Raw genomic sequence first — 119,344 nt, 5'->3', positions numbered from 1 at the left:
AGCCAGACTGATAGAAATCCCAACTCATTGTTCTTTATAGTGGAGGAAAGAGAAATAATTGATATTCCATAGGTGCTAATGTCCCCCCATCACAGATGCAGGCTTTTGAACTGAGCGTGATAACAAGCCAGATGCCCGTCAATTTGTCTGACCACAGAACAGTTTTCCACTTTGAATCAGTCAATTTTAAATGAGCTTTGGCTCAGAAAGGACAGCAACCTTTCTGGATCACGTTCACATGATTACATCAACTTCTTTGCATGATGGAGCTTTAACCTGCATTCATAGATGGCACGGTGAGCCGTGTTTGCAGATGATGATTTCTGGAAGTTTTCCTGTGCCCATGCAGTGACTTTCATGACAGCATCATGTCTGTTTTAATGCAGATGATGTTCAGCCCTATCCCTTGCACACAGACATTTCTCCAGATTCTGAACATTTTGATGATATTAATGTAGATGATGAGATATTCAAAGTCTTCACAATTTTACATTGAGGAGCATTGTTCTGAACTTATCCCACAATTTGTAGATACAGTTTTTTTTGCAAATTGGTGAACCTCTTTCTATCTCTACTTCTGAGAAACTCTGCCTCTCTAAGATGTTCTTTTTATAGCCAGTCATGTTACTGATCTGGTACCAATTAAACTAATTCATTGAAAAATGTTCCTCCAGCTGGTTCTTTTTAGCACCATTTATTTTTTAAGCCTTTTCTTGCCACCATCCCAACTTTTTTTGAGACATGTTGCTACCATCAAATTGAAAATGAGCTAATATTTTTCTTAAAATGGTAAAATGTCTCAAGATAAATATCTTATATGTTTTATATTGACATAAAAAGAAGAGAAGTGGTCCTAATATTGATCTCTGTGGGACCCCACATTTTATTTTTTACTTTGAGATTTTGTAGCATTTAAGCATACATGTTGCTGTACATGTTGACACCATGATGCCACAGCTTGCCTTGAAGGATTTTAAAGTCAGTTGTATCAAATGCTTTTAATAAGTTGAGGCAAATTCCTGTGCCACATCCTTTATCAATAGCATCACTGATTTTTTTTTTTTTCCCCACAAAGATCGAGGGCTTTTCATTCATGCTTTTCATTCTCAGAATGATTTCAAGGACTTCCTTTTTATCAGTTGATGTTAAGAAAAAATAATTTCAATAATTACCTTGTAATTGTTTATATATAGTACCCTCAGGAAGACTGATAGTATTAGCAAGTACTCAGTGACCTCATTAAATACTTCCTGGCATTGCTTTTGATTGCACTGTGTAGTTTTAATAAACTCAGTATAATGTTTTCACTTACTCACTCCTATAGTGTGTGTCAGCTTATTTCTATGTTTTATATATGATTCTTTGTTTCCATCACTTGGAGTTTGAATGTATTGTTTATACAGGCAAAAGTTTCCCTCTGTGTCTCCAGACTCTTTCACATTTGTCACATGTGCTCAGTATGAACCTGCTCTCTTCGCTCATCACTGGCAGTGGTTTGTGGCTACCACATACAAAACCATTTCCTCACCAGTTCACCTGTATTCACTTTCATTTGCACCAAAGAAAGTGAAATGGATCCACAATCGTTTCTGCTTCCTAACTGGACAGATTGACACGCCTGAAGTGATCAAGGGTTCCTTTATTTTTTATTTATTTACTGATCTGTGTTATCCCCATAACACAAAAAAGGGCTTTTAGAAAAATTAACTAAACAGTACTGTGCAAAAGTCTTGAGTCATCACTCATTTCTTAATATTTTGTTAGGAAAATTAGAAATAGGTGTAGAGATTTATTCAAATGTGCAAACATACATGGAAGTACAGCATATAAGGCACAAACTGAGTTTGAAGAATTCTAATGAACTTGAAAATCAATATTTGGTGTGACCGCCTTTATTCTTCAGCACAGCCTGAACTCTCTGAGGCAGCTTTCTTGTCATTTCTTTAAGTAGTCTTCAGGAATAGTTCTCCAGGCTTCTTGAAGGACATTCAAAGCTCTTCTTTGGATGTTTCTGCCTTTTGTTCTGTTCTCTGTCAGGATGATCCCACACTGCTTCAATATTTTATTAGTTTGGTTTATTATTAGTGTTGAGGTCCAACCTCTGGGGAGGCCAATCCATGACTGATAGTGTTCCACTGTGTGTTTTTGTATCCAGGTATGATTTTACTGCACTGGCAGTGTGTTTGGGAGCATTGTCATGCTGAAAATGAAGCAATTACCAATCACTGTTTCAGATGATATTGGATGATGGATCAAAATCTGACGGTATTTTTCTGCGTTCATAATTCCATCAATTTTGACAAGATCTCCAACACCACTGACTGAAATGCAGCCCAAACCATGATGGACCCTCCACCATGTTTTCAGATGGCTGTAGACACTCACTTTTGGACCTCTCTCTCTCTCTCAACATTATCTGTCTGATGACATTTATGGTTCAAATCATGATTTGAACCATAAATGTCCTGTTTGCCTTCCTGAAGAATGGCTTCGTGACAGCCACCCTTCCACTGAGACCATTTCTGATGAGACTTCAGTGAACAGTAGATGGACCAACTGAAGAGCCAGATGCATCTCTCAGATCCTGTGTCAGGTCTTTGCTGGACTTGTTCCTGTTTCTTAAGGTCATGACTTTCATATACTGTTCACCTGCTGTAGATATTTAGGCCTGCAACTTCTTTTGTCCTCCACTTGTCCAGTTTCTTTAAATTTTTGAAGAATGCACTGTACATCATGTTCTTTGCTAAGTTGTCTGTTATGTGCAGACACAACACTGTTTCATCCCTTGAGTTAGGTACTTTTTTTGTTACGTTTGAATAATTTAGAGCAAAATATAAAAAAAATGCGGGGTTGCTCAAAACTTTTGTACAGCACTGTATGTAATTTGTGTTGCTGTTATTTGGCTTATTTAGCCTATGTAGATGCGTTAAACTTTTACTTTATACTACGTTGGTACTATAATGTGGAAACAAAGCGTAAGTAAAATATTGCAAAACTGTACTTTTCTACATTTTACTAAACAAGTCGCTCTCCACTCCCACTGTAGTGAAAGCTGTTGTATTTGATAAAAGTGGAGCACCACCGTCCCCTGCAGATTGAAATCGGCGTAAATCTGCCGAAAAGAGCACGGAACCGGTTTCCGGACACTCCCGAACATTTCCGAAGACAACCTCCACTCTTCTTCCCTTCGTCGCGCACTCTCCCTCCTCCCCCCCGTTCACGCCTAATGTTGCTGTACCTCAAACCCTCCCCCCGTATCAGAGGAGTAGAAACAACAAGCCGCCATTTTGTTTGTGCGGACAGACCGTCAGAAACAGGAGGAGATAACCGAGAGAAGGAGCGACTCCGGCGACCCACGGCAGCCGCTCCGGGAACCGCCGGGGGACGAAAGAGTGGCCAAATCCGCGTCCGCGTTATCCAGAGAGAGAAAGCAGCAGGGAAAAGATAAGACGTCAGTGGAGGGAAAAGCGACTCGGTGACATATATATGTGTGTGTATATGTATGCATGAGAAGGAAATACTCCGAAAAATCCAAGGAAGGGGGTGTTTGCGGAGCGGAGACGGGGAGGAGAGGCGGAAGAGGGCTCTGTCTCGTAACGAGGGGGGAGAAAAATCTTCAAATAAAGGGAAAATATCAACATGAAAAATCATTATGTGTCCGTCGCGGAGGAAGGAGAGAGCCCGCATAGACAATTATATAAATAAATTGCTGCCGGGCAGAAGAGAGAGGTGGAAAGGAAGACGGGTTTAAAGAGAAGGGGGGAAAATTGCCAGGATCAACGCGAAGGGGGGCATTCACCATCACAAAGAGTCAATGAGAGGATTTTGTCAGCCCAAAATATTTCAAGGGGGTGGGAGGGTGTCAGCATTATTGTGCCGATCTGAAGCTTTCCGCTTCCGAAATAGCCGTAATTTCTCAGCGAGTCGCCGTCAGATTTTGATCCATTTTTCGCCTGTCGGCGTAGCTCCTGCTTTTTGCTTTACAGCTTTCTGTTTTTGCCTCCTTGCGTGGCCAAGACGTCCATAAAAAAAAAAAAACAAAAAAAAAAAAACGGGGAGAGGTGATATTTTTGAGACTTTAGCGATCACGCTTTTCCATCATCTGTGATTTCAAGTGTTTTTAAAACCAGGGGAGGAACCTCTCCAGGACTATAAGATAAGTAACCCAACAGACCGTCCTCTGCAAGGGAAAAAAAACTGATTGGATCAATCTGACTGCTCGCTGATTGGCAGTTTTCGCTGCGATCATCCTCGAGAACTGTACGGTCGAAGAGATAAAGTGTGCATGCGGAAAGATTGCACAAGAACTGTGATTTTTTTTTTCTTTTTTCCTTTTTTTTGTTGGAAGATCTGATATTTGCAGCCGTGCTCGACTGCAACACATCTCGCGCAAGGGGGTTGCAACAACCATTACGTGCAATACCAGTGTGTTCTTTCTGACCCAGTGCCTTGCATGGTCAAACACTTAAGTGCACAAATAAGTCGGCATGTACATGCACAACGGAAGTCTTGCATGGGAATACACCCGCAATAGATTTTATTTTTATCAGAGATACTGCAAGTCCGGTGTGTTGCCCTTTTTGTGCAACTGACTGATTTTTCCAGTCACTTTAAAGCCAGTAAGCTGTTTTTTTTTTTTCCTCTGTTGCACCGGAGAGTAAAAGCTTTTGAGGGAAAATCAGTGGCACTGACGGCAGTGAGAGGCTCTAACTGTTGCATGAGAAAGCCGCCTCCTGGAGTTAACACAGGGGGGAAAAAAACAAACTCCTGGCTTCTGTTTGCTGGATCACAGTTGCCGTTTTTGTGCCCTGACAAATTGCTCTGCCCCCCCTTACTCCTCTGCCTTGGAGCAATTCGGATTTGAAACGGAGGATTTCTCCGCCGACTATGGCGGGCAGGACTCAGTGCAGTACGGAGGACGGATCTTGGGACGGTTTTTCTGTCGCAGAAGAGGCTACATGAGGTTGTCAGAGGGCCGCACGCTTGCCTTTTTTGCCGACTCCACCTTCCCACCTCCTCCTCCTCAAATCTGTGAAGAAACAAAATCTCCGACTGGGGAGGGGGACTGATATCTGCAGAGAGGAATAAACCGAGCGGGGAGGACTGAAGGAGCTCCAACACTGCTGTCCTCTCTCCCCTGCCGTCCCCCCCGAGCGGTGGGGGAACGATCAGAAAGGTTTCTTAAAAGGACTCAGAGACGCAGATAAAGGGGGATTACATTTGCCCTCAGTGGATCTACAGCATTTATTTTAATTCGTCAAAAAATATGGCCGATAATGTCCTGGAGTCCGGCCCGCCTTCAGCCAAGAGGCCCAAGTTGTCCTCTCCTGCTCTCTCGGTGTCTGCCAGTGATGGAAACGGTAAATATTTTGCATGTATTACTCCGCTGAATAAAATATAAACCAGCTTCACTGTGGGTGTATAAAATTGCCGGTCCGTTGTGCAAGTCCCTGCAGAGTTGGCACTAGTTGCTCTGACTGAAATCTTCCACAGTTGCTGCTTTTAAACAGCAACGTGTTGGTATCTCGGTTTAAAAAGCTGCTAATCTAAGAGTTTTGGGCCCCTAGTGAGGAAACATGCTGTAGATGCGGTGGCAAGAGCAACTTTCCAGCAGTTATGTTTTGATGCGTTAGCCTCAAGAGGCTAACTAGCAGCAACTCTGGGATCCACCTCCAAACAATGGAAGAGGCGAGTCACCCCGGTTTGCTTCAAGTTGTATAGCTACTTTTGAATTTGTTAATTGGAAGAATTAAAGTGCCTACACATTAAGCACCAGGTTTCTTGGATATCCCGGGAAAAAAACAGAGAAAGTTACAGTTTCCGTGGTAGCTTTGAGAGAAATGAGGTTAATCGAGCAGCTAGCCAGTAGCTAGGCAGAAAACTCCACCAGACACCGGCTCAGCTGAGCTCCGCATCTGGCTAGCAAAGACAAAAACCTCCGTGAGCACAGTTTTTCTGTGTATCCGTCGATAACCAGCGGCTCTACGGAGAAAAATGCCCTCTGCGCTATGATTAGTCTTGTTAGCCGTGAGCTTACTCGCTTTTTTTACTTGAACTATTATCGTATACAAGCTAGCTATTGTTTGACTTTAATAAGTTGGGGCAGAGCGTCCTCGTCCCGCAAAAGTTACAGCTTTTTAAAAATTTGATTACTGCTGCCGAGTTTAACTTAAAGAGTAAACCAGCCACAGTCTTTGAAATGTCTTCTTTAGTTCCCTTTGTTCAGAGCCTTTTGGCTTTTCAGACGTACTAAGGGAGTCCATTCTGGTTCTCCGTCCCCATTGTTTGGCTACAGGGCGACGCTGCGCCGCACTTAGGGCAGCTCACTGTTCAGAAATGATTCAAAGAGGCAGACCTGCTCAATGCGCTTCACCTCGATCGTGAATTTAAAACTACTATTGCGAAGAATTTCAGGTGAACATACTGAACGAGAGGCTGTGAAATCTTGGCATCACTTTCTCCTGCTGCACGAAGTTGTGACTGCAGAGAGCCTGAATGATAAGCTCAGTTTTAAAGTACTTGTACCAATACCTGAGAACTATATTCCGCTGTATCAGAGTAAAAGTATGTGAATTTCACCCTTGGGTCCTCTTTAATTACTCACATGACCTAAGGTAGAGAGAGCAGGAGCGGATTCAAAGGTCAGAAAGGGATGCAGCTTGTCTCATACGTCATACACGTATGAACATTTCATTTCTGTATAGCAGCACAGATTTGTGCCAGCATGTCACAAACATCATAAAAATGTAGGTTGTCACTATTATATTGGATTTTATATTTAATTAAAGGTCTAATAAAAAAAAATTATCATTTTAATGTGCCTCCCATGGCAATAGATTTGACTTCTTACACTTCCCTGCAGTTTGTGCTCTTAAACTGTAGAACTGCAGCTCAAATGTACACACCTACCAAGGTGCTGCAGTGTTTACCTCTGTGGCTTCTCACCCTGTCCCCACTCCATGTATGGCACCCAACCAAACCACAAACTGAGGCCTTGGGGAGAGGTACAGGCTGTGAGAGGCAGCTACTGCTGGTGTTGTTGCCTAGCTATTGGCTCTATAATAGTTGATCATTTAAAAAAAAAAAAAAAAAAAAATGCCTATTAACTGAATGAAGTCTCTAGTTTTCTGGCTGGTAAAAGTTCTGTTTTTCTTCCTGTGTGCCTAGATTTCGGTTCACTCTTTGAACTGGAGCATGACCTACCAGATGAGCTCATAAGTTCTTCAGACTTGGGACTGACCAATGGAGGGGATGCCAACCAACTCCACAGCAGCCTTGGAGGGGTCGGAGGAGGAATTGGTGTGGGAGGAGCTCAGGATGCAGCTGCGAAACACCAGCAGCTGTCTGAGCTTTTGCGTGCAGGAGCAGCACCACAGCAGGGTGGCCCCACTTCCAATAATACACCATCCGGGGCATCCATGGGGATGCTGGGGGGTGTCAGTGTTGCCCCTGGTGGACATCAAGGCATGCCTGCCCAGAGCCAAACACAGCAACCTGGATTAATGCAGCAGGTTGGAATGGTTGGAACACTCAATCGGGCAATGGTGGGAGCCCAGAAAGGCAATGCTGGACAGCAGCCTCAGCAGGGGCTGATAGGGGGGCAGGTGGTGAATGGCTCACCTAGAATGGGCTATCCTGGCAATGCTGGAATGGGAAACAATAGTAATCTTTTGGCAGACGGTCTCCAACATCAGCAGCAAGGCGGTCAGCAAATGGGGGCTGGCGGTCAGGCAGGAATGAGACCGCAGCAGCCTGGAGCACTGAACAAGGTAGGCACATTCAAAGCAGCTATCATTTGTTGTAAATTACAATTTTTAAGAGACTAAGCTGGTCAAAGTGGTAGTTTAAACATAGTGTGGCTTTTGCACACTGCGAAATACTTTAAATATGAGAAAATCCTCAGCAGTAAAGGGGTCTTATATGTATATGAAAATGTTTTTAGTCCTGTTTTTTGTAAAGTAACAGCTTTACAATAAGTTATAAGTATTGGAGGTGTGCCTGTTAGTCTGCTTACATTTATGTAAAATGTTAAAGTTTGAAATGACTGCTAAAGATTGGTGGGATCTGTCCAATTAGAGCGGTTAAAGCTGTAGGCTGATGATGTGTAGTTGTTGCTCATGTAAAACTGCTGTTCTACAGCACAGGTGCAGACTGAAGTGTGGTTACATGTTGGATGCACAGCTGCATCACAGTTTGTTCTGTGGTATCGATGGTTAACCCACTTGCTAGCCGCATGACGATTGGGATTTTCTTCTAGAGGTGTAAAGACGTTATCAGAAAAGACTGTTAAAATGATTTAAATGAGCTTTTATCTCTTTGTTTGTTTACATCTCTGTGACTGTTTGTCATGATCTCCTGTTGTTGAAACATCAGTAACACATCTGCAGTTTGGTTTCTTTTATTACTTTGATTCTGTCGTATGTCCTCAAAGGAAATCAAACTGTTTTTGTTCACATTTAAACCCAGTAAATTGCTTTATTTTCTTTTCGAGTTCGTTAATGGGGATCAGCAGTTTATTTAGATGCGTACACACAGCAGCAGGTTACCACCCACCTCGCAGTGCTTCTACTAAAGGATCACTCTTATTGTAGTTTAAGCTGTGATTTGCTGCCGAGATGGCCGTCTAGTTTGGGTGGATGCTGAATACAATCACTGATACTAAAATTGTTTTCTGAGTTGAAAACGTGGCAGTTAGATCATATCCAAGCTACAAATTTATTATGGATAACAAGTACAGTAAATGAACAGTTATCATGTTATTTAAAATGTTTTGATTGGCTGGTTAAAGCACATGTTGCGCAAAGTAAACTTTGAAACAGTTTCTTATTACACTTTTTTCCTCACATTATCTCGCTCTCCTCCTTTTTCTTCTTTTTGAACCACCCCCCCACCCTTTTTTCCACAATTTTTCAGATGAATATGATGGCCAATGCGGGCCCCTATGGTGGTCCGTACGGCCAGACTGCTGGCCAGGGGCTGCCTGGAGCAGGGCTGGGCCCACAGCTTCAGAATAAAGCAGGCCTCCCCAGCAATATGGCTGCACAGTTCAGCATGGACAAGAAGGCACCAGCGGGTCAAGGCATGCCTGGGATGGTAGGATTTGTTAGTTTATCTTTCTTATAGCTGGTTAAACTCTGCAGCCCACATAGAAGCCTGTTGTCTCCTACTGTAGATTAAACACACATCTAAATATCGAATGAGATTCCAACTGGAAGAAAAAAATCTGAGGATATTTTCCGTTATCCTGACTGTGTTAAAGATATCCCATGAAAGCTCCCAAACCAACAGTTTATGTTGGTTTGGGAGAAAAAACTGTTGCCTCCAACAGTTTATGTATTTTTCCAATATCGACAGTTGGCAGATGTGTGGGGCTGGGGTAAAGTAGACGAGAGAGCTTAAACTTATTACCCTATTCTTTACACAACTGCTTTGTGTAGGTATGAACACACAGCTTTCAAAGGTGATTTGATTACATGACTTATAAATTAGTGCACATTTTCAGAGCCACAGATGGGAATTTCATTTCATGTTATTTTGAACCTTTAATTGCAAGATGTCATTTATGATGTGCAGTTTAAAGATAGGTAGTGTCCAGATGAACACTTTCTGTTCCCCCTAACAGCCTTTCCACTATAACGTCCCCGTCATTTTTTTCCACTTCACATCATTGTTCTTGAGTTATCAGCTTGCATCAATATGCGGTTCTCTTTATTTTTTTTTATCGTCTTTTCCCTTAAATCTTGGAACTGTCGCCGGCCCTGGCTTGTAACAGTAATGTAATGTAACAGTCCCGTGACTTGCACGTTGCTCACTAACTGGCGTAGAGTCATAGCATGATTTACGTTCCTGTTCTGCTCCAGTGTCTGCTGACTACTGGACCTTGGTTGCCAATAAAAGAAAAGGCAGGCACTCTTCATATCCACCTTCATCTGAAATGCCATCGAGAAATGGGTTTATTGTCCTGGAAGAACTTCACCATTCTGCTCCATCAACTGAGCTCTCCAATCATCCTCTGGAAGAGTCTTGGCTAAACCTGGTACCCAGGCAGGATTGCGATCCAGCAGCGCAATCTCACCCGTGCCCCAGTGATTCACCCGGCATGAGATCTGGGATAGTAGCCTGGCAGCCTCACTCTTTTTCCCCAGCTCAACATTCAATTGTGTCGCCTAGTTGCCTACTTAACCACTGAGCCAGGCTGGTGCCCAATGTCCACTTCTTTAACGCAGTCACACACACTTCTTTCCTGGTGTCACAACATCTGACATACCGGTCAAACTTAATGCTCTCCTGCCGACACTTCCAGCCTCAATTAACAGAATAATTAGCTGTGTTGGCATCAGTGACATCAGTCAGAGCTGATAAAAACTGATTTTTAACAGCCTCCTTGGATCTTCTGAAGTCAATTGGAATGACAGCGTTTATATCTGGCCCCACTCCTACTCTCAGCTGCAAGACACTCGATTTAGTAGAGAAACCAGTCTCCACACTTGGCTTCAGTCAGTTTGTAGGGGTCATGGAGTTGGCTTCATTTACAACTTCCAACTTGTTTTGAAGTCGTCATTATCTCTTTGGAAAAGATGGGCTGCATCCAAATAAAGAGGGCATTAAGCGACTCTCACAAGTCTGACACCAACGGCAAGAAATTAGTGACTCTTTGCTAATTAACTGCTTGTTATGTTGTCTTAAAGAGACACAGTGTAGTGGAGGGATTTTTAGTAAAGTAGGTCAAATCACCCTTATAATAATCCCACCTACCTCAGAGAGATGAATCATGAAGATCAACCAAAAGCCCCAGGAGTGTAGTGTCAGATTGCAGTGACTCACTGCAGGTTGTTAACTTAGTCCGTGTGTTTGGATTTACAAGCAGCCCCCAGTTTTTGAGTTCATTCCCATTTCCAATTAAATGAGCAGGTAGATGTTCTGTCACCTTTTCTCAACTGTTGTGTGATATATTGGGGTATAAAGTATTGCTCAGTCAGACTCTGATCATCATTAGCCTATAGAGGTGATCAGCATTCAGCTGAGCACTGTCACCTGCATTGTTACGTTTTGCCATTTGGCTGTAGTTAAAAACAGGATTTATTTGTGCCTTTCAGCAGGCTCTTTCATGCTTAAGAATCTTGTCCTGTTTTTAATTAGTAAATAGCTGAAAGCATCATTCTGAAGTAGTAGACACATTTCTCATTTCTTCCCAGATTAGTTTACTGTTTGTTAAAGCATGTACCTCAGTACTCCTGAGTTCATTAAACTGCTAAAATATACGGCAGTAAGATTTTGGCATCCACACTTGCCGCAAGAAGTATTGGAAAATGGCTCACTGAGTGTTCGCTGTTCAGCTGTTATCAGAATGGGCACTGGAAGTGATCCCTTTGCTGTGGATAATTCTTTTTAACTTCACCTGTGCCTGTTCTGCGCTCTCCATCCTAAGACACCTCAGCAGCAGCAGCCTGGAGGCGGCGTATCGGTCAGCGGAGCAGCAGCAGTGGGAGGGACGCAGGTTGGACTCAATGCTGTGGGGGCCGGACCCGGCGCTACACCTCCTACTGCAGACCCTGAGAAGCGGAAGCTGATTCAACAGCAGCTGGTCCTCTTGCTCCACGCGCACAAGTGCCAGCGGAGGGAGCAGGCCAACGGCGAAGTACGGCAGTGCAACCTGCCTCACTGTCGCACCATGAAGAACGTGCTGAACCACATGACTCACTGCCAGCTTGGCAAGTCCTGCCAGGGTGAGTCTGTTGAATTACACCGATAGCTGGTTTATACGGTGTGTGGTTTATATTATAAACACGATGCAGTCATGTATCTGGAGCACTTCTTTTTTTTTTTTTTTTTTTCTTTAAATCCCTCTTGGTTTGCCTCCCAGTTTTTCCTCGGTATCAGGATGAGTTATTCTGTCTTCAGCTGGCTGTTTTACTGTAATTCCTCCTTGTCTCGCTGAGTCTCCATCTGGACATAGTTTTGTTATACTGAATGACTCACACAATAACTTACTATCTTTTTACTCTATTTTCTTTTTTTTTCTCTTATCCTTGTCATGTTAATCATCTCTCTCCTTCACTCCGTCACCATTTCCCTCCGCTTGCTCTCCATCTTTTATTTCCTTTTCTAAAACATTTGTTCATTCCTCTGTCTCCTCCAGTGGCACACTGTGCCTCATCCAGACAGATCATTTCTCATTGGAAGAATTGCACACGACACGACTGTCCCGTCTGCCTGCCACTGAAAAATGCTGGAGACAAGAGGAACCAGCAACGTGAGTCTTTCTCACTCTTTGGCTGTGTGTGCACCTTGTAGATTTGTACAGATTCACTGCTTTCATCAATTATTATTTCTAATTTAAACATTAAAGTGCATCACAGTGGGCTAGAATTCATGGTACTCATCTCTTGTTAACTCTGTTTCTTCCTCCCATCACCACAGCTCTTGTCAACAGTACAGGGGTGGGTTTAGTGAACTCTTTAGGTTCAGGTGTGCCAGGAGGACAGTCCAGCACACCGAACCTGAACCCACCCAACCAGATCGACCCCAGCTCCATAGAGAGGGCCTATGCTGCGCTGGGCCTCACTTACCAGGGCAACCAGATGCCACAGCAGCCACCACAGGCCAGCGTGCCAAACCAGGGGCTGCAGGGGCAGCCTGGAATGAGGACTGTAAACACCATGGGTTAGTGTGTAATACTAGTATGTGTATCACTGGGTATATGAAAATCCAACAGGAACATTTCTGAACATGCATGATCTTCATCTCTGGGGAACGCCTTAAGCGGCCATGTAATGTCAAACCAAGATATTTCAGAAACTTTAAATGAGCTGTATAAAGTTGTTCAGAGCTTCTCGTCAGTTAGTGGAGCTGCCTCAGGTGTCATCAAAGGGCCTAAACTTGTAACTTTACCTGTAACTTTAGTTTTTGCTGAGTGCTCTTTGGTTCATCCTTAATCTTTTACAGCTCTCCACTGAAGTTACAGCTTAGTGAGATTGAATGCAACAGTGTATGCAAACATAGTTTGTTTTTCTTCCCCAGAGACAAGTAAGAGTGTAGTCACATCAGGCTTGGTTTCCTTGTACCGTACACCTCTGCTGGCCTGTATTCACACTGTGCTTAACGATCCATACCCAAGTACGCTTCAGTTTGTCTCAGCATCGCAGCTCCTCTTTCCTGCACTTGCTCTTTTTTTCCTCGCACACAGACATGCATGTGAAGAGTGTGCTTGCAGAGCACGAGGTCCATGATTTTATGGATTAAGTAGGGCTGTTTTTAGAAATGTGAGAAACGGTCTTCTCACATGCCTTATAGATTTGTTAATTATTTAACAACTATTTTCACGGTGCCAGCTGTCATTGTAAAAGCGCTAGATTTTTGTGCTTTGGCGTGGTTTGCGATCACACCAGATGTTTACCATGCCCAAGTCCAACTGAACCGTGTACTGGGATCAGTATGCACTGATCACACTAGTCAAATCAACTGGACTTTGGCAGCCAGATGTGATTAGGTATGATACAGATGGCACAGTGTGAGTACACCCTAAAAGCTAAAGGAGTCACTTTACATATTCTAGTTCTTTGGGATGAAATATAAAGGCAAATGGCAACACTGAACAGTTACTGCTGTCAGTGGTTGCTGTTATAGAATTCAGAAGATATCATTTTTCCATTTCCAGGGGGAAACTCTATGGGGGTGAATGGTGGAGTTGGGGTGCAGCCCCCCAACCAACATTCCAGTCTACTGCCAGATGCCATGTTGCACAACTGCATGAGCGCACAGAGGTCAGACTACCTTTCACTGGTCACAGCTATTTACTTTTTCTTCAGTCAGGCTGCAAATCTTAACTTCTCGTCTCCCGTTTCCCTCAGTCTGATGAATGATGGTGTGGGGAACCTTGGCTCCTTGCCCACAGCTACTTCACCTTCTGCTGCAGGCATGAGGAAGTCTTGGCATGAAGACATCACACAAGACCTCCGCAACCACCTTGTCCACAAGCTGTGAGTCTGTCGTGTCCTGCAAACGTTCCAACAAAACAGAGCCGATGAAATTAATAAGCAAGTTATTTCCAACAGTGGGTGTAATGGTAATTGTAGCTGTACATTTTTCCTGCATGTGTGTGTGTGAGAGCAGGGTGCAGGCCATTTTCCCCACTCCTGACCCAGCTGCTCTAAAGGACCGGCGGATGGATAATCTGGTGGCTTATGCACGAAAAGTAGAGGGAGACATGTACGAGTCAGCCAACAGTAGGGTAAGAAACCAGCGTGACTGTCATACAGAATGAAGACCTTTTTTATATCACTGTTACGCACTGTTGAAATTCATGCTGTAAAATCCTTTTGTTGTGACCCTTCTAGGCAGAGTATTACCACCTGCTGGCAGAGAAGATCTACAAAATCCAAAAGGAGCTGGAAGAGAAGAGGAGGACACGGCTCCAGAAGCAGGGCATGATGTCGGGCCAGCCTGGCATTGCCTCCACAGGCCTCCCACAGGGGCCTCCTGGTATGGGACAGCCTCCCATGCCCCCTGGGCAACCCCCCAGTGAGTAAACATAATGTTATTACCTCAATCACACGCTTGTTTACACATACTGCTGGCATACAAATAATCAAATTGACTTCTCAACTTTTAGAGCCACTCGGCTCTAAAATGTTGCCTGGCACTGAGCAAAACTATCTAATCAAAAATTAAATGTAGGTCAGGGGCAAAGGTGTCATTTTGAAGTAGAAAATAAGCTCACTTTGATTCCTGTAACTCCTTATTGTTCTGTCAGATGGTCCTCACGCCGATCCGTCCATGGTCAGACCAGCCGGGCCCAATCAGATGGTCAACAGGATGCAGAACCCAGCAGGTACATCTTTAACAAGTATAAGTGACATTAAGTCAGAGGATTGTTGATATGTGTATATGTGTATGTAAATACTGTATTTTTAGAGAGGAAATCTAGATGAGTTTTAAAAAAATGTATGTAAGGAGTGGCTGTTCCCAGTTGTGGAAATGTTTGGTGGAGGAGGCATATTAAAGGGATGGTTCACCCAAATTATGAGCAGATATTTATTTCTTTCTCTCTGCTGCCATCCCAATACAACAGAGGTGAGCCGAATTTTGTTTGTGGTTTTCATTTTAAAAAATTTTGCCAGCAGTTGATGTTAAATATTAAAAATCTGCAGACTTTTTTTAAAATTCAAACTTTTTACCAAGGAAAATTGTCATTTTATAAACTGCTGATTTAACTACAATAATATGGTTATCACCTTAATCTTTGTGAACTAGAGGTCAGACATCTTCAGAAAAAGTTTTAGCCATCTTTAGACAACAGTTAACCTTTCTACTTAACTTGAATGCAAGAATTTTAAAATGCTTCACACCAGATTTTTCCTCTGTGTTTGTTATGGTGGGAGACCTATACACTGCCAGCCACAACCAGGAAATACTTATTTAATATATCTGCATCATCTAAGCAGTGCAAGCTGCAGCAATGCCCAGTGAAAAGTGTTTTGACATGTCTCATTTTTGTCCTGATTCATTTTTAGGAATGAACCAGTTTGGTCAGATGGGGATGCAGTCAATGGGTCAGAGGTCGACACCTCCTCTTCCTCTTAATCCTCAAATGAACCAGGTTGGTACCACGGCTGCATTATCTGCCATTACTTTGGGTTTATATGAACATCATGGTTAGAAGTCACAGATAATTTGCCACAGTTAATACTTGTGCATCTAAAAGATAAACATTAATTTGTTGACTCACGTGCTGTGAAAAAAGCTCTAATTGCTGTAGAACAAGTTACATGATATGATTTCTTTTGTTTTCAGATGGGTATGGGAACAACTAGGGTGGGTCAGCCTAACACCACACAGTTACAGAACCAGTACCTCCCTCCAGGCCAGTTTCCCGGGTCCAGTCCAGGACTTGGTTCTGGTCCTGTTGGCATGAATCAGCCAGGAACGCAGAATGCTGTATCAGCGGTAAGGATTAAGTTGGGGAGTGATAGTACTTTGTAACAGGTTTGAGTGCCATTTGGAACAATTGTAAGTTTCAAAGAGGAGGATTAAACATAATCTCGTGTCCTACCCTATGTATCAGAACCAGATGTCCACACCACCATCCCTCCCAGCCAGCAGCCCTGCACCCCAGTCCGCCCCTTCTCTTCCAAGCTCTGGGGCTTCCGGAGGTTCCATGGGGTCTGTGAATGCCGGTGGCACTGGGCCGTTACCCAGCCTGCCTCCATCCTCCACCCAGCCCAACTCTTTCCCTCACTGTCCACCAATCAGAAACTCACCATCACCAGCACGCAGCTTAACACCTCAACCTCATCAGACGCCCCCAACGTTACCTGGTTGTCAGACCCCGCAGCCGCAGACGCCCAGCACACCCCAGCTCCCCGCTCCACAGCACCCCCAGCAGCAGCAACAACAAGCCTCGCAGCAGATACAGCCATCAGGGCAGGTGGTGAACTCTGAGAAAGCTAATCAGCTTCCACAGCAGACACTTGGGGACGTGGCCTCCTCGGGCCCTCAAACAAATCAGATTTCTTCAGTGCTGAACCAGAATGCTCACGTGCCATTACAGCAACCACGGACCCCGGTGAGGCTCTTTTTATTTTGCTTGCTCTTACTCCACAACCTTTTTTTTGTTTTGTTTTGCTTGTTTTCCCATAAGACTAAGCCTTTAGCCTAACTAAAGTTGTATGAGTCTTTGGTGTTGAATTGTGTGGTGCCCTTGGTTCCCTGTCCAATTCTTTTTTTTTTTTTTTGCATTCACAGAAATATGAGGGAAAAAAAACACGAGGGAAAAAAAATCATCATGTTTAGTTTAGCAGATGACTGTGCAAACCCAGCGTAACATGTTGTGTGATTTCTAACTTGACTTTTCTAAACTTCACTCCATCTCTATCCTCTGTGTCTCAGCTATCTGCGAAGCCTTCTCTGACAGCAGATGGTCAGGTTTGCTCTCCAGCATCAGTCACCAGCAGCACTGAACCCACCTCTCAGCTTGCCCCAACCGACAGCTCTGCTCCCAGCCAGGAAGATGTCAAAATGGAGGTGAAGAAACAGGAGGAGGAAGACGAAGGAGCTGACACAAAAGGAGAGGGCAAGGGGAAGATGGGCAAGGGCCAGGCTGATGTGAAGATGGAGGAGAAACCAGAGGTAAGGTTCTTCAAAATTTTCTGAGTTTTAGGCCTTATCTTCAGGTTTCGTCCTCATACTGATAAGGAAATCGGTCAACTGACACATGAACCTTACTCTCAGGTAAAGAAAGAGAAGCCATCGGGAGACGGGTGCAAAGGTGAGCCCATGGACACCTCTTCATCCTCTGTGTCATCGTCACTAGTCACAAGTGAAGACAAGAAGCCAGAGATTAAGAAAGAGGAAGAGGAAGGGTCAGGGTCAGCAGTCACCAACAGCTCCCCAGCCAACACTCAGAGCAAGAAGAAAAGTAAGTGTCCACTTTAATGATTTAACAGCTACACAAAACAACTGCTGTGTAACCAAAAAGTGTACTCATGTGAAGCACTATTATATAGAAAGAAGTAGAAATCAGATGAGCTACTGAAAGAGGGGAAAAAAATCATCTTCTGTAATCTTTATCTTCATTGCTGACTGTGCTGACCTGTGAGTGCCATACCTTTTTAAACGTCTTGTTCATCGTGCCACAGAATGGTTTGCAGTCAATGATGACAGAAGCAAATGGTAATAAGGCAATTTTTGAATGAATATAATGAACATGATGTCCAGCTTACAATCGAACAAATCTTACAAGTTTGATAAGGCAGTGAGGTTTACTTTCTCACTTCAGTAACTTTATATTGAACATAATGGCCTGCAGAGCAGAGAAAAAGGACCTTTTTAACTAAACAGAAAACCATAGGGTCTCCAGGAGTGCCTGGGACAGATTAGTGATCACTGGGCAACCTACCAAGTTACCCAGATTGCCCTGACTATTTTGTGGATGGTCATATTAACCATGGTTAATGTTTGAAATTATGAGCTCAGCCCAGGCTTAAGACTGCTTGGCTTGTTTCAGCCAGAGTATGAACTGAGGGACTCCACAAAGGCCCAGTATAAGAAAATATGGATTACTGTGAACCATGAATGACGAAGAGCTGCTCTAGTCAAACCCAAGAATAAAAACATGGAGCTGGAGATCCTCTTTGCAGTCAGGGTTTTTACTGACCACTCCCTAATCCACTCCATGACTCATTTCATTTCTCATTACTCCCATTTTTCTCACTCCTCCTTTTCCAGTCTTTAAACCCGAGGAGCTGCGCCAGGCTCTGATGCCCACCCTGGAATCGCTGTACCGGCAGGACCCTGAGTCCCTTCCTTTCCGTCAGCCGGTGGACCCCCAGTTACTGGGAATACCCGTACGTATTCGAACTAGTAACAAAACTAACCTGGTAAGGGACTGCACTGGCTGCCATTTTGCTTCAACTCCTCTGAAACTATAGCTTATTTTTCTGTTTTCTTTTCTTCCATCTTAAGTATTTTTTTCTTTCTCATACTTGTCATGTTTTCCAACTTTACTTTGTACACCTGCCTCCACTTTAACTTTTTTCTTTGTTTAAGTTTTTCCCCCCATTGCATGTCATGAGTTTACATGTTTGTATTTGTGCTCTGCTTTCTGGAGCCTCTTCCCATTTGTTAATGAAAGCAGTGGCGCTCATGAATGCAAATTGAAACAACATAAAAATGTGTAAACAGCTGATATAACTTTACCTGATTATTAACAACCTTCTACTATAAGCAAAAATGGTTGAAAGAGTATTACGCAATACAAACATCTATCAAAGTGTCTCATCAGTGGCCGTTTTTCTTTCACAGCTCACAAAAAAATAAAGACAGAGGACTAAAGATATCACTAATTTGCAGTTCACGGGCCAGTTGCTTTCATTTTTTTTCTTATTTGTTGACATTTGACTCCATGTTTTACAGTTTTAATTGCTATTTTTTTTATATATATTACCATCATCATCATCATGGTAGTGTCCCATTGCTAGCTTTCTAGTTCAGTTCCTCACCAGTAATTGTGTAACAGTGTTCAGGTGGGCACTGTGTGTAGAGGTGGGACGATACCTTTTTAACCTCAGTGGGTCCAAATTAGAGACAAGACTACTCCTTAAGCTTCAGGATGATTTTACATTGAAACAGAGTGACTGCTTCAGTCCTCCCACTGCAAATATTAAATTTAATAAACACCTTTTTAAAAAAAAAAAAGAAAAAAAAAAGGCAATGATTAGCAAGCCCCAGGCTATTGGCTCACTTATCCTTCTGGAGCACCTGCACTCAAAGGATGCAACTTTCCATTAGTGAATAATTATTCACCCACTTGTTGGAAATGTAACTCACAACAGGTGGGATTAATAAAAACCATATTGTTGTAATATAAATTCAGCCATGCAGTAGAAATTGGTTATTGCTTGTTTGTTTTGAGAGAGACGGAGAGGGGGAAAATTTTTTTTTATATATATATATATATATATATATATATATATATATATATATATATATATATATATATATAATATACTTTTATTTTTTTTTTCCTCGTGTGAGTGGTTTCACTCAGAGACAAGGGTCTGTTTCACTTTGAAACTTACACCTCCTTCCTTGTTGTTCCTTTCCTCTCACACTCCTCTCTGCTTCTTTTTCAAACTGAGCTTCAGTTTGAGGAGAAGCAGAGGGCCTAAGACAGGAAAAGAAAAACAACTCCGAGAGTCATCCGTCCTCTCACACATTTGCTTCACCTCAGCCCTGTTGACTTTAACTCGGCCAACATATTTGCCGCTCGTGCTGCTGGCGCAGCTGATGCCGACCGCTAGGCTGCTAGAAACAGTTTATCGCTGTCTGCCTGTTGCTTTTGCCGCTGCTCTGTTCTTCTTGGTTTTGCACCCTGATCACAACTCAGAGACTCATTTCCCCAGCTGTGTGGCAAAATGAGCAGATGTACTTCTCAAGACAAATTGATAAATAATAATTTCATAATCACATTGCTGGGTGTCATTTGCATTATGTTTACATGTCATCTTTAGCTAATGTTTAAATGGGTATATGAGCTCACAGCAGACAGGGACTTGACTTTAAAAGTAGGGTGCAAAGCAGAGAGCTGGAGGGCAGAAGTTGTCATGTCTCTCTGTTTGCACACGAACCTTCTTCTCTACAGCGCTCAACAACATTGTCCCCCTGCACCCTCTTCTCTCCTTACTCTGGTCCTGCCTGGTTGACTGCGACGCCTTCACCTGACGACGATGATGACGATGGCCTTGATCATACTCTTCTTCCCCATCTCTCTCAAATTCTTCCCTTGGGTGACCAAACACTCCCACCATCTCGCTGCTCTGTCTTCTCTCCCTACTCTAAACCTTTCTCAACTACCTAAACTTAACCCTGACCTGCCATTCTTACCTGGACGGCGTACCTTCCAACCAGGACTATTTTGACATCGTGAAGAACCCCATGGACCTGTCGACCATCAAGCGAAAGCTGGACACGGGGCAGTATCAAGAGCCGTGGCAGTACATAGAGGACATCTGGTTGATGTTCAACAACGCCTGGCTGTACAACCGCAAGACGTCCCGCGTCTACAAGTACTGCTCCAAGCTGGCTGAGGTGTTTGAGTCGGAGATCGACCCCGTCATGCAGGGCCTGGGGTACTGCTGTGGGAGGAAGGTGAGGCAGAACCATGTGTTTTTATATTTCATGCGATCAGTGCAGGCGTAGAAAAATATTTTTGCAAATCTAAGCTGCCGGGTAGAACCAGACTAGATGCTGCTTGATGTTAGCCACCTATGGAAAAACTAGCCACCTGTCACCATATGTCACTAACTGTATATAAAAGATGGATACAACTGCTGTGACATCACCAATTGGTTAGTGAAGTTGGTTATAAAGCTTAGACCTGAGTGTTTTTGCAGTTGCTACATAGGTTTTCTAAAACCAGACATGACGGGGGGGCTGATAGTGAAATTGAGGGGAAACTGCACAATCAGATGGTAGCAGCAAGTCAGTCACATGGTAGGCCCACCCTAGAACCTTTATTGTTATCACATCGGTTGAGTCACACCCCAACTGTGACATCACCATTTACACTGGAGCTTGACGTGCACCAGACTTGTTGCAGTATTGTCCCGAATACACTGGCCACTCAGACAAAATCTTTGCATCAGCGCTGGTGTACTAGTTGAAACAGTGAAATGAAATCAGAGGGTTTTCTTTTTTTTTGAGAAAAAAGTTTTCTTGAGAAAGTCTCATCTTTTCAAGCTGTTGCAGCATCTCCCTCTGCATAATCTGAGAATCTGAGCTGCTGTACTGATACATCACTGACAGGGTGGTAAAGACGGACACGATCGTATTCTCGTGTCTTTGACCTCACGGGTTACAAAAGTCAAGAGGTGCACTACAACCCGAAACAACACCAAAGCATGGTGCGGCTGTGACTAGAGCAGGTCATCTACCAATTGGAAGTCCGCATGTCAAGGTATCCTTGGGCAAGATACTGAACCCTGAGTTGCCTCACTCATTACAGTGTGTGTGTGTGTGTGTGTGTGTGTGTGTGTGTGTGTGTGTGTGTTAGAAAGTGCTTAGGCATAGATACAAGCACTGTATGAATAAGTACTAGTCCATTTTAACATCTTATCATTTAGCACTTACGTCACTTCTTGGGTGAGCTACCATTCATGAGGGCAGCTGTGAGCATAAACCAGGTGTTAAGCATACATTGCTTTATCGTCTGACTCAAAATGGGAACGTAATTTTCAAAGTGAATGTGTATTAATGAAGAAGAATTCAAACTAATGATCAAGCCCATAAACTCATTAAACATGTCTACTGAAGTCATAAATCAGGTGAGCAGTAGTGTTGTTTTGCCAAAGACTTCTATACAACCAGATCTAATTTTGAAATCAGACAAGGTTCCCCCTGCTGGCCATTAGAGAGAAGACTTAGAAATTGTGTCCATCTTTTTTATACAGTCTGTGACTTTATGTAAACTTGGCCGTTAAATATACAGTAGATTTAGTGTGGGTGGGACCACATACAGGTGTGTTTTTAAACATTTATTCACATGAGGTTTATTTTCTTTGTCTTCTTGTTGCAGTTTGAGTTTTCCCCCCAAACACTATGCTGCTATGGAAAACAGTTATGCACCATCCAACGTGACGCTGCTTATTTTAGCTACCAGAACAGGTAAGGCAGAACGTTAGTACACATGTAGCTAATAGTGTTCAGAAAGCATTATTGTTTATGTAGTGTGAAAATGCAGCCAGTGAGATCACCTCGTATGTGTCCTGTTGTATTCTTCACACTGATATTTCCTACAGCATAGCATCAATCAGTCAGTTCAATCACAGATTAGTTTTAATTTGGCTTCAAATGGTTACCCTGGCACCATCTCCATAGTTCACCATTTTAATTTCCATTTTTGTGTCATTCATAAAGTGGGCTCCCGTCTTTCTGCACAGTTACTCTTTATTTGTTGCACCATTGTTCCCCCACTGAGTTAATTTCACACTTTCTGAAATGTACCTGCATGAGCAGAGTGGGAGGAGGTGGTGGTGGTGGTGTCCATTCTCATCACCAGAAGAAAGGTTCCCACTTTATAAATGACCAGAAAGGATGATGGGTCTCTGTTGCTTTACCATTTAATAGTTTTTTTTGTTTTTTTTTCCTCATCCACCTTTTCATGTATGGAGACTCCTCACTCCCTTCCTCCTCCACAGCTCCTAGTGGTCTCTCATGTTGCTGTAATGTTGTTGTTGTTTACCACTGAACGTCTGATGCTAATCTTTGCTTTGCCTTGGCTCTCTGTCCTCTGTTGGTTGTTGTTCACATCTTCTTCCTTCCATGCTCCCCGCCCCCTCTCCCTCTCTTCCCTCCATCGTCTCCGTCTGACTTGTACGATTACTTTATTTTCACGTTTTTTTTCTTTTTTTTTTTTTAAAAACGCTTGTGATGTCTGCATTGGCCTGCTTTGGTGTGACCAATCATCCACTCCGAAATTTACGCGCAAAATCAAAACACCCGCCCACACAAAAACCCTGCATCACGATTGGCTGCCGGCGACGACCTACCTTGCCCTCTGCCTCCTCCTGTGTGTCCACCCCCTGGCCTGTCCTGCCCTGATTGGCGGCTGCTTCTTCGTGCCCTCTCTGTGATTGGCTGTGCTGATGACGAACGGTGTAGTTCACCAAAATATGGGCTTCTTGCTGACAGGTATCACTTCTGTGAGAAGTGTTTCAACGAAATCCAAGGCGAGAGTGTCTCCCTGGGGGATGACCCCTCCCAGCCGCAGACGTGAGTACCATCACATTGTTATATCTTAAAGGTCCTTGTGTAATGCTTGAAACTATTCAAAACCAGCTGTTAAACACTCCTTTTCTTTATGCTATCAAGTACAAGTGTAAATTTGGTGAAAAACAAAAATGCCTAATGCTTACTTTGATTCAGTAAAAAAAGACGCTCAAATTTGTGTGTGCCAAATGATTGACTCCTGTCCTCCTGAATGATTTCTACAGGGGAGCACCTTTGGAAATAAAACTGTTAATACTTCACCTTCATTTTGTAAGACTAAATATTAGGTTGTTACCTTTAAAATGTGCCAGGTGCAAAAGCTTTTCTATTGAGAAGATTATTATTAATAATTTTTTTTAATATTCCTCGAGCTTTTTAAGTAATGTTACTGCAAACGCATCGTTTTTGACACCACAGTATGGTGGTTAACGTATTTGCCTAACACACAAAAGATCCTGGTTCAAGTTCGGGAGGAGTCGCAAATCCCTAGGAGGGTTGTGTCAGGAAGGACATCCGGTGTAAAATCTGTGCCAAATCAAATGTGGATCCATCTGCTGTGACGATCCCTCGCGAATGAGGGATCAGCTGAAAGAAATGCTTTACTGCAAAAGATTTGTTTGCATGGATGTAAAGTTAAAGACATAAATATAGATTTTTTTTTTTTTCCCAACAGTCAATATAAAATTTTAAGTCTCTGTATTTTTCTTCAGTGTGGATTTGCTGCTTGTCTGCATTTTATTTCACTGTATATAAATTGTCCTGTCTGTTAGACAAAACAAGAACCTTAGACACACAAACGCTTTAATAACTCCATCTTCTTTGTCACACACGATGGTAAACCGAGTAAACTTAGTCTGGGCGAAACAGTTGTCAAGTGTCATCTTGCAGTTTGGGAAACGGGCTCGAGAGTTTAGTGACAAAATGAATAATGGAATAATCAGTCACAAAGTTCTAGCCCCGATTTTTATTGACCCAGTTGTTAAATGAGCGAGAAAATAGTCCCGATAATTAATAGTGAGTCCTGTAGAATCAAACAGTGTTGAGCTGCATGGGATTACTTTGTGGTTACTGGCATCTCAGCAGCTCTGAGGCTTTTAAGAGCTTCCTTTTATTGCTTTGTCTTCCATGACATATAATCAGCATAACAACATGTAGAGGTGAAATATTGAGGTAGCTGGCACATTTGTTTCTGAATGGAGGAAACACAGCCTGCAGTCTGCAGAGGGTTGAGTTGATTCCAGTTGGTTCTTTCTGATATTTCCCACAGGTCCATCAACAAAGACCAGTTCCAGCGGAAGAAGAACGACACACTTGACCCTGAGCTGTACGTGCCCTTCTTAACTAATTTGAGAGCCATTGTTGTGTTGAGGTTCTTGAGGAATCAAACAGGTTTATTTCTTCACACATGATATTTTTTCCTTACTAACTTTTGATACTATGTCTGTCTTTTGTCTTCTCGCGCTCTCTTTCTCCGCTCAGACTTGTGGAATGTATCGACTGCGGCCGTAAAATGCACCAGATCTGCGTCCTGCATAATGAAACCATATGGCCGTCAGGGTGAGCCAGCTATCATAGACACACTCAAACTCTGCACGTTGTATTACGTGACTGAGGCTGGACCATAAATCTCTACTCTCTGAAAAACTTGAGATTCAGCTGAACAGAAGAAAAACCAGTTTGTGCTGGAAAACTACAAATGTTAGGTTTAACATTCACATTTCCAGCTGCTGCTGTTTCAGCTCGCACAGGATAAACATGTTAACTGAAAATAGGTTTTAAACCTCGCACATCAGGGCAAGAATGCCTGACAGTACTGCTGCAGTCCCGCAGCTCCAGCATGAAGCAAGACTCTCATTCCACAAAGTTTGATCTCCCTACATGTGTGGTCTGTTTTTAATTGAAAGACGTGACTGATTCCCCACTCATTAGAGTTGTTTAAAGAAAGGAAGACTGGCATGAAAGGCCGAGTCATGTCTTGATTAGAGCCACTTTGTCATTGTCATTGTTGATTATTGTGACAGAGCTGATGGTAACCTGCAGATCTAAAGATTTACTTTTCATTTCCAGATTTGTTTGTGACAACTGTCTCAAAAAGGCCAACAAGACACGGAAAGAAAACAAGTACGCAGCCAAACGTAAGTGGAGTAATGCTGGGATCATCTGATGCTTGTTCCTTACAGCTCTGCTTCTCTTCTTCACTTCTTTTCATACGTTGTGTTCTCGTCACTCTTCATCCCAGGTTTGGAGCTTCCCATGTTTTAAAAATAAAAATATTTATGTATGCAAACATGACTGGAGGTGACTTTAGATCCTGACACTTTGCCTTACGTATCCACACCTGCTTCTCAGAGATATATTTGGGTCTACATTTTAAAAAATAATTTTTACATCTTTAAATTGTATGTAAGAGTGGACTGATTATGCTTTTCCTTATTTTCTGTTGTGTATGTACTGTTACAATGGTAGATGCTCATATTAAACAAGTAAAAATGTTAGTATCTTTAAGAGTAATCCCCAAGATCCAAAAGCACTAACCACTCAGTTTCAGACCGGTGATAATGAGAGCAGATACCCCTAATATGGTCTAAACACAGAAGCCTCACCCATGTATTATATAAACCTGTTTGCGAGGGGCAGCCAATCAGAAGAAAATTGGCTTAAAGGTAGAGGAGCTGCAGTGAAGGACTGCACGATTATGGCTAAATTAATTATGGTAATTATTTTAATCGGTATTATCATGATTATTTGCCACAATTAGTCATTGATTTTTAGTGACAGAAACGTTTTTATTGCACTGTCACATAAACACAACGCTGCTTTCTCATCCATGTTGTGCTACGTTCCTGCTAATGTACAAATCTTTGGTCCTCCTGAGTCCTTAAAGCAAAATATAAAGTCTTTCACTCCAGTCGTTGTAGCTGCATGATGGATGTGAAATAAAAGCAAGTACCCGACAGCTGTCGTGCGTCATCAACGGCAGTACGTCATCGGAAAGGAAGGATGGAAAATGTCCTTCGTTTGCGTGCGCTTCTAAATGCTGCAGGCCTCAATAAAACATTCAGTTTTGTTTTTCTTTATTCCTATATTGTCTTAAAATACTGTGATGTAATTTTGAGGCTGTGTCACCTACCCGCTGCTTCCTAATTTCGAGTGTGACTATCAACACAAGGTTCCAGCAGCAACATTATAGTGCAGTAGTAGTGACAGCATACGTTTAGAAGAAGAAGAAAAAAAGCACCCTTGGTACTTTGCCCTGAACGTTTTAGGTAAAGTACAAAAATTACTGCTCAACACTTCAGTTATGTTTAAGTTGCTGAACCTCGTAGCTCTTCAGGAGCTGCACGATGCTGTAACATCATAAAACTGAAAAATATTTTCTACCTGTCACATGTTGTATCTTGGGTCAAGCTTCTTAACCAGCTGCTTAAAACCCTCCTTCACCACCGCGTAGCCGCATCAGAAATTTCCGTCCACCATTTGCTCTTCCTGTCATATGGAGTGCAGCTAGAGAGCGTTTGGGTTGGGTTACATTTGGGTCGCACATCTCCAGCTGCTAGTATCTCCTCCTCCACTGCCTGGTTGTACTTGACGGTGTGTTTTTTGCCTAGAGTGCTGAAGCGTGTTTACTGTTTCCACCTTTAGCAGTTAAACAGTTTTCTTGGAGGGATTGAAGTCGCTCCCATTTTAGGTACAAAAATCAGTAAGATTGACCCCCCCCCAAAAAAAAAAAGCTTAGAAAAAGAGAGGCTGAGACCAGCAACATGATGGTTACTAACTAAAAACACTGGGTAAACTTTCTGATGTTTTGTCACCAGCAAGCTCAAACAAACAAGTGAGCAAAGCTGCCATACAAGGCCAGCAATAGTAACACAGCCGACCATCAGTCTGTGTGTGAATTATAGTCAGAAAGTAGAGGGTATCCTGCTGTGTAGTGATGTTTATACTGAACAGAGCCTAAGGACACTTTGACACGTGGCTTTTTTTTTTTTTTTTTTTTAATGAGGATTTGGATTTCACTCAGAAAACTATGCCTGGTTAGCATTAGTCATCCATCTAGAAAGAAGGAATTTCTCAATGTTTTTATAAGTAGATTTAACTTGGAAATGCAGTACTGTGCAAAAACTTGAGGCACCTCTCATTTCTTTATATTTTGCTTCCAAGGAGACAGGCTTTCTTGTAATTTTTTAATGTGTTTAAGCCACTTAACATTGACCTGTGTATCATTCAAGCATAAAAAAGGGACTTAACTCAAGGGATGAACCAGACAACTTGGCAAAGAACCCATTTTAAACTGTATCTTTAGGCACTTTGTTACCAGCAGCCTGTCACAAAAATGCATCATTTGTTCCCATTTCTTTAGTTGAACTCATGAAAAATGCCAAAGATAACACAGTGTGACAGGCATAAAATTATATTTTTGCTCCAACAGGGTGACTCCCAAAGAACTAGTAGCTAAGGAGTTGCCATTTCTCTGCGTGATGTGCAGTATGTCTTAAACAGAATGAGGGAAACTGTAACGTTCAGGACAAAAGAAGAAGTGGCAGACCTAAGTTTGTTTACAGCAGATGAACAGTAGGAAGCCTGAGGAACTACTGCTGAAGCCAACTTGTGGAAATGATGAGAAAGTTTGTCTAAAAGAGTTCAGGCAGTGCTGAATAATAAAGGTGGTCACACCAAATATTGATTTTTTTGAACTGATTAGAATTGTACAAACTCTGTTTGTGCTTTGAATACATTATATTGCAGCTTTGTTAGAAATATAATGTACTGATCTACCAAACGTGACTTAATTGTATAGTTAAGTTTTAGAGTTTTTGTTATTCAGTTTACATCCTAATAACATTGATTATACTGTAGTGAGAATGATATAACAGTGTGCTGTGTGGAGGTCTTTTTGCTGGCTATAGGACAAGGAGGGTATTTATTATTAACAGAGGTATTTATTTATTGGATAAAGTCAGGACAAAGGTGCTGCCTGTTTTTCATGACTAAGGATGCTATAGTGCTTATTTATCGGAGACCACAGTATGTGAGGTTAATGCTACCTCTCAGCTCTGTTATGTGGTCACACCTTGCTGTGTTTCTGTTTCCGCAGGACTTCCTCAGACCAAGTTAGGGAACTTCTTGGAAACTCGCGTGAATGACTACCTCAAGCGGCAAAACCATCCCGAGTCTGGAGAGGTCACCATTCGAGTGGTCCACGTCTCAGACAAGGTGGTTGAGGTCAAGCCGGGAATGAAGTCCAGGTAAACAGTTGAATTTCACTGCCTCTGCAGGGTTTTGGTGTTGTGCAAAATATATATATTGATTAGAGGTGGGAATCCCATAGGAACTCCCAATCCTCGCATTAATGGTTCTATCACAAGGCAGTGAAACTGGATACACTGCAAGATAGTTGTGTAAGATGCATTTCAATATCTGTTTAAGAAAATGGCAAAATTCTGTCTTTTTTACTGCCCTGTTGTGTCTGTGGTGGTGTTATCATTAAATTTTAATAAGTTAGCTCTCTGCCTTTTTTTCCCCTCTTGTGTTTTATTGTTTTTTTCTCTTCATTGATTTTAGTAATCTTACGAGGAGTAATTAGAAGTAATTTTGGTTGGTCAAAGTTTAGAGGTGCTGCAAATATTAATAAAAATATCAATATTTGAACAAATGAGTAAACTATGATCCCTCTTCTACAGAGTGTTAGACCAATATACTTTATCAGCAGGGCAGACATGTCACTTGATATTAGCTTTTACAATAAATGACAATTAAAATAAGAGTTGGGAGAAACACCCTTCAACATGTGACGAGAGTTGATGTTGCATAGTTTGTCCACCAGAAGGCACTCTGCAACTTTATTTTTGGCAACTATTTTTTAAACTTCAAGTGCCATATTATCATAAATAACTATATATAACAAATGTTTGGTAAATTGATTTTAGGTTTGTGTGTCTGAATGTGGGGGAAAATATCAGTTAATATAGATTTTTAAATTACTGAATATTGATGTCAGCCTTTAAAAATCCTGTCGGTCAGGCTCTGTATGCAAACAGCGTATGAATCCCTGAGGGAATCGGTGAGGGTTCAGAGAAGAATACCTCACCAAGTTTCACAGCGGAGTATGGAAATTATTATGAAGTAATAATAAGATTATTAAAGGGAAGACGAGGAGTGACACTAAATCACTCAGCAGTGAGTGAGGAGACTAATGATTAAAACACTTCTCTAGTGACTGCATCAGTAAGGAGTAAAGCTGCAATCTGAATTTCTTTCAGTGATTATTTGCCTATCATCTGAAATCTAACATCCATTTAACATTTGACACTCTGACTTTGTGAATTTCGTCCATACCAGATAATTTGTACTCACTCGGTTAAAGCACTGCACGGCTGTAGTGTGTTTTCACATGTCCTGTTGTTGTGAACCCTTCAGGTTTGTGGACAGTGGAGAGATGGCAGAGTCTTTCCCGTACAGGATGAAAGCCCTGTTTGCATTCGAGGACATTGACGGAGCAGATGTGTGCTTTTTTGGCATGCACGTTCAAGAGTACGGCTCAGATTGCCCTCCTCCCAATCAGAGGCGAGTGTACATTTCCTACCTGGACAGCGTGCACTTCTTCAGACCTCGACACCTCAGGACTGCCGTCTATCACGAGATCCTGCTGGGCTACCTGGAGTATGTCAAAAGGCTGGGGTAAGACAGGAGCTTAGACTTTCTCGAACATGATACCTGCACACATAGTAGATTATTTATTAAGCTTTATGTTTTATGTGCTGACACAGAATATTTTTGGTTGCATTAAGATGGGTTATATATAAAAGCCTCAATGAGTATACTTGCTTGTCTGCCTATCAGGTTTACAACGGGACACATCTGGGCCTGTCCTCCCAGCGAAGGGGATGACTACATCTTCCACTGTCATCCACCAGACCAGAAGATCCCCAAGCCGAAACGCTTGCAGGAGTGGTACAAGAAGATGCTGGATAAGGCTGTGGCCGAGCGCATTGTCCATGATTACAAGGTGAGATATTTTAGCCCTAATGCATATGCTCTCCTTCTGTTTGTACTGTCTACTTCAGGGGTAGGGAACTCCAGGCCTCGAGAGCCAGTGTCCTGCAGGTTTTAGATGTGTCCCTGATCCAGCACACCTGAATCACATATAGAAGTCATTAGCAGGACTCTGGAGAACTTGACTGCAGACTGAGGAGGTAATTCAGTCATTTGAGTCAGGTGTGCTGGATCAGGGACACATCTAAAACCTGCAGGACACTGGACCTCGAGGCCTGGAGTTCCCTACCACTGGTCTACTTCAAGAAAACACAAGCTGTTTTGGTAGATGCTCAAGTTTTAAGTTGCAACTTGCAGTTTCCATCTGCCCCTAACTGCTCCAAAGTGGACTCTGTTAAAATTGTTTTTCTTGCATGCTTCATTTGAACCTCTAAAACCTCTGACATTAACGGGATTACCTTGTTTCTTCCTCTTCGTCCCTTTAGGACATTTTCAAGCAGGCAACAGAAGACCGGCTGACCAGTGCCAAGGAGCTGCCGTACTTCGAGGGTGACTTCTGGCCCAATGTCCTGGAGGAGAGCATCAAGGAGCTGGAACAGGAGGAGGAGGAGAGGAAGAGGGAGGAGAACAGTACCTCCAATGAGAGCACAGATGTGAGTAAAATAAGATCCCCACAAGGGGATCATCGTTTTAAGGCTCATTTTTGTCACAGTATATCGATCTTGTTTTGTTCCTTGATTGGCATTTAAAACATTCACAGGCCATAAAAGGAGACAGCAAGAATGCCAAGAAGAAGAACAACAAAAAGACGAGCAAGAACAGAGCAGCTTGAGCCTAGCCAATAAGAAGAAACCAGGGATCCCAACGTTTCCAATGACCTTCCCAGAACTTTATGCCACAATGAGAAACATAAAGAGGTATGCAAGTCTAATTTAGTCATAGCTGCAGCTGCTTACGCTCCTATTGGATTATGCAGCATAATTATACTATTATCACTTGTCAAACTGATGGCCCTCTGCACTGATGTTGCTGTGGCAAGTAGTTTCACTCTGCTCACATTACCTGCAAGTAAATGCAGAATTTACAGAGCTGCTTTTTTTAAATATCGTGCTTTATAAATGTTTTATCAAAAAAATGCAATCGGCATGTTTAGTAAGACTGAAAAAGGCACATGCATTTACAAGAAAATCATTTCATGGCCTGCATATTAAAGATGGACATAGCCGCTGTTATGTTACTGCTGGTTTTGAAGCTTCAACCATAGCCTCATGGCAGTTGCCAGCTGTGTTTTTTGGCACCAGAAGTGACCATACTTGGACTGTGACACCTAGCAGACAGCTAGCAGCCTACTTATTGTTCTGAGCAGCCATTCCCCTAATAATGCAGAAACTTAAAATCTCCATATTGACTGACTTTTAGAGCCACTTTTATCATTTAACCCTTTAACTCCAGACGATTGCTGCTGAAGCACGGGGTTCCTGCCCTTACAAGCCTCGAACAGCTGGTTAAGACGTAGCGTATCACTGCCGAGTCGGCTGATCAAAGTTCCTTGATCAGCTGGCTTTTTACCATAACTCTGCAACCGTTTGTCCTATCGGAAAAATTCAGACGGTTCCTGAAAGCCCAGAAATTGGCATTTCACAGCCATATAGAGGTATTACAGTATTTGTTGCCAGAAGTCCGCTAACGGCGGCACTTTCAAAGTATGTTGTGCCATGGGCTGACACCTTTGGGGTTAATATAACTTTACCTGTGACTGCTGAGTTTGCCAACAAAGCACTCACTGATTTACAGGACAAAAATTCTTCCAATCTTTGCTTACACTCACCACATTTCCCTCAGTTTATGTTCCTGAATGAAAATATTAAGTCAAACTCATTTTAAAAGGTTTTATCAAAGTTTGTCTGTGTGGGCAGTCAAATCACACCTGTTTCCCAGACTGTTTGAGGAATACCAGAACTCATATTTTCCACTCTTGGCACTTGGCAGGTCTTCTTCGTCATCTCGCCTCATTGCTGGTCCCACCGCCAACTCGCTGCCTCCCATCACTGAACCCGATCCCCTGATGGCCTGTGATCTGATGGATGGGCCGCGATGCCTTTCTAACTCTGGGCCAGAGACAAGCACTTGGAGTTCAGCTCTCTCAGGAGGTCCAAGTGGAGCTCCATGTGTATGTTGGTGGAGCTCCACAACCAGAGCCAGGACCGCTTTGTTTATACCTGCAATGAGTGCAAACACCATGTGGAGACCCGCTTCCACTGCACCGTCTGTGAGGTGAGGAATGGGATTTGAATAAACTGTACTTTTTTTTCTTTTTAAAGACATGTTGTAGGCGGAGGGATGACGAACACACCTTTTTATAAAACATTTCAGAGTAGCATATGTTAGTTATTCTACTATTTCCATTCATATTTATTTTTCCTGCTTTCTTTCCCAGGACTATGACTTGTGCATCACCTGCTACAACACTAAAGGTCATGAGCACAAGATGGAAAAACTGGGACTTGGGCTGGATGATGATAGCAGCAACCAGGCAGCCACAGCTACTCAGAGCCCCGGTGACTCTCGTCGTCTCAGCATCCAGCGCTGCATCCAATCGCTGGTCCACGCTTGCCAGTGTCGCAATGCCAACTGCTCTCTGCCATCCTGCCAGAAGATGAAGCGTGTTGTTCAGCACACAAAGGGCTGCAAGCGCAAGACAAATGGCGGCTGTCCCATCTGCAAGCAGCTCATTGCTCTGTGTTGCTACCATGCCAAACACTGCCAGGAGAACAAATGTCCCGTCCCATTCTGTCTGAACATCAAGCAGAAACTCCGGCAGCAGCAGCTACAGCACAGACTGCAGCAGGCCCAGATGCTGAGGAGGAGGATGGCCAGCATGCAGCGGGTGGGCCAACCAGCTGGAGGGCCACCAGGGGGACCTGTGGTTGGACTTCCATCACCAGGAAACAATGTTACCACGGCACCTAGTACCCCAACATCTGGTGGAACACAACCCCCTACTCCCCAGACCCCGACTCAGGCCATGCTTCCAGTCCCACAGCAGGGAATGGGTCCTGGTCCTGGAGTACAGCAGCAACAGCAGCAGCCGGGAGGGATTCCTCCCCAACATCCTCTCCATCACCAGTTCCAGCAAATTCCAGGAGGAGGAGGAGGTGGTGGTGGGGCAGGAGGAATAATGAGCTCTTCACAACATCAGCAGCAGCAGATGCTTCCTCAGGTCCAGCAACAGCAGCAGCAAAGTGGAGCAGTGACCAATCCTCAGCAGCACCAACAGCACCACAACAGTTTGCCTCCATATGCCAGCAGACCTCCAGGCTCCTCACCGGTCCACCAATCCCAAGGCAAACCAGTTCTTGGCTCTGCAACGCCTCCCCAGCAGCAGCAGCCTGGTGGCGCCATCATGGGTGGAAATGTTGGGAGCCAGCAACCTCCCAGCCAGCCACAGAACCAGCCTGCCCTTCCACAACAGCAACCTTCTGGACCTCCACCTGCAGCTGTAGAAATAGCCATGAAGATTCAACAGGTTGCTGATGCTCAAAGGAAGATGGCACTACAGAGACAAGCAGCCCAGGCAGCTGCCAGCTTGATTCCTCCTCACGCTCAACATCAACAAGGTCAAGGTCAACAGATGAGCATGGGACACCCAGGGGCTGTAGGGATGGTAGGACCACAGGGCATGCCACCACAGACCCAAGTGTCAGTGACAGCTGCTCGGGCCCACATGGATCAACAGCAAGGTGCACATCCAGGGTTGATGGTTGGCGCTGGTGGGCCCATGCAGCAGCCTTCTCAGCAAAGTAACGTCCCACAGGGCCAGGTACACCTTCAGCAGCAGAGGATGGGAGCTCCACTTCAGAACCCGCAACAGCAGCAACAGCAGTGGACTGGCCAGGGAATGCCACCCCACCAGAGGCAAGCTATGATGAACCAAATGGGCCATGCTAGCATGATGGCTGCCCAACATCAACAACAGCAGCACCAACAAGCTCAGGGCCATGCTACCTTGATGAATATGGCACAGCAGCAGCAAGGTGCTAGCGGCGGGGTCACAGGGGGAGCCGTACCTGGAGTCACTGGTGTACCAGGGGTTAGTGCTGCTGGTGGAAACTTCCCCCAAGCCGCCCTCCACGAGCTATTACGGACACTCCGCTCACCCAGCTCTCCACCTCAGCAGCAGCAAGTCCTCAATATTTTGCGGTCTAACCCACAGCTAATGGCTGCTTTTATTAAACAGAGGGCCTCAAAATACAAGGGGGGGCAGGGGGGCCCTGGTGGACCAGGAGGTGTACCAGGAGGACCTGGTCCCACAGGGGGTCCTGTTGGAAATGTCATTGGAGGTGGGGGACCACAGGTGAACTTGAATGCTGCTGGTGCTGGTCAGCCGGGGATGCACATGGGGGGTCAGGGAGGAACGAATGTGAACATCACCACTATGGCTCAGCTGCAGCAAGTACAGCAGCAGCAGCAGCAGTTACAGCAGCAACAGAGGCCAATGCTCAGTGGTTTACAGCAGCAGCAGGTCGCAGCTCTACAGCAGCAGCAACAACAACAGCAGCAGCAGCAAGGGGTGGGGAGAGGAATGCAGGGCCAGGGGCCACAGATGGGAAATCTCAGCAGTCCTCATCTTAGAGAGTTGTTCATGAGACGACATCTGCAGCAGCAGCAGCAGCAGCAGCAGCAACAACAACAACAGCAGCAGCAGCAAATGGGCGTAAATCATGGTCAGTTTCAGCAGCCACAACCACCACAGGGGCAGGCATTCATGGGACAGCCAGGGATGCAGCCTCCTACTGTGGGTCAGGGTCCTCCTGGAGGTCCATCTCTTGGTCCTCAGCAGTCCGGTGGCCCACCAGGCCAGCAGGGGCAAGGTTACCCAGGGTCAGTGGCCCAGCAGCAGGCCACAGCTGTACTCCAGCAGAGGCTTCAGCAACAGCATCACCTCCAGATGCAGCAGCAGAATACCATGGCTGGCCTGCCAGGGACTGATGCAGGGCCAGGTGGAGAGGCTGTAGGAGGCCCTCAACAGCCACCTCAAGTCCCTCAACCTGCCCAGAGTGGACCCCCACCTTCTCAGACCCTACAAGCTCTCCACCAGAGGTTGCTCCAGCAGCGACATCTGGGTCCTGGGGGGTCACCAGCCCAGCACAGTAACCCCATGAGCCCTCAGCAGTCACAGCAGATGGCCCAGTCTCCACACCCACACCTGCAGGGCCAGGCTCTGCCCACGTCCTTGGCTAATCAGGTGCGATCCCCACAGCCGTCTCCCAGACCCCAGTCCCAGCCGCCACACTCCAGCCCGTCCCCGCGCATGCAGCCTCAGCCCTCCCCACATCACATCTCCCCCCAGTTGCAGACAGGTTCACCACACTCAAGCCATCTGAACCAGCACCACCCAGGAATGGTGGTCCCTCCACAACAACAGCAGCAGCAACAGTCAGCGACTCAGCAGCAGCAACAGAACACTATGGAGCAGTTTGGGTCAGACCAGAGTGCCATGCTGTCTCAGCTGAGTGGCATGGCTGGTCTACACGGGCCAGGGGGCAACAGCCAGGACCCGCTTAGCCAGAACATGAATCACAACCCTTTAAACATCATGTAGAACTTCTCAAAGTGTCAAGCTGAGCTGAAATGCTCTGTGATCTTTCGCACAAACTGCACTCACCCAGGACAGTATTACTGTTATTACTTAGCCTTTCTTCTTTTTTTTTTTTTTTTTATATACTATTATTAAATGTTATTTAAAATGTTTTCAATAAAGATGCATTGAACTGAACTTCCTATGGGAGATGAACAATAAATCAAGCAGTTGTTAAATGAATTAGAATAAATGAATTGTAAGTTATTGCTGTTAATATATATATATATTTTTTGCCAATTGTGGAAAAGAGGGAGATGGTTTCTGCCACTTCTTGCAGAGTACACGAAAGGTGATATTTTTGGGGGGTAAATACAAGTACTTGCCTTTTTTGAGAAATGTTTTTAAGATTTTAAAAGTGGTCGAGAATTAAAGAGGAAATGATTTAATGCAAAGAACTTTTTTTGTTTTTTTTTTATATATCTGTTTTTTTGTTTTGCATTCTTCGGACTGTCTTTCTGTTTCGCAGAGTGATGTGGATAATTGTTGATGTAGATCCAAACATGATGCATATCTTCCTTTTTTCTTTTTTTTTAATGTTTGGGTTTGCTTTATTTATTGTTTTATTTTGGGATGGGTTGGGTTATGTACCTTGAGACTGCTACGATTCGTATAGAAATATATTTTTGTTATTGACTGTTAAGATTTAGATGTCTGTAGTCGGTTCTGTCCAGCTGGGAATAATGTCAGTGTTTTCTTGCAGAGGTTGAGGGGTCTGCTCTGAGTTTGACGTGTTGAATGGACATATTTCGACATCCCGGCCAAGCTTCTTGTGTTTTGGACATCAGTCATGCTGGAAGAGACGCTCTCCCCCTCACGAACATGCAAAGCCCTCTCCCTCGAATGTGTGTGCACTCCTTCCTTTTTAAAGACCCTTAAAATGGAGCAGTGGAGGCTTGGGGAGGGGGGGGGGGTGCATACCTGTGTGCCTGTAACATTTTGAGTACATGGGCTGGGATGTGGAGGGGAAAAAAAAATGGGGTGGGGTTGGGGTCCTTTTAGTGTTTTTAGGATTCTGCTGTTTGAAGTAAACAGAGGATAACGATCCAAATGAACTGTGTTGCACAGAACTGAGGCGAAAGAAGGCGATGTGAGCAGCTGGTTTCCGGCTCTTTCTGCCTCGTCCCCTTTGCTGCTTCCCTTGGACTTTAAATCCCTCTCCTCTGGGGGAGATGTTGAGCTCCCTCCCCACAAACTCAATCCTCTATCTTTCTGCTAAGAACTTTGGGAGTTTAATTTAATATTTTTTACTGTACAAAGGAAACAAACTGTGGACTCAAATACTGTTTTTATAATAAAATGAAAATTACAAGTAGCAGTGTGTCCTGTGTGTGGCTGTTTGTCAGAAATAACAGGTGAGACATGCTCACATCCAAAACAAGCATTCCTATGTGAGCTCACAGGGACAGGGTTTTTATAGCTTATAAGAATCACTTAGCTGTCCCAGACTTCCCAAGACTCAGTCTTGCGAGATTAAATATGTGATCAATGATAAAGCTGATCAGTTTCAGCTTCTGCTCGCCTCAATCCTCAAAAGTCAACTTCCACTGATCTGGGAGCTGCTTTAGTGTTGATCTGTGCATTTTCCAGCGTGATGGTGGAGCTCTGTCACGGGGCAGGAGTGAAAACTAAGTGGCCTGGAGATCATCAAATTAACAATTTGAATCCATGGCCAGGAAACTTCCCCAGATCTTAATCCAGCTGAGGATCAGTGGTAAATCCTTTAAAAGCGGGTGGACAAGCAGAAGCTCGCAAACTGTGATCGCCATCAATCAGGATTTGGCCCTGAAGCTGATATCCAGCAGCACAAGTTATGAAGAAGGGCTGACGCTATAAAAACTGATTCTTTACTGGCAAATGAATCAAATTTAGACAAAGTTATGAAATGCTCATGATTGTGCCCATCAGTGTTGCAGCATCTCATGAAGAGTTAGAAAGATTTACAGATGATTACAAGCTAATTATTACCTAATGGTTCACTAATAGATTATCTCCCAGCTGCTTCTTTGGTAAATAACCATTATCTGCTAGACTGCCCTGGATTATTAGTTATGAAGAAACTACTGATGAAATAAGCTGGGCAAAGTACAACTCTGCAGCACTCATTCTTCAGTGAGACCAATTTAGAAATCATAACTTAGTGTTTTATGAAAGATTTTTATTTGTTGTTTAACAAAGCCATGTTATTTATCCTGGTAGGAAGCTAAATAAACGGATCTGCTGTCATGTGCACAGCGTGATGAGATCCCAACAAACTAAATGTGGGGCAAACACTGTGTTAGTGTTGGGATAATGTGGGACATGCTAACAATGCTGAGTAGTCTGAAATTTTGTGTGAAGTGAATTGTGCATGTCACAGATTTGTCATTTAACATGTACAGGCCAAATACATTTCCAACTCTCTTACTGAGTAAAGACAACAAGGATAACGGGAAGTTTGTTCTCGTGGTTGTTAGATATGCTCCTGGATCTTTTATTTCACTGTCAGTTCAGCTGCTCTTCTATCTAGTAAGTTTTTGAGTTTCAGTTTGGATACATTCATAGACTGGCATAAACTTTTTGAACCATACATGACAAATTCAGTTATTTCTATCCAGTTATGAAACACAGATGCACATATATTGAAAAAACTCAGTTTTTCTGAATACACTACTGATTCATTTTCTGTTCTGTAGTTTCCATCATACTCAACAAATTCTGCAAAGCTTTGTGACTTTTTTAAGAATTGTAACTCTGTCTGAGTATCGCATCAGACAGGATAACCTTCTTCTGGCTGTAATAAAAAGCCTTCCCTTCATATATGCTGGGTAACAGCCAGACTTTAGGAAAGTGCATGTTTTGCAGGGGGACAAGGAATAAAAATGCTGTGCAGTCCCACTAAAAGAGGGACATCTGCTCACCCTGTGCACATCCATTTCTACTCCATGGTGTCCAAAGCCTTGCTGATTGTGTGAATTTACCGGTTACTTTTCCCTTTTTCAGCTCAACATTGATATTTCAGCAGCTCCACTACTATTTCACCTCTGACATACTTGAATTTGATGGCGTCACTTACAGTAATGTTTTTCCTGAGAGGAATATGCCCTCTAGTGGTGACACACACACAGAGATATATATATATATATATATATATATATATATATATATATATATATATATATATATATATATATATATATATATATATATATATATATATATATATATATATATATATATATATATATATATATATATATTTGACAATTTAAAAAAAAAATATATATATATTTTTTTTTTAACTGCCAAATTTCAAGGCAGCATTACTGGATTGCACTGGAAAGCAGTCCAGTGCTGTTTGTCTTTAAGGAGACACTGATAACACTGACAGATGTGTGTGAGTGAAGACAGAAGAAGGGTAATCTGGGAGCACATGAGTGGGTTACCATCACCTCTTTGCTCATTAGAAATTGAAATATGTGGAATAAAGCAGGACTTTAAAGAAGCTCTTGCTGGTTTTATTATGGCACTGAACAATGCGCCCAAACAGAAATCAGTTCCCTCAATTTCTGCTTGTTTGTGGGTCTCTCTGTATTCACTTTAACAGAAAAGCTGCTCTACTGGGTTGAGATTGGGTGACTGACTTGGCCATTAAAGAAGCTCCCATTTCTTTGGCTTGAGAAACTCTTGGGTTGCTTTTGCAGTATGTTTTGGGTCATTATTATTTACACTGTGAAGAGCTGCTCAGTTTTGTCTGAATGTGAGCAGAGAGTACAGCCCTGTAGACTTCACAATCCATCCTGCTGCTACTATCAGCAGTCACATCATCAATAAACAGTAGTGAGCCAGTTCCACTAGTATGTGTATATATGTTCATACCATAACATTTCCACCACCATATCTGACAACTATGCTTCTCTGTCCTTCATATTTTTCTATTCCCATCAGTCTGATACAAGCTCATCTTATTTTCATCTGTCCAAAGAACGTTTGTCAGAGCTGTGCAGGCTCTCTAAGATCTTTCTGGCAAAGTCTAATCTGACCTTCCTGTTTGAGTGTAACTGGTGGTTTGCATCTTGTTCTAAACTCTGTAGTTTCATTCATGAAGGTCTCTTGATTGTAGACTTTCACAGTGACACACCTACCTCCACCAGAGTGTTCTTGACTTGGTTAGACGCACTCTTCTGGTCTTTCAGGCCTTTTGTGCTTCTGTGACTTGCATTCGTTCTTTTAAAGAAGCCTTGATAGTTTGCTGTGATCGCTCTCTGCGGCAGGTTGATTTTGTATTTGTTTTACCTAATGGTGTCCTCCTTCACTTACATGTCTTTGCACCTCATATCAAGTTTCAGTGAACAGCTACCAAATGCAAGTTTAACATCCGCAGATCTTTTCTCTGCTTCATTTATCATGAAATAACGAGGGACAGACCTCACCTCACCGTCACACTGCACTTCAGTCACACCTTGACTGCTTGCTTCAGCCTAGAACACTAACATGTTCAGGGTTAAACCCACTGTGGTGGTGAGCAGAGGCAAAACTACAACGTGTCATTGCCCAAAAAAACTTATGAACCTAACCGCATGTCTGTGTTTGGATACATTTGTGTATCATAAGTGGCTTTTTGATGAGTTTTGCCTCTTTTGCAGAACGGAAACTGTTGTGAAATTAAACCTTGATTTCTTTGTGAACACCCTCTTTGAAGGTCAACACACTCCAGGAGGCATTTATTGTAGTACACATTTATTGGAAATACAGTCAAAGTAAAAATGCATTTTAAGAGAGAAGACATGTTTGTCAGAGAGAGACTTTTTGGGACACACCGAGTGACATAAGTTAGTTTAGCTTATACGTGTGACATGCAATAAATAAAAGCTTACTACAGTCTGGCCTAATGTACATCTGCTTCCATTTGTACATAACCTACATAGCATCACAGCGACTGTGTAAAATGATGCCTCCTCTTTTGATACACACAAAGGCTAGTGAAAAGAGTGGACTATCAAATGGTAATACAAAAATAGAACCAGGTAGCATTTCATACTTGAAAAGTTAAGGGACAGACAGACAGACAGCAAACACGACTGAGTACTTGTTTTTGCGCATCCATCCTCCTTGAAATGCAGAACTTCAGCTAAGCGGCAGGCATTAATTCTTTGTTTTGTTTTTGTTCTTTTTCCTTTCTTTTGTGACAGAAATAACCCTCTTCAACAAAGCACAGGACAGGGCTTTGAGCATGTGTGGCAAAGACTGACAGGGCATGCGGTTAGCTCTGTGCAAATACTAAAAAAAAAAAAAAAAAAAAAAAAAACCCAAAAAACAGCAACATCTTTACAAAAGATTTGTAAGAAAGAGGAGCGACTGAAAACAGGCCCCGAGAACCGATCTGAGTGTGAGACTGATGTCTTGCTGGAAAGCTCTGAGAAAAGTAACTGCATCGAAAGAATTATCTGAACTGCACTGTTTTATGCTGCTGTCTCACCATGGGTCTCACTCTCAGTGAACCCAGCGGCCCCGGGAAAGAAACCAGCCGCTGACTTCCATGTAGTCTGCTGGATTGCAATGGATAATTTGAGCACTTTTATTTTTTCTTTTAGGGGCCTCAGGCTTCCTCTCGCATCTAATAAATGAGCCACAATGATAAAATTACCACTCATTTTTAATGCAAAGGCAATAAAATCTTTACTGAACTCAGTGGTAAATGAGTGTAGCTTTGTAAACATGTAGCGTTTCTTACTTACACAATCATTTTACATGTACAAAATGAGTGGCAAGTCTAATTATGGTTATTTTGAGCTCTCTCTCCACTTCTCTTCATCCTCGTTCAGTAGCCCTTAAAGAAGCCTTCGGCTACCTTCGCTTCTTTAAATGTCACCGTCACAGAGTTTAAAGTTACTTTTGTCACGATCACTGTCTCCGGGTGGTCTGCTGCTGCTGTGGGGGCAGTCTTTGGGGCAACGCTCTGGTTGTCACCTCTTGCTTCCTCCTTCCTCACCTCAGCCGGGCAGCAGACAGCGGCAGCGTCACCTGCCGTCTCCCTGCTCCCCTGGATGCTCACTATCACTGAGGTCGCGTTGCTTCTCTCTGGACCTGACTCCACGCCCTCCTCGAATCTGTCCGAATCTGGCCCGTCACCCACAGAAACCGCATCGCCCGGTCTGGCCTCAGATGCCGAGGCGCTGTCCTTTGATTGGTCGTACACAAGTGGTTGTTTCTGTGTGAAACTGAACTTGGCCTCACTTGATATGCCAATCCACGTTTGTGAGCTTACCACAGTAAGGTCAGAATCCACCTTCTCCTCCACCTCCAACTCCAGGTCCTGTCGCTCGAGCAAGGCAGGGGAGCTGCACTCTGACAGACCTGAAAAAAGAGAAGGCACATTTTGAGAATTTTTGAGGCTCAAAGGCCATGCTAGGGCTGCTTCATTTTCTTAAGAGCTTGACCAACCAACCATATAAACTGCCTTCGCATCTCTCCTCAATAGTACTCTCAGACTTGTCTTCTTCACTGGTGCCACCCCAATCCTCCTCCATGGGCTCCACCTTCTTCTTCTGCAGACGCATGTGTTTGTTTCCCTTGGGCACCCTCTGCCTGCCGTTCCTTCTAGCCTGGCGCCGGTACATGCCGCCGCGCTCAACCTGGTCCACGTCCGTGCTCATGGACCTGGTGAGGGAGAGGCGAATGCGAGGCGGGGGCTTCTCCACCATCTTGTGGGAGCTGCGGAGGTCCATGGCAAAAACGTTCTGGGACAGAGATGGTGACAGGTCAGCAGCTGCATGACTGCTGCATTCATTTTGAAACATCAACTACAATTCTGTCATTTGAATTACAGTGAAACACAGGATGCATTCACTTTTAGACAGACAACAGATTTATGGGAAATGCAGTCCTGCATTATTCTGTTTGAGAACACCAAACCAACACTCTCCCTCTGTGGCAAAGAGTGTTTACTTGTGCAGACTTTCAAGCTGCAAACTTTAACTGCTCACCATATTTGCCAGCTTTGTTTTAATACTCAAAAGAGAACACAGGGCTGCTGGGAAAATGATTAGTTCTGCAGGAACTGGTTGATTAACTAAACACTAATCAATGAGCCATGATCTTCCACTGTGTGACACCTTCTTTACTACGATCACCAAAAAAAAAAAAAACCACACACAATCCCTCTGCTGCGAATGCTCATTAACACAGAAAATGTGTCATAATCTGCCACAAATAAAAGTGCCCCACTGACAATAATCCTCTCATGGCACAGCAGAGCTGTTCTCTAAACTTCCTTCAAGAAGGTGTAAATGGAGGTTAAAGGTGCAACACGTACGTTTTGCTTTTTTTGTTTCAACCCCAGCTGGTCCTGTAATACAAATTTTTACCACAAGAGGCAGCAGTGACTCAGTGTGGTGTCCAGCCTGTGCTCACGCTGAAGTAGGAGCAGCAGTGCACAGGCTGTGATTCTGTCCTCGTGCTAATCATGCTGAAGGACAGGCAGCAAAAAAAAAATCCAATGATGGCTGAAGCTCTTGGTGGGAGTTTGTTTTAAGGACCGTCTCCAGTCCTCATCGTGACGATAGCAAGAACTGGACCGGTGGATTATTTCTACAGCAAAGCAGCGCCTAGTGATGCTCTGATGTCCATGTGCGGCACAAATGAAATGAAATCAGCCAGGATGTGGACAGCGACAGCAGCGACTCCATCTCTAGAAAAGGTACTGCACCTTTACTCGTTTTGCGAGCCTTTTTACAAATTGCATCTTTAACAGCTGTAGCCAAGCAACCGCCATTCAGGGCCACAACCCAAACACATCCCTTTTAAAGACCATCAAGGCTGTTACACCTTTTGTCTCTTACTGATTGTTTATATGTGCACTCTGTAAAGAAAGTGTTCGGCTGACAGTTTGATGTTTTAAATTGTTAAAATGTCTGGATGATTACGCACCATAAAGACAAAACAACAACAACAAAAACCTTACAGTGATGCCTTTCCCCCTCATATTCCCAGCTGTTTATGGGAATTCTGTTTCTCAATTAAAGGGGCACTCTGGCAATTTTATACATGAAACTTGAGTACTACTCAGCCTGTGAAAACAGCTTGAAAAATAATCCTACTGATGTCACGGTGATGTCACTGGGGTTATCAGGCTCAAGCTCAAGTTGCATTCGGTGCTAAAAGACAGCAGGATTACAGGTCAGGCAGCTCTGGCAGCAGGAGGTTGTCTACAGGGTGGTGGTTCAATCCCCGGCTCCTCTAGTCTGCATGTCGAAGTATCCTTGGGCAAGATACTGAACCCTGAGGTACCCCCCCTCCCTTCTCCCAGGGCAGAAAAGTGCTCTGAGGATTCTTAAGTCCCATAAATATTTTAAAGTTTAATGTTAAATTGATGGAATGCCCCTTTAATTTCTCTCACAAAACTTGTGAATACTGCACTAATTACAGGATCTTTTTTTGTATGTGTGTGTGTGTGCGCAAATACCAAAAGTCATCACCTGGACAAATGTGCAACTGCCCTTAAACAAACAAGCCTGGCCAGCAGTCAGGATTAATGAAGGAAGATACAACAAAGGTTTGTGAGACAAGAGGAAAGGTAAGTGTCGCTACCCGCAGGACGGGCCTCCTCGGTCTGAGACCTTTCCTGCGATAGGCCAGAGCTCTTATCTTCTCCTGACTGGGAGAGAAGCAGACACAGAGGGAGAGGTCAGAAACAAGGCAACACAAACAAACTGTGACCAAGAGAACGAAAGGAAAACCAAAATTGCTTTGCAGGCAATGAAAGAGTTTCTGTTAGTACTCACTTCTCTTCGTAGGCCAGGACCAGGAGAGGGTCCAAAATATTGTCCTCTGGTTCCCAGGTACTGTACCTGCCAACACACACACACAGTCAAACTGTCTATCTAGAGATGGTGCTCTGGTGTGAAGAAGCATATTCTATAAACACTCATTAATATACACTGAAGGAGGCTGAAGTCACCAGATGATGACTCAAGGCTTACTCACTTCGGGGGCCATCCCTGCCATTTCAGTAGATACTCCACAGTACCCTGAGGAGAGACAGAGGAGGAAGGGGGTGGGGGCACACTTAAAGAAGATGCAGCAGAGAGAGACACACACAAAATCTGCTCCAGCCTATACAGTAACAAGCTGCTGTCGCTTTAAAGTGTGGAGTGATGGAAGAAATAAGGGAGGGAGGGTCACGGGGATTTTTTTTTTTTGTGTGTGTGTGTGTCCTCCCCCCTCTCTCTCTCTCTGTTTTTTTTTTTTTTTAAGGGTGTTTTTGTGAGGGGGTGACGTCAATGACAGCGGGGCTGCGTGGCTGCAGCTCCTCGCTCGTTCGGCGATGACGTGACCGCACATGGCTACACGAGCCGGTTTACACAATTCCCGGGCACATTCTAGAACGTCGCTCTCGTATAGGTGGGGCCACGAGAACATGTAAACAACGTGGAGTTGCGCAACATTTAATTTTCTGCTAGAAACAATTATCGCAGTCATATGCGCGGCTATAAATAACAACCCCGACGCACGGGGCGCGCACGAGGAGGAAAACTGTTTGTTTATAGGGGTGCGTGAGTTCGGTCTGTGTTAAACTCATGCAAGAGCTGATTCCACGTTACTGTGCGCACATGCTGCTCAAACATCGCCCCCGGGAGGTCCTCTTCTCCCTGCCGCTCTTGCCTCCACTGTAAAAATCAATGGGTCACCATCACGCAGCAATCAGCGACATTACGCAGCGCTTACGGCCGCTGCGCCGCTCACCAGCTAACCGAAAATAAACTGCGCAGCTCCCCGCATACTGGCCGTTAGACCGGTTTTCAGGTCACACACCCCCATCTTCTTTTTCTCCTCATTTCACTACAACTGCGTAGGCTCCTTCAAAACATGAACATGCTGCAGCAGCCGAGCCGCTGCACAGGAAGGTTACAGGATGCGACTCGCGCAGTGAAACAATGTTAAACTTTGGCGCAGTTGCATGAAAACAGATTAGTCTTATCTCTTAGCGTAAACTGGAGGGAAAGTGCGTAGCCTAGTTTTGTTGTGCATTAAGGCAGGAGCCGAGCGCTCCTTCACGAGAGAAAACAACACAAGAGAATAAGTTGTTTTGAGTTATTTCAAGTGTGTTTGTCACCAGCGCCGCTTCTTACCTTTCTCACCCTCTTATTTGTTATCGACTCGACTGCAAACACTTGATCTCCAATGGATGACAGCTCCATCATTGAGCGCTGGGTCGCACCTCCTGAACAGGACGCGAACTGGATCTCTGCTTTTTTTATTATAATTTTTTTCTTTTGTCGGAGTGCAAAAATAAAGGAAATAGTTAAAGACGAGTGTGCGCGTCTGTGTGTGGGGAAAAACCCTCACAGTGTCACTGCGGCCGCTCGCTCCCCGCGTCAGCGCTTGTTTTTCTGCTTCTGCTGCTTCCCCTCACGCCAAACTCCTGCCGCCTGCCTCTCTCACTTTTTAAAATCTGCGACACATCAACAGCAGGCTTTAAGTCATGCGCGCTCCCATTTTGTTGCGTAGGGCCGAGCCCCCAATGTGCGTGCCCGCACCCGCGAGGCCGCGCACGCAAATTAGAGTAGAGTGCAAAAGAGGGGCAGAGGCAGAGGCGCGGGGGTCAGGAGGACAAGGGTATTAAGAATTAAAGTTAGGGGAGTAAGCCCTGCTGCTTTGTGTGGAAGCCTACTTCCGCCACTCAATGTTTTTATTTTTATTCATTTATTTTGCCGTCCATAAGTCAAAATTTCGGGTTAGTTTCTTGAAATTTCGTTTTCTAGAATGTTTGACTTATTGAGAGGTTTAGGATACCCAACTCCAAATTTCGAGATAATAACCTGAAATTTTGACTTAATACTTTGAAATTTCGACTTACCTCTCTCTGGGGAAAAAAAATCCGTTGTGGAACTAAGCTTCCATATTATTATGTATATATTATATTTATATTGTTATATTTAAGTTGTAGTTTTTCTTTTAGTAAACATTAAAACACTTTAATAGTGGACTCAGATTTTTTAAAAGTGTAGTTTTTTTTTTTTTGTAGAACATTACTTGAATTCATTGTAAAACTAAATATTTTATGTATTTCTACAATTTGAAGAAAGACACAAACACTTTGACATTCATTAATTTGGGACCTATGGAAGTTGGTTTCTACCACGGAGGTAAGAGTCTAAATTTCGAGTTTGGTTTCTTGAAAATCAGACTTACCCAGAGGTTTGGGATACCTGACTTGAAATTTTGAGATATTTTGAAATTGTACAATGAAAACTTGAACATGTTTCTACTCTGTGAAGAAATATCCACTGATTTGCAAACCATGGAATCTGGTTTCTATCACTGAAGGAAAGTTTAAGTTTTGGGTTCGTATCTCGAAATGTCAACTTTATAACTTGAAATTTTGATTCACTCAAACAATTTGAAAATTGATGATAATAGGTAGAAATTTTGAGATAAAACAGGAAAACCTAACTTAGCTCTGCCTGGCAGTTAGGGTTTGGGGCAGGTAGTCGTCCTCTCACCAAAGGTAACAAAGGGTTTTCATTAAACAAATAACACAGGTAATGTGTTAATATTCATCTTTAAAATTGCTGGTACCATCTTTATACATATCTAGCGTGCAGATGTTACAGTGCAATCAATTGTCTCTACAAGCTCTACACCAAAAAATGCTAATAACCCTATTTCCCACAATGCCAAACTAGTCCTTTAAAACAACAAATATCATAGCATCATAATATGACTTTCAGGGCTTTAAATGTGTTATTTTTGCACTTTCACAAGTCCTTAGTTGCAACACTGGACTCCAGCGTGAGCATGAAACAGTATGAGCTCATGTATTTTTATGTAACTGTAGTAAAGCTCAGGAAAGATCAGAATCTGCAATGGAAATGAAAGCTTCGCCTTCCCTCTCTGGTGGAAACGTCCACCCCTTCAACTGTGTTTGATCCAAATATGGAACGTAAGAGATAAACACTGACAGAAAGTCTTAATTTTACATCTTGAATGCTAAGCAACCTCTCTGCAGAGAGAAAAGCTGGAAATAAGGCAGAGTTTAACTAAAATGAAGGTCTCAGTGAATAAATAACTGCTCATATGCTCAAACAAAAGAATTAAATCAATAAAAAAAAATGTTCAGCTGTAATACTGTGATCACAAGCACTGATCACACACACTTTTCTAACTCTATACCTGAGCATCTGTTCACCCAGCCCCCCAGGTGGGAACAGCTCACAAAGGTGGAGCGAGTATTGTGGAAAAAGGGCCCAGAGCCAAATTCCTACTATCTTTCATTGAGGCTGGTGTGGATCAGTTTACAGAAAAACTCTTTGTAACTCCTCACATACACATGTGCAGTTCGTCCACACGGCCTGCGGTCCACACTCTCTCTGCACCTGGATCACTTGCATCACTTACGTGCATCGGGTGCCCTGGCAACAGTTTCTACGGCAACGACTGAAAAGCTGGGTGATGATGATGATGATGATGACGCAGCAGGAGGAGTTGACAAAAAGAATGAGCTGAACTTGTTGACCTTTGACCTCCCAGTTTTGAGATTATATAAACAGCCTATGTGCATGTTAATCCAATGGCTGTCTTTATATATGTTTGAATGTAGCCTCTGAGATATGAAGTAACAAACTGCTGTAAAAATACAGGAAATCTGGCTCAGCAATGCACAGTTTTTGTAAATTCAGCTGTAAATACGGATACCTCAAAAGCACAAAATACTATTTTTCAGTGAAGAGAAGCTAGAGTTATGTGAAATCATGCTGCTGAAGCAAGTCTCTACTGCTCAGTTAGGGCGGGGCCAAAATCTTTTGGGCAGGGCTGATATTTAGGCCAATATTAGCTGTTTGCTGATGTATAGGTATCGGCATTTAGAATGGCTGAAAAATGAAAATGAAAATAAAGAGACAAGAGAAACACCCTTCAACCATGTTATGAACGTGGATGTTTCATAGGTTGTCCACCAGAGGGCAATCTGCAGCTTCCCTGTTGGCAACACCTTTTTGGATCGTCACAAACGCACAATAAAACATTATCTATAGTCATATTACCTTTAAAGGACTCATAAACAACTACGCATAATCAGATTTACTTAATATGTTTTATGTTATGTGTGTCTGCAAGAAAAAAAAAAGTCTGACATATCGCATTTTTAAATCACCAATTATCGGTCTTATTGGGTATCGGTCATAAAATCCTATATCAGTCGAGGTCTACTCATTTAGCAGTCATCAACAGAAACCTTTTTAAAAAGTAGCTGTAAAACATTGTAATGACCAGATGAAGGTGTGCGATTACAGAAGTTTGGAAGCCCAAAGTCTCAGAATATGAAATACAGCAGTTTACTGTAATGTTCAGTGTTCTTATAAATCATTAATAAAGTAGACACAATCAAAATCAACTTGTTCAGAACTAAAAGGTTATTTGATTATATGGTTATATGAAGAGGCAGAAACATTAACAAAAGGTTTTGTTATAACATTTTCACTTAATTAATAATTAGTTTCTAATTCATTGTTACCTAAAAACAAAACGAGAGATCATTTACTTGAATCTCAGCTTTCATTTAAAACCTCATCCTTCAGTTCGGGAACTACTGCAGCAGCATCATAAGAACCAAAGACATCCACTCCCACTTCATGTTAGCCTCTTATGTAAAGATGAGAAAGAAAGCTGTTTAAAACACTAAAACACTTCAGATTATGCTCCTGCCTTTAAGCTTTACTCACTCTCCCAGTGAGTTCCAGACATCCAATAATGCACCTAAATACTGTTTTAATTAGAGCTTTCCTTCCTGCTGTCACATAAGCTTCCCATTTCTAGATGAACACGCAAGTTTAATTTTTAATTTAGTTTTAAAGTCCATACCTAGGTGACGTCACTAGGATTATTCTATCGTTCTTTTTGGAGCTGAAGAAGAACTTAATTAGTAAAAGTGGCCGAGTGCTCCTTGAACCCACTCACGCTCCTTTACGCTGGTTTTGTGCAGTGTGTGTATTTAAATGTCCAGCGGTGAGATTGCACAGTGCGCGGTGGTGTTTTAGTTCCAGTAAAGTCTATAAAGCTCTGCTGATGTGACCGCGCGTTATTTATGGTCCTCCTATAGGCGAGAGCGCACCTATCAGTCTGAAATACGGGACAAATGCGCCGCTTTTCCCGTGAGTAGGAGGTTATTCCTGCAATTCAGAGAGGAGATCCGGCGATCACATGACTTGTTATCTGCCCGGATACTACTGTAGCGCAGTTGGGAGTCGGGATGGAGCGGCAAACACAACACGGCAGGACGGATCACAGCGCTCACTCCCACCCACATGTTATGACTCACGTATGACTCACCAAACGTGCCAGTAAAATCAGGGCTACTTCACTGGAATATCAACAGCTAATAACATTAGTGTAATTTACAGCCTTAAACCGGGAATCCACGGGTTTATTTTCCCGTGTCCTACACCCGAGGGGCTGACATTTAAGTGGAACGAAGGAGAGCGGCGTTGATGGGAATACGAAACCATGCACATTTTTCTGGGGAACTAAAAACTTCAGGAGAACAGACCTCTTCACATCCAGCAGTTGGTATCAATTAGGCCTGTCGGTGTACGCTTCTGCACTCAGGCCTACAGTGGTGGAAAGCAAGTCCTCTGCTTAAAAACAAGCGCAGTCTTGCGGTGATACACCGATTCATCCCATGAAAAATCAGCGAGTGACTCACACCGGACTCCCTCAGAATCAGCGGAGTATTTTTATACAGTAACTTTGAGATTTTTAATGAACTCGTGCAAACTTTTACCTTCAGGTTATTACACTACATTATACTACTACACCATATACTCTGAGCTACAGGCCTGAATGTATGGCTATATTGTTAAATTACTTTTAGAATAAAGCTACACACTCCTTCTGTTACAATTATTTTAACACATAAGGAATCCTTTAATTTTGACCAGACAACTATCCCACATTCCCACATTCCGAGTGGGAACTCCTTTCAGATTTGGCTGACTTATTTTAGAAAAATCCTATTCCTACTTTTATTTAAGTGTCCAACTGTTAGGAAGTTTTTCTCATTTGCTCAGGCTGCACTTAGTCTTAGTTTTGTTTCATTTTCAGAGCTTAGCCGCCTGAAAGTTTAAGACTCAAAACCAAAAGCAAATGAACAAAGAGAAACACACAAAAGACTCAAAATGAAAGCAAAAGCTGGACCTAAAGGAAAATCCCAGTCCAACTGAAACCAAAAATTACCTGTCATGATTGTAGAGATGTAACTACCATAAAAAGTTAAAATGAGTTTATTAGCTTTTATCAGCGTTAACATCAGCCACCAATCCAACCACTTTTCTTTCTGCACTCATTCTGTTTGCAGTGTAAAGGCACATTGTGCTGTTTCTTCCACCTTCATAAATCAACACACAAAAATGATCAGGAACAGAAATCAATACATCACAATGAATTGGCCACGAACTGTGCGCACATACGCTGTCTTAAGACGGTGTTTATTTGTCAAATGCAGCGCTGCTTGTGAGTCAGAATTCTCCAGCTGATCTCAGTCAAGCTGTCGGGATTGTAAAAACAGAGAAACACAGCAGAGTAGAGGATCAGTTGATCCAAGGCCAGGTGAGCAAATTTTCAATTACTTGCTGAGCGCTTTCAGGTTGCTGTGGTTACAAAAGCAAGTAATAAAACTAGTTCAACACCTCAGTGTGCGTCTCTGAGAGTTTGTTTTATGTGTGCTGTTATGCTCCAGCGTAAATGGTCCGAGTACGATTCTGATTAGTTTTTGGTTTTTACACTTCAGTATTAACAGGTCCTTATCTTTACTCCCAAGATCCAGAGAAGAGCCATTCATCTAGAACAGATCCGAGGACAGCTAAGGGCTCAGTGCTGAAAAAAGAGCTGCAGTTCATGTTGGACACAAACTGACTCTGGCATCGGTTTGGCCAACACGTGGCACACTGCAAGTGGAAACTAAAATTTTTTTGTTTTGAGCCGTACATGACTTTGATGTTATGCTCAAAACTGTACTTATCCTGTTGGACCCATTGCTTCACAGCGGTCCCCACCCTTTGTGAAGAGGCACTTATGCTCCAAGTTGATGAATATTTAAAACAGAAGTCACAGACTTCATTAACTCTGCCCAGTAACGGGGTGGGGCTTCAGTCGCAGACAGCGGTCATCGCTGAGGACAGGTGATTCGGGTGTGTCCCGGCATGTGGCAGATGCTGCAGGTGCGGGGTTTCTTAGCAGCGGGGGGTCTGTTAGCACTCGAATCTCCCATCATCTTCCTTCCCTTCCTCCCTCGGTCTCCACCACCAATAAATCCAACACCAAAACCACCTGACAGGGAAACAGAGGGAAAAGATTAACGTGAGGAAGTTTTAGGGTACTGCATAAAAAGCACCAAGGAATTTTTTTCTGCGCGCTGGGACTGCAGATACCATGTCATCCTCCTATGTGGATGCCTCAAGGTCCCTGCGTTTGAGAGTCGTGACAGCTTTTCTTTTTTATCATTAAACAAGCTGTAGGTGAGAGTGATCTCTCTCGTTCTTTGGTGTTTGATCTGAGTGTACATCCTGCCTGATTTTACTTTCTTTTCCCTTTTCTAACAAACATGGTGTGTTTCATGGAGCTCAGTCCAGGCCAGAATTTACAGCCAAATTAATGCGGTCAAGGCCCACTAAAAATCAATAACATGCACTGCAAATGCCTGTCTATAATGTATTTATAAGGTCAAGCATGCTTGCTTTTACTGAGATGACTCATCTTTACAGAGAATACAGTGGAACTTCTTGTATTATTACTTTGTTTTGAAACTTAAATTTGTCCAAGACAAAAAGAACCAACCATTGCACATTAAAGATGGGTGCAGTCACTGGGACGTCACCCAGGCCATCAGAGAAGTGTTAATCAAGGTGTTAATCAAGGTCATAGATCATGTGAGCAGTTTGTGTTTTTCCATCTACTTCTGCACACTCACTTCCTCAGCAGGGGCTGAGGAAGTCAGCCCCTGCTGGCCAACAGGAATACTGCAGGTTTAATGATTGCACTTTGGCACTGGCTTCAATTCTAAGACCTTGAAGCTACACACATACTTAATATACCACTAAGATAAGGTAGATTAGTCTAGATAGGTATGATAAATCCATCAGGAGTTTGAGCCGCTGCTCTCAGCTCACCATTTCTACTAAAAGTCTTAATGCCAAGTGTTGCTGGTATGTGCAATGCCAACTTTATTGCTATGAATTATCACTTCCTGCATCAGTTTTAAGAGGTACTGTTGACAATGTTTTCCTTGTGTGTTCACTGTCTCACTGTATGTGAACTCTTGCTGCAGAACAGATGAAGAACTTTGACCCTGTTTATTTTGATAGTAAGTGTGTTTTGAAAGGTAACGATACCTAATTCAACCAAACTGCCTCAGTTATTAAAGTTAAAGCTTAATAGGTTCAGGTGGGCATCTACAGAGGTAGCAGTAGTTAAAAAAATTGGTAATTATCTACAATTATTAGAGCCCGACTGATACAGAAGTTTGATACTGATATTGATATTTCAGTTATTTAAAAATTTGATATTTCAATATACTGGCCAATATTTTTTTTTTCCTTTCAGACACAAGAAACAGATTTTCCTAACAATTGTTATGAACAGTTATTTATGACTCTTTACTAAGAGTGTTAGCCATTGACATAACGCAGTTTAAAAAACAGGGAAGCTGCAGAGTGCCCTCTGGTGGACACTCCGCAACACTTGCAAAGGGGCGTTTCTCCCATTTCTTCGTTACTTTTTAAATTCATTTATCAGCCGTTATAAATGTTGATAACAACAGACTGGCAAATCGCTAATATCAGCTATGAATCGGTCAGGCTCTAAAATTTATGGATACATTTGTCTTAAAATATGGTCTTATCAAAGATATTATGCATTTGATAATGACATATATTCTGATATGAACCATGTGACTTAAAGGTCTTAATTGGTGTTTATGGTGCTGCAAAGATCTGCTTCCCAAACACGACTCAAACCAGTTTTCTATTTTTAAGTTGTGTTTATCTTTTAGTCCAGTCTTAAAGTTTTCCAACTGTTTCCCTTGTGTCGTTTTTAGATGTTATCCATGAGACAAACGTGCTGATAATGGTTCACAGAGAAGGCAGATCACAATCTGAAAATGAGCTCCCAGTCATGTTTTTCCTGTGACTCACTCATTCCTACGCATCATGTGTGCTGCAGGTGAAGCTTGTACAAAAGGTACAATCTGCAGCACATTCACGTCAAAGCCCCGGCTCAGTAGCAATGACCTCAATAGAGCTGGTCACGCCAGACATTCTAACAATAAAACCGAGCTGAGGAAGTTCTAGGAGGAAGTTTGCGACACAATTTCCCTGAATTTGGTGCAGGTATCTGTTATTAGTTCCAAAGGTTCATCTGCTTTTTCTACCAGCAGTGTGTTTGTCTTTACTTGTTAATGGGAATAGAGATCAGAATACATTTTATGTCCAATTATTAAAGAAATACAGCTAATTACAAAAAGGTCACATTTTTTCTTTCCACTACCTGAGCCAACGAAGTTATGTGATTAGTTTGGACTGTTTTTTTTTTTTCCCTCTCTGCCTGATGACTTTTGGAGTCACTGGATTAAGAATTCTTTACCATTTTGATTGTGTAATGTACATCATATCTTCACAATACATATTAAATTTAAATATGAAAACTTGGGAGACAATGTCAAGAAAATATCACAATCTAATCCAGATATCTTCTAGATCCAATGACTCAATTTGTGCATGGTGTGGAGGGAATTTTCAGCCCTGTCAGAGATATGTGGTCTTAAATTGTTGTTGTTGTAGTTGTGATGGGAAAGGTTAGGATTAGAAACTCATCGAAGGGTTTGTGTGCGAAAGCCTTACCTGGTGGAGGGACATTCTCATCAGCCCAGTGGAAGAAGCCGCACTGCTGCTCTCTTGGTTTCCCGCAGGTGTGGAACATGCGACCCTTGTTTGGACCTTCCTTCTGCACCGTGCGTGTCACAGCCGCCTCGTTACAGTCGCACATCACCTGTCCCACATTTCCTGCTGCACTCGATTCCTGCCCTCTGCCTCCCACAGGTGTGTTTCTGAATCCCAGAGATAGCCTCGGAGGCTGGGATGTCATCGGTGCTGGAAGCGGTGGCCCTTGATTCTGTGGCGCCCCCTGCTGACTCGGCTGATCTGCCCATAGAAAGAAGTTGCAGCTCCCGGCGTTGCACTTGTAGAACTGACGGCCTTGATTAGGGCCCTCTTTGCGCACAGTCAGGAGAAGTGCATCCTGACCACAGTTGCACACAATAGCATCATTGTTGGTGTCTACATTCATACCGCTGCCACATGGTGGAGGTATCGGCTGTGGGGTCCAGGAGGGGACAGGTGGGAGAGAAGGGCGAGGATTGGAGATTCGGCTTCTGGATGGATCTGGTCTGGGTGGCCTTGGAGGTGGTGGATGAGGGTCATCTCCTCTTCCACCTCCTCCTCCTCCACCTCCTGTGCCACCACCACCTCCTCCCCCCGGTCTGAGGTATTTCAGGTCCAGTACTTCTCGGATGGTCTCATCACAGCCACCGATGCAGCCAACAAATTCCAGAGGCATCATGGGAGGAAGGCTACCCCTGCGAAACTTGAACTTCAACCTGAAGAAGGCAGAACACACAGGAGGCAACCTCAGTGTACACATCAAACAAATGAACTGTGCTGTGACGCAATACATCAGTTATTTCACACCCTAACAAAGTAAGCCACTCTAAATGAGTCAAGTAAGCCGGGAGTATGCTCAGTCCTCATAGTTTCCTTCACCTGTTTAGAGTGGGACACTTCAGTACAACACAATCAGAATCAAATACCTGAGGTAATTTCAACTATTGTACTATTTTGTCCAGCAGGCTGAATGTTTAAACACTCAAGAGTCAAGTGGGGATGTGCTGGTTGTGGTTCGGAGTATTATGATTTACCAGTTCACTGTTAAAACATCCTACGGCTACTGCGTATCTTTGGAACTGCTGGGTGGCTCATTGAGGCCTTTCTGTGTGGAGTTTCCAGGTTCTCCCTGTTCCTGTGTGGGTTCCAAAGTCATGCTGTTACATTAATCGGTGACTCTAAATGCCCACAGATGCAAATGTGAATGTTTGTCTGCCTCTCTGTGTGAGACAGACTGGCGACCTGTCCACTATACCCCAGCTCTCGGCCTATGACAGCTGGGATAGGCTCCAGCCTACCCCAACAGATGGATGTGGACTTGAACATGTGCTGCAGCAAGAGGAGAGAGTATTGTAAACAGAGCCTGAGACACTCTGTTGAAAAATGATAAAATTATAAATCAGCCCAAGCTTTGCTTTCTGCATTTTGTTCTGAAAAAAGTTTCATACTGAGTGAATTTGAACAATATTTATGCTGATACCAATATGTACCTGATATGTTGTTGGGCTCCAAGTTTTAGACATGTTTGCAGAATGGCCCCATGAATGGATCCATTTGGCCCAGAACAACATTTCAAACTATTCAACTGATGATCTGCACATAGTTTTATGGCATTCATAATCCCCCAGAGAATGAATCTTACACCTCTAACACTTCATCTTGCATCACAATGGAGTTCATGTCTGTTGTTTTGTGCTCAGCAATGACTAAAAGTGACATTAAAAATGAAATACTAATATGATGTAATTAGCAAATCACTGTTGCGCTTCTGCATGAACATTTGGTAAGAACTGATAAAATAATGTGCTTTACTAGCAGAGTGAAAAATTGAATTGTAACCCATAAAAACAACTGGAAAGCTATCAGTGAACCAGAGGTCACTAGGAAGTTTAAATCCAGGCAGGAACTTGTGCTGCACCCCCATATTTCCTGCCACCCTCTTGACTGTCGACTTTAGGGGGCTGTTATGTCCTTCAGCCTGGCGTGCAAAGAGTAAATTAAACTATCAGTAAGACAGGAATACATGTCATGACTTATGACTGAAATGTAAAGGATATATTCTCATAGAACACAGGACCGTGTGAAGGACTGAGGAGAAACAGTCCATCGTAAAGTAGCATTTTCAAAACGCATGCATTACAAAAGTTGGTGTAACACAGGAAGTCGCCATGGCAACCGGTGAGGCGGCAGCAGCAAGCAACAGTTTATTCCTGCACACATCTGTAGTTGTTAGTATCTGAAGTTATCCAACAGGCTGCGCAGTGCTGGGTGAAATCTGATTTGAAAAGAGAGAGAGAAAAAAAAAAAAAAAAAAAAAAAAAAAAAAAAAAAGCACTGACATTGTTCTGGAGAGAGTGCTGGAGCTCAACTTTGAGCTCTCCACCAGATTGGTTGCCATGGTAACAGATGCTGGTGTGGAGCACTTTGGCTCACTGCGAGCGAGCATGCCCTATATTTGGACTGAGCTGAGGCACGTGCTCAAGGGGTTAACGCCCACTTGCGTAAACAAGAATTTGGACAAATTTCTTGCACTGATGTAACCACTGAGAGCTTCAGGGCTGTCACTGTTTGTTGGTGTTTATATGGCTGAGAGGGTAAAATAAAGCACTGAGGGTACTTAGCACTGAAGTGACCACTGGGGGTGGGGGTGTGGGGGACTGTTTTTCACAGTTAATGTGAGCAATTAAAACTCTGTTGTGCTGAGAGGAAGACTGTGGACAAATGAATCTTTTACAGAAGCATTCCTAACTTAGACACCACTAATCCAGTGAAGTTCAAACTACTGCAGTTTTTCCTCAGTCACGAGCAAAACAATAAGTGAAATCCTCCTAGTTACCTCTACCCGTTACTGTGCTGAAAACCCCTAATACCGGTGCCAAGTACAGAAAACACAACACTCAAACCAGTGCAGAAAACTATATGATTAGAGGAAGTTTTAATTTCAGTAAGGTCTCTTGACAATTGAAAGTACAGCTCAACACTGAATTACCATCCAGGTCTGCTGGAGACCTCAAAGCTAGATTATATGGAGCAATTTAAATGAATTAACAAGAAAAGGAAAGCCACGAAGCAGTCAGCTGATTAATAACCAAGTACATCACTGTAAATTGAGCACAGTGTGAGCACTCTAATAGAGAAACAAAGCATTTGCAAATGTTTCTTCACATTTATGCAAACGACTAAATACAAGTGTCTACAGTTTGAACAATTACTGGTTCTATGTCTTTGTGATTAAAAATAGATCACGTCTCTATCAGCTTAGTAGTTTTTACTCCCTAATATATGTTAAAATTAAAATTAATCAACACATGCAGAGTAATTCACAAATTCACAAACTGAGCTGAGATACATCTGTAGTAGAGTCTGCTTATAGACTGGCACTCATATAGTGCTTTTCTATACTAACTGAGCACTCAAAACACTTTTTACTAGAAGCCTCATTCACCTATTCACACAGCATTTATTCTGTGCACTTAAACACTCTGGAGTTCATTATCTTGTCCAAGTCGGGGATTGAACCAACCACCTTTCGATTATCAGAGTACCTGCTCTACAGTACCTCCTGAGCCACAGCCTGCTTAGCGTCTGCTTAACTGATTTGTTGTCTCTTCAAACTCGAACTTCATTAAGGAGTGGAGAGTTTCTCACATCTGGCCTCTGGTGTCCAATTAGTTTCTAAGTGTAAGTCATGCTGCTGGAATTGTAAAAGATCTTTATATCGCTTGAGAGTGGCACAGTACAATTTGTGAACATGGAGTAGCTGCTCAAATCAACATTTTAGAGTGGGCTGGGAGGATAGAGAGGATGTATGGTACTGTAGCAAAGAGAAAACAACAGAACATAGGCGCAAAAGAGTGCAAACACGTTGCAGCACACAGGCTAGTTCTGCCACGGTTTTGCTGCAAGAAAGAACAGGAAGTTTACTGAATACTTAAAGAGTTTTTTTTTTTTTTTTTTTTAACTGTAATACACTACTGGAAATATGAGGCCCATGTTTGGTTTCTACAATACATGCTTAATTGATAGTCTACCTGTTTTAGTTATGTACAGTGCTATGTACATACTGAGTTGTTGTGCTGTACTGTATTGTGTGACCATTGCACAGAGAAGTAGCTGCTCTTGATATCAGCATATGAAGGAACTTTGATACATAACAGCGGTCAGTTATCCTGAGACAAATACCACTGTTGTAAATAAGTAATCAGTGTCAGTGAAAGCACGCGTGACAAGACTCCACTGTTATTCTGACAAAATCTGCAAAGATTTTGGTCACCTTAGTTTTTCTCAATGTCAAATTAACTTTCTGTTTCAGCGGCAGTGACTTTAATTTATTGATGCTAAAAACACAGCAGCTGTCTGCGGGTGCTCTGTTTTGGGAAACGTGTCTTCAGTGTTGAGAACTTCAAAAATATTATTATTAAACTAATATTATTCTCCTGGTTTCAAATGAGAAGCAGAAACTGAACAGGAAGAAACATTTCATTTTCAAGCGGCGACAGTCAAATGTTTTCAACCACAACATTAGTACTTCCTGTACTTTCTGAACAGGCTGTGTATAAAAAAAAACAAAAAAACAACCCCCCCCCCCCCAGACTGTCAGCTGTTTTTCTAAGTTATTTATTACTGCTTACAGTATTATCTTCCGCTTCTCTGCTTGCTGGTTGCAGCAGTTAGTGATCTGGATGCATTGGGTGACAAGGGCTCTCAACTGGTCACGGACGTCTACCTATCGGGTAATACTGGCCGATGCGTTCCGTGTTTTGGGGGTGTAAATTGGAGGTGTAAATTGCCATCAGGATGATGATTGAGGTGTACAATCAAAACTTGATATTTCGCAATTGTTGGAATACTGCCGAGGCTCTGCCAATGCGGCTCTTGATATTTTTTCTCTGCATCTCCATTCCCTCCAATTATACTAACAATGTACGTAAACCTCTCCACCTCCTCAAGTTCATGCCCACCGATTCTGATTTTAGGAATGACGGTCTGGTCACCGACATGCATGACTTTTGATATCTCTGTGCTTGTGCAGAGTTTGACTTTGCTCGCCTCGCGGTCCATGTTAGATGTTAGGTCCTGGAGCTGGTGCCCGCCTTCTGATATAAGGGCAATGTTGTCTGCGAAGTCAAGGTCGGTGACTTGACTGTGCCCATCCAAGTTGATGCACGCATCTGGTCCGGTCAGAGTTTTCTTTATGATGAAGTCGAATGCCACAAGGAATAGTAAGGGCGGGAGGCTGCACCTTTGCCTGGTCTCTATGGTAAAAAAGTTAGTGTGGCCCATGTCGGTCCTGAAGTAAACGGTTGGGATGGCAGTACAGGGACTTGAAAACTGAGAAACTTATGTGGGACGCCATACAGGTGGAGAATGTTTGAAAGTGATTTCCGGTGATTGCTGTCAAAAGCCTTCTTCAAGTCTATGAAGTTGATCGCTTCTATTCCAGGCACTGTTCAGTGATGTTTCTCAAGACGAATATTTGGTCGGCCTTGTCAAAAACCTGCCTGTTCTTCGCAGAGGCGTTGTTTGGCAGCGCCTTGCAGTCGATGAAGGAGCACAACACAGAAGACCTTCCCTGGAACCGACAGCAGGGTAATGCCCGGCCAGTCTGTGCACGCCATGGTGTTGCCCTTCTTTGCCAATTTGACGATGACAGTTTCTGCCAGTCTTCAGGGATGATTTCCATTTGCCAACACTCACTGAACAGCTTTGTAAGCGTGCTTATAACAATCAGCCCTCCATGCTTCAATAGCTCAGACTGAGTTTTGTCTATATTTTGCGTTTTGATCACCAAGCAGACTTCTTGTTCTTTGATGCTGCCTTCCTCTACTTGTAGCACTTCCTGTGCTTCTTCGTGGTCAAAAATCATACATGCTGAGGGGGTTTAGCTGGTTCAGTGTCTCCTGGAAATGTTCGGCCCAGTGTACGTCTTGCTCTTCTTTGATCGGGGCAGACGATGTCTTTCAGATACTTGAAAGATCTTTGGCGATGCAATAAAGCATCTACAGGTGCGTTTCACTGCTCGATCAAAATTGGCATATGCAGTGTTAAACTAACTTAAAGACTTGGACTACAAGAGTGAGATTGAAAAAAAAAGACTAACTCTGTTCAGAAATACAAAAATCAAGTAGGAGGTGGTCTTCGGCCTCTCGTGAAGACTGAGCGGTGTCTACAGCACTGACCACATAGAGTAGAATCACTGCCTTGACTGGACAGCAGTGGATTGCACTGAAAACAATCCCCACTACTTTGGTGGAGGATAGTAGTAAATGTTAATAAACCTGGTTGTCACTCACATTGCATCAGAGGACATTTGCATAAAACTAAGTAGTACTACAAGTCCACCACACGCTCTAATGCCACAGACAGAGTCAGAGGGACACAACAAACAATGAGGGCCACATGTGTGTGAAGACTCTTCAGCCATGCTAACAGCTCTGTGAGTCTGTATTTAAGATGCAATTATTCTCCAGCTGAAGTGTTAGTGAGATTGGTATTTAAAAGTCAAATAAAATGACTCAATAACACTATAAACATAAAATAAATAAGGGAAAAAACAAAGGAAAAATAGACTATATTTAACAATGTATTCATTTATTTTAAATGTCCAATCTATTTTTTAAAAAACTGAAATTAGAAAATATGGGGAAATACATTCATACAAAGTAAATAAATACATTAACAAATTAAAAAACATACAAATTTATGTCACAGTTTATAAATTTATTAATGCTTACATTTATTATTTTATATTTATTATTATTTTTGTGAATGTAAAAGGTCTAATAATTTATTTACAGTCATTTATCGATCTGTGACATGTTTGAGAAAACGTTTGCAGAGACTGTCGTGTTTGTTTCTCTTTGATCGTAACATTTCTGTTCCACCTTCCAGTACAGGTGTTTTAAGCAACTTTTATATAAATAATATTTTTGAACCACAAAGCAAATTACAAACTTGAAGCTTTGTGGACGAGACTTAAGTATAATCTCAACTGTTAATCCCAGTAAACTAATCTTGCTCCTAAAATTGGTTCATTTCAGACCCCCCCCCCCCCCCAAAAAAAAAATCCCCTGTGGAATCGTTAACATAATACTGTCCAGTGTAAAAATCAATACTCACATATGAATAGGATGTGGCTGACAGGTGGGACAAATGCTTTCATCTCTGTCGACCTCGAGCACCATGTCGGGGAACCACACGGCTGTCTTACAGGCTGGGAAACCCACACATGACAGGTACTTACTGCAGGAGGAGACAGAGAGGAGGTGAGAGAGGTCACAGACTGCAGAGAGGACGCAGAAAGCTTCATGAGAGGATAAAAAGAGCTTTTATGTAGGAGCTACGATGATAGAAAATCAATCCCCAGTGAAAATGAATTTAAAGATTCACTGAATTAATTTTAAAAAAATCATTAAGTAGCACCCACTACATTATTATGCAATAAACAAAATACATTCACTTTACAAAACAAGTTATTTAATGTTCACCATGGTGGAGCATGGTCCCTTATTGTATCATATTAGATTTTCTGTTTACATTTTAAATGCTACCCTGCCTCTCTCCCCATAGCAGCTCAGATAGGCTCCAGACCCCCATGACCCTGAAAAAGATTAGCAGATGGATGGATTTTAAATGCTGCCTGTCCAAAAGAGTACAAAAACTGTGTTAAGAACTGTCCAACGCATTATTAAAACCTGTAAGGACAGTGGTGAACCGTCATCTCTGAGGGAGAAATGTGGTCTGAAAAAAAAAATCTCAAATTATTGTGACTGGAAATCAATTAAACAGCTGAAAATGTTAAAAAAAATGTTAAAAAAATGCACAATGCAAAGACAACTCATGGGTTCGGGACTCAATCTAATCTGGAAAAAAAAGGCTTCAATTTGCTACCACTGGACTATGGAGCAATGCAAAAAAAAGTCATGTGATCTGAGGGTGTTCAGATTTACCCTGTTCCAGAGTAATGATGCATCAGGTAAAATGAAAAGCAGGTGAAGTGATGTATCCATCATGCCTAATGCAAGTCTGTGGGAGGAGTGTCATGATCTGGGGTTGAAGTTGGTCAGGTCAAGGTTCAGCAACGTTAAAAAAAAAAAAAAAAAAAAAAAAAAAAAAAAAAGGAGGTCAGCTGCCTGCCTGAATACACTGAATTACCAGGTTGTTCCATAAAGGGATTTTTTTTTCCCCATTCCGTGATGGTAGGGGCATATTCTAAGCAGGGTTTGTACACCTTTTCCAGGATCAAAATTCAAGCAACCTTTAAGCACTTTCAAAGTCCATTTTCATGATTTTCCAGCATATTAAGGAGTCATCCAAAGTGTATAAAGAGTACTCTTTTATAGACCCCCTCCCCAAAATTGTACAAAGAAAATGATGATCTTTTTTTTCACGACATTTAATTTCACCTGGGTCTTTGGTATTTTAATGTAACAGGAAGTATTAAAAACACATCCTGGTGTTTAAAAATTCTAGAAATCTTGGTATCAAACATACTCTTTCCTGTACACCACACTGTACACAGTGGCAGTGGAGCAATTTGTCATCTGAATAGCCGGTCTTGTGCTAAAAAGTGATTTCCTATATTTGCCAGGAAATTATTGTTGGTATTTATATTGTTGTAAATTACTTGTTGAACTATAATCTGTCAAGCATATCTCAAACATTATCTCTTATGAATGATATCAACTCATTCTGAGTCATAAAGAACATTCCTGTCACGTGGTAGAACCTACAATCAGTTTTTGGCAACACCTGCGGCTAGGTGTTGCCAAATTAGTGACTTTGTCACTAGGCCTTTTCACTTTATCCAAAATTCAAGCACTTTTCAAACCTTGAAAAGACAATATTTAAATCCAAGCATTTTCGAGGATTTCCAGCACCTATACGAACCTTGTCTAAGACGACAATGCTGGGATTTATTAGGCAAAAGAGAAGTTCAGGGAGCATGAGTCATTTTCACATATGGATTGGCCACCGCAGACCTCAACCCTACTGAGAATTTTTGGGATGTGCTGGAGAAGACTTTACGCAACTCTCCCACCACCAACACTGGGAAATCTTCATGAAAAATTAATATAAATCTGGACAGAAATAAATGCCGTGACACTGCATAAGCTTATTGGCACAATGCCAGCTAATGTGTGCCATCATCAAAGATAAACACAGCCCAACAAAATATTAGCGTGTGTGAATTTCTTTGGTCCGGGCAGTGTACTTTTACATTTTTAAATTCTATTATTGTAAATTAGTTTTCATGTTTTGGCTGCTGTAACAGTAATTTCCCAGCTTTTGGTATAAATGAAGCATTTCTTATTTCTCATGAACAAACACATCTGTGCTGCCCTCTGAGGGAGATTAGAAGATAATGGCAACTCAACCACACCTTAAAGAATTCGTCTTTCTTCTCAAAAGAGCGGTTTTAAGATTACATTCTTTGTATCTTCTCACCTGTTTCCCTCCCTCTTCTTCTTCAGCACCATATCCCGACCACAGTTAGGACACTTCCTCACTGGCAGCGGGATCTCCATGTCCTGCTGCTCTGCTTCAGTGATTTCCTGAGCCGCACCGAGATAGGGAGACAGGGCTTCATCTAACCTGAGGGAACAGCAAAAAAACCCAAACTTCTTACCAGCAGGATGCAGCGTTTAACTGCTGTGTGAAATAATTCTTGTTTTTAAGTATGGGCAATGCATCAGACATATACATATATAAACTAGGCATCAAGGCAAATGCAACTAACTTCTTTGCTTTCCTGACAGACTCAATGAAGACGGTCTTGTATTTCTGGATGTGATGCTGCAGTACACTCCATTTGTCCTTTCGACCTTCTGATACCAGCTTGAGGTCCGCCTCCAATTCGGCACGCAGATTTGGTTTTGACATCTCATAGCCCATGGAGTTATAACCTAAACACTCACAAACATGTACACACTCTTGATAAGTACCCAGTATAACTGAGTGACTGAGCTCTACATTGTGTGTGTGTGTGTGTGTGTGTGTGTGTGTGTGTGTGTGTGTGTGTGTGCGTGCATACCCTCCACTAGTCCCATGCCGAGCTCTCCAGGAGTGAACCTCTGATCAGCTGTCAAGCCCACATACATGCGACTCTTTATGGTTTCAATGTGCTCAGCATGGGTTGCATCTGTGCCTGTTACATGAACAGTTAGTAAATTTACATTAGAGACCAAACAGTGAATACAGAACAAAGAAGGTCTATACGGACTCAACTAACTGTTGGTAGTTTAGCTGCTTTTATTAAAGCCAGATCCACACACAAAAATCTCTTTGGGAGATATGTGCAGCTGGTCGCAAAGCCAGCTGCACATATAGTCACTGGACACTTTATTAGGTACACCTTCTTAGTACTGGGTTGGACCCTGCTTTGTCTTCAGAGCTGTCTTAATTCTTCATTGCATAGATTCATAGATTTTGGTGCATATTTACACGATAGCACCACATCCCAAAGGTGCTCTATTGGAAGGAGATATGGTGACTATGGAGGCGATCTGAGTGCAGTGAATTCACTGATTCGAGCTTTGTGACATGGTGCGTTTTCCTGCTAGAAGCAGCCATCAGAAGATGGGTACACTGTGGTCATATAGGGACGGACATACAATACTCAGGTGGGTTGTGGTGTTTAAACAATGCACAGTTGGTGCTAAGGGGCCCAAAATGTGCCAAGAAAAAAGTCCCCCCACCATTACCTCACCACCAGCTTGAACTGTTGATAGGAGGCATGAATGCTTTCATGTTATTTACTCCAAATTCTGACCCTATATGCAAATGTTGCAGAAGAAATTGAGACTCATCAGAACAGGGAATGTTTTTCCAATGTTCTGTTCCATTTTGGTGAGCCTGTGTGAATTTTAGCCTCAGTCACAGGAGTGACCCTGATGTGGTCTTCTGCTGCTGTAGCCCATCTGCTTCAGGATTCAAAGTGTTGTGTGCTCAGAGATGCTCTTCTGTTACTTGGTTGTAACAAGTGGTTATTTAAGTTACTGTTGCCTTCCTATCAGCTCAGAGCACTCTGGACATTCTCCTTTCTCCCAGAGAAACTTCAGCAGGTCCCCATGAACATGTCTACATCGCTAAATATACTGAACCACTGCCATGTGACCGTCTGATTCCACATTTGTGTTAACAAGCAGCACCTACCCAAGTGGCCAGTGACACATTATATACAGTATATTTGTGCGATTCATCATTTTCTTATTTCTAACTTTCATGAGTAATTATTTAATGACTAATGGTGACTAACACACACACACACACACACACACACACACACACATACACACACACACACACACACACACACTCTCTCTCTCTCTCTCTAAAAGCAAACAAACAAAACAAAAGTTTCTGATTGTGCGTCAATGATTTACCAATGCCATGCTTCTCCATCAGTGATATAAGGTCAGCTTCAGTGAGCAGCTGCGGAGGACTCGTCTGTCCGTCCACCATCTCAATAGCAGAGGGCTGGAACTGAGAGCCTTGTTCATACACTGGAATCACCTGTACAACACATTTAGTGGAATATATTGTTCACAAGAAGCAAAAACCAGGAGATATGTAATGAATGCCATTGAAGATAATGTTTCAGCTCAGAGTCAGCATTTGAGCTTTTCTGCAGCTGAATAAACTCTTTTAAGTGGCTTAGAATAGAACGATGGCAGAGTTAGGTCGGTCTCTACACCCACACTGTACCTTTGTGCTCCATCTGTCATAAGGGTAAACATCCAGGTAGTTCCTTGCAATGATCATTAGTCCCGAGGTGGAGAACTTCTCCTGGGCAATGTCTATGTCCACAACAGTTTCTTGCCCCAGAGCATCCTGGGATACACAAGCCAGGAAATGGCGGACAATGAACTCATACAGACGTCCTTCATTGCCCTGAAAAGAATAGAAAGACAACAATAGTACTTGTTGAACCAGTATTTATTCTAATTGTCTTCTTAAATTCGGTGAATGCTTTCAGTTCAGAAAATTGAAACAATCAAAATTAAAAAAAAAAAAAAACCCTTTCAGTGATCACAGAAAGCTACCTGCAGCGTGTTAGTGAACTTAGTGGGGTGTATGGGAGGGTGGGCTTGGTCGGAGTTCTTGCCCTGTCGTGGGTTGGGCCCCCCCGGCTGGTCGAGCACCCGCTGGGCAAACGTCCCCCAGACCGGGCTCTGTGTCTGCTGCTCTACCAGCGGGGCGAGAGCCAAGTTTGGTGGAAAAATGTTCGTCTCTGTGCGGGGATAGCTGATGAACCTGAGCAGACGGAAAACACAAAACGGTCATTCTCAAGCAAACAATGAAGGAATCCTCTGGAACATTACTGATTAGCTAATCATTTTCATGACTGAACTGCCAGACTGGGTCTTTTCGTGCACAAAAATAAGAATAAATATAAATAAATTTGTCTGTTCCACTGAACAGACTCTCACTGATTGAAATAAGTTCAAATGGGTGAATCAAGACAATATTTGATCCTCTGGAAAGTGGTATTTACATCACCTAAAATGTTATCAGTCACAAATTCACACTCACCCCTGGGTATAGAGCTTTTCTGCAATTTTCATGGTCTCTTTGGCGCTTATTCTGAGCTTCCGTGAAGCCAGTTTCTCCAGTTCCTGCAGGTCAGACAAATGAAAAGGACTTTGTAGTTGGACAAAGTAGCAGGACAAAACCCTTCTAATGCCATCAAGAAATGTTTTTGAAGTTGCAGTGTGCATTACTTGTGCATGCAGTTGTTTGGCTTTTTATTCTTACCACAGTGTCCAAAGGCAATGGCCTCCATTTGCTCTTAGGTTTGCTGGTTACTGAGGTGACTGTTGCTATGGGATCCTGGAAATTAAGAAAGTGATATTCTCTTTTCACATGCGGCTTTTAACCCATCTTATTTCTGCAGGTTGAAAACACTTGAAACTGTGGTCTCTTAACAGCCGCAGCAGCCGTTATACACACAGACATGCAATTACATCACACACAATTGGTACATGTCAATACCGCCTTTCAAGGTGGAGACTTACACTCATTTGTACGATTAAAATACCACCATTAATATGCTATCAGGAATAATTCACTCCATGTACTTTCTGCTGTTGGTCAAGGTTAGCCTTTCATAATTTCATAACTTCTTTATATTACCTCATCTGTTTGCAACAGTTGAAATAAATACAGCAACAGTGGAGTGAGTGCAGGTTTTCTTTCCACTTTTTCGGTGATCAAAAAGCTCTACAGCAAACATCCTGCCATCATGCCAGCAGAGGTAAGTTCCCCTTCTACATCATGTTCTCAAGCACCTCTGGAACACCTGGAGGAAGACCTGACTACTTGGCCTTCTGTGATTTCACCACAGACTTTAAACTTTCACAGAGAGCAAAATTTCAATTTCTGTGGGGCGATCGTCATGTCGAAATTCACTGTTGCGACTGAGATGCCAAACAGCAGTTTTCAATGGAAGATTCCACAAAGTCTCAGTCCTAAAGTTCAGGCCAGGTATGTGACCAGGAGCTGTTTTTTGGCAGTCACGGGTGTGTTATGAATTTATCCCTGAGGGTCAGACTGTAATCTTGGAGTTCTCCTGTAAAGTCTTGAGTTTTTAGAGCGAGCACATTCTGCAGAAAACTAGCAGAACAATGCTACATGCCACTGTGTGTCCATTCACAATGCATCTGAAAGCCAGCAGTTATTTAGCAACGCTAACACAACTGTAAGTCAGCAATGGCCCCAGTAGCAATTTTTGGATTCCCGCTACTTCGTGCTCTTACTCCAAAATGAAATTTAAGTTGAAGGGTTGCTATTTTGATACAGTGGAGGACATCCAGCATATGCAAATTTGAACATGTGGTCAGGATGGGCATTCCAGGCTGAGATCTAATGCACAAGCAGATGACCTTAAAAGAGGAGATCTACCAAATTAAGGTATGATTTTATATTATTGAGGCCAGAGTTGCAGACATTCACTGAAAGCACTTCAATATATTGGCTCCACACCACAAAGAACAGCTGCTTCCTGCAGAGGTGAGTACAATGAGGTGCAAAGAGGCATTAAACTATGAAGTGCACAGTTTAACTTAGCAGTAATGGGATCTGTGATGGTCAAAAATCTGAGAGGGCCGTCTACTTAAAGACCCTTTTGGCCTCTAGCAGCCCACATATGGCAGGAACAACAGATGAGAAGCTCACTGCACTGCTAGTAAGGATGCAAATACAGATTTCCAAATAAAGAAAATTGCAAATATTTTGTGAGTAAGAAAATTGATTCTACACCTATAGTGTGTTTTGATAAAAGCTATGAATGCAAACTGGTGATGCATACTTCTGCTTGTTTTTCAACTCCCAGGAGCACATTTTAAAGTCCATTAACTGATTTTCTCTGCCAATGCAGAGCAGCAAATAACAAAATGAGCGTAAAAAAGACAGCTCAGTAGAGCAGTAAATGGATTGCAGAACTGAATGCTGATCTCTTTGGTTTGGTTTTGTAACTACATGTGACCCCATTCACTGTATTACTATAAAAAGATAAAGTGCATTTTTAAGGTATAAAACAGGGACTTCTTTGCAGACTCATCAAACCAGAATCAGCCCCCCCCCCCGCCACTACAGTCAGTTCATTCCACCTACAGTATGAGTAGTTATCCTCCAATAAACTAAAGAACTATAGACTGAACCCCAGAAACATGAGATAAATGGAGACTGAGCAACTCGTGTTTCGATGAGGCCCACCAAATCACGCGACTTCCAAGGCTGCCATTTGTATTTGTCTGTTGTCTGGCATTAGGCTCAGTGTGTTTTGCATTGAGTGTCCAGAAGTTTCCTGAATGTCTGCGAGAATCACCACTAAAGGTGCTTGATTTTGCTGTGCCATCAACTGCAGCAATAACAGCAAAACTTCCACTGACCCCAGGACAGGTCACAAGTAGATTCCATCGATTTCCTACTGACAAAGAGAGGTGAACAATCAATGCTGAGAGTTACTGAGTCAGTGAGTGTGAACAGTGAGAAGCAGAGTTCAATCTGATAATGAATGTAGAGAAATAAGGGTAAGTGATTGCGTGTTTGCTGATTTCAGAAATGTTTGTGAAACATGAATAAAATCCTGCAGCTAGCCCGGCCCCTTAATCTCTTGTTTCTGCTGAGCCCCGGTGTACAGAGACAAATAGTGTTTAAGTCTCTCTGACCTGAGCTTTTCTTCTGATTCTCACATCTTTCTCTGTGAGCAAGAGTTAAAATGAAGTGATAATTACAGGGCTCGTCAGTAAACAATACACGTGTCTCATAGTCATAGAGCCAGATGACACCTCTGTTCTGTCATCAATAAGCAAAAAACAAAACAAAACAAAACATAAAAGAACCTCAAGGCTGTGTAAACAAACAGAAAATCAGCGTCACATAAAATACAACTAAAGCAAACCCATCAAACCAACAGATCAGGCATCGGAACTATTTCATGAACAGCGCACATGTTTTTAAATCACTGCAGGAATAACATGTACTAGCACAGGTCACTCACGTGTTCATGTAAAAATCTAATTAAGAAGAGCATTCAAATCAGATGTTATCCAGCCTCATCTAACGGATTTCAACATTTTAAGAAAATATGCAGTATCCATTCATCAGTATATTCAGCATAAAATGCATAAAACGCACAGGCACATACCTCCATACAGATCTGGTAAAGCACTAGGCAAGCTGTGTGATTGAAGAGACGGTTTCTTTTCCAACTGAACTCCACACAGTCCTCCTCCACCTCATGGAGCACTGAGACAAAGAGAAACGTCCAGGATAGAGATGAATTTCCTTTAAAAACCCAAATCATTGCATTTCTGAGTTTTGGGTTCTTCGCATGAACGGACCTTTGATCTTGTAGAAAGTCTCAGATATGAACGCCTGGATGGCTTTGAAGCGCTCCACCACAAAACCCAGAGTGGGAAACTGACAGCTGCCGTATGAGATCAGCTGATTGGCCAGGGACTCTGGGAAGATCTTCTGCAAGCGAAGTGTCTGGAATCGAGTGAAGGATGCACCTGTCGAGGATGCATCAGACTTAAGTCAGTAAACAATACTGAAGTCAGTAAACAATCTGAGCCATTCCATTATCCTGAAAAAAAAAAAAAAAAGGCCTTTCACATGCTTAAGAGCAAGTGCTACTTTACCTATACGCAAGTCCAGCTCCTGGCGGACATCAACAGCATCGCTGACGTTAGCATCGGGTTCTGTTAGAGTCTCACAAGCTCTTCGAATTGAGTTGGGGGTGATCTCAGAAAATTTTGCCCGAAAGACTTGTAAATTTGGCTTCACTGAAAGAAAAATACGTGCAGAAGTGATGCACATGAATCCGTAACTTTCGAGCCATTACACAGGGACAGAAACATCCAGAATTGTGCAATACCTGCTTTGCAAACATCTATGATTTCAAAGCCAATGTTTTCTCCCTCCCTGTCACAATCAGTCCAGATGATCAAGGCCTGGCACTGCCTCACCTCCTTCTCTAGAGTCCGCTATGTAAGAAAAAGAGGGCACAGAAAAGGAAAGTGAGCAAAGGAAGGAGGTTACAGCAACTGATTTAAGAAGTAGTCAAATCTGACCATCACACATATTAATTGAAATATGAATTAATAAATTATTTCAGTATGTTTCTTATTATTAGCAGGACATACCTTAATTTGTAACATATTATCTGGACAATATTTCTCTACTTGTGCATCAAACAGCAGCACCGGATTGCAACTGTGCCTTTCAGAAGAAAAGGAACAAAAACTATCAGCTGCTTCTGTTAGCATGTTGATACCCAAAAAAAGGATAAATTTTAAACTTACCATTTCTGAAACGGAGCTTTAAACTCCAGACCCAGTAAATGACCCGATACTGATGTCATTGTGACAGACACATTCTGGTGGAGGACGGATGGGGACAAAATCATACACAAAGTAAAACCCCAAAGAATAAACATTTAGCTGCATGCATGAAAATTACTTCATGTCAATGGTTTTGCTTACCTGCCCAAAGAGGTTATATTCACACTCATAGATTTTATTAAATTTGGACATTCCTTCCCTCTAAAATTGAAAAGAAAGAAAGAAAGAAAAAAAAAAAGATGATCAGAACTGGAGCAACCAAAAGTTTGTCACTGTATTAACAGACATGAGGAAATCACTCAGCGAGGTTGACAAGTTTTTGAACATTTTCCAAATTGAACTGTATTTTACTGACAAAACCTAACAGGCAAATTCACAGTAACAAGTAGCAGATTCACTAGTGGTCCAACTATATGTGAACCAGTTGTACTGTATGTGTGTAGTGACCCTCCCGAAGGCCTGTTTTCAGCCAGGAGAAACCCTGATCTATCATAGTTGTTACTCACAATGTAATGTGACATGTTCAAATTACTTGTTTTGACTGACCAACAACACCAACACCCAAGATATTCATATTATAGATGACTGACAAAAATCCTGATGGAAACCAGAAAGCCAACATTACTGTGCAAAAGCCTTGAGCCACCTTCATTTCTTTATATTTTGCTTCCAAGGAGCCAGACTTAGTTGTACCTTTTTAAAGTGGTTTTGAGCAACAGTTCTCCAGCTTTCTGAAAGTCTTTCAAAGTTTCTCTTTGGACACTGGCTGCTTTTTCACTCATTTTCAGTCCACTCCTTGTACCTGACCGTTTTCAGAGGTTTTTTGTTTGTTAAGCCACTTTACACAATCATTCAAGCATGAAAAAGTCTAATTCAAGGGATGAACCACTGTTGAACAGACAACTTAGCAAAGATCCAATTTTAAATTGTATCTTTAGGCACGTTGTTACTAGCAGCCTCTAACAGAAAAACAAACTGTTCACATTTCTTTCGTTGAATCTATAAAAAACGCCAAAGATTATCCAATTTGACAAGCATAAAATAGTATTTTTGCACCAGTGTTTCCCTTCAGCTGATCCATCTACTGTTCACTGAAGCCTCATCAGAAATGGTCTCAGTGGAAGGGCGGCTGTCAAGAAGTCAATCTTAAGGAAGCGAAAGACGGAGAAAAAGCTGAGGTATGCTACATTACATAACTGGGCTGAAAATCAGTGGCAACAGGTCTGATGGAGTGATGAATCTGAATTTGAAATTTTTGGTTCAAATCATCACCAGTATGTTCAGGGAGGTCAAGAGAGAGGTACAACAGTGAGTGTCTACAGCCATCTGTAAAAAATGGTGGAGGCTCTGTCATGTTTTGGGACTGCATTTCAGCCAGTAGTGTCAGAGATCTTGTCACAATTGATGGAATTATGAACACAGAAAAATGCTATCAAATTTTGATCCATCATGCAGTGCTACCTGGAAAGCATCTGATTGGCAACAGCTTCATTTTTAATAATCCCAAACACACTTCCAATGTAGTAAAATCCTACCTGGATATAAAAACACACAGTGGAACACTATCAGTCATGGATTGGCCTCCCCAGAGCCCGGACCTCAACATTATTGAAGCATGTGGGATCATCTTGACAAAGAACAGAACAAAGGGCAGAAACATCCAAAGAAGAGCTTTGAATGTCCTTCAAGAAGCCTGGAGAACTATTCCTGAAGACCACTTAAAGAAATGACAAGCTGCTTCAGAAAGTTCAGAATGTGCTGAAGAATAAAGGTGGTCACACCAAATATTGACTTTGGAGCTTGTTAAAATTGTATAAACTCTGTTTTTCCCTTATATACCGTATTTCCATGTTATATACACCCACTTCCCTAGCAAAATCTAAAGAAATAAAGGGTGATTCAAGACTTGTCCAGTGGTATACACTTAAGAAATGAAAGAGAGCTTATATTTGGGATTTCTCCTTCACAATAGTTTTCTTTGACTAATCGAATAAGCCTAGCAGCTGTTTGAGGTGAGTGTAGGTGAAGAGCTATGACTGACCCTCCTGGCCCTGCCGTTGGACATAATTTCGGAGATGCCCTTAGCGGCATCGTTCTTCTCGGCCACGCAAAGGACCCGCCTGATCTGACTTCGGCTCCGGATCATGTCCGCCTCCTGTTGCGGTGTGTCCTGGAACCGGACACTCTGCGCCGCACAGAAAAACCTCCGTTGGACCCCCGGCTGCCGTAGTCCCGATAAAAACACAGATCTCCCGAGCAGGCGCGCTACTAGCATGCCCGCTCTCACATGAAGCAGCCGGTCCAGCGGGCAGCGTCACTGCTGCTGTCAACCCACTCTGTTAGCATGCTAGCTGACGTGGCTAGCTACACGGTATCCGCCCTCAGAAACTTTCACAAAGAGCCAAAAAGTAACCAAAGCTTGACCAACTACAGTCCACACAAATGAAACAATGAACAAAGCGGAAATATGACCCTAACACACGAACAACTGTTAATCAAAAACTCGAAGAGGCTCTCAGACACAGTAGGGACGTTAGCTCTGTTTACAAAATCCGCGCCTGCCGTCAACAAGGTCGGAATACTGTCGTAAACTCCGCACACAAGAAAAAAAGCTCCGATTAAACCTTAAAATAAGGTTATAAAAATAGTATTAAATGTCTCCGCTCAAATTTACTATTGTCTATACGTGTAGCATATGTTGTATGATTAAAAATATGTTTTTCACAACATCGTATAAATGATAGCGCAATATTACTCGGTGTTAAAAAGAAAGAAAATACACCCTAAAACATTTTCCCATGCCAGTATTTGCTTGCTATTGAAAATGCTCAGATAATTACTTAAAGTTTGGGTTTGTAACAGTGATAAAGGCTATTGCTTTCTAAAACTGAGTATATTTTTTAAATTAAATGTATTTTTGGAAAAAATAAAGCATCTAAAACGTTAAACTGATAATGAATTAGAAGCTTTGAGGGCTCTACAATAATTCGTAAAAGCATACCTCATTTCCTAATATGTTATTATGCCTTTGAAGCCCCTTTGAGCCTCCTGCTGTGTTGAATGAACACAAACCGAATTTTAGTTTCAGGGTGGATTTTCTTCGCACGGGACTGACGCTGATCACATGACCGGGCGACAACCAGCTGAGTAAACATGGCGTCCGTCTCTGACTGTGGAAATTGAGTGCAGCGCTTCAGGCTGTATACGGTGTTGCTGCGGCCCGGACGCGCCGTGTTTGAGCTCAGGACTCAGAAATTAACGGAGCCGGGCAAAGACGTGAAGACATGAAGAGGAGGAGAGAAGAAGCTCTCTGCTGATGCTGCTTTACCTTTTTTTTTTTTTCTTCTTGCACAGCGTGAATGGTCTGATGCCTCCCGGGACGCTGTGATTGGCGCTGGATAATTGCTTTTGTTAACACAGGGACTGATTTGTATTTCTGTGAGTCGGCTGTTTTCTTATTTTTTTTTTTAAATGGTCCTCTTCTGTGGGCTAATCCTTGCAGGGGCGCAGATGCATTTAGGGCCACCTTTACTGTGTGACCCCCCTCCCCACCACCTTTTGTGAATGATATAAAACAATGATTTTGGTGGCCCCTTTGCTTCTTTAACAAGAGGTTCTCTGTGGACCGTCTGAATGCAGGGCGACCAGTCTGATTGCATTTTTAGACTGTTAGTGGAGCTGCTCTGTGTCTCGTGTTTCTCATGCCTTGCTTAGAAACACCACTATGATAGGCTCCCCAGATGTGGTGGCTTTCACTAAAGAGGATGAGTATGGGCAGACCAATCCTGACGCCTGGACTCTCCCAGAGGAGTTCTCTGTTCCCCTCTACCCTCTGGCTGACTCCAACCCCTGGGCCAAAACCTCTTATGCCAAGTTCACCAAAGACTTTATCCTCATCTCCGAGTTCTCTGAACAGGTGGGCCCTCAGCCTCTCCTCACGATCCCTGATGATCCCAAAGTTTGTGGCACCTTCGACCTCAACTACTTCTCCCTGCGCATCATGTCAGTGGACTACCAGGCCTCCTTTGTGGGGCATCCGCCCGGCAGTGGCTACCCAAGGCTCAGCTTTGTGGAGGACTCTAGGGTGGTGCTGGGCGACTCGAAAGAGGGGGCATTTGCCTATGTGCATCACCTTACCCTTTACGACCTTGAGGCGAGAGGCTTCGTGCGGCCGTTCTGCATGGCGTATGTTGCGGCAGATGAAAAGAAGATCATGCTGCAGTTTCAGGAGCTGTCCCTTCGCTTCTCCCAGGCCTCTGAGTGCCTGAAGGCTGGGAACAGGAGAGCATTTGCCAAGGAACTCCAGAGGAAACTCCGAGACCTTGAGTAAGAGCTGCAGTGCAACCTTTTAACTGGTGGTCCCATACAGGGATTAAAAAAACAGTATCCAAATAAGAGTCTTACAATGTGCATAGTTATTTTTGATGTTTTGATTACAACATACAGGCACTCTAGATGGATTCCCCCACTGGTTTGACTTGACCAGAGTTACTACTTCATGACTCCTTTTTGTTAGCCTCAAATCAATGAAAATCAATAAACTAGTAAGTAAGAAGAAGCTCAACTGAGAGAAAAATCTATTTAATAATGATGATAATATCCTCCCCACACACAAGCTGAGACCATAATTCCTGCTTTTTTTTTTGCCTTAGTTTTCTTGTCCTCTGTTACACATATATCGTATTGTATCAAAGATGGTTTTCTGCATCAAGTATCACTTGGGGATTCCCAACCCTATTAGAGCCACTTATTTTAATTTTAAGGGAAAATGGTGTGTTTTTGGACATTTAACCAATAGAAAAGAAGTAATTAGAGATTAGTTTGATTTGGCATAATTCTCTCAACTAGTTTCCTCAGAACTGTGAGTCTGCAGCCGTGCTTGCAGCTCTGAGGCTGTGATTTGAACCAAATGCTAAAATGCTTACACTGAAAATGGGAGTATACTGATTTTAGTAGATACTATGATGATAAGTTTCAAAAATATTTAAAACTACTATGGGTCTTAATGAAAAGTGAGAGGATTGTCCAGCTCTTTGGGGATGACGTACACTTATTAGTACTGGGTTGGACCCTGTTTTGCCTTCAGAACTGCCTTAATTCTTCGTGGCACAGATTCAACAAAGTGCTGGAAACATTCCTCACAGATTTTGGTCCATGTTGACATGATAGCATCACACAGTTGCTGCAGATTTAATGGCTGCACATCCATGATGTGAATCTCCCATTCCACCATATCTCAAAGGTGCTCTGTTGTATTGAGATCTGGTGACTGTCTGGGCCATTTGAGTACAGAGAACTCATTGTCCTAAATGGTTTGAGTTGCTATCATGTGATTGATTAGATATTTGATCAGGTGTACCTAACAAAGTGGTGGCCGGTGCATGTACCTCTGTACATAATCCATTGAATCCATTTAGTAGCTGTCAAAATTATCACTTAAGATGAGGTGTTAGATGGTCACTAAACTCAGCAGGACTTACTGAGTGTTTATATAACACGTCTTCATAATCCATCCAGTAATAGGCAGGATCTTTTATTGTTAAAAAAAAATCTGGGAAGAATCAGCCAACAGATGAGCACGCAGTGCTAAAAATAAGCTGAGCCCCACTCTGCTCCCAACTCTTGGACGCAGCTGCAGGTCTTATCCTGTTGTGTGGGGTTATATTTTTATCCCTGCGTGAAAACAGGTCGATCACTATCTCTGTTGTGTTCTCCTCAGGTATACTCACTCTGTGCTGCAGCGGGAGGAGGGCCTGCAGAGAGAGGCGGGGCCTCAGAGCATGTACTCAGCTCATGCTGTGGAGAAGGCCAATGAACTTGCAAACGTTGAAAAGAGCATTTATGAACACAGAGACTTGCTGAAGCAGATCAGCTCCTACCATCGCCGTCCACGCCGGGATCCTCACGCTGTCACCTGCCAAAAGTGTGTGAACGAGTGCTTGAGTGAGTGTGAGGAGCTGCTGAACAAATACGCCAAGCTTGCCTCCCCCTGTGGTTACAGTGAAAAAGTGGGGAAAGGGCAGGACAGGCAGGGTCATCCTGATGAAAGAGGTGAAGACGAAGTGGATGAGGAAGAAGATGAGGGTGTCAAACGCAAGCTGTCTTACACGCCGCAGCTGATCAAAGCTAAATCTGCCAAATGTTTTGACAAGCGCCTGAAGACCCTGCAAGAGCTATGTGACGAGACCTTCTATGAGGCTACTGTGGAGCTGCTGAAGGAGACGGAAAGGAGTTTCCGGGGGGACCTGTGTTACCTGTACACACACCGCCTGGACAAGGCACTACGGAGGAAACAGAAAGTCACCACCTTTTTGTTTGAAGAGGACCTCAGTGATGATGATGATGAGGATGAAGTGGGAACACTAAGACCATTCTGTGCTGTGAACCATGCTGTAGATAATTATGTACTCTTAAATCCCCCTCCTATTCTTCTAGGACCAGACCCTCATGAACTAGATGCACTGGACCCTCCAGAGCAGCTAGACCCAGCTTCTGAGAACAGTGTTACTCAAGAGAGTGAGCTTGGACTTGGGGAGAGTCACCTGGAGTCCTCCCCTTCAGACCAGACTATTGAAACCCAGGAGAGCTCTGAGGAGACCAAAGGAAGCTTTAGCAGTGATAAGAGTGGAGCGGGCCAAGCAGAGAAGCAGCAGAGTCTGGTTAGTATGAAGTCAGAAGCTCCGGATCCTGATTCTGACTTGACCCCTGACCCTGACAATAACCTGGAGAGAGAGAGTAGTAGTGAAGAGATGGAGACAACAGCAGGGGAGGTTGAAGGTGAGGACGGGGGAGACCAGACACCCGTGTCTTTGTTGGAAGTGATGCCTGAGCTTGAAGCTGGCAGGGAAGAGGAGTGTGAGGGCGTAAATGAGTCTGAGTTACTGGTTCCAATAGACACAACATGCTGCATGGCCCAGGAGGGTTTTCTTTATGAGCCTTCTGCCCCAGAGGTGGTGCCTCGTCTCTGCCAAAACTCCCACCTGCAGCCCTCTCAAACCCTCGTGGTCAACCAGGAGCCCCAGGCCCTTCTTCCACTCCAGGATGATTACACAGTCGGTTCTCCATGCACAGAAAGCCCCGCAACTGGGCTGGAGCTGCCAAGTGGCTTCCTTGGAGATGCAGTTTCCCGTACCTCAGTGGAGGACGGGTCAGATTGCACCATGAGTGCTTCCACGGGGTCCGATCACACTGCATCGCCGGTTGGCTATGGGGCGGTGGTGACCCTGCGTCAGAGGAAGAAAGCTGGCCAAGGAGCCTTGAAGTTTGTGCGTCAGTACCCCTTTGCCATGCAAGCCCTGTGGTGTCTGCTGAGCGGCAGAACCCTGGTGGTGCTCGGAGCAGATGAGGGGAGAGTCCGCCGGTTGGTGGCGGCTCTGGCGCTCTTTGTACCGGCTCCTGGGAAATGTGGAGAGAGGGTTCAAGCTTGGCTGTCATGTCCCTTCACCCTCACCGACCTGCAGAGGTGGAAACTCATTGGATTGCAGAGGTATGAATGGAGTGCAGAAACTCCCATTCATGTCAGCATTTCAGGCATTTAAACACAGACTTTCGTACTTACTAAGCTCAGAGGAACAGGTAGTACTAGAAAAAGCAAAGTAAAGGCAGATGACATTAAACATTAAATTTGCTTTTCACAGAACTTTAGGGAGTCTTCATCAATGTGAAGGTTGAAGGTAACAGTTTATTCTACATTATCTACTTTGTCACACCGTACTCTACTCTTACTCATCTGAGTCTGATCTGACTCACTCTTTGATGACTCACACAGCCAAGTACACAGCTATTCAACCTTGAGCTGCACATCTGTCCCTGAACTTCTTTTTCATTTCTACTACTCTTTCTTATGACAACGTGGGCTGCAAATTCCCCAATGTATTGAAATATTTTGGAGACACTGATACAAGATGAGAGGGTCCACCGGGACTGAGTGTACTTGTTATATTGATTTACTAGATTGTAAACAACAAGTAGTAGATCCAGATTCTGCCGAACTGCAGCAGGTAACTTAACATTACAGGGAAATTGTTCCCAAGTGGGTCCAAGTACCAAAATTGGTACATAAACCCTTTTATGATTACTTTTGTTGATAAAGCCTTTTAGGCATTTGAAAACTGAAAATGATAGCAATTTTCAGTACGGATGCCAACAAAGGCAAGAAAATACACATTTTCTTTCAGATGACGTAAACGATACTTTGAATAATCTTTGCGTGGAATCAAACATTATCAATTATCCATTTAGAAGTCAACTTCAGAAGTCTGAAATTACTAAGAAATTCTCTCCTGTGGCCTCCAAAAAGTGACTGTCGATGCAGCTTGCAGTGTTAAAGTGGTTTGAGTGTGAGGTAAGAGTAAAAAAAATAAAAAGTTATAAAAATTAGTCTATTTACCGTGAAGTAAACAAGAAGAGGGGAGAATACTAACTGATCTTACATGTGCTCATCAGGTGATGTGACCATAACTTGTTATCTGTCTCTCTGTGTTAGCCTGTTCAGGGGGAAAATAGGCAGTTAAAAATAGTGATGACAGGGTCTGCCAGCATGAGACAGCTGAACAGATGGTAAAGGCGTCTTCATGCATAGAATGCATGAAATTCAGTGAATCGCACATGAATAAATTGTCACTGGATGAATGTTAATTGTCCAAACCCAGTTGTATGTGTCATAGTTCTATCAAAGGGATAAAAATGTGATCCCTCGACCTGCACAGCACTGTGCAGCTGCAGCAGTTGTCGGTCTGTTGGAGTAACATTTAGTTTTTCCATAAACAGAGAAGTTTATAAGCTATAAATTTGACCTCCTTATACTCAAAACTGTATAAATCAAAAGTAAACCTTCTAAATTTATCCAGTGATTGACACTCTGCAGTAAAACAGCAGTTTCCTAAGATCGAAATAATGTCCAAATTGGGAAAATTAAGTAACTTTGATAATTCAAGTGGCTAATGGGATTTTTTAAATTAATGGCTCCAGAGAGCCATTAATTTGGTGCTTGAATCCACTTTTAAAACATTGTTTCAGTTGTGTGCTGCACTTCACATCACATGCGCTTTTTTGGCACATCAGATTCTTCCTATTAGTGTATTTGTTTTTCCCAAACAGGAACCTTTACAAATTAAGTTGAACTAACACACGCCAGTGCTACAGTATTGTTTGGCCTGTGATTTTTAGTCTGTTAGGTGGTTGCTAAGTAGCATCATAATATATTGTGCACAATTCAGGTTTTGTGGATGTAAACCAGGTGTTATTGTGATGAAATTAAAATGACCTTGTGCTTTTACAGGGTGCATAAATACTACAATTGGGTCATTTTAGCCAGTTGCTAGGCAATGTGATGACATCATAATATCTGATATTGGGGCCTAAAGTGTAGAAATAAAAATGTGAGGCAAGTTTGTTTGCTGAACCCCTGATAGTATAGGAGGAGATTTCCTTCATAATAAGACTCTTGTGCACTGAGCAGCACTCACAGTTGCTCAGTTGCTTTTGACAGAAGGCTTGCTCTCTCGTGCTCTAACCAACACTGGCCTCTCCCTCTCTGTTCCCCACAGAGTGGCGTCCCCCCTGGGCTCCAGCATGCTTTACTCGCTCTCCCGCTACAGTCGCTACATCTCCATCCTGGATGCCGACCAGAAGACCTTGCGCTGTCCGCCGTATCGCGGCCAGCTGCTCGCGAACATATCCGACCACCGCACCTACATCCGCCGCGGCTCCACTTACTTCCTCCACTTACAGAGCACACTCTGTCACATGGCAGCCAAGGCCTTCTTGTTCACTTTCACCCATCACCTCCACCTGCCCGTCAGCACCACCGAGGGGCCCGAGGTCGTGGAGAACCGACGCCATTGCTTCCTGCAGGAGCAGCTGGGGCTGGGCACGGAGGACAGCCAGATACTGCTCTACCTCAGCCAGCTCATCACTCAGCAGTACCTACAGCCTGCTGGCAGCAGTGCAGCAGCACCTTCTTTTAGTTTTAACTACACCACCAGCGTTTTATATAAGATCTAATACTATATAGGGAGGAGGATTGTTACATTTTTTGCAGAATTCATCTGTGATATTTCACTTTTTAATGGACCAAACGCGATCTTAATAAGGTCTAAGGTCAGTTTAGTTTCAGGACAAACTCGCTGCACTGGTTATTGTTTTATTTGTGCGCTCTCTCTCTGCCTTGCTGTCTTTCTCCTTTGGCTGCAGGGAAAAAGATACAGAGTGAGTTGTGAATGTGCATCAGTGTTCACTTGTGAGCATATTGACACAGCCACAGATAACAGAGCAGATGAAGGCCGGCTGTACTCGGCACTTTTTGACTCAGTTATGTGGTTTTTGAGGTCTGTCCCAGCTTTTCTGAGCACAAACACACACACACACACACACCTGTTAAACCTTACAGAACTCAATTCAACATGGCTGTTTGTGTGTGCTCAGCCAGCAGCTTGCAAACAGGTTCGATCTCAGCTAAGTGTCAACACCTACCAGTCACAGAGCAGTTTGTCAGCTTTGACTTCATTCACGCTATATGTAAACATGTTTTTCAGGCTTATGGGAACAAACTCACATATGCTGACATTTTCTGCCCATCGAGGACAGACGTCCGCTTACGACACCTAATTAGCACCACGGAGGCTTATTACAGCTAGTTTTATGACATTCCTCTCCCTTTGAAAATCACCACAGAACTTTCATAGGTCAGAACCCTTTAATTTTACCTTTTCACTGACCCACTCTTTTTTTTTTTTTCTCTCTCTCTCTCTCTCTCTCTGTTGAGAATGAATTTTATTGCACATTCCTGCACTAACGGATGAATGTCCTCCTGCTGTTGGATTTTAACTGAGTAGATTTAACCTGTGAGAGCACTGAGAAAACATTTCCCAAGGGCTGCTGCTGGGTTGTCATGCATGAGGAAGTCAATAACATCCAGTCAGCTCCACGTGATAAGTTGCATGTCCAGATATGTACTGTCATTGCACACCTATTTACCCGTGTATAGGGCCAGAAGCTGCCAAAACCTGTTGATACTCACTCCTGCTGAGCATTTTCACTATTATTACTCACACAGTCAGGAAGATTTTATAGCCTCTTAACCTAAATGTATTGGATTTCACTGTTGTCTTAAATTTGTGTGAGGTTGTTGTGGTGTCGGGGTGTCTTGTGCCAGGGTGATCACTATACTGATAATCTTTCACTTTCATTGTATTTAGATGAAGCGACTTGGATCAGATGCTGAACAGTTTGAGGACATGTTTTGTTTTGTATAGTTTTTTTATATCATGAGAGGAAATTACTTCTTGTGGCATCAAATGTTTGATTTTGGACGATTGCCTCTCCTTTATTTAACAAACCTTTGCTGGAGATGTGCTGTGAACAAATCTCTGTGTATTTATTATTCTTTTGATTATGGCCATTGTGATTTGTGCACATAGAATTTGTGTTTGGTCAACTGAAGAAGTAAGACAATTTAAAGTGGCCCTATTATTATATTTACTTACAGCTCCATATTTATTTTCATTGTTGGGCTCTAGTAAAGTAGCTTTGCGTGATTCACAGTACACAATAATCAGTATTTATCCTCATTCATATTGGGCCTCGATGCAGCCCCTTAATTCATCCACTCTCTGAAACAGGCTCTCCCTTTAAGCCACCTTTCTTCCGATTGGCTGCCCTTCACCTGGCTTCCACAACAAAATCTGGTGCAGGTGAGCACAGCAATTTCTGCTCACCTCTGTGAAGGTTCAAACTAAACCTATTAAAAGAGATAATTTAACATTCTTGACAGGAAATGGCAACTTCCCAGAGCTTGCATTCAATTCAGAGTGTCAGAGTAGACAGCAGAGACCTCTGCAGTGACAAAGATTTACATTACATGTTAAACTTGTGACAAGGATAATACATTGCATATGTATTTCGGTGTCTGTATACAGTATGTCCCTCTTGATAGGTGAATAGATGAGGAAATTGACTGAAATCCACATTAAGGTGGGAAAAATCAAAAATACCAAAGGTATGTGGCCAGTAAAATGTTCTGACAGTATTGTAACAATATAACTGCTTTTATACTTTATAAACAAAGCTTGCAAGCATTAATATATTTATAAAGAGCAGCTTAGCGACATTTAAATGTTTCCTTCCCTGAAACTGTAGCCAGGAGCCATTTAGTCTGATTACAGCTTCCTCACAGACTGTGTTTCTAACTCCTCGACCTTGGCTCATCTTTTGGCTTTGGCCATGTTTAATATGTGCCTCCACTGTAATATGTAGGTGACAGAATTTTTTTTTTTTTTTTTTAAAAAGCATAATAGGTCCACTTTAACTGTTGAAGTCATATTGGCCAGTGAAACAGCAATGAAGAAACGTCCTCGACAGTGTCTTTAAATTTTATTGTTCCTAGTTCTGTGGTGACAGTGATGGTGCTGTCATGGTAACTGTACTTGTGACTGCATGGTTTTATTGTGAAAGGTCAAACAACATAGGATCAAGTCTGTTGTCTTTCTTGCTACAATCAAGGCTTTTAAACTACTGACAGCAGTCTCACACTTTTTAAAATTCCATTGAGTGTATTATTTCAGTTCAGTGTAGTTTGGGCTTTGTGATGATTATTCTTTCGCTGCATGTGATGTCTGTTAAAGTGCTTTTTTTTTATTTCTGCTCAGATGTTACAGCATTTTTTTTTAAGCTAATGTCCCCCTAATGCAAAAAGCTGAATGTAATCTGAATAAGCCATACCACAGTGTGCTTAACATGTTGTCACTCAGTGTCCTTATGTTGCCATATCATGTCTACTTTTTGGCTCTCGTCGTGAGGCGGTGTTGCACTCACTTGCGCTCTGTACGGCGGCGTGTTTGCCAGTGATCTGAATAAAGCACGTTGTGAATGTCTTGATGTTTTTTATGCCATGTTGACAGTATTCATTTATTAAATTATTTTTTTGCCTGTTTAAGCACTTGGGGTGCTGATTCCTACTGTGAGAAACTGCAAGAACACACCAGCACAACCTGCAGTACAAATCATCCTTAAACATGACAGAGACCAGCAGACTTGTCTGTGTGAGTGGCTTTGGTGATGGCTGAAGTGTTAGTGTTTGAGGTGTCATGAATAATAAATGCTCATCTGTCTACATCTAAGTGCCATGCTGGAGCAGCAGAAGGAAAAGGTGGCTGAGCATGAAAAAGTGCCAGTGAGGGAATGATGTAAAAAAGAAAAGTGCATGGATACAGAAATGATCCCTTTTGCTTGCTCTTGCTCTGCAGGAACTGAGTGTGTGGGCAGGTCAGCATGTAACTTGTGATATTTGCTTGAGTCTTTAATGATTAAAGCTGAACTGGATTGTCCCACATTTGTAGGAGACATGCATCAACACCTCTGGTGGTGGTTATTTAGCATCTGTGTAAAGTTCAGTCCAGTTCTTGTGTAATGTAGCATACCTCAGCCTTTCCCTCCTTAAGAATGGCTTCTTGACAGCCACCCTTCCACTGAGACCATTTCTGATGAGGCTTCAGGGAACAGTAGATGGATCAGCTGAAGGTCCAGATGCTTCTCTCAGGTCCTGTGTCAGGACTTTGCTGTATTTTTTCTTGTTTCTTAAAGACATGACTTTCAGATACTCTTCATCTTCAGTAGGCATTGCAGGCCTAAAAAAAACTTTGTCCTCCACTTGTCCAGTTTCCTCTGATTTATTTTTTAAGGACACACTGCTTGCCATGCTGAGATGTGTCAAGTTTTCAGCTAATAGCTTTTTGGGAAAAACCTTGTTGGTACAACAGTATTTATTTTATGCCTGTCAAACTGTTTAATTTGGCATTTTTCATAGATTCAATTAAATAAAAAGAACAAATAATGTGTTTTTGCCACAGGCTGCTAGTAACAAAGTGCCTAAAGATGCAATTTAGAATTGGTAAGTAATATTACACTAGGCTCTCCTCAGTCAGCGTCTTTTTCCAGGTCAAAGCTCCACTGAAACAGCTGGTCCTCACACCACCTCCGCTACACCCACTGCTGGGTAATAAACAGTTGTACTCGCAACCAATGCTTAAGCGTTTAAACTCCCAATCACATCCCCACCTACCTCTGAGGAACCCTGCAGAGGCACATGTGGACAGACCAACCCTCTGTCTGGACAGACTTTGTGTACTTTGGCTCCCTCAAGTGGCGAACTGCTTCAACAACACATTTGCTCAGTGTTCACTGAGATCATCTCATTCTTTACGTTAATACAAGGAGATCTCTACACATTCCTCTTCTGTGTTATCCACTTTAAAAGTGTGCAGAGTTTCATCACAAAGCGCTGCAAGATTCCTGAGAAATGAAAGGATAAAGTTGCAGTTTTCAAATGATGATTTAAAAATCTCAAAAGCAAAACTTTGTTCTTTTTGGTCAGCAGTGTTTTTGCCTTGGAGCTCTCTCATGGACGCTTTTCCCATTTTTTAAAATAAATTTTTTTTTTAAATTGTTGAATCGTGAACTCTGACCTTAACTGAGACAAGTGAGGGTTGCAGTGCTTTAGATGTTGTTCTGGGTTCTTTTGTGACCTCCTGGAGGAGTCATTGAAGCACTTTGGGAGTAATTTTGTAGGCTGACCAATCCTGGGAAAATTCACCATTGTTCCCAGTTTACCATGGCTCTCACCGTGGTTCACTGGAGTTTAACATAGGGACAGGCAGGTTTGGATAATATAAAAACATTGGGGTTATCTTTGTCTAATATTAAACGTGTTTGATGATCTAAAGTATGAAAGTGTGACAAATATGGAAAAAATAAGTATTTTTCACAGCTTTTTACCTTTCTGCTGTTCTTTAGAGTCTTACAAAATCATCTGATAGTAGAAACATGAACAAAAGTACATGTTTGTATCTTTTTGTTCAACTGACCTCTGTATACTATATTATGAAACATGGAACATATCACACTGGTAAACTTGCATTACTAATTATGACTGAAATGAGCAAAATACATTTGATCTTCAATGAGAGAAAGGAATGCTGCAATAAGGAATAAATTTGATGGATTTTTGATCAGAATTGCATAGTTAAATATGAGCAAAAGTATCCTTTATTTTCTGTGGAATATTACAGCGGTTTGTGAGAAGTGTTTGCAGACATGTAGGGTGGGTGAGCCAGAAGAGCGATTCAGAATTTCATGTCAACTATCAAGGAGGGCGCACACACACACACACACACACACACACACACACACACACACACACACACACAAAATCTTAAAATGCACAATATAATAAATCTTCTTGTGATACTGCTTTAGGTAACTGTGACATATATATAAAATAAAATTTTTAGGTTTTTGGTCCGTTGAAAAGGAGGAGGAGCACTACCATAAAACTTCGTGTAAAAGTGCAAGAACATTTTAGAGCCAGTACACCTACAAGGATCTGAATACACACACACACACACACACACACACACACACACACACACACACACACACACACACACACACACATCGCAGTAGATACATGCGGATTAAAATAAGTGCACACAAATGCTTTTGCTGCAATAGCAGCGTCATATGCCCGTACCGTAATACCGATAATAGAGTTTGTGGCATATCCTGACAGGTCTTGGCATCAACTCCTCAGTAAAGAAAATGGCTATCCTAAAAGTCACTACAAGCCACTATATGATTGTAATTCCAATAGAGGGTGTATGAGAGGCATAACCAGCGTTATAGTTAGAAATAAATGTTATAGGGGCACGGGGAGGCTCAAACGAGGGCTGTTCGTTTTAAGAATTACGACATGCCGTAAAACGTTGCGGTAAATAAATCACATGGAGTTTCTGTATCCGTTTTTGCGCTCATGTAAATTTCGGTGTGTGCATGTGGATGAGTGGGTAGCTCCCGAGTGTCTGGCGTCCACCATGTTCGTTCTGGTCGAGATGGTGGACACTGTCCGCATCCCGCCGTGGAATTTCCACAGACAACTCAACGAGGCCGTGTCCGAGGAGCTCAACAAGAAACTGGCCAACAAGGTGATGGAGACACTTCCAGCTGACTTAGGATCAGTTTTCACAACACAAAACATCACGTTCTTATTTATTAAGATATGCAGATGGTAACAAAAGAAACGCCGACCTCTGCACCGAGTGGATGCAGTGGGGTTTGGTCCCACTTGTCCCCGCTGCGGATGAAATTGGTGCAGATCACTACAAAAAGGCCACCTTTATGGGACATTTCTATGGTGCAGCAGACGGCATGTTGATGCTCATTAAAACACAACATGAGTGAGATTCTTTTGGAAAATGTTCATCCCTTTAGTAGTTTATATTCATAATGACCCCACAGTGGGGTAAGCTGCCACATTTCAGGTCAGGACACCTACAAAGTAATCACACACAAAGAATTTTTACATTATTTCTTAAATATGTTTTGTTCCTGTATCTATATTAGGCATACGGTAGAGTTTCGATTTACAGTAAACGGGTTAAAAAGCTTTTTTTTTTCCTTGTACTTGTTTGTAAGTTTGATAACCCAGAGTACAGGAGGCTTGTAATGTTAAATGAGAACACATTTATTTACATTTATTAGCCAGCCCATAATAATCTTGATGTTATTAAAGCACTGATGTGTGTGTCGTGCTGTGCTTACCTCAGGTAGTCTACAACGTGGGCCTCTGCATCTGCTTGTATGACATCACAAAACTGGAGGACTCCTATATATTCCCAGGAGATGGAGCCTCACACACCAAAGGTGGGATGATGATGATGATCACATAGCTGAGACAGTCTTGTTATATCTGAGGATGTATAGTTGCAGTTAAGTGTAATTTACTGCATAAATAGTGAAACCACAACCTAACTGCTGTTTTCTAGTTTAAGTTTAGGACACTGACTAAATTGACTGAAGTCAGTCTTTTTCTCGTGACTAGAAAACGGCCAGAAAGTGTTCCTGCTGTTTTGCATCCATTGATAAAACACCTTCACAGGCCTACTGTGTATATAATACCACAGACATCAAAGAAAACCTATTTTTCTCTCCTGTTAGCACACAGAGAAGGCCAGGATTGGCTGCAAAATGTGTTTTTGTTGAGTGGTGACTCCTGCTCCTGACCTCCTGTGGTCTCTGTGTCAGTTCATTTCAGGTACGTCGTTTTTCACCCTTTCCTCGATGAGATCCTCATCGGCAAGATCAAGTACTGCAGTCAGGAGGGAGTTTACGGTAATTTCTGACACCTGCAGCATCCGATCTTAACATGCGTGTCTGGACATTTATTCACAACACCCTGAGAGGAAAACACTAAAGATAAGATTGATATTGGATTTAAAAAAAAAAAGACCACCACGGTTTTCCAGAGACCAAGGTGACATCTTTAGATGTTTTGTTTAACAAGTATTGAATTTCTTTTCCTTCCAGTAATGGAGTGAAAGCTGCAAATCAACATGTTGGAAATTTGTGCTTGAAAAAAATATAAATATTGTACAAAGTAGCCACATAAAGCATACCCAGCTTTATTGCCTATTCTACTCTAAATGGGGCCATATTTTACAAAATGATAACCATGCTCTATCAGTGAAGACTCAAAACTAGCGAGTGAGACTCTAAATTTATTAGGGAATTGTTTCCTGAGGTGTTAAAACAAGTCAACAGTAGAGTCATTTCCTCACCGACTTCTATTCAATCAGGCTTCATTTTGCAACCAGAGAATTCGCCCCCTGCTGGCCATTAAAAAGAAAGCAGCTTTAAGGCAGCTGGCTTCATTTTTTAGATGCCAGTTGTTTATATATAGTCTATGATTAAGACAGTTGTTTTGAAAATATTTTCTACGAGGTATTTAAAGGTGATCGTGGAAAGTGTGCCTGCTTTCACCTGCAGCAGACAGTATAAGGGCACCTTTGTAAACACTGTAACGTCTCTGCTTCACAGTGACGATGGGCTTCTTTGACGACATTCTCATTCCACCAGAGTCTCTTCAGCAGCCTGCAAAATTGTATCCTGACCTATAACTAACTGTAACTGACACTAAGTGTCATTAAGATCTCTATTATTGGAATTGTATTGATGAAGAGTGTGTGTGACTCTAGTTTAAAGCCTTCCTTAGCTGAAGCTTCAGTGACGAAGCAGAGCAGGTTTGGCTTTGGGAGTATGAGACAGATGAGGGTGCCCATGACCTCTACATGGACCAAGGAGAGGAGATCCGTTTTAGGGTGACAGATGAAGTCTTTGTGGACACGTCGCCAACAGGCCCGGCTGCTGCAGCCTCTGATACAGCGGCACAACCGGGACAGTCGACCGCACCGCCAAAAGAAGACAGTGGGGAGAAGAAAGAGGCACCATACACGCTGATTGTAAGGAAATACACTTTCACATCACCAGGAGATCCTCCTAAATAAACACCATTAAACTGTTTCTGATTAAAGTAAGAATCCTGAGTGCATTCAGACATGTTAAGTGTTATGCATTCTCTTCTTAGTGGAGCTGTAGTTTAAATTTTCTGTTTCACCAAACTCTACTCTATTAGGTCCATAATTAGTTGGATAAGACACATTTTTTTTCTTGTAGTTTGGCCTCTGTATACCACCACGGTGGAATTTAAATCGAACAGTCAAGATGTGACTGAAGTGCAGGTATTCAAGTTTAATTTGAGGGGTTTTAAAAAAGTGTTGCATTACCTATTTATGAATTACAGCCATTTTTATACACAGTCCCCATTCGGCCAGGTGTCCAGTGTGCATTTACTCAGGAAGGATATCATACAGACTTCTCGTCCTGATAGCTCAGCTGCATCTACGGATCATCTCTGACACTTTGGAATTTGGCAACTTTGATACAATTCATGCATTTTTTTTTATTTGCAGTTTTTCAGTGGCGCAGTATAATGTGTAGCTATACCAGCACCACTGTTCAGGTCTTTTAACAAAATGACATTCAAAGCTTTTTCCCAGTTTGCATTTAGTGAGTTTTCAAAATGATAAATCATCCTTCTGCTGTCAGATTGCTGTAACTGTGTGGATTTTCAGGCCAGAGCACAAATTGATGTTAAAAGATTATTGTTTCAATTTTGATTTATAATAATAATAATAATAACACTTATAAGTATGTTTGGCTGCTGGGACACGTAAAATCTGGGTTTTTAAGTGATTATGCCAATAAAAAAAAGGATGACAGAGGGGGCTGAAACTCACCCGGCAGGGTCACCGGATGTGAAGCTTTTTTTTAGGCCTAGCAAAATAACATTACTCATTTTCTCATGGGGTTGGAAGGACATATTTTTATGTTCTTGCATGCACTAATAAACATGTCAGTTACAATCAACAGTATACTTAAAATCCTGAACACCCAAAGATATGAAAAAAAAAAACCAGCAACATAACAATCACTGCTTCATCATTTGAAGTCCACAAAGCACTGTGGTGTCAGTTATTGCACGTAGACTGATCATATACATCATGGTTTATATTTTTTATGATTTTAGCATTTCTTACTCCTGGTTCTGACTTAGCCATTTGCTTTTGAGTTTGATTTGGTGAGTAACGTCACTAAAGCACCCCATTAAGATCTGCTGAGACCTGGTAATCATGTGAACTTACTTCCAGGAGCTTTGTGCCACCTAAAGACTATAGGAGGCTGAGGGGTAGTGCTGGCAGCTGACAGTATTTTTAGAAGGGAATTGGACAGTTGTCTGACAAGCAGTTTCATGGACAAGTATTTTTGACTGTTATAGCTTTATATTGTAATGCTAGGAGATGTAAGTGCCAGTGAAGGAGAACATCATTGGGCTGAAAAACCAAACTAGACCTTGCACTGGCCAGCTCAGCAACACTAAAAGACCTGAAAGACACCAGAGGACAGAGTGCATTATTATAGAATTATTTCCATGGTTAAGAAAACCAGCTTCACAACATCAAACCAAATCAAGAGCACTCTGCAGGAGTGCCAAAGTCTACAATCTAGAGACGCCTTCATGAATAGAATTACAGAGAGATTACAAGAAGGTGCAAACCACTGGTTACACTCAAGAACAGGAAGGTCAGATTAGACTTTGAAAGAAAACATCTAAAAGAGTGTGCACAGGTCTGGGAAAAAAAAAATCTTTGCACAAATGAGAACAAGATGAACTTTTACCGGAATGACAGGAAGAGGGAAAGTAAAAGCCAAAAGAGTCACCTGAGAAACACAGACAAGCAGCAGCCGAAGACTGCAGTAAGGCGTGGCAGAGCATCTCAAAGGAGGAAACAGCATCTGGTGATGTCTATGGGTCCTAGATTTCAGGCAGTCATTACCCGCAAAGGATTTTCATCCAAGTATTAAAAACACTCCTTATGTTAGTTTGTCCATTTAATTATAAGCCTCTGAAAATGGGAGACTATAAAAATGTCTGTAATTCCTAAACAGTTATTGCAAAACTTTTGGTAAACCCTTGAATTAAAGCTGAAAGTCTTCACTTCAGTCAGATCTTCACACTGTGGTGGTGTACAGATGTAAAACTGCAAAAAACTGTGTCCAGTGAATTATAAACCTAACAGTAACTATGTGGTAATTTTGCAAAAGCCTTCTCCTTTATGGTCAGGTTTTTCTTACCAAACTGTCTCTAAATGTACATGAGACTGTTTTTTAAATCATGGTTTTCATTGCTCTAGTTGACCACTGATAGTGAAAGACGTAAATAGCACTGTGTACCTGAAGTGCTCAGGACTTTTGCAATATGATCTGTAAATGCTAAAATGCTCAGTGTCACAAGCTAAGGAAAAAAGTCCTTAAAGGCACCAGTAGTTTTGATTTCTAGTTTTTCTGAAGGGAGCAGCTTCAGAAGTAGAACTTGTTTGTTGTAGTCATGCCATTATTTCTGATAAAAAATAAATTATCCTGCAAGCTCGGACATCTAGTGACTGCTTTGACCAGACGGTAAGCTGACGCACTTGGTTAAAGTCGATGTCTCCCATGAACTCCTGACAAGCATCTCTAGTGCAGTGGAAGAGCATAAACTTCAGTATCTTGCCTGATACAGGACATTTAAATTAACTTCACACTATTGCCACAGGTATTCACTCACCTATCCAAATCATTGAATTCAGGTGTTCTGATCACTTCCAAGGCCACAGGTGTATAAACCAAGTACAACTGTACAGTGCTAACTGTACAACAAGTCCAGTCATGAAATTTCCTCACTACTAAATATTCCACAGTCAGCTGTTAGTGGGATTATAACAAAATGGAAGTGATTTGGAATCACAGCAACTCAGCCACAAAGTGGTAGGCCATGTAAAATCACAGTGGGGTCAGTGGATGCTGAGGTTCATAGTGCACAGAGGTCACTAACTTTCTGCAGAGTCAATTAATACAGACCTCTAAATTTCATGTGGCCTTCAGATTAGCTCAGGAACAGTGTGTAGAGAGCTTCATGGAATGGATTTCTATGGCTGAGCAACTGCATCCAAGCCAAGTGCAATGCAAAGCATCAGATGCAGTGGTGTAAAGCACGCTGCCACTGGACTCTAGAGCAGTGGAGATGTGTTCTCTGGAGTGATGAATCACATTTCTCTGTCTCTCAATTTGGTGGATGAGTCTGGGTTTGGTGGTTGCCAGGGTAATGGTACTTGTCTGGCTGCATTGTGCCAAGTGTAAAGTTTGGTGGAGGGGGGATTATGGTGTGGGGGTGTTTTTCAGGAGTTGGGCTCAGCCCCTTAGTTACAGTGAAAGGAACTCTTAATGCTTCAGCATACCACGACACTTTGGACAATTTCATGCTCCCAACTCTGTGGGAACAGTTTGGGGATGGCCCCTTCCTGTTCCAACATGACTGCACACCAGTGCACAAAGTGAGGACCTTAAAGACATAGATGAGTGAGTTTGGTGTGGAAGAACTTGACTGGCCTTCACAGAGTCCTGACCTCAACCTGATAGAACACCTTTGAGATGAATTAGAGTGGAGACTGTGAGCCAGACCTTCTCATCCAACATCAGTGTCTGACCTCACAAATGAACTTCTGGAAGAATGATCAAAAATTCCCATAACACTCCTAAACCTTCTGGAAAGCCTTCCCAGAACAGTTGAAGCTGTTATAGCTGCAAAGGGTGGGCCGAAATCATTAAACCCTATGGATTAAGAATGGGATGTCACTCAAGTTCCTATGCATCTAAAGGCAGATGAGTGAACGTTTTTGGCAATATAGTGTATGTCTGTATCGGCACATTATGGACAATAAGGAAGAGGGAGATGCAGTACTGACATTGGACAAATATTATTACATGCTTGTTTAAAAATGAATCACTATTAAAGTGTGTGTGTGCGCATGTTAAAAAATGATGTGATGAAAATCTGTCTTTCAGGTTCTATTTGTTTTTGTGTCTCTACTTTGCTCATACATAAAAAAAAAAATGAGGTGTTGTGATCCATAGGAATGGAAGCTGGTCTGTTCCATCACAATAATAAGATAAGAAATACTGTGTTCATCCCATAATTGGAAAATTCTTTTGCTACAGCAGTTGAAATGATAATGGAATAATAATAATGATTTCCTGTATCTGTCCTTGTGGCAGCAGAGCTGACTCAGTCTGTTAGAGAAGGTGCCAGTAAGTGGTGCAGAGGGTGGTCAGGACAGTTTATTCAGCAACGTCCTCTCCACCACAGCTTCAAACGTGTCCAGTTTGCAGCCAGTCCCAGAGGATTGGTGCCACCAGCTCCCGAGATCATTTAGCAGCTGAGTTGATGCTTAAAACTGAATGAATTGATCTGGAATCTATAAAAAAAATCAGAGCCATAAGCAGAACAGATAATGACACTGGTATCATTAAAATCAGTGTTTCTACTAACAAGTAGCTCTTTCAGTTCTTTGAGCTTTATGTGAAGCTCAGCATTGATTTTCTTTGTGTCCGCTATGCCAAGAAATTGATGGCGTGACCGGTCTTTTATTCTGCTGTTCAGTTTGTGTGAGTTTTCCAGCAACAAAAGTGCCAGACAGCCTTATGGGTATGCAGTGGCTTGAACTCCACTGAAAATCTAGCATCCTGAGCCTTTCCACTTTTGTTTCAGGGCACCATCTGTGAGCCGGGGCTGGGGCTGCTGTCATGGTGGAACAGTTAGCGCTGAGCATTTGCTGCATATGGACAGATCAACCATCATAACTGATCTGAGACATGAGGGACCCTCGGCAAAAGACACTGAACCCTACTGTTTGATACAGAAGTCATGACACAAGTGCCTGTTTTCCTCCAGCATGGTGTCTGTGTCGGTGCAGAACCAGTTTTTCCTTGGTGCCTGTTGAGAACCAGCCCACATTTGACAGGTTTCAGAACAGATTGTTATTGTGTTACATGCAGGTTGGAAGAATTATAGAGCAAATGCTGAACCAAGATCCTGTCTGTATACATGTACCATCTTTATTTATCCATATAATTTAATATTAAATGTATTTAATCAGACAGGTGTGACTGAGGTGTCTAGCTCAATTTTTACCGTTTTTACAAACTGATGAGATGCATTCACATCAAGCCGCAGAAACTGCAAACACATGTCACCAGTTTGTCGTGTTGAAAAAGATGTTCTTTTTATTTGACACCAACTCCACCTCCAGGTTCTGGTGCACATGTCCTCATTTTATTCATCAACCTTGTTTTTTTTTTTTCTGTTTCACAATAAAAAGGCGTTATGAGAGTGAGCGGTGGTGCTCTGTGAATTTGGCATTCTGTGTGATTATAGCAAGTATATCAGAACGGATTAGCGAGCAGGCTTTAAATCCTACAGTTTAATGGGCAGTGAAGGACACAGTCAGATCTGCCCTCTGCACACTTAATGTCAGTCTGTAACACACACACATACAAATGTGTTTATTGTGCAATCAGAGATACAGTGGGCTGTTTCATGTGACAACTGCATGGTCAGTTGATGTTGTGAAACAAGCACAGTCTGCACTGGAAGGGGAACAGCAGAAATACTGCTTAAAGCTTCAGTATAAGAATTGATTTAAATAACCAGCTTTACTGCAGGGTCATAAATAACGTGCACATAAGCTCATCCATGAATTGCAACTCCTGAAGGCTGTCATCAATGTTATATCTGTAAATGCAAAGCCTTCATTAGTAGAGTAGCTGCATACCGTGTGTATGACATGCACCATAAAAATCAACACCTAGTCAATACCTAGTCTGGCATGGAGGTCAGGGAATGAGGGAAGTCATTTCCTCTCCCACACAAACGGAGTCACATCACGGCATCGGAATCTCCGCCAGCTGCGCAGACTCGCCAGCCCCCTCCCGCAGTCACATCAGGGTTTTTCCGTCGATCTGCGCGGATTTAGCTTACTTATTTATTTAATTACTCGTTATATAATACGCACCGACTTAAAACACGCTCGCATTCCCGGATCGTCCTCAGCCTGTTACCGCGCCCGGTGCAGTAAGTATCATTTCGGTGAATATATGCATGTGCAGGAAGGGGAGTGTGTGTCAGTGTGTCTTTGTGCTTGGATCGGGACATAATGTATTCTTTGCACGCCTGAGTGACAGTAAGAGCTGGACGGGTTTGATGTGTTCGTTCTTGATTGCGTGGAGGATTGGTCGCCTTCCATCGTTTCTCTGAGGTTCGTGGACTTTTCGCCCTGCTTTTGTCCCAACTTATATTCTTATTGCACTGAGTGCATTTTCCGCTTTTTTACGCACTTCGCAGAAATCGCAGACTTGGAGGTGTGACTCCGGGAATTGTTTCTTTTTGTTGTGAAAAACGAAAACAAAGGAAATGGCATTTTATCAGGTTCTGAAGTGTGTGATTGTGTATTTCCTCCGAGGACAAGACTCCGGAAACAGAGTTCAGACAATCAGTCTGGCCTTTTCATCTAAATTATTTTTTGCTTGATTTGATTTTCATCATCCAGATGTTTTCCTGCTGCTGCGTGGGTAGAAAATAGTAACCTGTCACTCCACTCATGTCTGTCCTCTCCTCGTAATAAAACCTTAAAAACAGTCATGTTCAGACATGCCTTTTTTAAAACTGCAGATACCTTTTCAGGTGCTGGGATAAGGGCATAAGTAGGCCTTCTATTATGTTCTTAGTCCTCTGGGATTACAGGATATCAGATTGTTCATTTGGGAACGGGCCGCTGACGTCACAGACGCGCCACTCTCCGCGGAGTTCTGCAGCTGTTTTGACGTCACGTAGCGTGCCTGCATCATCAGATGAGTGGGCGTAAAGAAAAATACACACACACACACACACACACACACGCTATGGCCTGCATAGCCTATATGTGCAAACACCGTAGCCTGTGGGGTTTGAGTTCAGGACTCTGTTAATGGTTTTAAAGCAGTGAAATCACCTGATAGTGCATAGATTGGGATACATTGTGTATAATCATGCAGGACTGGAAGTCAAATTCAGGTAACTGTGATCTGAACAGAAGTGAAAGTTGCAAAGGGTGAAGGTGAAAAAAAAAATCAGTACTCTACATAAAATATTTACATCCCAGGCTGAGCACATATACTATCCAACCATGGAAACAGTTAAATAAAGTTTTTAGTGGCTCTAATTAGCCTGAAAGGAAGAAATGAGCCCTAATTGTGTCATCATATACTGCCTCCTATTGATCTCCTTTGTAGGACCTCCGCTAAGGCATGAAATGTTGGCACTGAACTGCATTGCTCTTGTTATTAATCTGTCGGTGGCAAGTCTCCCAGCTCTATGAAGCTTTACGAGGATGCAGGGGTGGGCTTTGTCAGTGCAACATCTGTAAATTTGCTGCATTTTTATCTTAAGACATAGATCTGACATATAAAAAGACACAGGTAACGACCACAAAAATATTGAAGTTCTTTGAATTGTTTGTGGTTTCCGGCTTCAAGCTTTTTGGTGTCTGTATGCTCCACTCTGCCATCAGGCCAAAACATGCCAGCTCCTTGATCTCCTGGTCTCTCTCTGTCTCTCCTCACAGCAAGTCCTCGTGACAGACCTGAGGCGACAGTGCTGACCTGAATTTTTCCCAGTCCTGTTTCCCAAATTGAGGTGGGCCGCTCTGAGCAGACGGACTAAGAGATACACGAGAAGACAGACAGCGGTGTCAGCAGCTCAATCTGCATCGTCCTCCCCAGTCCTCCTCCTCTTCATCGCATCTGACATGGCGGACCCCAGCCTCACGTCTCCCTCTGGGACCCCTCTGCGCTCCCCCAGCAGCTCTGTCACCCTCTCCTTCCCCTTCTTAAGCGAGAGGAGCCGTGTGTGGGAGGAAGGAAAGGAGCAGCCTCTGCCGCGGGATCTTCCCAGCCCGCTGCCGACCAAACGCACCCGCACCTACTCTGCGTAGGTATCATTAATTTATTTACACAGCAGTGAGAGATGAAAATTTGATTTAAGTGCAATTCTCAGGCACTTGCATCTTAGTTGAATGTTTCCATCTCAGCCTTTTTCAATACCTTATTTACATTTCAGAGAATAATGCTTATAAGCATTAAAGGGGCACTATTATGCTTTGCCTGTACTTTCTGTCATATACTGTATATACTGTTAAAACTGTGGATGTTGACATTAGTTATGACCAAAGTTTCAAATATGGAATTCAATATTTATGCAATTATTCCCCAGGAGCAAAAATATCAGGATCTAGAGAGTTTTCCCCTGCTGTAGACATCTGTAACATGGTCATCTCAGGCACATATAAAAATCTGGAGTTGGAGTGGTTTTAATGACTTATAAAATATTTACTAAAGTTAGTTTTAAGCTTATGATACAAAGACTAAATCTGACAGATTTTGGAAAATCTTTTTAGGTGTAATAACAGATTTTTAGAGGCCATGTGCCCCAACTGATCAGGGCAGATGGTTGCCCCTCCCTGAGCTTGGTTCTGCCGAAGGTTTCTTCCTGCTAAAAAGGAGTTTTTCCTTCCCACTGCTGCCAAGTTATTGCTCACAGGGGGTCATTTGATTGTTGGGGTTTTCTATGTATCTTTGCAGGGTCTTTATCTTACAATATAAAGCACCTTGAGGCAGCTGTTGCTGTGATTTTGCAGCTTTTGAACTGAATTGACTTGAATTAAACTGCTGAATCCATTTTGCAGGTGAAGTTTTATCTGCAAAACACAAATGAACTGATAAAGCATAACGCGCTCCACATTGACTCGATGGAGCAGCAGCAGTAATCTAATCTAAGTAATGATCCCACACTGTCAGACAGATTACTACATGGTGCTGTACATAAAAGTACTTCTATCTGCCACAGAGTAATTTTAAATGGTAGAATTGGTACTCAAAATATTTGATGAGCTCTCTATCGGCAATCTGACAGACTGACATATTGTGGCATGACTGCTAACATCCTGTGCGTCAGCAGATTAGCGCTCTCATCTCTACTCTCGTTGTGCTCTGACATTGTGAGGCAGTGTGTAGGAGTAGATTTCATCAACACATCATCTGCTTTTCTCACCTCATTATTAAATGCTTCTCTCTGTTGTTCCACTTCTCCCATTTGTCACACTGAAAGGGTGAGAACCACTAATTGTATCACATAAGTGTTGTTCCAAATTGCCTTTTGCCATATTTGTTTGCTCTACTGGAGGATCAGAACAGCTTTTAGACTAAAAGAAACAATTTTATAGTTCATGCAATGGATTTCATTGTTTTCCTCTTCCTGTCTGCAGCACTGTGCGCGCTCACTCAGGTCCAGTTTTTAAAGGAGTGTGTAAGAACTTCTCCAGGTCACAAGGTCACGGTTTCATCCAACCTTCCCATGGTGGCGAAGACATCTTTGTTCACATCTCAGAGTGAGTGGAAATAACGCTGCGCACACAGCAGAATAACACATCTCTGTACTTATTTTCAAATTGAATGCAGCTTTTTTCTCCCTTTAATATTCCTCCTTGGACTCTGTGCCTCCTGGAGAAGCTTATCTGTGCTACTTTTTTCTGCCTGTTTATTTAGGACACGCAGTACAGCAAATGTTACTACAGACTCAGCAAAAGCAAATGTGTGAAATTGCTGCAAACAGATTATGCAGGATGATCCTGTTACCCTGCAACCATCCCAGAATTTTCCAATTTTCTATGAATAGATGTCTGGACCTTATTGTGGAAAGGGAACAATTCCTTTAAAAAAGAGCAGTCTGACATTTTGGAGGGAAGTGAAATGTTGAGATGAGATGTTTTACCACTCTCACGTCTGTACGCGATGCATGAAGCTGCGTGAAGAAATAAAGTGTTGTAATTTTTAAGTAGGTAGATTTTTGACTGTGGATTGGTACCTCCCGTATGTTCCCTTCACCTCGCATTGAGAGTACAAAGTAAAGCTCGCTGTCATTTGGCTTCATCACCCTGATTTTTCTATGTTTCAGCATTGAGGGGGAGTATGTCCCAGTCGAGGGAGATGAGGTCACGTACAAAGTATGCCGGGTCCCGCCCAAGAACCTGAAGGTGCAGGCGGTGGAGGTGAAGATCACACATCTTAAGCCAGGAACAAAACACGAGACCTGGTCTGGGCAGATCATCAGCTCGTAGGGAGAGCACGCTGGGCCTGGTGGGCTGCACTGGACTGGGCTGGATGTGCACTGAAAGAGGTGCTCTGGGACTGACACATTTTCTTTTTTTAATGTTTTACCTACGCAGAAAAGTGCCCAGTGTTAATAAGAGTGAGTAATTAAGTTGTCGTTGGTGTTGACAGTTTCCTTCCCACAGAGCCGATATATCCTGTTCAAAACTGTCCACTGCTGTCATTAATTTGGTTTGGGATTGTAAAACGATCAGTGAGAGATTCAGCGTTGAAAGTATGGCGGTCTGGCGGGTCTGTAAGGGATGGAAAAATTGGAAAAAACTGTGGTGCTGATCTGAAAATGGACACAACTGCTGAGCGTAAACTGAGGAGAGAAAGTTGAACAACAGGCTCGATTCAGTTTTACTTCCCCTCCTAGGAGCTCACCAAAGTTTCCAGGGTCACATGTTGGGGTCAGATGGCTTCTCACAACCTACTCATCTGTCCAACTTTGGACAGATGAGTAGGAACTTCATATTCAACATGTTAAAATATTAAAAAGGTATTAAGGGAATTAAAGTTGAAAAGATTTATCATTAGAAACCCGTGAAAACTAGAAACACAAATCTTACAGTAACTAGTTCATATTAATCGATTACCTTTGACAGGACCTTCTTTTTGTTCCCCTGAGAGGGAATGTTTGCGTGTTATTGTGAGTGCTGGAGTAAACTTTAGTCTGTCATGATGGGAGACTGCAGCAGACAAATCGGCTTAAATCAAACGTTTCAAAAACGTGAGAAATATACAGGCTATTGCAAATGTTTCCTTTAAAAATACTCACCTTTTGTTGTGTTGTCCTGTTTGTGGTTACTTTAAGTGTTCATTTGTTGATTTGTTCAAGTGTGTGTGTGTGTGTGTGTAGGCTCTATGTTTTAAATAATGCAGTTAAAACTTGCACTTAAGAAAGTTGAACTTTCGATCTGAAAACTGCCGCGGTACTCAACACATTTGTTTTGGTTTGTTTAAAAAAAAAAAAAAAAATCCTGTTTTCAAAGGATCTGGAGCCATGGATTACTTAAAAAAACACTTGTGTAAATGTTTTTTTCTACTCAATAGAAATGTATATGTGTGTGATTTATTGAGTCACTGTGATTGTGAACTGCCAATGTGGTCTCATCCCAGGGTGTCAAATACTGCTGTTCTCTGTGCTCACGCACTGGCTGTGGCAACTTTGTATGCTGCAAGTTAATCGTTGTTTTTTTAAAGTCCACATTAGGTGGTTGAAGCGATGGGCGCGCTGTAACTCGGAGGTTTGCTTACTGTTTGAGAGCTTCGTGCATGGAAATTAAGTTTTATTTGGTTTGACCTGATTTTAGCTTTCAGGCGTTTTTTAGTTTCACTTTTACTCACTCGTCATGTTCAGGCACAAAAATCTGCTTGGTTTAGACTGCGGTTTGGGCTGTGCCATCTAACAAAAGCAAACATGGCAAACTAAATCTTCAAAGATGGGAAAAAATGTGATGCCTAATGCAGACCTAATGCCTAAACCTAAAAGGTCACCTGCGTGATTTGGAGACACCAGTGGCTTTGCCAAAACGGCAGTATTAGACACATTGGGAACGAGAACAAGCTGCAACCACTAGACTACAGAGTTGCAGAGTTGGGTGCCAATAGTGCATATTGTCATATTGTTGTTGTTATTCAGGTTAAAAATTGTATTGTAAATCATTTTTTGTGTTCCGCTGAGTCTCTGTCCATCTTGTCTCTCTGTCAGTGTCACTGCCTGGATTTTTTTTTTTCTTCAATGTCAAATTTTACTTAATTAATGGGAACTTTTGTCTTTCTGTAGACGAGCCACTGTTGTGGTCATCCTAATCACTTCTACTGAGCCTTGAAAGAACATTAAAGCATTTTATGATTCACTTGATTGTTGGAAAATGTGTCTCTTTTGAAAAAAGTGCTGCAACTTAAGTAGCTTGTGTCAGACAGCATGTGGAGGAAATGCCTCTTTTTGCTGGTTGATGGTGGAGGAGAGTCTTGTTTTATAGCATTAGGCTGTATAAGAAATACGTACTGTTAGAAAATCACATTAGTGGAATCACTAACCACTGAGAGTAACAAATCTCTAAGGTTTGGCTTTTAGTTTCATTTCAGATATATTCAAGTGCAGGAACAGGGGCCTAACACACAGTGATCAGCAGACAACATTCAAAACACTTCACCACAAAGAAGGAGGAAGGAAGCACTAGGGCTGTAAGACAAAGCATGGATAAAGTGACACTCTGACAGATTTCATTAAATAAGTCAGAGAGCCTCTACTGGCTGTGTGGTGAAATGCAGGTAAAAGGCTGAATGGCCAAGAAAAACAGGAGGTTGTTTACTGCAGAGCCACTGTCCCAGTGTGGCTTTGTTTCTGGCTTCAGCCCCAAATCTAACCGCAGAGAGGTGGAGTTGGACTTTTTGTCTCTGCAGTGAGCGCCACCAAGAAAGGAATCGTGACATGCGTACAGACAAAGTGTTTGGGCAGTGTGAAGTGCTTCATGTTTAAAATAGCTGAGAAAAAAAAAGAGATTCCTGCACACTTTTACTTTCAATAAAAGTTTACTGGAAATACATTTTAGTTCTGGCACTTTTATCAGCTATAAATGATGAAATTATATCAAAACATATCACCATGAATAGAACATTTCATTTTTATCCATATGTGGCAAATCTTACAGTTATTATCATCAGTGTTACAGGCTCATTTCAGCTGTGTATGTCAGTCTACACAATCCCTGTAATCTTTCAGGTTGAAGGAGTGCTTACAGTCAGAAACAGATCCACATGACTTACAAAATCCACAGATTCACAACAGTGATCCATGAAGTAGGCGGTACTTTTTAGAGCAATGACACGCGACTGAAAAATCATGCTAACAGGTTTTACACGATTGGAAACCGTTTAAAGAGGACCTATTATGCTTGCACGGGAGCTTGGCTCCATCTATGGATATCCTTAACACCCGCTCTCTCCTGCTGTTCTCAAACCTTCGGTTTAAGACGAGCAGCCAATCAGAAGAAAGTTGGCTTTAGAGGGAGAGGAGCTAAAATGACTTGTTTCAGACAGAGGATGAACTGAGGGGCTGCAGCAAGGCCCAGTGTAAGATAAATAAGGACTAGTTTAAACTGTGCAAGTCCAGGAATAAATATAAGGAGGTGGAAATGAGCACTTTAAGCAGCTGTTGATGAAAGCATTAAACTGAAAAATGATCAGTCCATGTAGTTCCGTGTATCCCATGAAGGCCACAATACAGCTTGTAAGAGTGAGTTGCCATACTGAGTCACAAAGGTTTATACAGTGACAGTAGCTTAATTCACTGATTACAGTAAATTCTCTGAGTCAGAATCTACAGAACGCTCCCTTCAATGGAATTTTAAGAGCGTTAAGAAGCAGACTGAGAAACAGCAGCGAGCTTCCTTCTGTTTCAGCGTCTTTGTGAACTTAAAACATTCCTATGATCACAAAGTAAAACATCAAACATGTGCAGTTTAGACATTAAAAACATCTGGAATGATTCCTCTTTATCCTCAGCTCGAGATGAAGGAAAGTCCTCATCTTCTCTGGCATTCCTATCTCACTTTCAAAATGATCTCACAGAATCACCTGTTTAATTCACTCACTTTGCTCACCTCCGTCGGCCGAGTTAAAACAACAATACCGATTATTGGTATAAAATTATGCCAAGATTAGTGCAAATCATCAAGTATTACATTACGTTACATTTTTATACTGCGTCAAATATCACAATCTCTCCAAGTTAACATGCTGCACATCACAGTAACACGACTCAGTCAAACACATCTTCTGGCACAGTGCTCCACACTTTAATGCATGACAACATGTAACACTTCCCTCGACGACGTCCCTTCTTTTTTAAAAACTGTGACTTGGTGAGCCGATGTGGTCCATTCACCCTGCTGCAGTCCATTTAAATCGAATAAAATTATTAAAAATATGGAGGGATCAGTAGTGGTACCTTTCATCAGTTTATAAAAGCCAGGGCTGCTGGCAGACGCCCACAGACTCGTGTTCGGAGGGTCTTGTGCATGAAGAGAAAAGGGGCAGCTCGGGACATCAGGACTCATGTGGTAAAGTGCCAAAGAAAAGCTCCCGACAGAGCCGAGCCGTGTCCTCCGGAGAGTAGACTGTGAAACCGATGGTCCGTGGGTCGTTGAAAATTTCGTAGTCGTTTCCTCCCTGCGGAGCGAATCACAAAAACGATAAACCATTAACACAGAGCAGATTAGTGCCGCCCGGTTTGGCTTGTTTTGATTCTTCTCTTGTGAGCAAAACAAACCATAAAAACAGATAAAAACAGAAATATCAACATTCATTTGGGGGAGGCTGACTTATTCTGGGACCTTTGGACTGAGATTGCAAAACAGTTGAGTTTGACCTGAATGAACACTTCGGATATGATTTAACAGGAGTCTTTACAGCTTTTTCCGGAAGTGCACCTCAGCTGTTTCTCTCTATATCTGAGCTCCTTTATATGCATAGACAAAAACTAAGTTATACTTCTGCACATTATTTCTGTCAATTACAGCAAAAATGTTTGTGTGAATTTTGCATTATGTAGTTCAAACTGCTCTTTTCCCAAGTAATAACAGCATTTCAAAATTAATGTATGGCAAAAAGTGCATTTGAAGAATCCAGCTGCAAAAAAAGAGCATACACTCATCTAGACAAACAAACAAAAACAAAACAACACACACACACACACACACACCCTCACTCGTGAGCTTTTTTTAAACAGTGCTGCACAAACCAAGAGAGGACGACATGATGGCTGCATTCGTCTTTTATTTACTGTTTATAGATTTCTTAATTGGTGCATCTGATGTGTGGCAAAGGTTTGGGGGAATTGTTTTTGCTGTCTTCAATATGCAAAAGCACAGATCCAGCTTTAGAAAATACGACAATAAAAGCGTGACTGACCCCATTAATGAGCCATTTCACGATCACATATTGTCACAGTGTTGTGGTGTTCCTGCTCAGTTTACGACAGTACACTCGCACAATAAACTTACATCTGAGGTCTCGTTGCCAAAGAAGTAGATGGCATCCAGGCCTTCCCTCTCAAGCACCTCTAAACACAGTCTCTTGTCCCAGCCCTCTGGAAAAATGTCAAAGCTGATGAGACCACCTAAGAGGAGACCATGGCGAGAAACAAGGCCGTCATTATATTGACTGACTTTAACTGTACACTGTGTGATTCTTGAATGATAGCTTCAAAAAGTTAAACTTAAAAAAAGTAAACTTCCTTGCTTCTTGTTGACAAAACAAAGCTGAGAACCAGAAAGAATGTGTCACCAAAACACATTCATTTGTGTTCATTTTTGTCTAAACAACTCCAAGCACTTTCTATATTTAAAGAGTTTTCTATGTAATGTGTGGGATCATGGGAGCGGCTCAGAGATATTATCATAGCTGCAGTCTGATTTATGTCGTAGCCGTGCGCTGACTCGAATGAACTCATTTAAACTGTGAAATTTGGCTGAAGAATTTCCCTTGCAGGCGTTTAGCAGGACCCCTTTCATAGCTCTTTCACCCTTCCCCCATTCCACCTTAAATTTTTTTTTTTGTCATCTTGTCTCTCAGTTAAAGACTTTAAAGCTAAAAAAAAAACCAAAGCAAAACAAAAAACAACAAAAGCTGAGAGGGATCCAACCAATCAGAGGGCTTCTTCCCTCACACACCCTCCACACGCCTCTGTCCTCACCTTCAACCTCAGACTTTAAACAGGGCAGTTTTTCAGCCACATCTGTAATCAACCCATCGCCCCGCATGCATTCTTCACCCCCCCAGCAACTGCCCCCAGAAGACTGCTGCAGAGCTGCTGACAGTGCATAGATGTGCATATCTAACCTGATTCAATACACATAGAGCACCACATAAACGAATAATTTAAGTGAAATCAGCATAGGCTGTTGTTTACCTCATGCCAAAGGTTTGCTTACGGAGTGTCCCTTACATTCTGTACTCTCAGCGCAGATTGGATAGAGTGTCACTCAGTTATATAACACCTATGGCAGAGATCAGCCATATCAGTTAATGAGGGCAGCAATTCGGAAGAAGATAAAGTCTGAGGAAAACAAACTAATAAATCGCCATTGCTGCACATCCTCTGGACCCACTGACTTGTTTCCTTAGTTGTCATTAAAAACACACAGCTGCTTTAGACATCAGGGGGTATAACTACGTGCTGAGGTATCTTCCTATTCTTTTATCAGGGGAAGTAAGAGCTCATCTCTTCTTTTGCTGCTACATGCCGCAGATCTTTACAAGCAAGTTTAGTGAAGGAAAACAAGCCCAGCTGTCTCATGTGTGAACAGCCTTCACGCACCATCAACTGAAGCTCACACCTCACAGAGCACACAAGCAAGCATCAAGTACCTGATTCATCTTCCCTGATGCCGTTAACAAAGCCGGACAAGAAACAGCGTGTATGTAATAGCTAACCAAAGTCTCCGATTACCAGCACAAGGTCCAAGACACAGCATAGGTGGGAGACAGAGGGGCCTTTTTGTAAACTGAGATAAGATACAAACTGAATGCTGATCAGCAGCTTTGTTTATCTTGAGAGAACATGAAAAACAAACAAAGATGGTTTTACTGGTCTGACTACTCGAAAAGCAAGACACTTGAAATAGTTTTGCTGTTTAGATTCAGCTGGAAGTCACAGTTTAAACTAGGAAATAATTGATGCACATGAGGTGGTTACATACAAGTCACATACCTAGTATCATTCATCTAGAATGAGGATTTACAGGCAGCTTTATATATTTATATATATTCACCTTTAGTGAACCGTAGTCCCTTCCCAGCAAACTCCTCTTTCAGAGCGGCAACAAATTTCTCCCTGATCTTTTCTCTCTGTGGAGAGAAGACAAACCAGTGAGTGTGATGATGCAAACGTGTCTTGCATATTTATTATAGCACACTGTTGGTGGCAAAAAAAGCAAAAACTGTGTCATGATCACACATTTTCTCTATGAACTCAGCAGAGGATCCAGCTGTTTGAGTGTAAACACGCAGTTGAAGAGTTAACCTTCAACTTCCTCCATGTCGCCTGGCCATCAATGGACAGTCTATTAAGCGGTCCTGAAAGCTCGGCATTGTTTGACATTCTTTGACACAGTTGCTGTAACTCTCAGAGAGCGAGCGAGCGAGAGAGAGAGAGAGAGAGGAAAGAAAGAAAGGCACCATCTGTCGATTCTAAGGTTTGGAATATCAGGACATAATTAAAAAAAAAATCATCTAGAAGCAATAATTTGAAGTAATCATTTTCTGTATGAATATATCTCTCACGTTGGTTGTGGAAGAATTTCGGTCCATTCTTCTTTACAATGCTGGGTCACTTCATTGAGGTTTGTGAGCATTTGTTTCTGCACAGCTTTCTTAAGTTCCCACCACAGCATATCAATCAGGTTGAGGTCTATATTTTGAGTTATTGCAACAACTTGATTTTTTTTTCCTTTTTCTGCTACTGTGTTGTAGATTTGCTGCTCTGCTTGGGATCATTGTGCTGCAGCATGACCCATTTTGGTCAAGCTTTAGCTGTCAGAGAGATGGCCTCACATTTGACTCTGGAATATTCAGTGACTGCAAGGTGTCCAGGTCCTGTGGCTGCAAAACAAGTCCAAATCATCAGCCCTCCACCACCGTGCTGACAGTTGGTGTGAGGTGTTTGGTTTTCGTCAAACATGATGCTGTGCATTATGGCCAAACATCTCCACTTTGGTCTCTTCTCTTTAAGGTAGAATGTTCAAAAAAGTCTTGTGATTTGTTCAGGTGCAATTTTTTATTTTTACTTTTGCAAGTATGTGGCAGCACAGCTGCACTGCAGATGTTTTGCTGCTGCTAAAATGCCTCCAGGGACAGTGATAAATACACATAAATAAATGCATTAGTAATTGCTTGCAAAGAAAGTACTTTTACTAAAGATGGTTACCTTGTCAATTTCAGAGAATTCAATTCGTTCCTCTAGCGTGCAGCTCCGACCGATGGGAGAGATGTTGATCATTCCGTTCCTGAACTCAATGAACGTACCTCTGCAGCAGAAAGAACGCATAGTGAGGACGTAATATTTGACTTATGAAGAAAACTTTATCAACCCAGTACATCAAAGAGTATTTTTTTTATCCATTTTTAGATCAACAGTGTGATTGCTTTCTCCTGTGTCAGTGTGCCAGGTTTGTTCCTGCACAACTGGAATTCAGGTCAAACATCACTGTTTGACTTTCTGCCTTGGGTTAAAATAACTCGTAGCCTAATTCTTGTGTTAATTTTCACACTGTCTCACCTTTTCTTTGGCAGCTTGATGAGGCCCATGTAGCTGAGGCAGAAGTTGATCAGGTCCTGCAGCAGCTCCTCCCCAATCTGGTTCTGAATGGCCTGCCGGGGTTAAGGTACGCTTTGTTAGCAAGCAAAATATCCAAGGGAAATTATGAAACTAAGATTACAACATGGTTTATGAGACCAAATTACTTTGCTTATGCTTTTGTGGCAATCTTCATTTTATTACAATTCTGCCTGTAATCTTTTTTAAATTATTATTTTGTTGCTCGGGGATATAAAAACATGTATCTCACTAAGTGCACGCACCTGTTTTGAGAGGAGTTTCCCATCTTTGTACTGCACTGTCCCATTCTCAGCAAACACATAATCAAACTTGTGTATCACTGCAAGAGAAGAGACAGGTCAAGTGTACCTAAATGTGCTCATCTACTTCTCTTTAACCTACATAATAAATTTGCAGCAGCTCCTCCACTAATCTGAACACATACCTGCTACATTTACCAGACAGCAGATTAACGCATATGTAACACTGTCTAGATGAGTTTAATCCTTGTGACTTTCCCACTCACTCACTCTGAGCCAGCGACGGCCATCAAGGAAGGTCTGCAACCGTGCCTGTGTTAAAACTGCCTTTATAACTTTACCTCACTTTTACATGCCTTTATTTTACCAGGTTTTGCCACAGTTAACTAATTACAATAACATGTCTTTCAAACTGTGTTCCAAATGTGTTTTTTGAATGCACTGTTATTTATAAGAGGTGTATCAAATTTTAAATATGCATTGTTAGCATTACCTGTGAATGTTTCACAAACTAAGTGAAGGTTCACCTTTGGCACACTTGGCAGGGTAATGAAACTCTAGCGCTCTCTCCCTCTCTACACACAATGCATTCCAGCTGTAACCTCATATTTACTGACAGACAGGTTATCAGCCTGCCGCTGGCTGCATGGCTGCTAGGTGTTAACTCATCTGGGAGGCTGCTGGTGTGATGCCCAGTTTTACAGTGGATGTTCTGGCAGCAGGTTTGGGAAATCACAAGTTTATAAAATAAACTAAACAGAACCATGAAGGATCAGATAGTAATTATGGTGCAGGGTGACCAAACTTAGCATGTCTTAACCTCTTAGTCACTGTGAGATGTTTCCTAACCCTCATGAACTGCAACACAGATGAAGATCAGACTGATGATCTGCTTGAACCAACTTGTGCCATTATTATTTTATGGCAGGTCTTGTTATTAGAAACATGTTTACTATAATTTAATTTTTAGCTTAAAGCCAAAATTATTTCCAGGAATAACCACCCTCCTCTGCTCCACCCCCTGCAGCCTGTGTCAGGACATGTAGGGAGACGGGTCTGGCTGAATGACATAAAAACTTATCAAATGTCTGTGGCTGAGACAGGAAGAGGTCTACTCACCATCATCCCCCTCTCCAAGCTGCTCTGCAATCTTTGAGTAGTCCGACCCTCCTACGATGCCGATCTTCACTTTCTTCCGCAGAGTCTGGAAGAACTCGTCCAACTGTGGGTCAATTTTCTTCAGACAAGAAAAAAATGTGGGTTAATGATACACATTCCTCAGCACACACACACACACAGAGCCATCAACAACAAGCTCAGAGAGATGTGGTATCATTTATTTGGAGAAGATTTTAAATTTCCCAACTTAAGGAAGAAAATTGTCTGAGCTGCACTCAAAGGAGACCACATTATGCAATATGGCACTGACATGCTACACACACACACACACACACACACACACACACACACACACACACACACACACACACACACACACACACACACACACACACACACACACGACCCTAGCTGAACCTGAGCATTCAAAGTCAAAAGAGACACATAAATCAACGCTCTTGATTCAAAAACCAAAAGTCCCGATTAAATCTTACATAAATGGTAACATTTAAAAATGCTTATTTTAATCTTCCTGCAATAATCCAACTGAGCTATACATTACAGGACACACTACACAGCAGCGTGTGTATGGCACTGAGAGGCTTTGCAGCTGAATGACGAAGTCTGCCTTCAGTGCCTTGTGATAGAAAGGCTTTCTGATGCACAGCTGATGTGTTTAATGGAAACCACAAACAAAAAAAAAAAGAAGCAAAAACTGTTAAAAACGTTAAAATCTTTAAAATAACAAGTCCAGGAAATCTAAAATAATAAATCCACGTTTGGCTTCACATGTGACTGAAACCGGACTCTCCCGCGGTAAAAGACAGCAGTTTATCATCAGTTTAGCATCTTTAAGTGGCCCACGTCGCTTTACACTCCCACATTACACCGACAAACTGCGCTTTTTTTTTTTTTTAAAGCAACGCTATGACATCACAGTACTGTGACTGGCCAGTTGCAATAGATGACCTGGAGCAAAATTAATATTGTAGACATACACCCTTATGCACCCGCAGACCCGTACCACGGGTATATGCACAGGGGGCGCAAAGAGCGCAAAAAAGAAAGAAAACACTGTGAGAAAGTGCACAGGAGGTTATCAGGACATCGTGTTCTCCACAGATGTTCTCTCTACATCGAAAACCCATCGGAAGCAAATGATGAGGGCAGAGGAGCAGAGAGCCGTCTTGAAAGCTCGTGATAACCAATAAGAATAATATCGATCGGAAACGAGCTCACCTCTCTCGGCGCTGTCAGAGTGCCGTCCACATCAAACAGACAGAGGATGTTTCTGTCCGGAGAGCAGCCGTCTGATTTCTCCATTTCTTCTTCTCCTCGACTTTTTTTGTCAAGAGATTTTTATTATAAATGCTGCTGCAAGCTTCACTCTCGTGCAAAGTGGTGCGATACAGATATCTTATTTATATGAGGAAAGATATATCTGCTGTCAGCAGCACTGTCAGAAACCCCTCAAAACAAACCAAAAATAAAAATACAAATGTCCTTCCAGCTTATAAATCAGGAGGATTATCTCTCCGAGTGTGAGCAGCCAGCCTTCTCTCCGCCGTTTCTTTCTCCTGACCCGCAGTCCTGCTGTTTTCCTTGGCTTGGCTCAGTGAAACAGCTCCGCTCACACTTCCAGGACGCGCAGCGTGCTGTACGTGTTGCCTTTCTCTGTTTCTTTTCTGCAGCGCTCCCACTGAACCAGCAGCCAATAACAGCCGGGGGACATTTGTGACGTTAGGGGGCGTGGTAGGTTAATTTACTCGCCGCTGTGACAGCCCGCTGACCTTTCACCTACAAGCGGTGATCCGGAGCTGAAGTGGCGTTGAAGAGGAAACAGTCGGATGTTTGGTAAAAACAGACTTTAATAGCGTAGCCTTGTTTATCATTGAGAACAGTCTGCATCACAGTACTGGACTGCTGCTGCCGTGGGAGTGCAGAGTGATCTGTTAGTGGCAGGTTCAACAGGATTTCATATGATTCAGATTTATTTTGAAGTCCCATAATTTGAAAATATGCTTTGAGGTAGCATTTTTGTTTATCAGGTTGCGTTTGTTACAGATCGAAATAATTCTAAATCTTAGGTTCTTCCAGCGTTTTGTGCTGTTTGCATTACATCAGAATTAAAATCCGAGTAGATTTTTCATGAAATAAGATAAGATAAGATAAGATAAGATAGTGTTTATTTGTCACATGCACAGTTATACACAGTACAATGCACAGTGAAATGTATTTTGTGCCTGCAACCATATATACACACACATATAAATAAGAAGAATAAAAATAAAAATAAGTAATTCACACTATACACTATATACTATACACACTTTTACACGGAACTATAGAATATTATATTATTTACATAGTGCAATAATAGTCCAGTTAGGGCTCAGAGTTGAGCAGACGGATGGCTTGTGGGTAAAAACTCTTCTTCAACCTTTCAGTCTTAGCCCTCAGGCAGCGGTAACGCCGGCCTGATGGGAGCAGGGAGAAGAGAGAGTGTCCGGGGTGGCTGGGCTGTTTTAGGATCTTCATGGCCATCAGCCTGCACTGCTTGGTGTAAATGTCCTGCAGGTTGGGGAGGGTGGTTCTGATGGTCCGTTCAGCTGAACGAACCACCCTTTTTAGGGCCATGAAGTCCTGCTTGGTGCAGTTTCCCATCCAGGTGGTGATGCTCCCACGCATGATGCTCTCGATGGTGCAGATGTAAAAGTTCCTGAGCACCTTGAGTGGGAGCTTGAAGTCTCTCAGCCGCCTGAGGAGGTAGAGACGCTGTCTGGCCTTCTTCACAGTGATGTTTATGTGATGAGTCCAGGACAGGTCCCGTGAGATGGTCACTCCCAGGTATTTGAAAGTGTCCACACTTTCCACCTCAGCACCACTGATGACAAGTGGATGGTAGTCCCTCTGCTGCTTCCTGCTGAAGTCCACGATCAGTTCCTTTGTTTTGCTGACGTTGAGCAGGAGGTGGTTCTCCTGGCACCAGTTCTCCAGGCGGGAGACCTCTCTCCTGTAGGCTGTCTCCTCATTGTGGGAGATTAGTCCCACAACAGCAGTGTCGTCAGCAAACTTGATGATGACATTGGACTCTGACGTGGCCTCGCAGTCATGGGTGTACAGTGAGTACAGCAGAGGGCTGAGCACACAGCCTTGGGGGGATCCAGTGTTGAGGGTGAGGGAGGATGAGGTGAGGTGACCCACTCGTACCACCTGTGGTCTGCTGGTCAGGAAGCTGTGAACCCACCTGCACAGTGATGGGCCCAGGCCCAGGTCCAACAGCTTAGAGACCAGCCTGGAGGGAACTATGGTGTTGAATGCTGAGCTGTAATCTACAAACAGCACTCTCACATAGTTCCCCTTACCACTGTCTATGTGCGAAAGGGTCTTGTGGAGGAGGAAGGTTATGACGTCACCTGTGGATCTGTCTGGCCGGTATGCAAACTGTAGTGGGTCGAGGGTGGTGGGCAGTGAGGAGGTGATGAATGTCTTGATGAGTCTCTCAAAACACTTCATCACCACTGAGGTGAGTGTTATGGGCCTGAAGTCATTGGGGCTGCTGGGGTGTGGTTTCTTTGGGACAGGGACTATGATGGACTTTTTAAAGCAGGATAGCTGCAGGATCGCAGTCCTTCCTGTTATGGCTGGGAGTATTGATGCATTTAAAATTAACTAAAGGCTTTCTATATCAGAACTGCGCATCCTATGTCGCCTAAGCCAAGACTTGGCTCTGTTCTTCCAAAGGGATCCTAGAATAGAAGCCAAATATGCAGTTGTTTAATATGCATGCCCTCAAGCTTTAAATGACATGAACCCTAGAGTCAATTTGATCACTGTCTCCTGCCATGTGCACATCAGCTGCATTTGTTACAGTTACGCCTGTAAATATTTGCACAATGACACCATTTTTGTAGGTTTGCCTCTGCACACCACCACATGGGATTTTTAAATCCAGCATCAAGCTGTGATTGAGGGGCAGTGAAGGCCTGGCAGAGTGGTAACAGTGAGTCCTCAACTTCAGACAGTCACTGACTGTGAAGGGTTTTCATCCATTTATTAAAAACAGATCTTATATTTAAAATGATGTTAGTTTGTCCAGTTACTTTTGAGCTCCTGAAAATGGGAGATCGTGTATAAAAATGGCTGTAATTTCTAAACAGTTAATGCAACACTTTTGTTAAACTCCTTGAATTAAAGCTGAAAGTCTGCACTTCAGTCACATCATGATTGTTTGCGTTATGTGATGGTGTACAGAGGCAAAACTAAAAGTCATTTCCAATAAAGTAAACAACCTAAATCTATAATAAAGCTGCTATTTCTGGGGGGAAAAATGAATCAGAAGAGGCTGAAGCCGGAGTCCGACCAATACAGGATTTTAAGACTGATATATGGTGTTGCAAAAATCTGATATATCAGCTGATATTTTTTCAGATACAGGAAATACAAACAAAGTCCCCTAACATTTGTTATGTGTAGGTATTTAAGAGTCCTTACTAAGAAAATATGACAGTGCAGTTTAAAAATAATCTTGTTTTATTGCCACAACAAGTTGTGGCTGCTTATGCTCTGCCCAACTCGCTTCAGATCAGCTCCTTATTTTGAATGTGACCTTCCAATACCTGTTGCCAAAAGGAAAGTAGCAGAAGGCCCTCTGGTGGACAAACTATGTAATATTATTCATAACATGGTTGTAAGGCATTTCTCCCATCTCTTCTTTACTTTTGAAATTTTCCTTTATTGGCCATTATAAATGCCAATTCTGATATATCAGCACATTGTCCCTATTGATATATGTTGCCTGGGCTCTAGCAACACCTTTGTTGTAAAAGAACAACTTTACTGCAGTGGCAGTAAATTTGCCATTGTAGTAAAGTTGATGATTAAATTAAATTTTATTTATATTGCACCAAATCACAACACCTCAAGGCGCTTTATATTGTAGATAAAGACCCTACCATAATACAGAGAAAACTCAAAACAACCCCCTATGAGCAGCACTTGGCAACAGTGGGAAGGAAAAACTCCCTTTTAACAAGAAGAAACCTCCAGCAGAACCAGGCTCAGGGAGGGGCAGCATCTGCTGAGACCGGTTGGGGCTGAGGGGAGAGAGACAGGACAAGAGACATGCTGTGGAAGAGAGCCAGAGATTAAAAATAACTAATGATTAAATACACAGTGAAGTGTAAACAGAGTAAAAAAAGTGAATGAAAAGAAACAGTGCATTATGGGAACTCCCCAGCAGTCTAGGCCTATAGCAGCATAATTAAGGGATGGTTCAGGGTCACCTGAGCCAGCCCTAACTATAAGCTTCATCATAAAGGAAAGTTTTAAGCCTAATCTTAGAAATAGAGTGGGTGTCTGTCTTCCAAATCCAAGCTGGGAGCTGGTTCCACAGAAGAGGGGCCTGAAAGCTGAAGGCTCTGCCTCCCACTCTACTCTTGATTATCCGAGGAACCACAAGTAAGCCAGCAGTCTGAGAGCGAAGTGCTTGATAAGGTAGTCCACAAACCAATAGATGACATCAGGGTAGCTGTGTACTTCTTTTGTATACTGTTGTATACTGGTTACAGTGTAGACCTGCAGTCTGGGAAACACCATTTTAAAAGTTTTGGTTACTTCTGCTTCCTGGCATCAATACTGATGCTGACATTGAGGGTGATTATTGACCAAAAGATTCTCTATGGAATTTAAACATCAGCAGAAAATGCCACAGTAGCAAGTTGGCGTGAACCTGTGTTATACAGTGGAAGCAAAAAAACACTGCCCTAAACCAACCTAATCCAGCCTGCAGTATTCAGTTGCATTATGATTGAGATCATAGAATGTGTGTAAAAAGGACAGCTGATTAGACTGTGGAATTTACTTACTAAAAAAACTTAAATTTTTACTTGGTATACTTATAACCTAGTTTAGAGGATCACCTAACCCATGGAAAAAGGTAAACATCTGCAGGTTTGTTTTTCATTCAAATCTTGCAGATGTATTATCTAAAACAAATGAATAAGGCAACAGAAATGATCCATGTGGCCCAGAATGCCAGTTATGCTTTTGTATATTTTATTTACAAATAAGAAAGAGGCAGAATGTCGTTTAACATTGTGCAAACTGAATTATATTATATATGTTACATTTTATTTTCTCCATAATTTCTCTTCCTCACTGTGGCAAGACAGCCACAAGAGGGCAGAATGAGAGCGCAATAGCAGCACTCAGAAAAAGGCATTACCTCTGCTCACCTTTTACTTTTTGCAGTGGTAGCAAGGAAGTTGTGTCAAAATATATTTGCAAAGCTGTAATGTGGTCATATTCAAATCTAAACACAAGCACAAATGCAAATGCAGTTAATTAATATTGCTACATTTATTACCACCTGTATCCACGTGCACAGCAAGACCACTGACAGTCATGCTGCTCTTTTCAGTCAAAACAGATGAACTGAACATGCCAGAAGAGGGCAGGGCACAACAAACAGCCCCTCAGTTTGTGTTACACATGAAAGTGAGAACACTTTAACTCCCAAAATATGTGATTTTCCACACTGTCTGGGAGTGCAGCCTAGCCTTATAAGCTGAAACCGTAAAAGCTTCTTGTCAATGAAATGATCTGGTTTGGATTAAGTTTTTACAATAATAGACTTTGTGGTAAGATGAGCCATTTTTGCTTAAGTCGACATATAACAAGGAAATAACAGGAATTAAACAGACGCAAAAAAAGGTGTGAAAGGTGCCTGGGGAGGGAGCTCAGGACTGTAAATGGGCAAAAGTTGGTGACATAATCCTGTGTTCAGTTGTTGACAATGGACATAGATGGCTTCTTTTACTCCTCTTTCAAACCATCTGTCTTCCTGGTCCAAAATGTGAAGGTTGGCATCCTCAAAGGAGTGCCCTTTCTCCTTTAGATGCAGATGTACAGCTTTTTTCAAGCTCCAGAGACTACTATGACCTGGATGACTGAGAATCTACACAGACATAAGCTGAGCTAAATGGAGCTAAACTCGTTTTTTAACAGCATGTTATGAAATGGGCAGTTTTGCAATAAGTCCCAGGCTTAAAACTGGAACCATAAATCACTTTCCTGTTTTATCTTTTTGCAATAACACTGCATCAATCTGGATTTCAGTACGAGTAATAACGCCACATCACAAAGTAATGTGTGAACCATTTTGGTCTAGTGTGATACGATGAATGAATATTACACATCTTGATAAATGTAGGTTAACTTGCATTTTGACCACACTGACAGACTTTTGTCTGACTTTCAGTTATCAGTAAGTTCCTGATTTATTAGTACACTGCCAGTCTACATGGTTAATATGGTGCATGTGAGAAAGCAGGCACCAGGCAATTATTGACAAATCATAAACAGGCTAATCATTAGTACTAAAATTTTTATCTTACATTGACCCAAATCCCTGTGCTATCTCCAAGCTGAGCACACAGGAGTCCTATAGCATTAACCTTTGTTTGAAGCATGAGGTTGGCTCTTTTGTAAGTTAAGATTATTTATTGTGTTGACATCACGAAAAGATTAAAGCCAGCATGTTTTCCCTAAGTTGTTGTTTGCTCTCAGACCATACTGAAGATTAAATATTTAAAAATACCACAAACAGATGAATCATTTATTATTATATCGCTTATTCTAATTTAAAAGTTTTTTTTTTTTTACTCACCAGGAGCAAATTGTGCACTTGATGGGGACAGTTATTGGTATCAGTGTCATGCAGCAAAATTTTAATGAATACTAATCTTCAGTCATAAATGTTATATATATTTATTTTGAATTTCAGTTCTGGTGTATTTAGTGTCTGTTGAAACTTGTGTGTGTGTGTTTGGCCTACATACTAAACCACCTGTTCGGACCTCCATTAACACAACCTTCTTATCTGCTTTCCTGTTGAAGGGAAAGTGCTTTGGAGACATTTTCTCTGAATAAAAGTAACAGACACTGTTAATGCTGTCCAGTTGCCATTAAACAGCCAAGATGAGACAATAAAAGAAAGACTCCTGTTCCTTTTAGCACATTATAATTTCCTCTGGGATAATAAAACTCCAGGTAGAAACATACAGAAAGCCTCTTTACGTCTAACTGCAGTGGGGCTTATGACAGCGCTATTACAACGTCATATGTGTGTATTTGTTTAAGATGTTTATGACCCTGTAAGGTGGCAGATGGACAGGAGGCTGTGTGATGTACAGGAAGAAATGTTGAGCATTTGAATAGATATGTTTACTGGTTTTGTGCAACTGGGTTTAGGCATTAATAGTGAGTTTGTTAAACGTAAGTAAACACGACACACAGCTGTTTGAAAAATCAGCAGAAATCCTCAGACCAGCCAGAAGATGTACAGAATTAATCTGTACTCAAATTCTTTTAATCAGTCCAGTCAAATTGCTCAAATTCATGTGAAACTGGCTCCATTAAGAGTCTAAACTCCTGATAGTTAGTCTAATGAATCAATAATCATGACAATACATATTCTATGCAATGATATGTTTCACTGAAAGTCAAAGATTTCCATCTCATGTTAGCTCCAAAGAAAATGTGATTAACAGTGTCTGGTTAGTTGCACCAAATATTAGTTTTTGAGCTCTATGGCAGAGGTTATACTGTTTGTTGGAAACAGAAAAAAAAAAATCAAAGCAGTTATCAGATTATTACAACTCAGATCATGACCTGCCGCTCTGATAAAATTATGTAATAATTGTGATAATAATTGCAATGCTGTATTAACTGGGTCATAATCACAAAATTTGCATAGATACACTCATGATGTTTTTAAGCTTTGTTGTTTGAATGCAGACCATTTTAGCTGGAAGGTACCATCACGGGCAATTTGTTGAGGATTTTTAATTATTCTGAAGTGCCCGTATGGACTAAAATGTTTTTTTCTGAAAATGCAGTGACGCTGATTTTTACGAGCACTTTTGTAAAGACTTTTACAGGCTTAATCCACCTGGCTTTTATAGCCGACAGTATTTATCAGCTCCACACAAGCCTTTGCTTTTATGGCCTACTGTGACCTTTGCCCCCCCCCCCCCCCCCCCCCCCCCCCCCCCCACACACACACACACACACACACACACACACTCTCATCATGAAAGCTTCTTGCCCACCTCTGCGTGGAGAAGTCTGCAGTGCAGGAAACAAAGCGGTCAGAAAAAAGGCAAAATAGGTGTTTAACTGGTGCCACTGCGTACTGTCGTGTTTTGTGTCTGGGAGTCAGATTTATTGTGCCGTTGTTAAAGTTTGTAAAGATATTTTAATTTGTTCTCACACTCACATCATCATCACTGACACGAAGGGAATAAACCTTTTCAGACAGTAATATGGAGGCCGGCCTAAACTTGATGTTTACAAACAGGATGAGTTATGATACTGGTCAGTGTTTTAAGTAAGGTGTCGTTCTGGCAGAGTGTGGGAGTTTTTCCTGCCCTGCCCTCCTTCTGTCTCCTGGCAGTTGTTCATTAACAAAAGCCTGTACCAAGGTGGAAGATTACTGAACTCTTTACCGAGAGGAACACGAGGAATATTCTTTTTGATTT

General features: G+C 42.3%; 7 protein-coding genes across 11 annotated transcripts; 4 read left to right on the top strand and 3 right to left on the bottom strand.

Annotated features, from left to right (window-relative positions):
- Positions 1–3,278: 3,278 nt before the first annotated feature.
- ep300b (EP300 lysine acetyltransferase b) lies at positions 3,279–37,211 on the top strand. Its single transcript, XM_030735026.1, is given in 35 exon segments — positions 3,279–5,360; positions 7,168–7,769; positions 8,914–9,093; positions 11,429–11,726; positions 12,140–12,253; positions 12,421–12,663; positions 13,658–13,763; positions 13,851–13,979; positions 14,113–14,230; positions 14,337–14,520; positions 14,753–14,830; positions 15,513–15,598; positions 15,793–15,945; positions 16,064–16,564; positions 16,888–17,127; positions 17,230–17,416; positions 18,226–18,344; positions 20,407–20,646; positions 22,073–22,161; positions 23,188–23,268; positions 24,533–24,589; positions 24,745–24,822; positions 25,333–25,400; positions 28,361–28,511; positions 29,683–29,943; positions 30,106–30,271; positions 30,744–30,911; positions 31,019–31,076; positions 31,079–31,114; positions 31,117–31,175; positions 32,248–32,262; positions 32,264–32,344; positions 32,346–32,369; positions 32,371–32,532; positions 32,696–37,211. Coding segments are annotated over 35 exon segments (8,391 nt in total). The 5' UTR covers positions 3,279–5,266; the 3' UTR covers positions 35,861–37,211.
- A 4,302-nt stretch (positions 37,212–41,513) lies between these two features.
- cbx7a (chromobox homolog 7a) lies at positions 41,514–46,334 on the bottom strand. Its single transcript, XM_030736248.1, has 6 exons — positions 46,006–46,334; positions 44,861–44,904; positions 44,659–44,724; positions 44,465–44,531; positions 42,324–42,615; positions 41,514–42,232 (listed from the first exon to the last, which is right to left on the bottom strand). Exons 1-6 carry the CDS (start codon positions 46,075–46,077, stop codon positions 41,697–41,699), a joined length of 1,077 nt encoding a protein of 358 aa, XP_030592108.1. The 5' UTR covers positions 46,078–46,334; the 3' UTR covers positions 41,514–41,696.
- Positions 46,335–51,154: 4,820 nt separating this feature from the next.
- On the bottom strand, positions 51,155–74,302 carry top3a (DNA topoisomerase III alpha). 2 transcript variants are annotated; one of them, XM_030736836.1, is made up of 19 exons: positions 73,693–74,302; positions 71,793–71,852; positions 71,613–71,686; positions 71,454–71,529; positions 71,186–71,294; positions 70,950–71,093; positions 70,650–70,820; positions 70,454–70,554; positions 67,561–67,635; positions 67,339–67,421; positions 66,846–67,059; positions 66,511–66,696; positions 66,189–66,318; positions 64,838–64,951; positions 64,544–64,709; positions 64,252–64,398; positions 61,924–62,046; positions 54,766–55,520; positions 51,155–52,198 (listed from the first exon to the last, which is right to left on the bottom strand). In XM_030736836.1, exons 1-19 carry the CDS (start codon positions 73,924–73,926, stop codon positions 52,035–52,037), a joined length of 3,126 nt encoding a protein of 1,041 aa, XP_030592696.1. In that variant the 5' UTR covers positions 73,927–74,302; the 3' UTR covers positions 51,155–52,034. The 2 variants fall into 2 exon arrangements, with proteins under 2 accessions (XP_030592696.1, XP_030592697.1); XM_030736837.1 differs by having other exon boundaries at positions 66,849–67,059; positions 73,693–74,298.
- A 597-nt stretch (positions 74,303–74,899) lies between these two features.
- Positions 74,900–84,602, top strand: smcr8a (Smith-Magenis syndrome chromosome region, candidate 8a). 2 transcript variants are annotated; one of them, XM_030734951.1, is made up of 3 exons: positions 74,900–75,567; positions 77,399–79,137; positions 81,200–84,602. In XM_030734951.1, exons 1-3 carry the CDS (start codon positions 75,376–75,378, stop codon positions 81,654–81,656), a joined length of 2,388 nt encoding a protein of 795 aa, XP_030590811.1. In that variant the 5' UTR covers positions 74,900–75,375; the 3' UTR covers positions 81,657–84,602. The 2 variants fall into 2 exon arrangements, with proteins under 2 accessions (XP_030590811.1, XP_030590810.1); XM_030734950.1 differs by having other exon boundaries at positions 74,900–75,977; positions 77,371–79,137.
- Positions 84,603–87,421: 2,819 nt separating this feature from the next.
- Positions 87,422–95,242, top strand: polr3h (polymerase (RNA) III (DNA directed) polypeptide H). The gene is made up of 6 exons (XM_030736247.1): positions 87,422–87,628; positions 88,250–88,346; positions 88,728–88,814; positions 89,520–89,583; positions 89,707–89,941; positions 94,627–95,242. The coding sequence occupies exons 1-6, from the start codon at positions 87,428–87,430 to the stop codon at positions 94,675–94,677; spliced, it is 735 nt and encodes a 244-aa protein (XP_030592107.1). The 5' UTR covers positions 87,422–87,427; the 3' UTR covers positions 94,678–95,242.
- A 571-nt stretch (positions 95,243–95,813) lies between these two features.
- Positions 95,814–101,964, top strand: csdc2b (cold shock domain containing C2, RNA binding b). Of its 2 annotated transcripts, none has more exons than XM_030736206.1 (4): positions 95,814–95,988; positions 97,517–97,881; positions 99,215–99,337; positions 99,904–101,964. In XM_030736206.1, exons 2-4 carry the CDS (start codon positions 97,700–97,702, stop codon positions 100,064–100,066), a joined length of 468 nt encoding a protein of 155 aa, XP_030592066.1. In that variant the 5' UTR covers positions 95,814–95,988; positions 97,517–97,699; the 3' UTR covers positions 100,067–101,964. The 2 variants fall into 2 exon arrangements, with proteins under 2 accessions (XP_030592066.1, XP_030592067.1); XM_030736207.1 differs by lacking the exon at positions 95,814–95,988 and adding an exon at positions 96,035–96,172.
- A 683-nt stretch (positions 101,965–102,647) lies between these two features.
- On the bottom strand, positions 102,648–111,471 carry pmm1 (phosphomannomutase 1). Of its 2 annotated transcripts, XM_030736810.1 has the most exons (8): positions 111,042–111,471; positions 109,803–109,920; positions 108,687–108,763; positions 108,385–108,476; positions 108,034–108,133; positions 106,880–106,955; positions 105,110–105,225; positions 102,648–104,276 (listed from the first exon to the last, which is right to left on the bottom strand). In XM_030736810.1, the coding sequence occupies exons 1-8, from the start codon at positions 111,123–111,125 to the stop codon at positions 104,154–104,156; spliced, it is 786 nt and encodes a 261-aa protein (XP_030592670.1). In that variant the 5' UTR covers positions 111,126–111,471; the 3' UTR covers positions 102,648–104,153. The 2 variants fall into 2 exon arrangements, with proteins under 2 accessions (XP_030592670.1, XP_030592671.1); XM_030736811.1 differs by lacking the exon at positions 105,110–105,225.
- Between the last annotated feature and the right edge of the window lie 7,873 nt (positions 111,472–119,344).

This window comes from Archocentrus centrarchus, chromosome 8 (assembly GCF_007364275.1).
Source record: "Archocentrus centrarchus isolate MPI-CPG fArcCen1 chromosome 8, fArcCen1, whole genome shotgun sequence".
Taxonomy (NCBI): domain Eukaryota; kingdom Metazoa; phylum Chordata; class Actinopteri; order Cichliformes; family Cichlidae; genus Archocentrus; species Archocentrus centrarchus.
Note: the sequence above shows the minus strand (reverse complement) of the source record. Positions and strands in the feature narration are given on the sequence as shown.

Coding starts and splice junctions, on each gene's coding strand:
- cbx7a (XM_030736248.1), bottom strand. CDS start 46,077: ATGATGGAGCTGTCATCCATTGGAGATCAAGTGTTTGCAGTCGAGTCG. Junction 44,725..44,860: donor TGGCAGGGATGGCCCCCGAA/GTGAGTAAGCCT, acceptor GTGTGTTGGCAG/GTACAGTACCTGGGAACCAG. Junction 42,616..44,464: donor CGAGGAGGCCCGTCCTGCGG/GTAGCGACACTT, acceptor TCTCTGTCCCAG/AACGTTTTTGCCATGGACCT.
- pmm1 (XM_030736810.1), bottom strand. CDS start 111,125: ATGGAGAAATCAGACGGCTGCTCTCCGGACAGAAACATCCTCTGTCTG. Junction 109,921..111,041: donor CTCTGACAGCGCCGAGAGAG/GTGAGCTCGTTT, acceptor TCTTGTCTGAAG/AAAATTGACCCACAGTTGGA. Junction 105,226..106,879: donor GGGACTACGGTTCACTAAAG/GTGAATATATAT, acceptor GTCTCCTCTTAG/GTGGTCTCATCAGCTTTGAC.
- smcr8a (XM_030734950.1), top strand. CDS start 75,376: ATGATAGGCTCCCCAGATGTGGTGGCTTTCACTAAAGAGGATGAGTAT. Junction 75,978..77,370: donor AGGAAACTCCGAGACCTTGA/GTAAGAGCTGCA, acceptor TGTTCTCCTCAG/GTATACTCACTCTGTGCTGC. Junction 79,138..81,199: donor AAACTCATTGGATTGCAGAG/GTATGAATGGAG, acceptor TGTTCCCCACAG/AGTGGCGTCCCCCCTGGGCT.
- polr3h (XM_030736247.1), top strand. CDS start 87,428: ATGGAGTTTCTGTATCCGTTTTTGCGCTCATGTAAATTTCGGTGTGTG. Junction 88,815..89,519: donor CAGTCAGGAGGGAGTTTACG/GTAATTTCTGAC, acceptor TCTGCTTCACAG/TGACGATGGGCTTCTTTGAC. Junction 89,942..94,626: donor AGGCACCATACACGCTGATT/GTAAGGAAATAC, acceptor CTTTTGTTTCAG/GGCACCATCTGTGAGCCGGG.
- top3a (XM_030736836.1), bottom strand. CDS start 73,926: ATGCTAGTAGCGCGCCTGCTCGGGAGATCTGTGTTTTTATCGGGACTA. Junction 67,422..67,560: donor CATTGCCTTTGGACACTGTG/GTAAGAATAAAA, acceptor TCTGACCTGCAG/GAACTGGAGAAACTGGCTTC. Junction 66,697..66,845: donor TCACTAACACGCTGCAGGTA/GCTTTCTGTGAT, acceptor TATTCTTTTCAG/GGCAATGAAGGACGTCTGTA.
- csdc2b (XM_030736206.1), top strand. CDS start 97,700: ATGGCGGACCCCAGCCTCACGTCTCCCTCTGGGACCCCTCTGCGCTCC. Junction 97,882..99,214: donor CGCACCCGCACCTACTCTGC/GTAGGTATCATT, acceptor TCCTGTCTGCAG/CACTGTGCGCGCTCACTCAG. Junction 99,338..99,903: donor ATCTTTGTTCACATCTCAGA/GTGAGTGGAAAT, acceptor TCTATGTTTCAG/CATTGAGGGGGAGTATGTCC.